The 117352-nt window shown below is 44.8% G+C and overlaps 1 protein-coding gene and 1 pseudogene across 1 annotated transcript; one reads left to right on the top strand and one right to left on the bottom strand.

Annotated features, from left to right (window-relative positions):
• Nucleotides 1-8310: 8310 nt before the first annotated feature.
• LOC132389950 (gastrula zinc finger protein XlCGF26.1-like) lies at nucleotides 8311-11563 on the bottom strand. The gene has a single exon (XM_059962513.1). The coding sequence runs from the start codon at nucleotides 10826-10828 to the stop codon at nucleotides 9098-9100; it is 1731 nt and encodes a 576-aa protein (XP_059818496.1). The 5' UTR covers nucleotides 10829-11563; the 3' UTR covers nucleotides 8311-9097.
• Nucleotides 11564-28876: 17313 nt separating this feature from the next.
• Nucleotides 28877-44524, top strand: LOC132389952 (zinc finger protein 850-like; annotated as a pseudogene).
• The last annotated feature ends 72828 nt before the right edge of the window (nucleotides 44525-117352 follow it).

The raw sequence follows: 117352 nt of genomic DNA, 5'->3' as shown, positions 1-117352 counted from the left end.
CGAATTTACGCGCCTGACGTCACACATGGCCTGCCCTCACGTGCGTGGTGTCTTACATCACCGACACGCTGGTGAGCTCGAGCTTTATCGGTTTAACGGCTGAGCCACCAATCGCGTGACCGTCCCCACCCCCACCGCTGTAAACCAAAGCTTCAGGGGCTGCGCTACTCCCATTGATGCGAAGCAATGTCAATCACTGGTTACAACCAGTAATGGAGGCAGACAAGCCAAGTGGACATTGCCTCGCGGAAACTTTCCCACTAAAGTGTCAATCTCCCGTCAGGGCGGAGCAAATCCCAAAGTAAATGTTCGCTTTCTGATTTATTTCCATTTCCGTCCAAGGGAAGTTGCGGAGTTTGTGAAGCATCTCCTGAGGCCGGAGTCTGATGTATCACTGAGAGGTAGGAGGAAACCGCTCGGCCCATCGGCGATTCCGGGAGAGAGGAGGATGATTTTACTGAAAGGATGAAGATGGTGTGAGAGGGGGCGGACAGGATGTTTGTCCCGGTGGGGACAGGAGGGGCTCATCTCTGGAAATGTCTGAGCCCACGGTGGTGGCGAGCAGAGGGATTCACCACATTGGGGGGGCAAACACCGGCACACTGTTGCCCTGCAATTGGAGCCAATGGTCCGCGCAAAGTGACAATTATTTGGGTTTTGTTGAGACTGTACCTGGAATATGGTGTAAAATCTGGCTCCCCATACTAACACGGGTTATACAGACCAAAGAACAAACTGCCTGAGGAACTCAGCGGGTCGGGCAGCATCTGTGGATGGAAATGGACCGTCAACATTTCGGGCCGAGACCCTCCCTCTGGACTGAGAGTGGATGGGAAATAGTCAGAGAAAGGAGGTGAGGGATGGGGATGGGGCAAGAGCTGGGGAGTGAGAGGTGGATTCAGGTGAGGGGCGAGGTGGGAAGGTGGAAATAGTGACAGGGGTGGGAGGTGAGTGGTTGGGGCAACACGGGGCTGCGGAAGATGGAAATTAATTCTGTAGAGGATTAACAAAAAGGTTAGAGAGTATTTGTTATAGAGAGTGCAATGAAGATTCACCAGACTGATCCCTGGAGTGCTGAGGTCATCATATGGAGAAAGATCAAATGCGATAACACTTTCACTTAGGACTGAGAGGTGAACACATTGATATGCACAACATCATTACCAGTTGAACCAGGGATCCCAGTCTCTGAAAAAGGGGATGGACTGTCCCGGACTGAGATGAGGGGAAACGTCTCCATTCTGAGGGTGGGGAATGTCCCTAAAAACACACCACAGAGGGCAGTGAAGACTCGGTGATCGTCCTCACATAAAACAGAGGCCGGCAGAAATGTGGAGACCGAACGGATCGAGGAAATGAGCATTGTGCAGAAACATGTGAGATGAGAGAGCAGCCGCCATTTTGTTGATGGTTAGCGGGGCTGAATGGCCTCCTCTTGCTGTCTCTCACTTGATGTTTCAGTGTTCCTGTCCAGTGAGGCCAGAGGAATATGAATAGAAATTAGTGTTTATAAACATGGACTGATTTAAATGAACACTGAACATTTCCTGTTTGAGTCTGAATTGTGTGTTGTATTGGGATGGGAATTGAGCCCAAGACTCTGTGACCAGGGGTTGGGGGGAAAGGGACAGGGAAGATATGGAGAGAAAAACTAAACATGTATCTGGTGTAAGTATGGAATAACGTGAGAAATGCGACGGATGGGTCGGGCAGCGTGTGAAGGGTGAGGAGCAGAGACACTGGTTCAGGTGTGAGACTCTCCACCCGTCACCTATCCCGTTTCCTGTTCACGTTTTTCTGCAGATCTGCAGCATCAGCGGGTCACTGCTCTACATGTACGTGTAGCTTCACCTTTCACCCATTCAGACAAGGCAGTGAGATCTGGATCTGTCGCTTCCTCTCATTGTGGGTGGACAATGTTCTCTTCCTGCAATATTTTCAGCATATTTCATTGAAATGTTTTTACCTGCTGAAGTGCAGCCAATGTTTCTGGATGTGTGACCCCTTTAAGTGAGAATTTAGCCTTTTGATTTATCTGAGCTTCTCATAAATGTGTACAGTTCAGCTAAGCTTCACTCCAGAATTTCCAAAGCAACAACCCAGTCAGTCAAATAGTTCCACACAATTAAAATAGTTTATTACATTTGTATTATTTTAAATTTTGTACTACTTATTTAATTTAACTATAGAATGTGTATATTTTCTTAACTCATAGCTGTTAAAATCTATTGTTATGAGTTAGTTTCTACCGCTGCCACAGAGACAACAAATTTCATGACATATGCTGGTGCAATTAAACTTGATTCTGATATTGATATGGGAGACCCACCACCGGTCACCTGATCCCAGTTACCGTAATGTGAGATTGAAGCCTTTTCTATTTATTGGTATTCCTCAGAAAAGGCAACAGTTAAGTTTCCTTCTGTGGTTCCAAAGCAGAAGCTCTGTCTGTCTAATATTTCTGCACAATTAAAATGGGGATATTGTTTATTATCATCATGTACTGAGCTACAGTGAAACTCTTGCCTGACGTACCATCCACACAGATCAATACATTATGACAGTACATTCAGTTGATATACGACAAGACAATAACTGTAACAAAGCATTATGGCTGCAGAGAAAGTGCAGTGCAGATAGACATATGGTGCAGTGTCACGTCAAGTTACATTGTGAGGCCGAGTCCATTTTATCATTCATTTTGCTTATAACCGCAGACAGGAAGCCAACCTTGAGCCGGGTGGTACGCGCTTTAACGCCTTTGTATCGCTTACTTGAAGAGAGAGCGGATTTGCAGCAAGAATGTCCGGGTTGTGAGGATCATTGAGTACATGGCCTGCTTTTCCGAGGCAGGGGAAGTGTAGGAAGAGTCCATGGAGTGGAGGCTTGTTTCTCTGATGTTCTCTTCTCACCAAAGTACTCTGCAGTTCCTTGCGGTCATGGGCAGAGCAGTTGCCATACGAAGGCGTGAAGTATTGACAAGAAGCTCAGAGACCTCGGCCTTCACCCCATCTTGTGCAGCTGGATCCTGGTCTTCCTGTCAGATCGCGAGAGTGGGCTCCCTCACTCTGTCTCTCTGACCCTCAGCACATATACCCCACAGGGTTGTCTCCCTGGCCCCCTCCTTTACTCTCTGTGCACTCACAACTTGTGTCGCCACTCACAGCTCCAATCTGTGAATTTAATTTGTTGACGACACTACATTGATAGGCCTAATCTCAAATAATAATTTTCAATCAATCTCCTGACAAGACTTGGTCCAAACAAATTTGTCACCCTTCTTCAGGAGATTAGTCAGCGGAAGAGCGATACCAGCAAAGCTCTTACAAAGTTCTTACAATAATATCCAACCATTCCCTGAAACCTTCCAAGAGCCTTGTTACCAGTCGGAATAGAAACTTCAGAAAATTACCTGGACTTTTGCCTGAACAGAAGCCAACTTGACTTGACCTACAACATAGCCATCATAGGTCACAGTGGCATGGCCAAGTTCACTCTTAGCTAAGTTAACTGTAAGGCTGGCCTGGGAAAGCCTGTCAAACAGCTTTTCTACTGCAGAGATATGCTCTTCCCAAGTGTCACTCCCAGTGACTACGTCATTAGAACAGGTATCTGTGTGTTCCAACCCTCGAATTACAGAATCAACCATTCTCTGGAATGTTCCTGGGGCATTTTTCATTCCAAACGGCAAAACATTGTAATCGTACAACCCAGATGGTGTCACAAACACAGAAATTTCTCTACCTCCGTCCGTCAACGGAACACACCGATAATCTCTCAACAGATCAATCTTTGTTAGAAATATAGCTTTTCCAACCTTACGATGCAATCATTCAACTGAGGGATAGGATAGGCATCTGTTATTGTTACTGCATTTACCTTTCCATAATCAGTGCAAAATTTAGCAGAGTTATGCATATATAGTTTTAAATATATATGTCCCAAACTTAGGTGGTAAATGATACAATCTTACGCTGGTGTGGTAAGGATATTCAGTTCAGTTCACGGGATTGAAGTGAGTGAGAGATTTGGCATCCAAGTAAACAGGTGTCGATGTTCTCCGAATCTTCCAATGTAGTCAAATGCGAGCAACTAAAGAGCTTCTTCTTCAAGTGAAATCTACCAACCCAGGCAAGGGTTTCAGCAGATTTCACAGGGTTGCTCTCACATGCACTAATAGTCACAGACCGATTTCTCATAACTGATCCTCAACCCCACACGCGAGAGCATTTAAAACTTCACTGACAACTCTTCCCACTAGCCTTTGTGTGTCTGCCTGTCCTATGAAACAAACAGCAACGCTCCTTTAAATACCATTGTGCTGAACACCAGCTGTCCATCATGCAGGCCCTCCGCTCTATCTGTCTCTGTAACAAGCTGCTTGTGCTTGTCTCTCTCTCTGTTTTACAGACATGGTTCTTAGAGGCAGTCCATAATCACAGGCCTAATAATACCATTGTTCAGCATATATTCAATTTCTTGCTCAGCCAATTTACACTCTTCTACATTCATACAATATTCATTGTTACAATATACAATATATTCATACAATACAATATTGTTTAATTGGGTTGGCTTGACCAATATCTACGTCATATACTGTGACCGGAGTTTGCTTGGGAACGATGGGAAATAAATCTTTATACTTCAGAATTAATTCCTTCAGCTGTTGTTGTTGCTTTGGCTGCAGATGAGCCAACTTGTTATCAATGATTTCTTGAACAACCGAGTTCATTAGCTTAACTGGGACAGTGTTTGGCTTGTGAAAAGTCTCGGACGAGTCAATTGTTTCATTCTCAGGGTTGCCAGGTTCATATGTTTTGACAACACTCACAGATGGTGCCTGCTTGTCAACATAAGGCTTTATCTTATTTATGTGTACCACCTGTGTTTGTTTACGTTGGTCAGGTCTTTTAATAACATAATTCACATAGTTAACGAGAGATTATTTCATGCGGTCCATTGAGTTTCGCCTTAAGTGGATTCACCCACATTGGAAATAAAGCAAGCACCTTATCCCCCACCTGGTATTTTCTTTCGCAAGCCCACTAATCAAACCAAAACTTCATTGTGTTTCGAGAAATCTTTAAATTTTGTCTTGCTAGACTACAGGACTGGTGTAGTTTGATTTTGAATTTCAAAACATAGTCTGACAAGTTAACATGTACATCCCATCAATCCACTGTTCCTGTAACAAGGTCAAAGGTCCCTCACTCTCTGACCAAATACAAGTTCAAATAGACTAAAGCCCAGTGATTACTGTACTGACTCTCTTACTGCGAACAAAAGCAAATGTATTCCTTCATCGCAGTCTTTTCCATTTTCAACACAGTATGTCTTAATCATTGTTTTGAGGGTAGAATGAAATCTTTCTAAACCCCTTGTGATTCTGGATGGTACACAGACGATGTAATTCGTTTAGCTCCCAGTTCACAAACTACCTGCTGGAATAATCCAGATGTAAAATTACTTCCTTGATCAGATTGGATTTCTTTGGGCAAACCAAATAAAGTAAAAAACTTGGTAAGAGCCTTTGTCACAGTTTGAGCTTTAATATTCCTGAGAGGTAGTGCCTCTGGGAATCTGGATGAGGTACTCATAATAGTTAGCAAATACCGATGGCTTCCTTTAGTCTTTGGCAATAGGCCAAAACAACCCACTATAACTTTGGAAAAGGGTTCACCGAATGCAGGTATAGGCTGGAGTGGGCCCGTTGGTATGACCTGATCAGGTTTACCCACAACTTGACAAGTGTGACAAGTTCTGCAAAAGATCACAACATCTTTCCTCAAATTAGGCCAGTAAAATTCCTTCATAATCCTTTTTACAGTATAATTCACTACAAAATGGCCACCAAAGTACATACTGTGGGCCAAAGTTAAATTTTCAGTCCTGTAAACTTTAGGAACTACAACTTGGTGAACAATTGGCCATTCCTCACTTGCAGGTATAGCAGGCGGCATCCACTTCCTCATTAACACTCCATCCTTGAGATAATACCCTACTGGCACTTTCTTAATCTCATCATCAGAAAGAGCTGTTTCTTTTAAAGCTTCAATCTCAGGGTCCCGGTTCTGTTCTGCTATAAACTCCTTCCTAGACAGGGATAAATCTTTCTCATCAGACTGTCTACATGAATACTGTTTAAACACTGAAGGCAGAAAAGTCCCTGACAAGTCAGCATAATCTGAATCCTGATTTTGGCTATCATGGGTATCAGAATCATGCTGCACAGAACTGTCTGCGTTGGCAGACTTTTTAGCCATACTGTGAGTTACTGCGCAGGAAGGATAAATGTTAAAATCCATCTGTCGGTCGACAGTGGTTGGCTTAGTTGTCAACTGCACTGTAGGAACAACTTTACCATCTGCCAGGTCATTCTCTAACAGCAAAGTAACATCTTCCACCAGTAAACTGGAGCATAATCTGATCTTAGCAGGTCCCGAAATCAACCCTGACTGTAAAGGTCCCTTGTGCAAAGGCACAGAAACCACGCCGCCCCCAATGGCTTTAATAAGATTTACCTCACCAGTGTCAGTCTCATCACCAAACTTTAGAACGCTGTCTCATATAAGTGACTGAGAAGCCACAGCATCTTGAAGAATTTTCACTGGTACCTTCGCAAACCCTTCCTGTACTAATACAAACCCATCAGATATATAATAATCAAATCCCTTCTTAACTCAGTCAGAACTCTCAGTCCTTAACTGAGTCTCAACAGAATGTTCAGAACCCTGTGGGGTTATCGGTGCTTCAACATACTGAACACAGGCATTCGGGACTGGTTCCTTTTTCTTTTTCTTCTTCAGATGTCTTGCTAGACTACAGGACTGCTGTAGTTTGTTTTTGAACTTCAAAACATAGTCTCACAAGTTAACATGTACATCCCCATCAATCCACTGTTCCTTTAACAAGGTCAAAGCTCCCTCACTCTCTGACCAAATGCAAGTTCAAATTGAACAATTGGTCATCATATGAGCAGCTTTCTTACAATAGTAACAAGTAAGACCAGAATATTTCTCCTTCAGCTGCTTCCCTTCATCCTTACTCGTGTCACTAGTCCCAGCTTTAATTTCTGGTTTACCCTGGTGATCCCTGCTACTCTTTTGGAAACTCGTATTCTGGGTAACTTTAACAATATGAGTTAAAGCAAACTCATCTGCTGATCTAGCAGACTCCTGCAAAGTGGCAGCATCCTTTTCATCTAAATATGCCTTTATGTCATCAGAGACGCATCTTTCAAATTGTTCAATTAAAACCAACTCTTTCAAGCTGTTAAGATCATCATTTATATTCTTATATGTGCACCAGTGGTCAAAATACACACACTTCTCATAAGCAAATTCCATATAAGTCTGCCTCACAGATTTCCAAATGTCTAAACTTTTGCCTGTATGCTTCAGGGACCAACCCATAAGCTTAGAGCACACCCTGTTTCACTATGTCAAAATCAGCTGCTTCATCAACTGTCAAAACAGAATATGCTTGCTGAGCCTTCCCCTTAATTACACTTTGTAAGAGAATATGCCAGTCCTCTTTTGGCCACTTTAAACTCTGAGCAACCTTCTCAAACAGCTGAAAGTATTCATCAAACTCTGCCTCGTAAAAAGGAGGTACCAATTTAACTAACACACACAAAATGCTGGAGGAACACAGCAGTCCAGGCAGCATCTATAGGGAGAACCACTGTCGAACCACTTTCCTCATGTTTGTTCTACCAATTTAACTTACTGACTGGCCTCAAACTTATCACCAGAGTCTAATGCCAGACCCCTTTGCTGCATTCTCTCTATATTTTCCAGCTCTAACACCCTCTGTCTTTCTGCTTCCTCCCTCTGTTTTTCTGCCTCTCTAGCCTCAAACTGCCTCTGCCTTTCTGCAGCCTCCATCTTTAATTTTTCTATCTTGTACTGGACCTCCAGCTCGCTAAGATTGCTTTCAGAAAACACCTCCAACTCCTCCACTTTAAACACACCCTCAGATAAATAATGTTCTGCTATTATCCTCTTCATATGTGCTCTCTTCATTGTCAATTTCACCTTTTACCAAGACTCAACAACTCAATCCTACTGGCATCCTCTAATGCCTCAGAGGTTGAGGCTTCCGGAAATCTATCAACATCTATTGATGCTGATATTCCACACACAAATAAATCAAAAGGGATTTCCCCAATGAAATCAATAATTAATCAATCAATATGCTCCCAAATCTGTTCATATCCAGGACACGCCCCCAATTTTGTTATGAATTGTAACGCTTTAGAAACGAACCAGCAGCAATAGACGACACCTGAAGACAGTTTTTGATGATAAAAGGATCTTTATTAGAATCTAGTTATAATACAGTAACTTAAGCAAGATAATCAGAAGTTATGTGTATATATGTGTGTAAATATAACTTCCAAACTATTAAGCTTGGGGGAAACAAGGCTTGATGTGTTAGAGTATGAAAGTTCAGTATAACCACAGAATAGATGATGAGAGCGATATTTGTAATCCAGGGTAAATGGCGAGAGAAGGCAAATATGTCGAATTCCACAGGCTCCACCGTGGTAAAACGAGACAACAGTCGCTGTAGATTTTATGCTTCATCGTTCCAAATCCACATACAAATTATCACTGAAAGTGACTTGTCACAAGGGGTATCATCTTCAAGTGAATTATCACATCAAACCCAGACAAGGGTTAACACATAAGTGGTCTTCACAGGATACGCCAAATCCGATCCACACCCATGGATCAAACGAGTTGATAACCACACATTCGATATATGGTGAATCGATAATTAACCCACCCTTGTGGTCACAGGAAAGTTCCAAACAGTGACCCTCAGCCACTAGTTCCCCGGTTCCAATCCTTCCACTTTTCCTCCTTCCTCTCCATCTGAGTGTCTCTGTCCTCAGTTAAAACTAAACAAGCTGTGAGCAAATTAAACAACCTGCAAGTCAGACTGACTCACCATCCTAATTTCTGTCTCTCTCTCTTAAAATGACAGTCCACAGCAAACAAAACCTAGGGATTCATAATAACGGCCACTCCCCATTGTGAACTGACTGGTGTGCCAGTAGTTGGGATGACTGAGTGAATCCTTTCCCAAATTATGAACAGATGAATGGCTTCTCCCCGGTGTGAACTCGCTGGTGTCTCTGTAGGATGGATGAATCAATGAATCCCTTCCCACATTCTGAGCAGGTAAACGGCCTCTCCCCAGTGTGAACTTGCTGGTGACTCAGTAGGGTGGATGAATGAGTGAATCTCTTCCCACAGTCTGAGCAGGTGAATGGCCTCTCTCCAGTGTGAACTCGCTGATGACTCAGTAGGGTGGATGACTGGGTGAATTTCTTCCCACAGATCGTGCAGGTGAATGGCTTCTCCCCAGTGTGAACTCGCTGGTGATTCTGTAGGGTGGATGACTGAGTGAATCTCTTCCCACATTCTGAGCAGGTAAACGGCTTCTCCCCAGTGTGATCTCGCTGATGACTCTGTAGGTTGGATGACTGAGTGAATCTCTTCCCACAGACTGAGTAGGTGAATGGCCTCTCTCCAGTGTGAACTCGCTGGTGACTCTGTAGTGTGGATGACTCAGTGAATCCCTTCCCACAGAATGAACAAGTGAACGGCTTCTCCCTAATGTGAACTCGTTGGTGACTCTGTAGGTCGGATGACCGAGTGAATCTCTTCCCACAGACTGAGCAGCTGAATGGCCTCTCCCCAGTGTGAACTCGCTGATGACTCAGTACGGTGGATGAATGAGTGAATCTCTTCCCACAGTCTGAGCAGGCAAATGGCCTCTCTCCAGTGTGAACTCGCTGATGACTCAGTAGGTTGGATAACTGAGTGAATCCCTTCCCACATTCTGAGCAGGTGAACGGCCTCTCCCCAGTGTGAACTCGCTGATGTCTCTGTAGGCTGGATGAATCAATGAATCCCTTCCCACATTCTGAGCAAGTGAACGGCCTCTCCCCAGTGTGAACTCGCTGGTGACTCAGTAGGGTGGATGAATGAGTGAATCTCTTCCCACAGTCTGAGCAGGTGAATGGCCTCTCTCCAGTGTGAACTCGCTGATGACTCAGTAGGGTGGATGACTGTGTGAATCTCTTCCCACAGATTGTGCAGGTGAACGGCCTCACACTAGTGTGAACTCGCTGATGATTCTGTAGGTGGAATAACTGAATGAATCCCTTCCCACATTCTGAGCAGGTGAATGGCCTCTCCCCAGTGTGAACTCGCTGATGTCTCTGTAGGCTGGATGAATCAATGAATCCCTTCCCACATTCTGAGCAGGTAAACAGCCTCTCCCCCGTGTGAACTTGCTGGTGACTCAGTAGGGTGGATGAATGAGTGAATCTCTTCCCACAATCTAAGCAGGTGAATGGCCTCTCTCCAGTGTGAACTCGCTGGTGACTCAGTAGGGTGGATGAATGAGTGAATCTCTTCCCACAGTCTAAGCAGGTGAATGGCTTCTCCCCAGTGTGAACTCGTTGATGACTCAGTAGGGTGGATGACTGGGTGAATCTCTTCCCACAGATTGTGCAGATGAATGGCTTCTCCCCAGTGTGAACTCGCTGGTGATTCTGTAGGGTGGATGACTGAGTGAATCTCTTCCCACATTCTGAGCAGGTGAACGGCTTCTCCCCAGTGTGAACTCGCTGATGTCTCTGTAGGCTGGATGAATCAGTGAATCCCTTCCCACATTCTGAGCAGATGAATGGCTTCTCCCCAGTGTGAACTCGCTGATGTCTCTGTAGGCTGGATGAATGAATGAATCTCTTCCCACAATCTGAGCAGGTGAACGGCTTATCCCCAGTGTGAACTCGCTGATGAGCCATTAGGTCAGATGACTGAGTGGATCCTTTCCCAGAAGTTCAACAGATGACCAGCCTCTGCCTGGTGTGTTGTGAACTGACTGGTGTGTGCACAGGTGGGAAGACTGACCGAATCCCTTCCCACACACGGAACAGGTGAATGGCCTTACCCAGTGTGAACTTGCTGATGTACCTTCAATCGAGATAACCGAGTCAATCCATTCCCACTGTCTGAGCAGGTGAACAGCCTTTCCCCTGCGTAAAATGACAGACATGCTAGTTGGCCAAAGGACCGTGTGAATCCCTCCCCACAGTCTGTGAAGGACAGATGGTCTATTGAATCTCTTGCTCCACTTCTTAAGTATCTAGTCAGAGACAGCAAAACTGGTGTGCCGTGTTTGAGAGTCTTTCCTTCTCATTTTCAACCTGTAACAAGATTTACAAAATCCATCAATGGGTGTAGGACAACATTTCAGATGAGATCACTTGAGTTGCCAAGGTTTGAACTGGTATCACACTGTTACAGTGAGGTTCAACCCAAGTTGGAGAGAGAAATTATCTCCTGACTGGGCACAGTGCTGGTATCTGGAATGACCATCAATTTCCTCATGCTCTTGTGTCTCTATAGGAATGGGCATTTCTGCCATCTCCAATTTGTACCTTGGCTCAGTTTGACTCTATGCATTGGTATTATTCCCGGTTCCTGCTGAGCAGCATTGGTGCCTGGCCCCACAGGTACTGAAACAGTCTCATGCAAATAGTCTTTCTTGATGTGCAACTGGGATTTCCCTTAACTTAACGTGCCACAGTTTTAATGCCATATATAAAAAAAAATTCCTGCTGAGATGAATGGTTGGTCTTCACAGCTGTTAAAAGGATTTAGAATGAATTTTTGTATTATTTCAGGTTCTTGTTACAGTAATAGAAAATTACAACACAGAAACAGGCCCTTTTGGCCATCTAGTTAGTGCTGAACTACTTCAACTGCACACTCCCATACCCTTACCATTTAGGTACCTATACAAAGATCTTAAAAGCTGAAATTGCACCACTTGTGCTGGCTGCTCATTCCACACCCAGATGACCGTCTGTGTGAAGAAGTTACCCCTCATGTTTCCCTTAACGTTTCACCTTTCACCCTTAACCCATGGTCGCTGGTTGTAGTCCCACCCCATCTCAGTGGTAAAAGCCAGCTTGCATTTACCCGAGCTATGCCCCTCTATCACAATCAAATCTCCCCTCAGTCTTTTATGTTCCAAGGAATAAAATCCTGATCTGTACAATCTTCCCAAGTGCTCCAGACCTGGCAACATCCTTGTGAATTTTCAATGAACTCTTTCAACCTCTTTTACATCTCTCATGTAGGTAGGTGACCAAAACTGCACACAATACTCCAAATTAGGCCTCACCAATGTCTTGTACAAAGTCAACATAACATCCATCTCCTGTACTCAGTACTTTGGTTTATTAAGGCCAATGTGACGAAATCTTTCTTTCCGTCCCTATCAAACTGTGACACCACTTGCAGTGAATTCCCAGTGAATCTGTATTCCCAGATCCCTTTCTTCAACAGTGTTCCTCAGTGCCCTCCCATTCACTGTGTAAGACCTAGGTCCTACCAAAATGCAACTTGTCTCAATTAAATTCCATTTTGCATTACATAACCCATTTTTCCAGCGGGTCCAGATCACACTGCAAGCCGTGATAGTCTTCCTTGCTGTTCACTACACCCCAATCTTGGTTTCATCCACAGAGTTGCTGATCCAGCGAACCATGTTAACATCCAGATTACTGATATAGATGACAAACACCAACAGATCCAACAGTGATCCCTGTGGCACACCACTAGGCGCAGGCCTCCGGTCAGAGAGGCAACCATCTGCTACCACACTCTGGCTTTTCCCAATTTACTCATCCAATTTACTATCTCATCCTGAATGTTGAGTGACTGAACCTTCTTGACCAACATCCCATATGAGACTTCGTCAAATGCCTTGCTGAAGTCCACGTAGATATCCTCTGCCTTATCTTCATCCACTTTCCTGATAACTTCTTCGAGAGACTCTGTAAGATCGGTTAGACAGGACCTACCAGGCTGAAAGCCATGCTGGCTATCCTGAATCAGTCCACATTGATCCAAATACTTGTATATCCAGCTCCTATATGTTTTGGTCATGTTCTGTACTGAAACATTTTTGGAAGTTTATTTTCTCTACAATTTCTAAAGTTTTAAAAATTAATTTACAACCTAATAAATTGACTGTTTTATTTGGCATAATCCCTCAATATTTTCATGGTATTTCTCCATCAGACCAACATGTAATTGCATTTGTCACATTATCGGCCAGAAGGGCTATTTTGTTGAAATGGAAAGATGCTTCTGCTCCTACGTTGATACAATGGTTTTCTCAGGTGATGTTATGTCTTAGTTTGGCGAAAATCAGAAGTCAAACTTTTGATTCTCGATTTGATTTTGAGAAAAGGTGGAGTTCATTTGCCCACCTCTATCATCTGATTTGAGTTAATTAATATGGTTTCATTCTGATTTTTCTTTAAATGGATTTGAGTTAGTGGATTGATGTTTATTTTTTATGCAAGCGTGTATGATGTATAGCTCCGGGGTTCTGCTGCTAATGCTTTTTTTTGTTTTTTTCTTTCAGGTTTTTTTTTAGTTAACAGGGTATTTTTTTGCTTCTTTTTCTTTCAAAAAATATTCTTATAAATTTATTTTTTCTTATTATTACTGATATATTGCTTAGCTTTGTTAATCAGTTATTTGCTAATTTAATTTTTCATTGTACATAATGACATATCGACTTAATGTATCTTTTTTGTTAATCATCAATAATAATTTGTTTAAAAAAAGATTTTAAAATAAAATATCTGCAACCTGCACACACTTTCCAATAACTTTCCCACTAGTGATATCAGGCTCACCAATGTATAATTTCCTAGTTTATTTTTAGAGTCTTTCTTGAACAGTGGAACTACACTGGCTGTCCTCCAATCCTCCAGTTCCTCACCTGTCACTAACGGGGATTTAAGTATCTGTGCTTTGACCCCAACAATTTCTGCACTTGTCGTCCACAGGGTCCAAGGGAACAACTTGACAGGCCCTGGGAACTTATCCATGGTAATTTCCCTTAAGACAGCAAACACCTCCACCTCTGTAATCTGTACAGGGTCCATGGAGTTGATGCTGCTTTGCCTCACTTCTATATACTGTGTCCATCTTCTGTGTAAATACGGAAGCAGAAAAATATCTCCCCCATCTATTTTGTCTCCTCATATTCTGATCTTTCAGATGATTTTTTTTTTCGCTTGCAATCTTTTTGCTCTCAACGCATCTGCAGAATCTCTGAGGATTTCCCTTCACCTTGTCTGCTGGGACAACCTCATGCCTTCTTTTATTTCTTTCATAAGTATTCACTTGAATTTCTTGTACCCCATTTCTTCCTATTTACCTGTAGCTGGTATGCACCTCCTTTTTATAGATCTGGGAGAGGAAAGCCAAAGGGCTGATAGACCAGCATGGTGGGAGGTGGGGGTAAGGGGGGGGGGTGGAGACAGATGTTGTTCTGTCCTCAAAGTCAGGAATGAAAAAGTTGAGCATTGTGCTGTGAATATGCTGAGCCCGGTATATTTCAATACAAGTAGCAGTGTAGGACAGGTGGATGTGTTAAGGGCGTGGATCAACACCTGGAATTAAGATATCACTGTCATATTAAGAAGTTAGCATCTCGTAGGCCGCTTGTGACCCTGGCTATTTTTTTTAAAGGTCATAGCATCCATGAGCTTGAGAATAAGAGTATAAAGGCACAATTGCTTTCCCATGAGATAAGCTGAGCGGGTGAGCAGCCTTGGTGTGAGAAGCACATTGTGCCTTGTGTTTCTCATGGCTCCTGCAAGATAAGCAATTAGAGCGAGTGACTATTTACAAGGGCAGCAGACTTTGGGTGGTGGGCCTGTGTCTGTCTGCATCCAGACATAGTAGCAAATAAAACTGTTATACAAACAATTTATGACTGATAAAGTTAACAATACCCATCTGTAGAGAAACTAAGGGGGGTGAACCCACAGGTATCTGTGTACATGACTGCATGATATAAAGAGAACTGCATTTGCTTCAGGAGAGAGAGACCCTCGAAGCAGCCTCCAAGAGAGAGTGCAACCCACATGTGGAACCAAAGCAGATGGCCGAGATCTTAAATAATTTTTCATCTCTATTTACTCAGGAGATGGACAAAGGGTCTATGGGAGTGTGGGAAAGTGGCATTAAAATCCTAGACATGTACAGTTTAAAGAAGAGAAGTTACTTTGCTGTTCAACTTCAAACATAGAAGTCTACAGCATATTCCAGATTTTTCAGCCTCAAATGTGCCAACCTGTAACTTACTCTGGTAACTGCCCAGAATTTCCCCAGCGCATAGCCCTCTATTTTCCTAAGCTCCATGTACCTATCTAAGAGGCTGTTAAAAGACCCTACTGTACCTGCCTTGACCACCGCTACCGTCACCCACAACTCTCTGTGTATAAAAAACTTATGGCTGTCATCCCCATGGTAGCTATTTCCAAGCACCTTGAAACTATGCCCCCTCAAGTTAGCCATTTCAACCCTGAGAAAAAAACCTCTGGCTATCCACACGATCAATACCCCTCATCATTTTATATACCTAAAAAAGGCTCTAAATATAAACAAGGAAATTAAACCTTGCTTTGAGGATTTGTGAGGTATAGAAAATTATGAGGGTATGGATCAGGTAAATGCAGACAGCTTTTTCCACTGAGGTTGGGTGGGATGATAACCAGAGGTCATGGGTAAGTGGAAGGTGACCATTTAACGAGATAGTGTGGAAAAGCTCTTTACTGAAATGGTTGGGAGAGTGTGGAATGAGATGCCAGCGCAAGTGGTGAATATGACCTCAAATTCACGATTAAGAGAAGTTTGATAGGTACCTGGATTGTAGGGTTATGGAGGGTGATGATCCCGGAGCAGGTAGTTGTATTAGACAGCTTAAATGTTTTTTCGGCATTGACTAGATGGGCCAAATAGCCTGTTTCTGTACAGAACTTCTCCATATTTCTATGGCAGAGAAGTTGTCCAAACTTGTTTGGAAGGGAAAAGGTAGGAGGGACAATGGAGCTGCAATGGCTAGAGTTTCTGGGAACAATTCGGGAGCCGAGTGATTGATACATCCCAAAGAAGTGGAAGTATTGGAAAGGCAGGAGGACACAACGTTGGCTGAAATGAGAAGCCAAAGCCAACATAAAAGCCAAAGTGAGGGCAAACAAAAGAGCAAAAACCAAAAACTATTGGGAAGCTTTTGGAAACTAACAGATAATGAGTAAAAAAAAAAGTCAGATGAGCTCAAGGCTTGGAATTATGATTTGTAGTCATTAATGAGTCTTGGTAGCACCCTACAGTCTGAGGCATTCAGAGGAACAAAATGATCCGGGCCTCAATATCTCCTGAAAAGCACGGCTCCCCACACCAGGTACCTTTCAGCTTTTATTTTGGCAGGCACATTCAAACTCCACACGCTCAAAATTTCATTTCTGAAGGCCTCCCACTTACCATTGCCAGAAAACAGCCTGTCCCAAACCACACGTCAGATCCTTTCTGATACCATCCAAATTGACCTTTCTCCAATCTAGAATCTCAACCCGTGGTCCAGACCTCTCTTTTTCCATATTTACTTTGAATCTCATGGCATTATGATCACTAATGTCTGTCACCAGCCCTGGATCATTTCCTAACAGCTTATTGCATACTTCTGCATCGGGAATTCTACGTACTGAATAAGGGCACATTTGACAAACTCTACCCCATCTAGTCCTTTTACATTATGGGAGTCCTAGTCAAAATATGGAAAGTTAAAATCAGTTATTGAATCAACCTTTGTTTCTTGACATGGTCTGTGATACCCAAGGACATAGGGTGACAGAGGAAATGAAACACATTAACATTAGGAAGGAAATGGTGTTGAGAAGACTGATGGGACTGAAGGCTGACAAATCCCCAGGTCCGGATGGTCTGCATCCTAGGGTATTAAAGGAGGTGGCCCTGGAAATTGCGGATGCATTGGTAATCATTCTCCAATGTTCCTTAGATTCAGGATCAGTTCCTGAGGATTGGAGAATGGCTAATGTTATCTTTCTTTTTAAGAAAGTAGGGAGGGAGAAAACTGAGAACTATCGACCTGTCAGCCTGACATCGGTGGTGGGGAAGATGCTAGAGTCCATTATTAAGGATGAAATAGTGGCATATCTAGATAGCAGTGATAGGATTGGGCTGAGCCAGCATGGATTTATCAAGGTTAAATCATGCTTGACTAATCTGTTGGAGTTTTTCGAGGATGTAACCAGGAAGTTAGACGGGGGAGATCTAGTGGATATAGTGTACCTCGATTTTCAGAAGGCATTTGATAAGGTCCCACATAGGAGATTGGTGGGTAAAATCAAAGCTCATGGCATCGGGGGGAAGGCATTGACATGGATAGAAAACTGGCTGGCAGATAGAAAGTAAAGGGTAGTGGTGAATGGGTGTTTCTCGGAATGGCAGGTGGTGACTAGTGGGGTGCCACAGGGCTCGGTATTGGGACCACAGCTGTTTACAATTTATGTCAACGATTTGGATGAAGGCATTGAAAATAACATCAGCAAATTTGCTGATGATACTAAGTTGGGTGGTATGTTGGGTGACATATGATGAGGATGTTAGGAGAATTCAGGGTGACTTGGATAGGCTGGGTGAGTGGGCAGATACTTGGCAGATGACGTTTAATGTGAATAAGTGTAAGGTTATCCACTTTGGGAGTAAGAACAGGAAGGCAGACTATTATCTGAATGGTGTAGAGTTAGGTAAGAGATCTAGGAGTCCTTGTTCATCAGTCACTGAATGTGAATGAGCAAATGCAGCAGGCAGTGAAGAAGGCTAATGGAATATTGGCCTTTATTACAAAGGGAATTTCAGTACAAGCGCAAGGAAATCCTCTTGCATTTGTACAGAGCCCTAGTGAGACTACACCTGGAGTATTGTGTACAGTTTTGGTCTCCAGGGTTAAGGAAGGACATCCTGGCTGTAGAGGAAGTGCAGCGTAGATTCACGAGGTTAATTCCTGGGATGTCTGGACTGTCTTACGCAGAGAGGTTATAGAGATTGGGCTTTTACACGCTGGAATTAAGGAGATTGAGAGGGGATCTGATTGAAACATATAAGATCATTAAGGGATTGGATAAGATAAAGGCAGGAAATATGTTCCAGAGTCCAGTACCAGAGGGTATGGTTTGAGAATAAGGGGTTGGTCATTTTGGACAGAGTTAAGGAAAACCTAAGGAGTTAAGGAGAGTTGTGGGGGCCTGGAATGCACTGTCTTGGAAGGTTGTGGAGGCCAATTCTCTGGATGCTTTCAAGAAGGAGCTAGATAAGTATCTTATGGATAGGGGAATCAAGGGATATGGGGACAAGGCAGGAACCGGGTATTGATAGTAGTTGATCAGCCATGATCTCAGAATGGTGGTGCAGGCTCGAGGGGTCGAATGGTCTACTTCTGCACCTATTGTCTATTGTGATCTCCCGACAAATCTGTTCCTCCAAACACCACAGACTGTTGGGTGGAAACAAGTCCTAGTAATGGCTACAATATCATAATTCCCTGTCCTGAGCTCATCTGGCTTTCCTACGATGCTTCTTGCATTGTGATATACACAGCTCAGCACATTCATCGCACCATGCTCAACCATTTGATTGCTGACTCTGTCTGAGGTCTGAACAACATCTGACTGGTGTCAGAAAACAAACTCTCCCTCATTATCACAAAAACAAAGGAGCTGATTGTAGACGACAGGAGGAATGGAGACAGACTAACCTACATTGACACCAATGGATCTGGGGTTCAGAGGGTGAACAGCTTTAAGTTCTTTGGTATAAAAATCACCAAGATTTCACTTTGTCTGCACATACTGGCTATGTTGTGAGAAAAGCAAAACAGCACCTCTTTCACTTCAGACGGCTGAAGAAGTTTGCGATGGGGCCCCAAATCCTAATAACTTTCTGCAGGGACACAATTGAAAGCATCCTGACCAGCTGCATCACTGCCTGTTATGGGAACTGTACTTCCTTTAATCGCAGGAACCTGCAGAGAGTGGTGTGGACAGCCCGGCATATCTGCAGATGTGAACTTCCCACTATTCAGGACATTTACAAAGCCAGCTGTGTAAAAGGGGCCCAAAGGATTTTGGGGACCCAATTCACCACAAACACCAACTGTTCCTGCTGCTACCATCCAGGAAATGGTACCAAAGCAAAAGGAGCAACAGGCTCCGGTCATCATCTTCCACCAGGTCATCAGACTGATTAATTCATGCTGATACAATTGCACTTTCATGTTGTATTGACAGTCCTATTTATTATTAATTACTATAAATTACACATTGCACATTTAGATGGAGATGTAATATAAAGGTTTCTACTGTTCATGAATATGAAGGATGCACATAATAAAGTCAATTCAATTCAATCTCTCCACTATCTGTTCTGTCATTCTGCCTCCTATTCCCCTTACAATTTACATCACCCTCCCCCACACTAGCTCTAGCAAGCCTCACTGCTAGAATATTAGACACCTTCCTGTTCTGCTCCCCTAACTCACCAATCCCCTCTCACCCCTTTGACTTTCCTCTGCCAGGCAACTCCCCTCAACAGTTTCTAAAGTGGTCCACCTGTTGTTATGGGGGATGGCACAAGAGTACTCTGCGATGGCTATTTAACCTCATTTCCCTTCCTGACTCTCACCCAATTTCCTGTGTCCTGCACCTTGTGTGTAACTCACCTTTCTTCATGTAATATCTATCACGCCCTCCAACTGCTGGATGATCCAGAATTCATCCATTTCAAGTTCCAACTCCTTCAAGTGCAGGGTTACAAGCTGCAGCTGGATGCACATCTTGTAGGTGAGGGCCTCAAGGACACTGGAGGTCTCCTCACCTACCCACCAATGTCCCCCCTAATTTGTAATGACCAGTGTGCACATAAATCTTGTACTGTGCATTTTTAGCCAGTGACAAGATGTGCACAGTGAATTTTATATGGAGAGGCATTTATTTTAATAGCCAGCAAATCACTGTCGATAGGAACTTTGATCTCCTCTGGGTTCAATCGAGTTCATCTGCACTCTCACGCAACTGGTTTAACAGGCCTGGAACAGGTTGTTACGAAGGATGAACAGCTCTGATGGGCAGAAGGGTGCAGGGTTGCCCATGTCCCCCTCCCCTGGGAGAATTACAAACCGTTACTGTTGCCAGCCTGTTAATGAGAGAGAAAGAGATGGAGCAAAACATATTGGAATGGAACATTTGCTTCAGACAGGGGCTAGATAACACCGGGGGAGAGAGACCATATTATGACTCCTGTAAGACTCACGGCTCCGGAGAGGGCTGTTTACTTGGTACTATTCTGTTCATAAAAATTCCTCAGTGGACAGCCCGAGTGGGCTGGTTTGATGGGCTCAGCCATTGAAAACTGATTGACACCTGAGAGCCTGTGAGTAGGGATAAAAGTGAGGTCTGGGGATACACCTCTCAGACGCACCAAGCGACACACTAGTGAGCACTGTTTAAGTGTTGGAACCCACGAGAAAAGTTGGTGACATCATAGTCCGAATGGGGAATTTTAACTCACTGTGTTTATAGCGAGGCCGGTGGGGGCTTGTGGGTGTGTCCACCCTTGCCTGGGTGACGAGTCCACCATAGAAGAACGGTCTAGCTAAAGGTGATAGGGGTCATACCTGAATGGCCACAACAACACATCAATAGATCAAGATCGTAAAGGAAGGTTTGCAAGACAATAGCTGTTACTGTTTGCTCACTCTCTCTCTCTCCAACAATTACAACACATCAACCAACAACTACCTCAGCCTGTATGAACTGAACTTTATACTCACATATGACAATTCATTATCCCCTAGACAACGATAGCTTGTTTATTATTGATTATTATTATACCCACACTTTTAAGTTTAGTATTGCTAACGTGTATTATCTGTATATTTGCATTGTTGATATTGATTTGTATATTTTACTAATAAACACTGTTTTGAAAATAAACGGATACTCCTATTTTTGCTGGTAAGACACCCAGTTACGGGGTACGTAACAGGGTAATGAAGGATTTTCTCACCAGAGCTTTTGCACTTTGTTCATATGAGGTTTGCTTGCTAAATTACAGTTTAAAAAGTCAGATTTCCAAATATCACTCCACTTCTTCCCACTTGCAAATTCTCCAGCAACTTTTGCATCACCACAATCCACACAGGTAACACCAGTTTCTATATTGGACATAAATATTTCCCCTGAACCCACCCCCAAATGACTGACAGTGGTGAACTCAGTGATGGCAATGCCAATGAATATGAAGGGAAGGGCAGTAGTCTGTCTCATTGTAGTCTGGCACATCTGTGATGTGAATGCTACTTGATGCCAGGGCAATGGTGTTTGATATCATTATGTACCCAGACAGAATGAGATAAAACATGTTCTCACTGGTAGAAAAGTCCAGAGCAAGAGGAGTTAGAACAAGCAACACACACAAAAGGCAGGAGGAACTCAGCAAGCCAGGCAGCATCTATGGAAAAAAGTACTAATGTTGAATTCCGCCGGCATTTTGTGTGCGTTGTTTGCATTTCCAGCATCTGCAGATTTTTTCTTGCTTGTGATTGGAGGTAGAACAAAGGTGATTTTCTCAACTGGTGATGTAAAAGATTTTGTGCCCTTTCTCCGAGTTCCCAAGCTGGAGCTCAGCTCTGTCTGAGAACCATCGGTTCCCATTCCCTGGGGCCCGTGTACGGATCGGGGGCTGAGAGAGAGGGAAGAGAGCAGGACTCTCCTGGGGTTGCGGGTCACAGGAATTGCCCCGAAATCGGTGTTTAAGGTAAAGAGAGAGAATTGCTCTTACCTGCACTCGATACTTCAAAGGCCTTCTGAGTACTGTGCGCATGCGTCATACTCAGAGACGCCACAGCCCTGACGCCTGCGCATTTCATCTGTGCTTCAGTGCCGGCCAAAAACTCTAACGCAGGGGCTTATGGGTAGTTAAGGTGCCATTAAACATTTCTGCAAGCACTGGTTTAATGTCGGTACCTCATTTTTTTCGTGTGTATAGAAAAATCTGCAGCTGTTTTAACGCAGAAAGCGGCTCCCATAAACAATATACTCAGTATCAACGTGTATCTCATGCCAAAGTAAAATGCAGATCTGAAACGCAGTAGATTCTGCATTTGTTGGAAATACAGAGACGCACACACACACAAAATGCAGAAGGAACTCTGCAATTCAGGGAACAACTAATTAGCGGGGTACACAATCGAGCTGAAGGGGCTCCGCCTAAACGTTGTCTATTTATTCCTCTCCACATTTATTGCCTGATCTGTCAATTTCCACTAGTATTTTGCAGAAATTAACCACTTTTTTTTTCGGGCAACCTGTTTCCAAAAGTTTCCGATCTTTCTTTTGTAGCCACAGCCTGCTGGTCTGATTCCACCTTCTTCTCGTGAACTCCAGGCCCCATCTCTCTCTGGAGCCCCAAAGCCCTGACTAAGGCTGGCAACTCTTTGGTTTCCGACTGCACCATGGAAGATTCACTCGCTAGTCTACTATCAGACTTTAGAGATGCATTGTGTTGCGAGACCGCAGGTTCGTTTACTGTGAGTGTCACTTTAAGTGCCTGAGTGAGGCGGGACTGTGACGTCAGACACAAGCTGCTGCTGAGAGAGAGAGAGAGAGAGAGAGAGAGAGAGAGAGAGAGAGAGAGAGAGAGAGAGAGAGAGACAGACTGAGACTATTGGAACTTCAGCTTGTCACTGCTGTGGGTTGCAATGCCCAGAAAATCGGGTTCATGATCGGCACGCCGTGCACAACGGATGTGTGACTGTCACTTCGTATAATCCATATTTGTGAATTTGCTGGAGTATACTGTGGTATCACTTTTGTTGGCCCTTACCTGGTATCGGGGTGTTCTACGGTAACCACCTGAAGACGGTATTCCTGTCACTGTCACCTGGTGATAGTTCGAAGTGGATTTCGGAACGAATCAACGGGTAAGATCTTTGGCGACTGTTATTTCGTTTACCCAGCGTGGAATGTGTGTGGAATTCTTCGTAATTGCCCTCTCTCTACATGTTCGGGTGGATTTACAAATCTCTCCCCTCTCTCACGTATTCCGTGGATTACTGAACTTTTCTACTTTACCATTTTAGGACTTTAAGCATTGTTTCCCAAGCTTGATAGTTTGGAAGCTCTACATACATATATATACGATAACGCTGTTAACTTCTGTTTATTTCGTTTAATCTTTTATATTTGGAGTAGATACTGATAAAGATAGTGGATTTGACATCGAAACCAGACTCCATTAGTGATCTATTGCTGCTGGTACGTAACAATTGCAACAACCCAGCTGTCTGAGGCACAGTCCTTTAAAATTGGTGAAAATGACACAAAACGTTGAAAAGAGCGGGGAAGAAGGAGTTTAACCAACTTCGTCCAGAGCCCTGAAGAACGTCAAAACCACATTGAGCTCACCGTCTTGTTCAGCCCGGAGAAAATCATGCAGGAGATTCATGCAGGTGTGTAAGATGATGAGAGGCATTGGTCGTGTGGATAGCCAGAGGCTTTTTCCCAGGGCTGAAACGGCTAACACGAGGGGGGATAGGTTTAAGCTGCTTGGAAGTACCTACAGAGGAGATGCCAGAGCTAAGTTTTTTAAACAAAGAGTGGTGTGTGTGCGTGTGGAATGCACTGCCAGCGCCGGTGGTAGAGGCGGATACAATAGGGTATTTTAAGAGACTCTTAGAGAGGTAAATGGAACTCAGGAAAATAGCTGTCTATGCGGTAGGGAAATTCTAGACAGTTACCAGAGTAATTTACATGGTCGGCACAGCTGTAATATGCTGTAGAATTCTATGATTCTATGAAATTCAACGGAAATCTCCTATCCCACTGTGTGTGACTAGTTGAAACCTATCATCTCAGGGAGAGTGATAGGGGAATGGCACGGATAGGTTTTGATGTACTGATATGGAACAGAAACATGGGCAGGGGTAAGATAGGCCGAGTGGCCTTTCTAGCGTACATTGTGAGTGTGGTAAAGTCAGTAACTACCTGAGACAGTGGAGTGAATACAGAACTGATTTATCTTTCACGGATCCACAATATTAAACACCAGTCTAGTTCAAGGCTAACATCAGCAGAACAGAAACCTCCAATGCTCAGTGACCAGGGTTCAGTCCTGGGTGCGATGAGCAGTCGCAGGAACTGCAGAATCTGACAGTAACAGTCCCTCATGAACCTGCAGCTGCCTTCTGTCACCGTGATGGTTAAACATTTAACACGGAGCTGATTTGAACTTCCTCCCTGATGTGAAGTTGTTGGCGTTGCAGCAGCCGGGATGATTGAGTAAAACTCTTTGCTCACTCCGGACAGAAATGTGGCTTCTATTTATTGTGAACTCACCGGAGCATGACAAGGTGGGTTAACTGAATGAGTCTCTTCACACACACGGAGCAGGTGAACGGCCGCTTCCCAGTGCGAAGCTGCTGGTGTATCTGCGATGGCCGACTGAATCCCTTCCAAAATGAGAGCCAGTGAATGACATGAACAGGTACAAACAAGCTGGATGAACTCAGCAGGTCGGGCAGCATCCGTTGAAACGAGCAGTTCGGGCCGAGACCTTTCGTCAGTGAATGACGTCACACTGCTATCAAGTCATGGCAATGTATCAAATCAGATCACGGACATGGACACGTGTTCGGGCTCTCCTTGCAGTGAGTGGGGCGCTGTCTTCCCCAACATCTCTGCCTCCACATTCAAGGATCGGTGGCATTCAAGTACTGGCGAACTGACAGATACAGCGGAACTAACGTGCTGTTGTGTTTGAGATTCCCATACACAAATCCTTTGACTTCTCTACACTGTTTACAAAGCACGTCATTGGGTGAAGGACATTTCAACTCAGATAATTTTAGTCTCCATGGTGTCTTCTGATAAAAAAAAACTCTGTCACAGCTCAAAACAATTTGGAGGAACAAGATTTCATCTTCTAACTGGCTACAGTTCCGGCATCAGGAACAATATCAAACTCTCCGCTTCCCTCTGTATCAAAATGGATCATTCCTCCCCTTCATCAATCTGTGACTTTGCTCAGGTTGTCTATCTCCTTCACATTCTTAGAAGGATGAGAAGGGATCTGATTGGAACAGATAAAATTATTTACGGATTGGACACACTGGAGGCAGGAAACATGTTCCCAATGTTGGGGGAGTCCGGAACCAAAGGCCACAGTTTAAGAACAAGGGGTAGGCCATTTAGAATGGAGTTCAGGAAATTTTCACCCACAGGGATGAGGATCTATGGAATACTCTGCTGCAGAAGGCAGTGAAGGCCAATTCCCTGGATGTCTTCAAGAAAGAGTTAAATAGAGCTTTTAAAGATAGCGGAGTCAAGGGATACGGGGATAAGGTATGAACGGGGTACTGATTGTGGATAATCAGCCATGGTCACATTGACTGGCGGTGCAGGCTCGAAGGGCCGAATGGCCTACTCCGGCACCTATTGTGTATTGTCATGCACCACACACCTACTGATATCACATTTTATTTATACGGCTGCGACTAGGGACTTTCTGATTATTATGTCCCCCCGGCATCTGTCGGTGGTAAATTGATCACCGGTCACCTGATCCCAGTTACCGTAGATCGTAATGCGAGATTGAAGCCTTTTCTATTTATTTGCATTCCTCAGAAATGACAACAGTTCAGTTAAGTTTCCTCCTGAGGTTCCAAAGCAGACGCTCAGTCTGTCTAATATTTCCACACAATTAAAATGGGGAATTCGTTTTTTTCTTATCACGTAAAGCTACTGTGAAAATCTTGCCTGCCGTACCATCCACACAGATCAATATATTACGACAATACATTGAGCTGATATACGACAAAACAATAACTGTAACAAAGCATCATGGCTGCAGAGAAAGTGCAGTGTAGATAGACATCTGGTGCAGGGTCACGTCGAGTTACATTGTGAGGTTAAGTCCATTTTATCGGACTGAAGACCATTCATTTGGATTATAACCACAGGCAGGAAGCCGACATTGAGCCTGGTGGTACAGGCTTTAAGGCTTTTGTATCTCTTCCCCGATGGGGGAGCGGGTTTGCAGCAAGAATGTCCAGGTTGTGAGGATCATTGAGTACATGGCCTGCTTTTCCGAGGCAGGGGAAGTGTCGGAAGAGTCCATGGATGGGAGGCTTGTTTCTCTGATGTTCTCTGCGCACCAAAGTTCTCTGCAGTTCCTTGCAGTCATGGGCAGAGCAGTAGCCATACGAAAGCGTGACGTATCGACAAGAAGCTCAGAGACCTCGGCCTTCACCCTGTCTTGTGCAGCTGGATCCTGGACTTCCTGTCAGATCGCGAGAGTGGGCTCCCTCACCTCTGTCTCTCTGACCCTCAGCACACATACCCCACAGGGGTGTCTCCTTGCCCCCTCCTTTACTCTCTGTATATCCATGACTTGTGTCGCCACCCACAGCTCCAATCAGTTTATTAAATATGTGAGGACACTGCACTGACTGGCCTAATCTCAAATAATAACGAGACAGCCCACCGAGAAGAAGTCATCATCCCGACACAGTGGTGTCAAGAAAACAATCTCTCCCTCATTGTGACAAAAACAAAGGAGCTGGTGGTGGATTACAGGAGGAATGGAAACAGGGACCAAATTCAACATTTCCAAGTCCGTTATTGCACATTTTAATATTGAATATGACAGAACGTATTGTATTTAAAATACGGATAATGACATATTTATAGATAATAGATTGTTACTGACAGAGAATCGTATCATTGTTTGTTCCGTGTGTTATCTGAATGTACTTGCCTGTGATGCTGCCACAAGTCAGTGATTCTCTGTACCTGTACCTTCCCGTACTTGTGCACCTGGCAATAAATTCAACAGGACCTGAGAAATCTCAGTGAGATTTGATTAGTGATGATAATCTCGGCAGCTCGGTAGGTGGAATGTATGAGACAATGAGTACACTGTTAAATGCAAAATCCTGAACTCTGTTGATGATCAGAGGGATCTCAGACTCCAAGTTCATCGCTCCCTGAAAGAGACTGCACAGATTGATCCGGTGGTTCAGAAGGCAAATGGCGTGGTTGTCATTAGTTGAAGCATTGAGTTCAAAAGTCGGGAAGTTGTGTTGCAGCCGTTACGAGCCTGCGGTCGTTCTGTGACTGTTTCTTTAAGAGCGCCGGCGTGAGGAGGCGGGACTATGTCGTCAGTCACAGGCTGACGGCGCTAACTGTGGATTAACCATGAGAGAGAGAGAGAGATCTGCAGACAGGCAGTCGGCCAGTCTAAAGAGAGAAGGAGAGACTGGAAAAGCTGATAGCTTCAGTTTGTTGCAGCTGTGGCTTGGAACTCTCCTATGCCCAGAAGAGTGGGTTGATCATTGGTGCACAGAACCACAACGAACGTGTATGGTTGTCCCTTGAGTTAACCCTTGCCTGGGTATGTTGTACGGTAACCCCTGGTAGACGGTATTCCTGTGACAGGTCACTTTCGCTGATAACTCGTATATGGACAGATTCAACGGATAAAATTTTCGACGACGGTTATGTCGAAGTAACGGCCTTTTCTCTACGTTTCACCGTGGAACACAAATATCTCTCTGCCATCATTTATTCCGGGGATTACTGAACTTTCCTACTTTACCATCTCAAGACTCTGAGCTTTGTTCCCTCAGGCTCGATAGTTTAGGAGTTATAGTTACACATATACACATAACACTGTTACCTTTCCTTTATTTCGTTGTTACTATAAGTAGATACTAATAAAGAGAGTGGTTTTAACATCAAAACCAGACTCCAGTGTGAACTCTATTGCTGCTGGTTCGTCTCTAAAACGTAACAGTTCGTAACACAGTTTTAAGACCACATCTGAAGTATTTCATACAGTTCTGGTCGCCCCCATTCTCACAAGGATGTCGGGGCTTTGGAGAGGGCGCAGAATCGGGTTACCAGGATATTGCCTGGATTAGAGGGCATGAGCTGTAACGAGAGGTTGCACAAACTTGTGTTGTTTACTCCAGAGCGGCGCAGACTGGGGTGAGACTGGATGGACATTTATAAGATTACGAGAGGAATAAATAGAGTGGACAGACGATATATTTTTCCTGGGGGTGATATGTCTAATACATTTAGGGTGAGAGGAGATGTGAGTGGCAAGTTTGCTTCTTTCCAAAGAGTAATGGACAGCTGGAGTCACTGCCCCGGGAAGGGGGGGGGGGGAGAGGGAGGGAGGGGGAGAGGGAGGGAGGGGGAGAGGGAGAGGGAGAGGGAGAGGGAGAGGGAGAGGGAGAGGGAGAGGGAGAGGGAGAGGGAGAGGGAGAGGAGAGGGAGAGGGAGAGGGAGAGGGAGAGAGAGAGAGAGAGAGAGAGAGAGAGAGAGAGCGCGCGAGGAGGTCACGTGATCCGATTTGCCCCTCCCATTTAACCACAGATGAGCTGCAACTCTGCGTCGCTTCCGAGGCCCCGCCCTCGGGATGATGCGCCTATATCTTTGCACATGCTCACAGTCTCCAGGTGGGTTGCGTTCTGCGGATTTGAGATCACTGTCTCGGGGCAGAAGAATCGGTGAGTATTGAGACCGATCCCGGGCGGGGAGATCCAATGCTGGCCTTGAGCCCCGAAATGAGGGCCTATTACTCATTTAGTACCCAGTTATCTGGGCTCTTCAGAAATGTATCGGCTTCACGGAATCTGCATTAAGCGATCCAAACCAGGAGCCCAGGCTGTCTATTTCCGCAGAACTGAAAGGGGAGTCCCGCCAACAGGTCACGTGAGGCTGTGTGCCGCAGATCTGCCCCTCCCCCCGCTTTGTGACGCACGATCACGTGGTGTGTTGCGAACAAGGTTTACAAGAATAATCTCAGGAATGATCGGCTTTATGTATGAGGAGCATTTGATGGTTGTGGACCTGTGCTCAATGGAGTTCAGAGGGACGGTGGGGTTGGTGGAGGGATGTATGGTTAAGTAAACCTACCGAATGCTGGAAAGCCTGGATACAGTGGACATGGAGAGGATAGCACAGGCTCAGAATAAAGACACTTCCCTTTAAAATTGAGGTGAGAAAATTTCTTCAGCCAAAGGATGTCTGATCTGTGGAATTTGTTGCCGCAGAGGGTGGTTGAGGCTGCCATTTGGTTATGTTTATGACAGAGATTAATATATTGATGATTGCTAAGTAGCTTCAGGGTTACAGGAGGAAGGCAGGAATATGGTGTTGGAATGAAAATCAGCCATGGTTGAATGTTGGGCAAACCAGATTGATCGAATCAACTAATTTTGTTCCTGTGTCTTGTGTCTTACCATGACTGAATGATGGCTCCTTCTTCTCCCATATCTTTTTGTGACGTGTGAGTGACAATAAAAGATTGTTCACTGAGATCATTATATTCAACATTTAAATTTCAATGAGTTTTGCTCTTAGTCGCATTAAGCAGAAATGTTTGGTTCTCCTTACTATTGTCAATGTGCTTCATTATTTTTCATGTTAAAGTCAGACCAGCGGTGAGAGATTTATTGGAATAAAAACCCCAACTGGAAGCAAACCACGACTGAAGATGAGGGAACATCAACAAGTGAACCAGCCCGAGGATTGAGAGCATCAACTGAAGAGAATCCATCTGACTCGGAGATTCCAGTGATTCAGTCAGGAGAAAGTTTGGTGAGTCTCATTTACTCAAACACTGGTCCTTTAGACATTACATACCTGTACAAAGGATGGTGAGAAATAGTTGGAGGGAGACTGAATGTGCCCAGCAGAACCAGTTATGCCTCTGTCAGACCCAGTTGCAATCACTCCAGGTCTGGTAATGTGCTTCCAGCAGCCCAGCCCTTTAAAACCACTCCCATTCTGTGGAAGTCGAATCTGGAAAAAGTCACTCAAAGACCATATAAATACAAACTCTTTACTTCAAGCACCTGGGACTTACTCAGTTAGTCGTTCAAACAGGAACAGTCTGTGACTGTTCCCGCCCAATCCACTAACTGACTAACAATTCCCCTTACACCACAGGTATATCTGTCCAGATACCCACCACACAAGGCAGGTTGGAACCAAAGTTATTTACTATATTACAGACCCTTAAGATAAATTACAAAATAGTCATAATGGCTTACACACACAGGACAGACTGAAGCTGTCCTATCTCTACGCATGAGGGCACAATTCAGATAAACATCCAGAAACCCTAGCTAGCTACCCTCAAGAAGAAATATGGCTCAGCATGGCTTGGTACATTGGCTGATCATCAGCAATTTCTTTCAGAGGAACAGGCGGCTATTGTTTAAGGAAGTGTTAACCCTTTTACATAGTTCACCACTCCCTCCTTTTGATCATTACATGATCAAGCAGTAATTTTTTCACAGAGAAAGCAACCGTGTACAACATTGACTTATCAATGGATAAAAACAGTGCACAACAGTAAATATAACAATGATGTGCACAACTATTAAGCCATAATGCAATATCATGCCTCACATATTACCAAACAGGCCTTCAAATACTAACATTTCGACCCTTCGGTGAACCTGTGTAAATCCTGCCCTACTTTCTTGATGCTATCAATCTCCCTGGCAGTGTGCTCGGAAAGGGATGTAATGTTGGTAGACTCATCAGGGATATAGGTGCAGCATTCTATGTCACTAATAGCACAGGTTCCCTCTTTCTAAGTGAGGATAAAATCTAAAGCCATATGATTCTGTATGACTGTTTGCTGGATTGCAATCATTTCAGTGGATATTTCTGTTACTTGGGTCTCTGTTTCTGTCAGAGCTTCTGCAGTATTGTGGCCGGCTCCTCAAGTGCTGTAGCCAAATTGATTATCTTTGGTGGATTCCTGGCTACTCCACAGGAGAGAAAAGTGATCATCCAAAATCACTCAGTCTCAGTTATTCCTCTCCGCTGCTAGGCCCCTGCAAGTATGGTCAGGATGCATGTTTCCCAGTCTAGGAAGTTGTGTTTGGTGGGAGCCTGAGATACCATCCCTCAAAACACTGACAGCCACAATCATCTCTGACTGGACCACAGTTCCTCATCTCTCTTCCCCTGGCGTAATTTGTGAAAGCCCAGGCTGAGAGTTCCTCACTCTGGCTGAGAGGGATTACTGACATTGGAATCATAGTTTTACTATGCTGCAGAATTTCGGCACAAACCCAGCAGGCCCCTAGTACTACCTGTTAGGCATCGGTGTGACAGTGACACAGAAATGTGTTAAAATGGGGACCCTGGATGCTGGGGTGATCCCTCTCAAAGACATAAACACGAACACCAGTGTTACATACCTGTAACAATTTAATTGAACCAGCAGCTATAGACCAGACATGGAGTCTGGTTTTGATATTAACACCACTATCTTTATTTGTATCTACTTATACTATAACAACTTAATCAAAACAATCAAAAGGGACCTTTGGGTTCAAATCCATACATCCCTCAAGGTTGCTGCACAGGTTGATATGGTGGTTAAGAAGACCTATGGTATGCTAGGCTTCATTAACAGGGGATTGAGTTCAAGAGTAGAGAGGTCATGTTGCAACTCTACAAATCTCTGGTGAGACTGCACTTTAAGAGTATTATGTTCAGTTCTGGTCACCTCATTATAGGAAGGAGGTGGACGCTATGGAGAGGGTGCAGAGGAGATTTACCAGGATGTTGCCTGGTTGGAGAACAAGTCATATGAATCAAGGTTAGCAGAGCTGGGACTTTTCACTTTGGAGAGTAGAAGAATGAGAGGGGACTTGATAGAGGTCTACAAGATTATGAGAAGCATAGACAGGGTGGATAGTCAGTCTCTGTTTCCCAGGGCAGCAATAGCAAACACCAGAGGGCATATGTACAAAATTAAGGAAGGGAAGTCTAGGGGAGACATCAGTGGTAAGTTTTTTTTACACAGAGGTTTGTGGGTGCCTGGAATGACTTGCCAGGGATGGTGTTGGAGGCTATAACATTAGGGCTATTTAAGAGCCTCTTGGACAGGCACATGGATGAAAGAAAAATAGAGGGTTATATGGTAGTGTGGATTTAGTACATTTTTTTTAAGGGTTATATGGATCGGCACAACATGAAGGGCTGAAGGGGCTGTACTGTGCTGTAGTGTTCTATGGTTAACAGTGTTATGTGTATACATATGTGTAAATATAACTCCCAAACCATTGAGCTCAGGGAATACCAAGCTTAGAGTCTGAAGATGGTAAAGTATGAAAGTTCAGCTCATCCCCCGAATAAATGATGAAAGAGAGATATTTGTAATCCAAGGTGAATGTCGAGAGTAGGCAATTGCTTCCAATTCCACAAGTTCCACGGTGGTAAAACAGGATAACAGTCGCCGAAGATCTTATCCGTCTTCGTTCCAAATCCACATTTGAATTATCACCAAAACTAGCTGATAACAGGGGTACCGTCTTCAAAGGGAACTACCACCCAGGCAAGGGTTAACACACAGGTAGATTCCACAAGGTACTCTCAATCCCGATCCAACACACAAAGTATTACCGACAGTGATTTCCACAGAATACCTTTCTCACAAGTGGTCACCAGATAACGCACCCAAATCCAATTAAGGGTTAACAAAAGTAGTAGCCACGGGATACTCCATCAAAATCCCCATATGGATTATAGGAATTATCACCAACAGTGATTTGTCACGGGGTACCCTGTACAAGTGAGTTACCACCCCCAGGCAAGGGTTGGCACAAGTGGTCTTCACAGGACACTGCCAAACATAAAGATCCACTCCAGTGGATCAAACCAAGTGACAATCACACATTCAGTATTGTTCTGTGGGCACAGGAGAGTTCAAACAGCGAACTTCGGCCACTAGGTCCTTTGTTTCCAACCTTCCATCCTCTTTCTTTCTCTCCGTCTGACTGTCTGTCTCTGACTGTCCTTGCTTAAATAAAGCAAACTCCGAGCTAGGTAAACACAAGCTGTGAGCAAGTGTAAACACGCTGCAGAGTCAAATAATTCCACCCCTCCCTCTCTCTCAGTAAGAATCAAACAGCAGCTGAGAAAGCTGGCGGATGACATCACTCAGGCACTCTCTCTTAAAATGACAGTCCATGGCAAGAAACCTCGAGGTTCGACACACCACTATCAACCAATACATTTTCCTTTATTCCGAGAGAGCCCTTCTACTCAGTTCCTTCAGTAACACGTTTGTAGTCTGTTCGATATATCCACCGAGATTGCCCCTTCAGTCTCAGAGCCGTGGAGTGGTCAGTAACACCTAATATGCTCCTCTCCACCAAGTTCTGAGTTTCCCTCAATCCCAGTTCTTGGTCAGGTCAAAATTCCCAGGTTCTTGGGTGGGATAGTCACTCCTCTCTGCGTGGTAGTTCTCTTCCTTGTAAGCCAATCGTACCTGTGAATGTAATGCTTGGAAAAGTTTGTTTAGTTGGCATATGCATTTCCCCATCTCTTCCCCTAGGGTATGCATATCCAATTTACCTGGTAGACTTTCTGAGAACAATGGTGCACAAGGTCTTGGTCCACAGGGTGTCCTCATGGGCCGTCCATAAATGATTTCAGTTGGTGACAACACTGATTTCCCCTGTGGGGTGACCCTCATGTGGAATAGGTCTAACAGTAGGACCTTCAACCAAGTGAGTCCAGTCTCCGCTGTTAGTTTGGCCAATTTACTCTTCAGAGCGCCATTGACACTTTACAATAAGCCAGCGGCCCGTGGGTGGTGTACAGAGTGGAATTGTTGCTTGATAGCTCGTTTGTTACACACCCCTTCGCTTGCTTTCGCCACGAAGTGTGGGCGATTGTCAGAGCTCAGCATCTCTGGCAGGCCGTACCTGGGAATTATATCCCAAAATAATACCTTCACAACAGTCATAACAGTATTATTGGTAGTTGGAATAGCTTCAATCCATCTATTAAATACTTCTGTAATAACTAAGCAGTATCTATAGCAATGTATTCTAGGCAATTCAGTAACATCAACTTGGCACTGCATGCACGTTTTGGCCCATTCACTGCCCTTGCGGAGTCCGTGCCAAACAAACCTGTCAAAATGGTCAAGGGAGTCGTACCCGGTGTGCAGGGTGCAGGTTAGCAACCATTCCCTCCTTTTCCAGGTGTGTACATAATTGACCAATATAGGTAAAAACTGTGTAGGAACACAAACCTGTCCCACTGTGGTGTTCCAAAAACCTGGGTCGGGGTCTTTCTGGCACCCCATCTGGGACCACAGCTTGCACTCCTCCTCACAGGTGTCCCCCTGAGAAGTACGTAACTCTCGCATGTCTGGCAAACTTGTTCTGCCTGAGTCATGGAGGATTGCTTGATGGGAACCCGAGGAGACTACAACTATCGAGGATTGTGCAGCACTTTTCGCTGTGTAATCTGCTAAAGCATTGGGTTTAGTGACCTGTTTGGACATGCGGGTGTGGGCCGCACATTAATAATGGCCAGAACTCAAGGTAGCTGTGGAGCAGTGAGTAAGTTGTTTACAAAGGTGGCATTACTAATGGGGTGGCCAGAGCAAGTCAGGAATCCCCATGTTCCCAGAGAGCCCGGTAGTCATGTACAACTCCAAATGCATAACGGGAGTCCGTGTAATTGTTCTCACTTTTGTCTGTTGCTCGGATACAGGCACAAGTCAGAGCAAACAGCTCAGGCTTCTGGACGAGACAGCTGTTTCAAAAGAATCCCGCTCAAATACTTCACTGTCAGTTACTATCGCATCACCAGAATATTGTTTCCCTGCTGGATCCACAAAAGGGCTTCCATTCTCATAAAACATTGCCTCGGGCTTGAGGGGATATAGCAGAATGGATGGGAATCTCTGTCCTCTTTTCATGGTGATCCAGATGGGGGGCAGTTTTAGAAATTAACAAGCAAGGCCAATTTCATGGCCTGAAATTGCGCAAAGATGGGGTACAGCCTCTTGGGTTCAGTCAATATTAAAAGAGTGTCTTACCAGATGTCCTGTCTTCACCTGAGTCCTTCCAGTATCAGAGTTGGCATGCGGCCAAGTCTGGCCAGCCTCCCTAGGTGCTGGAGGCTTGTTGCATCAGGGTGTAGGCAAGGAACCCTAGGCTCTTTGGCTTGAACCCAAGGCAAACCCTCACGGTGTATGGGGAACCACCTGTCCTGTTTGTCACCAAAGGAAATCCGGAACTTCGGCCAGTAGTACAATGTTCTCTCTTCCTTTATCCACTCTGTGACTGGGAACTTTGTCCCTAGAGGGGTGCATAATACTGGCTTTTCTCAATCCCCCTGGAATTCCACCTGCAGTGGCTGTGTATGTGAATACGTGCGTTCCGTGCCTTCGAACCCAGACAGAGTGATTGTAGTGTTTGATAGCTGGAATCCATTTTCCGATATTACTTCCTGATTGAGAGTGGCTGTGGTTGCCGGCATATCAATCATAAACGGAATTGGAATTCCAGCAACTTGCAATGTTCCGTTGGGCTCTTCCTGAGGGATGGTACTCACGGCAGGAAGCATCCTAGCTTGTTAATTTGAAAACGGGTTGTTGTCCCCACCTGTCTCTTGGTAGGTTTTTCTTCCCATTTCTGATCCCCAGATATCGCCCTCTTGTGTCCTTCTTCCCACTGAACATCTACACCGTTAATATTAGTTCCCTTCAGGGTAGATTGGGATTTGAAAGTCAGGTCCCAACAATATGTTAAAGCTCGTCACATTCGATTTTGGTCATTGTCAGGCCATCCATGTTATTTGTTTTAATCATGTTGGCTAACTTAGTTGGTAAGTATTGGAGCAGTAGGGAGTTAAACTGGGGGGACAGATTCCCGCCTTTAAAGGCTTGGTCAGATGTTGTTCAGTCCTCAGATGGAATCAGCAATCAAATGGCTGAGCATGGTGCGATGAATGTGCTGAGCTGTGTATATCATAAAGCAAGAAGCATCGTAGGAAAGCCAGATGAGCTCAGGGCAGGGAATTATGATATTGTAGCCATGATTGGGACTTTGTTGCACCCAATAGTCTGAGGGATTTAGAGGAACAAGTTTTTAGAGAGATTGCAGACCATGCCAAGAAACAAAGGTTGATGCAGTAAGTGATTTTAACTTTCCATATATTGACTAGGACTCCCATAATATAAAAGGACTAGATGGGGTAAAGTTTGTCAAATGTGCCCTTAATCAGTGCATAGGATTCCCAACGTAGAAGTGTGCAATAAGCTGTTAGGAAATGATCCAGGGCTGATGACAGAAATTAGTGATCGTAATGCCATGAGATTCAATAGCAAATATGGAAAAAGAGAGGTCTGGACCATGGATTGATGTTCTAAATTGGAGAAAGGTCAATTTTGATGGTATCAGAAAGGATCTGATAAGTGTGGTTTGTGACTGGCTGTTTTCTGGCAAAGGAGTACTTGGTAAGTGTGAGGCCTTCAGAAGTGAAATTTTGAGTGTGTTGAGTTTGTATGTGTCTGTCAAAATAAACGTTGAAAGGTAACTGATGCAGGGAACCTTGGTTTTCAAGAGATATTGAGGCCCCGGATATTTTATTCTTCTGAATGCCTCAGACTGTTGGGTGCTACCAAGACTCATTAATGACTACAAATCATAAATCCATGCGAGCTCATCTGACTTTTTTTTTAGTCATCTTCTGTTGGTTTCTAAAAGCTTCCCAATAGTTTTTGCTCTTGGTTGTTTGCTCTCTCTTTGGTTTTTCTGTTGCTTTGGCTTCTCATTTTAACCATGGTTGTGTTCTCCTGCCTTTCCTATGCTTCCACTTCATTGGGCTGCATCGATCACTCAGCTGCCGAATTGCTCCCAGAAACTCCAGCCATTGCTGCTCTGTTGTCACTGCTACCTTTCCCCTTACAAGTTTGGCCAGCTTCTCTGTCATAGAAACATGGAGAAGTTCAGTAGAGAAACAGGCTATTTGGCCCACCTAGTCAATGCCGAGAACACATTTAAGCTGTCTAATTCAACTACCTGCACTGGGACAATCACCCTTCATGCCCCTACCATCCAAGTACCTATCAAACTTCTCTTATTGTTGAAACCGGGCTTATATTCACCACTTTTGCTGGCATCTCATTCCCCACTCTCACGACCATTTCATTAGAGAGCTTTCCCAAATGGTACCGTTAAATTTTCACCTTCCCCACTTACCCATGACCTCTCGTTGTCATCCTACCCAACCTCAGCGGAAAAAGCTGTTTGCATTTACCCTATCTATACCCTCATAATTCTAACAGATCCTCAAAGCAAACTTACTTTCTAATGCTCAGAGCCTTTTTTAGGTTTATAAAGTGATGAAGGGCATTGATCGTGTGGATAGTCAGAGGTTTTTCCCCCAGGGTTGAAATGGCTAACACGAGAGGGCATAGTTTTAAGGTGCTTGGAAATAGCTACCGAGGGGATGGCAAGGGTAAGTTTTTTACCTGGAAAATAGTGGGTACGTGTAATCCACTGCCAGCAGCGGTGGTCGAGGCAGATACAATAGGGTGTTTTAACAGCCTCTTAGATAGGCACATGGAGCTTAGAAAAATAGAGGGCTATTTGCTAGGGAAATTCTAGGCAGTTTCTAGAGTAAGTTACGTGGTTGGCACAATGTTGTAGGCTGAATGGCCTGGAATATGATGTAGATTTCAATGCTCAATGTTCTATGTTGAACAGTGAAATAACATCTCTTCTTTAATCTGTACAGTGTCCATGATTTTAATGTGGCTTTTTCACACTCCAATAGAACCTTTGTCTATCTCCTGAGTAAATAGAGATGAAAACATATTTAAGATCTCCCCCATCTGCTTTGGTTCCATACGTGGATTGCCATTCTGGTCTTACAGTGAACCAACTTTGTGCCTTACAATCCTTTTGCTCTTAATCTATCCCTGGAGTCCTTGATGATTAATCTTTTCTGCAAGGGCAACCTCATGTCTTCTCTTAGCCATCCTGATTTACCTCTTATGTGTTCTCTTGTATTTTTTACACTTCAAAAGAACCTGCCTGCCGATCCCTGTTATGCAACTCCATTTTGTGCTTCACCAGTGTCTCAATATATCTTGAAATCCAAGGTTCCCTGCAGTTTCTATCTTTACCTTTTATTCTGACAAACACATACCAACTTTGTACTTTCAAAATTACACTTTGAAGGCCTCCCACTGACCAAGCACACCTTTGCCATAAAGCAGCCTGTCCCAGTCCACAGTTGCCAGATCCTAGTGTCTTAATTCCAGGTGTTGATCCATTCCCTGAACACATCCACCTTTCCTATCATGCACCTTGCATTGAGATATACAGGGCTCAGCATATTCACTGCATCATGCTCAATGTTTTTCATTCCTGACTTTGTCTGAGTTCTGAACAACACCTGTCTTCAAAACCCCTCCACTATCTGTTCTGTTATTCAGGCATCCATTCCCCCTGCAAATTTAGTTTAACCCCACTTACCCCCACCCCCCAACATGCAGCTGTATCATCCCTTTGTTTTGATAGTGTTTTGATCACTCCCAGATCAATAAAAAGGAGGTGCATACAGGCAGATAGGAACAAATGGGCTACTTATGAGATACAGGAAATTCAAGTGAACACTGATGAAAGAAGGCATGGATTCTGCAGATATGTTAAGTGCAAAAAATTGCAAGGGAAAAAATTAATCCTTTGCAAGATCAGAATGGTAATCCATATGAGGAGACAAAATAGATTGGGGAGATTTTTTCTGCATTCGTATTTACTCAGGAGATTGACACAGAGTCTGTAGATGTGAGGCAAAGTAGCATCAGCTTCATGGACACTGTACAGATTACAGAGGTAATCTTGTTGCCGTATGAAGGAAAATTACCAGGAATATATCCCCAGTGCCTGACAAATTGTTCCCTCGGACCCTGTGGAAGACAAGTGCAGAAGTTGTAGGGGCCCAAGCACAGATATTTAAATCATCCTTAGTGACAGGTGAGGTACTGGAAGATTGGAGGACAGCCAATGTTGTTCTGCTGTTCAAGAAAGGCTCTAAAAATAAACTAAGAAATTGTACCTTGGTAAGCTTGACATCAGCAGGGGGAAAGTTATTCTAACATATGTGCAGGAACTGGAAATAAGTATTTGGATCGATGTGGACTGATTAAGGATGGATAGCATAGCTTTGTGCATGGTAGGTCATGTCTAACCAATCTTATAGAGTCTCGAGGAAGTTATCAGGGAAGTGGATGAAGGCAAGGCAGTGGATGTTGTCTACATGGACTTCGGCAAGGCACTTGACAAAGTCTTATATGGGAGGTTGGTCAAGAAGGTTCAGTCACTCAACATTCAAGATGAGATAGTAAATCGGATGAGACACTGTCTTTGGGAGAAGCCAGAGTATGGTAGCAGATGGTTACCTCTCTGACTGGAACCCTTTGACCAGTGGTGTGTCATAGGGATCAGTGCTGGATCTGATGTTGTTTGTCATCTATATCAGTAATCTGGATTACTGTGGTTAACTGCATCAGTAAATTTGTTGATGACAACAAGATTGGGGTGTAGTGGACAGCAAGGAAGATGATCATGGCTTATAGTGCGACCTGGACCAGCTGGAAAAATGGTTTGCGAAATGGAAAATGAAATTCAATGCAGACAAGAGTGAGGTGTTGTATTTGACTGGTTGGGCACTGAGGAGTGTTGTAGAAGAAAGGGACCTGGGAATACAAGTCCGTAATTCACTGAAAGTGGTGCCACAGTTAGATAGAGATGGAAAGAAAGATTTCGGCCCATCGGCCTTCATGAACCAAAGCACTATCAACAGTAGGTAGATGTTATGTTGACTTGTAGAAGGTATTGGTGAGGCCTAATTTGGAATATTTTGTGCAGTGTTGGTCACCTACCTACATGAAAGTTGTAAAAGAGGTTCTGAGAGTTCAGAGAAAATTCACAAGGATGTTGCCAGGTCTGGGTGACTTTGGTAACAAGGAAAGATTGAACAGGATAGGATTTTATTCCTTGGAATGTAGAAGATTGAGGGGAGATTTGATTGTGATAGAGGGGCATAGATAGACTAAATGCAAGCTGGCTTTTACCACGGAGATGGTGTGCGACTACAACCAGAAGCCATGGGTTAAGGGTGAAAGGTGAAATGTTAAGGGGAAATGTGAGGGGAAACTTCTTCACACAGATGGTTATCTGGGTGTGGAATGAGCAGCCAACACAAGTGGAGAATTCGAGCTGAATTTAAGGAGGTTTGTGTAGGTACCTGAATGGTAGGGTTGTGGGAGTGGGCAGTTTAAATAGTTTAGCACAAACTAGATTGTCCAAAGGGCCTGTTTCTGTGTTGGTACTTTTCTGCAAGGGCCTGAAATAATTCAAAGATTCACTCTGTGTCCATTGAACAGCTGTGTGGACCAACTATTCATCTCAGCAGGAAATTTTTATAAGGCATTAAAACTGTGGCACTTTAAGTTAATAATACATATGGGAAAATTCCAGCTGCCCATTAAGAAAGACTATTTGTGTGAGAATGTTTCAGTTACTGTGTGGCCAGGCACCCATGCAGCTCAGCAGGAACAGGGAATAATACCAATGGAGAGAGCCAAACTGAGCCAGGTCACAGATTTGAGATGGCAGAAATGCCCCATTCCTATAGAAACAAGAAGAGCATCAGGGAATTGATGGTTATTCCAGATACCAGCACTGTGCCCAGTTAGAAGTTGATTTCTCTGTCCAACTTGGGTGGAACCTCACTATAACAGTGTGATGCTGGATCAAACCTTGGCAACTCAAGTAATCTCATCTGAAGTGTTGTCCTACTCCCGTTGATGCATTTTGTAAATCTTTTTACAGGTTAAAAACGAGAAGGAATTTGTCTCCCAGAAGCTCAAACATGGCACACCAGTTTTGCTGTCTCTGTCTAGATATTTAAGAGGTGAAGCAAGGGATTCAATCAACCTTCCTATCTGATCAGACTACGGGGCAGGATTCACTCAGTCATTTGACCAACTGGCACCTCCATTATTTTACACAGGGGAGAGCCCATTCTTCTGCTCAGGCTGTGGGAATGGATTCAGTCAGTCATCTCAACTGAAGGTACATCAGTAAGTTCACATTGGGCAAGGTCATTCACCTGTTCTGTGTGTAAAAAAAATATTTAGTCTGTCATCCCACCTGTGGACCCACCAGTCAGAAGCTGGTCATCTGCTAAATTTCTGGGGAAGGATTCACTCGGTCATCTGACCTAATGGCTCACCAGTCAGTTCACACAAGGGAGAAGCCATTCACCTGCTCAGACTGCGGTAAGGGATTTACTCGGTCATCTGACCTAAAGGTACATCAGCGAGTTCACACTGGGGAGAAGCCATTCACCTGCTCAGTCTGTGGGAAGGGATTCACTCGGTCATCCTACCTGCAGAATCATAAGCAAGTTCACACTGGGGAGAAGCCATTCATCTGCCTAGAATGCGGGAAGAAATTCACTTTGTCATCCAGCCTGCGGAGTCATCAGCGAGTTCACACTGGGGAGAAGCCATTCATCTGCTTAGAATGTGGGAAGAAATTCATTTCGTCATCCAGCCTGCTGAGTCATCAGCGAGTTCACACTGGAGAGAAACCGTTCACCTGCTCAGAATGTGGGAAGGGATTCACTCATTCATCCAGCCTACAGAGACACCAGCAATCTCACACTGGAGAGAAGTCGTTCACCTGCTCAGTCTGTGGGAAGGAATTCACTCAGTTATCCAACCTGCAGAGTCATCAGCGAGTTCACACTGGAGAGAAGCCATTCACCTGCTCAGAATGCGGGAAGGGATTCACTTTCTCATCGACACTTAAGGTACACCAGCGAGTTCACTCCAGGGAGAAACCGTTCACCTGCTCAGACTGTGGGAAGAGATTCACTTTCTCATCTAACCTGAAGGTACATCAGGTGGTTCACACTGGGGAGTGGCCGTTCACCTGTTCAGTCTGTGGGAAGGGATTCATTAACTCAACTGAACTGATAGTTCATCAGCGAGTTCACACTGGAGAGAGGCCATTCACCTGCTCAGACTGTGGGAAGGGATTCATTAAGTCAGCTGAACTGAAGGTTCATCAGCGAGTTCACACTGGGGAGAGGCCGTTTACCTGCTCAGACTGTGGGAAGGGATTCACTTCCTCATCTAACCTGATGACACACCAGCGAGTTCACACCGGGGAGCGGCCGTTCACTTGCTCGAACTGTGGGATGAGATTCGCACGGTTATTCACCCTACAGTGTCACCAGCGAGTTCACACTGGGGAGAAGCCATTCACCTGCTCAGACTGTGGGAAGAGATTCACTCAGTCATCTGACCTAAAGGCTCACCAGCGATTTCACACCAAGGAGTGTCCATTCACCTGCTCGGACTGTGGGAAGGGATTCACTTTGGAATCGACTCTAGTGAAACACCAGCGAGTTCACACTGGGGAGAAGCCGTTCACCTGCTCAGACTGTGGTAAGGGATTCACTATGTCATCTCACCTACTGATTCACCAGCGAGTTCACACTGGGGAGAAGCCGTTCACCTGCTCAGACTGTGGGAAGGGATTCACTATGTCATCTCACCTACTGATACACCAGCGAGTTCACACTGGGGAGAAGCCGTTCATCTGCTCAGACTGTGGGAAGGGATTCACTTGCTCATCCCAACTGAAGGTACATCAGCGAGTTCACACTGGGGAGAAGCCATTCACCTGCTCAGAATGTGGGAAGGGATTCAGTCGGTCATCCAGCCTACAGAGTCATCAGCGAGTTCACACTGGGGAGAAGCCATTCACCTGCTCAGAATGTGGGAAGAGATTCACTCGGTCATCCCACCTACTGAAACATCAGCGAGTTCACACTAGGGAGAAGCCGTTCACCTGCTCAGACTGTGGGCAGGGATTCACACTGTCATCCCACCTACTGAGACATCAGCGAGTTCACACTGGGGAGAAGTCGTTCACCTGCTTAGACTGCGGGAAGGGTTTCACTCGGATATCCAACCTGCAGAGTCATCAGCGAGTTCACACTGGGGTGAAGCCATTCACCTGCTCAGAATGTGGGAAGGCATTCACTCGGTCATCGCACCTACTGAGACATCAGCGAGTTCACACTAGGGAGAAGCCATTCATCTGCTCAGAATGAGGGAAGAGATTCACTGATTCATCCACCCTACAGAGACACCAGAAAGTTCACACTGGGAAGAAGCCATTCACCTGCTCAGTCTGTGGGAAGGGATTCACTCAGTCCTCCACCCTACAGAAACACCAGTCAGTTCACACATTCTGAGCTATTCACCTGCTCAGAATGTTGGAAAGGATTCATTCAGTCATCCCAACTACTGGCACACCAGTCAGTTCTCATTGTTATTAATCCCTTGCTTTTGCTTGCTGAGGACATTCATTTTAAGAGAGAGAGTGATTAAGAAGGCAAATCAGTCTGGCTTGCAGCTTGTTTACATCACTCACAGCTTGTTTAGTTTTAACCGAGGAATCAGACACTCAGAGTCAGACGGAGATAAAGGAGGGAAAATGGAAGGATCGAAACCAGGGAACTAGTGGCCAAGAGTCACTGTTTAGAGCTTTCCTATGCCCACAAGTGTGGGTTAAGTATTGATTCACCATGCATCGAATGTGTGGTTGTCACCTTGTTTGATCCATAGGTGTGGATCAGATTTAAGGTATCCTGTGAAGACTACTTTTGTGTTAACGCTTGGCGGGGTGTGGTGTGATAATACACTTGAAGATGATACCCCTTGTGACAAGTCACTTTCGGTGATAATTCGTATGTGGATTTGGAACGATGAAGCATAAAATCTACAGCAACTGTTCTCTCATTTTACTACAATGGAACCTTTGGAATTCGACGTAATTGCCTTCTCTCGACATTTACCCTGGATTACAAATATCTCTCTCTCGTTACCTATTCCGTGGATGAACTGAACTTCCATACTTTACCATCTCAAGACTCTCAAGCCTTGTTTGGGAGTTATATTTTGTTACGCCCCAACCTCTGAGGGGCCGAAGGGTACAACGTAGCCCCCTCCTTTTTGAGAATCGCAAGATCGCTATGAATTCAGGTCAGGAGACCCAGGAAATGAGAGAAAGACACGCAGAATCCACATGGGGTTTTTAATGTCCCAGCCCCTCAGCGATACAAAGCCACGGGAAATGGTCATTGTCACTTGGAGATGGAATAGTGTATTGAGTTCCGTACTATTTAGTTGAAGCCCTCAGGGAATGAGCCGAGGGGGCTGGCTGAGAGATTGCATCATTCCAACCTGATTGACATCTGAGAACCTGTGAGTAACGATAAAAGAGGGTCTGGGGAACAACCCCTTTAGACGCACCAGGGAAACGATAGAAATCCCGTCTGTCCATCCTTGCCCGGATGACGAGTTTTCCACGGAACGGCTTAGCTAAAGGACCGACTACAAAAACAGAACTCTCGAAGGATTGACATCATAAAAAGGAAAGCCGGCAAGTTTAAAACATCTCTCTCTCTTGACTCCAACAAAAGGCTGCAGCCTGCACAAACTTGAGTGACTTTTATATTTCCATCGGACAATACATTATCTCCTAGACAACGATAGAATTTTTTCTTATTGATTATTATTATACCCGCGCTTTTAGAATTAGTATTGACGACGTATATTATCTGTATGTTTGCATTGAAATTATTTTTGTGTATATTTTTCAATAAATACTGTTAAAAATGGTACCATCAGACTTCAACGGACCTCTCTATCTTTGCTGGTAAGTAACCCAGTTATGGGGTACGTAACAACTTGGGGTTCTCGTCTTGAGATTTGACATCAAATTGGGAGGCCAGTGAATCGGGAAAAGGAGTCCAAACTTGCATCTGGTACACGGGTAGCCAGACGGGAAACCAGCAAAGATGGATGTGGATGAATTTATAGAAAACCCGACTCTGGAACCGCTAGAGGCGGCCACCAAATTGGCCTTGATAAATATGGCGAAGGGGCTAAATCTCGCAGAGGTGAGGTTGTCAATGAAAAAGCCAGAGGTGCGAATGGCCATAACTCAGTATTGTATTGTGAAGAATGTGTTTACAGTTGAGGTATTGGAAAATATCCCTGAAAAGGTACCAGCTAGTGGGACGGCTCAATTATAGTTTGAGAAATTAAGGTTGGAATATGAAATTAAATTAAAGCAGCTGGAAGCAGCTGAGAAGGAGAAAGGCAGAGCTGAGAAGGAGAAAGAAAGAGCCGACAAACAAAGGGAGCATGCGCTCCAGCTAAAGGAGTTAGAGGTGAAACGGGAGCATGAGCTCCAGCTAAAGGGGTTAGAGGTGAAAAAAGAGCAGGACAGAGCTGAGAAGCAAAGAGAGCATGAAATTCAGTTAAAACAGCTGGAGGCAGCTAAAAAGGAAAAGGAGAGAGCCGAGAAGGAGAGAGAGAATGAGGAGGCAGAGAAAGAGGCAAAATGACTTGCATATGGAAAAGTTAAGGCAAGAGCGAAGAGCTCAAGGGTCAGACCGAGAGGAGCGGTTTAATGTTAGTCGGGAGTTGAGGTTAGTACCTTCATTCGAGGAAAGGGATGTTGAAAGTTATTTCTTGCTTTTTGAAAAGGTGGCAGTGTATCAGAATTGGCCCAAAGAGCAGTGGGTGGCGTTGTTACAAAGTGTGTTAAAAGGGAAAGCACAACGGGCATATGTGGCGTTGTCTATGGAGGAGGACGAGGCGGAGAATTATGACTAAGTAAAAGCGGCCATTCTCCGTACTTACGAATTGGTACCTGAAGCGTATAGACAAAAGTTCAGAAATATAAAGGAAGGGTGGAATCAGATGTATACCGAGTTTACCTATGAGAAGGGTGTGCTCTTGGATTGTTGGTGTACAGCAGAAATAGTGGAAGAGGATTTTTGGCGTCTCGGGGAGGTAATTCTGATTGAAGAATTTAAAAGTGGTTTTTCGGAGGATATCCGGATGTATTTGAATGAGAAGCCTATTACGTCCATCTCCAAATTTGCTAGGTTCGCAGACGAATATGCCCTAACCCACAAGACAAAGTTTACCTCGAATAAAAGTTCCCAGAGAGATCGTGGGAACGATAGAGAAAGCCCGCTGGCTGAGGCAGAGGTCCCGCCGGCAGTTACTGGTAAGATTGGGGAGGAGAGGCAAGACAGCCAGAGATTTCCAGGCTTGACCTATTTTAATTATGGAAAGGGGGGACATATTGCATCTAGCTGCTTTGCTCCGAGGAAGGAGATAGGAAAGGGGAAAGCAGCAGTCCCTATTGGATGTGCCGTGATAATCAGTAAATCGACAAGAGAGCCCTGGGTAGACAGAGTACGAGAAGGGTCTGAGACTTGTATGTCAAATGGAACCGGGTCTGTGAGAGAGGGACACCCACCAGTTCCCGTGCGAATCTGGAGAGAGACGGGGGCTGAACTGTCATTGATTAGCCATAAGGTACTGGATTTTGGTCGCAAGATGGGAATGGTAGCTGTGAAAGGAATAGGAAAAGGGAAGGAAGTGGTGCCCTTGCATAGGTTCATTATGAATTGTGAGCTAGTCTCTGGACCAGTTGAAATGGGTGTGCGATCAGAATTCCCGAGAACTGACGCGGACGCCCTTCTGGGTAATGATTTCGCCGATGGTAGGGTTTGGTCAGCAATGAAGCTGACGAGACAGCCGGTGGAGGCCCCGCCCCAGATTCCAAGATCTATCCCGCATACGCGATCAGTCGCAGCATGTCGAGAAAGGCAGCTGAGAACGAGAGCACTTTAAATCCAGCCAGTATCGAGTTGGCCGAGACGTTATTCCCAACCCTGTACCACGAGGGTTTAGAGGGTGGTAAAACTAAGAGTAGTAAAGTGAAAGAGAGTAAGAGAGAGGAGGTAGACCTGCCCTTAGCGAGGAGAAAAGTTCTAGAGGCACGAAATAAAGATGAGAAACAGACAGAGCTGTTAAAATGTCTAGGGTTGGACATGGATGATCTGTCTGGTTTGGCAGAACTGTTTGAAGAAGTGGAAAATTCTAACGGTGTTCCGGATGATGAAATGAGGGCAGTCCTAGATGAAAAGGGTACCCTTACCTTGAAGGAGTCTGCTGAGTTGGCAGATGAGGTTGTTTCAACCCATGGGGTTGAGTTTATTCCGGAAGGGAATTGCCCAGAGAGTAGCTGGGAGGAACAGGGGAATTTAGAATTTGGACCGGGTACGCATATTGAAAGCCTGGAAGAGGCAAATGTCTCGTTTCTGTGTGTCCAAGATGTGGATGCACGTGGTACTGAACCTAGTAATGGAGATCAGATAAAGTCTGAGGTATTTGATTCAGTTGAAAAGGAATGCAGTTCTTGTGGGTCAGATGGGCTTAGTTCAGTGAATAAAGGGTTAACCTTGATAATAGTGGGAAGTGAGAGTTCCCAGGTGTTTGTGCTCGAAGGTGTGTTTCAAGTTAATGAGGAGATCAAAGCTGGTGAGTTGAATATTATTATTGAAGGTAAAGGGAAATGTGTAGTTCCCATATTGAATGAAGAGAATTTAAAGGCTGTACTGATAACAGAAGCAGCAACCAAGCTACAGAGACAATGGCTTGGTACCACAAAGCCTGTGAATCAATTACAGGTTGAGTTGGAAGGTAAAGGAGCCCCACACGCTATTGTTATTCCAGAGTGTGGTGTGAAAAGGCAGAAATTGAAATGTTGTTTGAACAAAGAGTTTAAACTGAAAACTAATAGCCTGAAGGGTCCTGAAGAGGAAACTAGCAACTTGCGTAAAATTAAGGCATTGGGTGGAAATTCGGAAGATGGTCTAAGTTTGGAACACATTGTTGATAAAATAACTCCTATGAAAGGAGCGGGCGAAAGCCTATTTCACCAGGGTGCCCAAGATCACCACGAGGAAATTAACCGGAGAAGAGGCGAGGGTTAATGGGGACACCATTTTTAAATAGCAGAAGCCGGTTTTAAGGGATTTCGCCAAAGTATGTGAATAATAAAGACAACCCCCATGGAAGCTTGACTGTTAATTTTGATAGTAACATAAAGATTAGTATTTTGCATGAACTTTTGTAGTACACACATAAGCTAAGATCACAACTCTTTAGTTTTGTTTGCTGAAGGAAATAAATAAAAATAGGTGGTGTAACGTTCTCCTTCGGGTGTAACGGAACGCCGAATTCAACGTCGAGATAAACCACAGTCAATGAAACCAGTTTGCAGTAAGATTAACCATTTACTGTTCACTCTTCATATTAACATATGGTGAAAAAGCGTTGCTCTCACTGTGATTTCTAATGCCTGCAAAACAACTTCTGCTCAGGTGTGCCTCGTGGTGAGCCCCCACCCTCGCGTTAATTTCAAACCGGTACTTTCCCACAAGAAGCGGCGAAACCGGATGTGACGTCAGCGCATGCCGATATATTTTACATGCAATGAATATACTTTAAACACTTCTAATTCTAACTAGAAAACACTATCGAATGAATTACTAAGCGAAAATACTATAAACTAAATAACTGTCGTAAAGACAGCATACTCCCCGCTTGACCTTCGTAAGGTCATAATGAACAGAGTACAAAACTTAGTCTCTTAATCAGTCATTGGGTAGAAGTAGAATAACTTCTGTAACTGGCCTTTGGTAAATTTTCACATCGCCTTGGTCGGTAGTCTTCAATTCGATCTTCCTGACATGTCCATCCCCGCGAGGGAATCTGGCAGTGATTCTGGCCATTGGCCAGCGGTTGCGGGCGATTTGCTTGTCCCTGAGCAGGACTAAGTCTCCTTGAAGATTCCTGCGGGGTTCTGTCCACTTTTGTCTCTGTTGCAACAAAGGTAGATATTCCTGTCTCCAGCGAGACCAGAACTGATTTGCCAGAGCCTGGACTTGTCTCCATTGCTTTGTGTACAAATCCTTGTCTGAGAAGTCTCCTGGTGGAGGAGGTGCTCCTGCCTTCTGTGTAAGGAGCATTGATGGCGAAAGTATGAAGAGGTTTTCTGGGTCAGAGGACACAGGCTGGAGTGGTCGTGCGTTTATAATGGCTGTGACCTCTGCCATTAGGGTGCACAGTACCTCGTGGGTCAATCGGGTGCGTTGCTGCATCTCAGGTTTCCCTTTCCGGGTTTTCCGTAAGGACGTGAACCGTTTGACTGCCTGCTCTTTGTTATCTGGTGAGCGCTGGCGTGGTTCTCTGAAAGGCAATGGGGCAACCCCATTATTTGCTTCATCTCTGAAGACCTTGGTGTCCTTTGTTTTTAAAGAAATGGCATCTTGAGCTGATTGTGCAAGTTTATTTCCGTGCTCGGTTTGAACAAAAACTGACTGACCTAGCGTCTCGTCAGTTACTTTACGCTTGTTAACGTCTTGTTGTGCTTCCTTAATGCACGGGACACTCGGGCAGGGTTGAAAGATTAAATGGCGGCCACCCTCTAGCACATTGGTCTTGAGTGTGTTAACCATCGGTTTGTGTACGTCTTCAGGGCACACCCCTCCTATCACCACCCAGCCTAGATCCAGGCGTTGTGCAAAGGGGCGTCGTGTGGTCCATTGACCAGCTGCCTAACCTTGTGTACCCGGATTACATCTGTTCCTAATAGCAGGAGTATTTCCGCTTTTGGATCCAGTTCTGGGATGTGTTTGGCGATGTGGTGGAGATGTGGCTGGTGTAGCGCCGCACTTGGTGTCGGGATCTCAGTGCGGTTATTCATGATTCCATCGCACTCTAAGAGCGGAGGGAGACAGATGACGACTTTACCATCCAGGGACTCGATCTGGATGCCTTCTGCCTTCCTTCCTTGGGTTTCCATGTTGCCTGAGCAAGTTTTGAGGCAGTATGGGAACTGTTCACTCTCAATGTTAAACAATTTAAAGAAATCTGGACTGACTCGTGAGCGATTGCTCTGATCGTCCAGAATCACATAGGCTTTGATGGCCTTGTCTTTGGCTCCTTTAGGGTACACCTTCGTGAGGCAGATCTTGGAACAAGAACGGCTTGACTGAGCTTGACCGCAAACTTCTGTACAGTTCGAGCTGACAATTGTTGTCCTGGAGTGAGCCTCTCCCTCCCCGCCGTCCTGTTGTGGGGGTGAAAGAACGTCGTCGGTTTGCGGTGGACAATCCTTGCTAGGGTCGTTGTTAGTTGTAAGGGCTTCAGACTTGAGCACTGACACGGGTTTATCAATGTTGAAAACATTCGAAGAGGATCTACCTGGCTTGGTGTAAATCGAACTGCTTCCTGGACCCACGAGGCTAGGGTCGTTTCGCATCTTCGCCTCCTTGCACACAAACTCAGTGAGGTGCCTAAAGGGAGGAAATCGACCACCGTGGCCTTCCTTGTACTCTGAGGCAACAGTCAGCCACCTGTCCTGCAGCCCAAATGGAAGTTTGTCCACGATTTGTCTAATCCCGGATGGAGTATCTAGGTATACTAGACCAGCTGAGTAGCCATCTTCTTTGGCGCCTTGGATCTCCATGAGTAAATCTCCGAATTCTCTTAACTTAAAGTGATCTTTGGCTGACACCTTAGGAAAGTTTTCCAGACGTCGATATAGCGCCGCTTCAATAATTTCGGGGGGCCCCATATCTCTCCTGAAGTCTCTCCCACGCTTCGCTTAAGGCTAGCTCGGGTTTGTTGATGTACACTGAACGTATGCGTCTCACCTGGTCGCGTGATTCTTTCCCCAGCCATTTCCCCATAAGGTCCAACTTTTGGGTTACACTGAGCTGGACTCCGTTGATCGCGTTGGTGAATGTGGAGTACCATGCACGGTAATTTTCAGGTTTATCGTCAAACTGGTACAGTCCCGAAGTGACGAGATCCCGTCGTGCTAAATACTGCATCGTGGGATCAGCTGTAAGCGGCATGCGGGCTGGAGAAGTACGTTGTGCCTATATGACTGAGAGCGTACGTTTCTTATGGAATTTGCCGTCCTGGATTCGACCTCTGCATCTCTTCGCATCAAACCTTGTAAGTTTGGTGTCGAGAAGTATTGGTTGTCAGCTCTTTCATTCTTGACTTCATCACGGAGTCGCGAGGGTAAATTGTTTTCCTCGTATGGATGTGATGCAATCGTGACTCTCTGAGGTTCCTCGTAGCTGGGGAAGTTATCGAATACGTATGGAGAGGGGAGACGAGCCTGCCAGTCTGTTTGATATTGTACGTAGTCGCTTGTGCGTTCCAATCTGGTCCTTTCTAAAGTAGATCTTACTTCGGTCAGATCATGCGTCCCTTCAGCTTCTTCTATGTACTCTGCTTCCGCCTTGGCAGCTTCTTCTTCTCTTTCTAGCTGCAGCACTTGCAACTCTGTCGATATTTTTGCCATTTCCAACTGGGTTTCGGCTTCTCTGGCGGCCCTTTCCTTCTGGATTTCGGCTTCTCCGGCAGCCTTTTCCTTCCGGATTTCGGCTTCTCTGGCGGCCCTTTCCTTCTGGATTTCGGCTTCTCTGGCGGCCCTTTCCTTCTGGATTTCGGCTTCTCCGGCAGCCTTTTCCTTCCGGATTTCGGCTTCTCCGGCAGCCTTTTCCTTCTGGATTTCGGCTTCTCTTGTGGCCTGTTCCATTTTCAAAACTGCTTCTTGTCTGGCGTAACGCAGTCGCATCCTGGTGGCTTCTGCCTTGGCTCTTGCCTGGGTGGACTTACTTGATGCCGCTCTACTGTCCTTGTCGCTGGGCGCCATCGACTTGATGCTGGATCGAGCTGACATTGCAGCACTTGAAACACCTGATAATGCCGCTTTTTCACTGTAACGTTCTCCTTCGGGTGTAACGGAACGCCGAATTCAACGTCGAGATAAACCACAGTCAATGAAACCAGTTTGAAGTAAGATTAACCATTTACTGTTCACTCTTCACATTAACATATGGTGAAAAGGCGTTGCTCTCACTGTGATTTCTAATGCCTGCAAAACAACTTCTGCTCAGGTGTGCCTTGTGGTGAGCACCCACCCTCGCGTTAATTTCAAACCGGTACTCTCCCACAAGTCGCGGCGAAACCGGATGTGACGTCATCGCATGCCGATATATTTTACATGCTATGAATATATATTAAACACTTCTAATTCTAACTAGAAAATACTATCGAATGAATTACTAGCGAAAATACTATAAACTAAATATAGACAGCACAGGTGGTTATTAAATTGAAGTCTGATGCTACAAGACTTTAGTAAGTTATAAGACTTTGAGTTATTAAAGGAAGTGAAAATGTAATCGTTAACAGTTTAGATGCCGAATTGAATGTATAACCTTATTACTCTGTAATGCAAAAAAAAGCTTTGTTAGATTCTAAAATCCTGTAAGACTCTGTATTACTAAAACGGTTTGAAACAAGAGGGTGTTACGCCTGTGCTCCAACTCTGAGCAGCAGAAGTGTACAAAGTAGCCCCCTCCTTTTTGAGAATCGCAGGATCGCTATTAATTCATGTCAGGAGACCCAGGATATGAGAGAAAGACACGCAGAATCCACATGGGGTTTGGAATGTCCTGGCCCCGGGAAACGGCCATTGTCTCTTGGAGACCTAACTGTGTATTCAGTACCGTACTATTTATTTGAAGCCCTCAGGGAATGAGCCGAGGGGGCTGGCTGAGGGATTGCATCATCCCAACCTGATTGACATCTGAGACCCCGTGAGTAAGGATAAAAGAGGGTCTGGGGAACAACCCCTTTAGACGCACCAGGAGAAACGATAGAAATCCCGTGACAGCGTTTAATAGTGACAGCCGGTGGTGACTCGTGTGTGTGTGTGTGTGTGTGTCCATCCTTGCCCGGATGACGAGTTTTCCACGGAACGGCTTAGCTAAAGGACCGACTTCAAAAACGGAACTCTCGAAGGATCGACATCATAAAAAGGAAAGCCGGCAAGTTTAAAACATCTCTCTCTCTCTCCTGACTCCAACAAAAGGCTGCAGCCTGCATGAATTTGAATAAGTTTTACATTTGTATCGGACAATACATTATCCCCTACACAACAATAGAGTTATTTCTTATTGATTATTATTATACCCGCGCTTTTAGATTTAGTATTGATGACGTATATTATCTGTATGTTTGCATTGATATTATTTTTCTGTATTTTTATCAATAAATACTGTTAAAAATGGTACCATCAGACTTCAACGGACCTCTATCTTTGCTGGTAAGTGACCCTGTTACGGGGTACGTAACAATTTACACACATATATACACATAACAATGTTAACTTTTGTTTATCTTGCTTAAATTACTTTATTATAAGTACATACTAATAAAGATAGTGGTTTTAACATCAAAACTAGACTCCAGGAGTAGTGTATTGCTGCTGGTTCATTTCTAAAGCTTTAGATTCTAAATTTTTGTTCATAACAAAATTGGGGCCTGCATCTGGGATATGAACAAATTTGAGGGCGTGTTGATTAATTAATTATTGATTTCATTGGGGAAATCCCTTTTGATTTATTTGTGCGTGCAAAAACAGCAGCAATGGATGTTGATAAATGTCTGGAAGCACCAACTTCTGAGGCATTAGAGGACACCAGAAGGATCGTGTTGTTGTGTATTGTGAAAAGGTTTAAACTTGCTAAGGTGAAATTGACAATGAGAAAGGCACAGATGCAGAGGATTATAGCTGAACATTATGTATCTGAGGTGTGTTTAAAGTGGAGGAGTTGGAGGTGTTTCCTGAAAGTAAACCGAGTGAACTTGAGCTCCAATACAACTTAGAAAAGTTAAAGATGGAGGCTGCGGAAAGGCAGAGGCAGTTTGAGGCTAGAGAGGCAGAAAAACAGGGAGGAAGCATAAAGACAGAGGGTGTTCGGCTGGAGAAGATAGACAGATTACAGCAAAGGGGTCTGGTGTTAGACTCTGGTGATAAGTTTGAGCACAGTCGGGAAGTTAAATTGGTACCTCCAATTGACGAGGCAGAGGTTGATAAATACTTTCAGCATTTTGAGAAAGTTGCTCATAGTTTAAAGTGGCCAGAAAAGGGTTGGCCTATTCTCTTACAATGTGTAATTAAGGGGAAGGCTCAGCAAGCATATTCTGCCTTGACAGTTGATGAAGCAGCTGATTATGACCTAGTGAAACAGGCTGTGCTCAAAGCTTATGAGTTGGCCCCAGAATCATACAGGCAAAAATTTAGAAATTCAAGGAAATCTGTGAACCAGACTTATATGGAATTTTCTTGTGAGAAGTTTGTGTTTTGGCTGGTGCACATATAAAAATATAAATGATGATTTTAACCGCTTGAAAGAGTTGGTTGTAATTGAAGAATTCAAAAGGTGTGTCCCTGATGACATAAAGACATATGTAGATGAAAAGGATGCTGCTACATTGCAGGAGTCTGCTAGATTAGCAGATGAGTTTGTTTTAACTTATAATGTTAAATTTACCCAGAATAAGAGTTTCCAAAAGAGTAGCAGGGATCACCAGGGTAAACCAGAAATTAAAGCTGGGACTAGTGACACGAGTAAGGATGAAGGGAAGCAGCTGAAGGAGAAATATTCTGGTCTTACTTGTTGCTATTGTAAGAAGCTGCTCATATGATGGCTAACTGTTCTATCCTGAATAAGAAAAAGAAAAAAGGAGGCAGTCCCAAATGTTGAAGCACCTATAAACCGACAGGCTTCTGAACATTCTGTTGAAGGTCAGTTAAGAACTGAGAGGTCTGACCGAGTTAAGAACGGATTCGATCATTTTATGTCAGATGGGTTTGTATCTGAAGTAAAGGAACGGTCAACCCCTGTACCAGTGAAAATTCTTTGAGATACTGGGGCTTCTCAGTCACTTACATTAGACAGTGTTCTAACGTTTGGTGATGAGACTAACACTGGTGAGGTAAATCGTATTAAAGGCATTGGGAGCAGCATTTTATTAAAGGCATTGGGGCTTCTGTGCCATTGCACAAGGTAACTTTACAGTCACGGTTGGTTTCCAGACTTGTTAAGATTGGATTATACTCCAGTTTACCGGTGGAAGATGTTACTTTGCTGTTAGGGAATGACCTGGCAGATGATAAAGTTGTTCCTGCAGTGCAGTTGACAACTAAGCCAACCACTGATGACCGACAGATGGATTTTAACATTTATTCTTCCTGTGTAGTAACTCCCAAGTATGGCTAAAAAGTCTGCCGACGCAGACGGTTCTGTGCAGCATGATTCTGATACCCATGATAGCCAAAATCGGGATTCAGGTAATGCTGACCTGTCGGACTTTTCTGCCTTCAGTGTTTCAACAGGATTCAGGTAGTAAGTCTGATGAGAAAGACTTATCCCTGTCTAGAAAGGAGTTTATAGCAGAACAGAACCGAGACCCTGAGATTGAAGTTTTAAAAGAAACCGCTCTCTCAGATGATGATAATAAGAAAATGCAAGTAGGGTATTATCTCAAGGATGGACTGTTAATCAGGAAGTGGTGCCACCTGCTATACCTGTGAGTGAGGAATGGGCAATTGTTCACCAAGTTGTAGTTCCTAAAGTCCATAGGATAAAAATGTTAACTTTGGCCCACAGTATGCCCTTAGGTGGCCATTTTGGAGTGAATAAAACTGTAAACAGGATTATGAAGGAATTTTACGGCCTAATTTGAGGAAAGATGTTATGACCTTTTGCAGAACCTATCATACTTGTCAAGTTGTGGATAAGCCTAATCAGGTCACACCAATGGCCCCACTCCAGCCTATACCTGCATTCGGTGAACCCTTTTCCAGTTATAGTGGATTGTGTTGGCCCATTGCCAAAGACTAAAACTGGCCATCAGTATTTGCTCACTATTATGAGTACCTCATCCAGATTCCCAGAGGCACTACCTCTCAGGAATATTAAAGCTCAAACTGTGACGAAGGCTCTTGCCAAGTTTTTTTTTTACTCTGTTTGGTTTGCCTAAAGCAATTTTAAGTAATTTTAAGTAATTTTACATCTGGTTTATTCCAGCAGGTGGTTTATGAACTGGGAGCTAAAGGGATTACATCATCTGTGTACCATCCGGAATCACAATGGGCTTTAGATAGATTTCATTCCACCCTCAAAACAATGAATAGTACATACTTTGTTGAAAATGGAAAATAATGAGATGAAGGAATATAATTGCTTTTGTTCACAGTGAGAGAGTCAGTACAGGAATTAATGGGCTTTAGTCCATTTGAACTTGTACTTGGTCAGAGAGTGAGGGACCTTTGACCTTGTTAAAGGAACAGTGGATTGATGGGATGTACATGTTAATTTGTTAGACTATGTTTTGAAGTTCAAAAACAAACTACACCAGTCCTGTAGCCTAGCAAGACAAAACGTATAGATTTCTCAAAGCAAAATGAAGTTTTGGTTTCATAAACAGGCTTGTGAAAGAAAATACCAGGTGGGGGGGGGGGGGTAAGGTGCTTGCTTTATTTCCAACGTGGATGAATCCACTTAAGGCGAAACTCAATGGACCGTATGAAATAGTCTCTCAAGTTAATGACGTGAATTATGTTATTGAGACACCCGACCGATGCAAACCAACACAGGTGGTACACATAAATATGATACAGACTTATTTTGACAAGCAGACACCATCTGTGGGTGTTGTTATCAAAACATATGAATCTGGCAACCCTGACAATGAAACAATTGACCCATCTGAGACATTTCACACGCCAAACGTGGTCCCAGTTAGGCTAATGAACTCGGTTGTTCAAGAAAGCATTGATAACAAGTTGGCTCATCTGCAGCCAAAACAACAACAACAGCTGAAGAAATTAATTCTGAAGTTTAAAGGTTTATTTCCCAATGTTCCCAAGCAAACCACGGTCGCAGTACACGACGTAGATTTCGGTCCAGCCAAACTGATTAAACAACACCCATATTGCACAAAGGTAGAAAAGTGTAAATTGGCTGAGCAAGAAATTGAATATATGCTGAACAATGGTATTATTAGGCCTGTGATTATGGACTGTGCCTCTAAGAACCATGTCTGTAAAAGAGAGAGAGAGAGACGAGAACAAGCAGCTTGTTACAGAGACAGATAGAGCGGAGGGCCTGCATGATGGACAGCTGGTGTTCAGCACAATGGTATTTAAAGGAGTGTTGCTGTTTGTTTCATAGGACACGCAGACACACAACGGCTAGTGGGAAGAGTTGTCACTGATGTTTTAAATGCCCACGGGGGGGTGGGGTGGGGTTGAGGATAAGTTAGGAGGAATCAGTCTGTGACTATTAGTGCATGTAAGAGCAACCCTGTGAAATCTGCTAGAAACCCTTGCCTGGGTTGGTAGATTGTTACTTGAAGACGGTGCTCTTAAGTTGGTCATGTTTGGCTAACTTGGAAGATTTGGAGGACATTGGAAGAGGGTCGACAACACCTGTTTGGATGCAAAATCTCTCACTCACTTCAATCCCGTGAACTGAATATCCTTACCACACCAGCGTAAGACTGCATCATTTACCAGCTAAGTTTGTGAAATATATCTTTACACCTATATATGCATAACACTGCTAGATTTTGCACTGATTATGGAAAGGTAAATACAGTAACAAAAACAGATGCATATCCTATCCCTAGGTTGGATGATTACATTGATAAGGCTGGAAAGGCTAAATTTCTTACAAAGATTGATCTGTTGAAAGGGTATCGGTGTGTTCCATTGACCGACAGAGGTAGAGAAATTTCCGTGTTTGTGACACGTTCTGGGTTGTACGAATACAATGTTTTGCCGTTTGGAATGAAAAATGCTCTAGGAACATTCCAGAGAATGATTGATTCTGTAATTCGAGGGTTGGAACACACAGATACTTGTACTAATGACGTTGTCACAGGGAGAGACACTTGGAATGACCGTATCTCTGCAGTAGAAAAGCTGTTTGACAGGCTTTCCCAGGCCAACCTTACAGTTAACTCACCTAAGAGTGAATATGGCTATGCCATTGTGACCTATCTTGGCAATGTTGTAGGTCAAAGCAAATTGGTTCCTGTTCAGGCAAAAGTCCAGGCAATTTTCTGAAGTTTCTATTCCAACTGGTAACAAGGCTCTTGGAAGGTTTCTGGGAATGGTTGGATATTATTGTAAGTTCCGTAAGAACTTTGCTGGTATCGCTCTTCCGCTGACTGATCTCCTGAAGAAGGGTGGCAAGTTTGTTTGGACCAAGTCTTGTCAGGAGATTGATTGAAAATTATTATTTGAGATTAGGCCAATCAATGTAGTGTCGTCAACAAGTTTAATTTGCAGATTGGAGCTGTGAGTGGCGACACTAGTCGTGGGTGCACAGAGAGTAAAGAAGGGGGCCAGGGAGACAACCCTATGGGGTATGTGTGCTGAGGGTCAGAGAGACAGAAGTGAGGGAGGCCACTCTTAGCACCTGCCGGCGATCTGACAGGAAGACCAGGATCCAGCTGCACAAGGCAGGCTGTGGTCTCTGAGCTTCTTGTCGACACTTCACGCCTTGGTATGGCTACTGCTCTGCCCTTTACTGCAAGGAACTGTAGAGAACTTTGGAGAGCCGAGAACATCAGAGAAACAAGCCTCCCCTCCATTGACTCTTCCTACACTCCCCCTACCTCAGAAAAGCAGGATATGAACTCAAAGTTCCTCACAACCTGGACATTCTTGCTGCAAACCTGCTCTCCCTTCAAGGAAGCTATACAAAAGCCTTAAAGTGCGTAACACCAGGCTCAAGGTCGGCTTCCTGTCTGTGGCTATAAGCCAAATGAATGATAAAATGGACTCGACGTGACACTGCACCATATGTCTATCTGCACTGCACTTTCTCTGCAGCCATAATGCTTTGTTACGGTTATTGTCTTGTCGTATATCAACTCAATGTCCTGTCATAATGTATTGATCTGTGTGGATGGTACGTCAGGCAAGATTTTCACTGTAGCTCAGTACGTGATGATAATAAACAATATCCCCATAATTGTGTGGAAACATTAGACAGAGTGAGCTTCTGCTTTGGAACCACAGAAGGAAACTTAACAGTTGCCTTTTCTGAGGAATGCAAATAAATAAAAAAGGCTTCAACCTCGCATTACGATCTGCGGTAACTGGGATCGTGACGGGTGGAGGGTCTCCCATATCAATATCAGAATCAGGTTTAATAGCACCGGCATATGTCATGAAATTTGTTGCCTCTGCGGCAGCAGTAGAACCTGATTCATATTAAATAGATAAATTATATATGTAGTACAAAGAATGTAATAAACTTTTAATTGTGTAGAACTATTTGACTGACTGGGTTGTTGCTTTGTAAATTCTGCAGTGAAGCTTAGCTGAACTGTACACATTTATGAGAAGCTCAGATAAATCAAAAGGCGAAATTCTCACATAAATGGGTCACATATCCAGAAACATCGGCTGCACTTCAGCAGGTGAAACAGTGGGATGAAACATGCTGAACGTATTGCAGGAAGAGAACATTGTCCACCCACAACGAGAGGAAGCGACAGATCCGGATCTCACTGCCTTGGCTGAATGGGTGAAAGATGAAGCTACACGTACATGTAGAGCAGTGACCCGCTGATGCTGCAGATCTGCAGAGAAACGTGAACAGGAAACGGGATCAGGTGACGGGTGGAGGGTGTCCCACCTGAACCAGTGTCTCCGCTCCTCACCCTCACATACTGCCCGCCCCATCCGCCGCATTTCCCACATTATTTAATATTTACATCAGAAACATCCCATTCCCTCCACCGCTATGGTCACGAAGTCATGGGCTCGATTGACATCACGGTACAACACACAAATCAGACCCAAACAGGAAGTGCGCAGGTTTCATTTAAATCAGTCTATTCACATTTCTCCAGCCTCACTGGACAGGAACACTGAGACATCAAGTGAGAAACAGCAGGAGGAGGCCATTCAGCCCCTCTAATCATCAACAAGATGGCGGCTGCTCTGCCATCTCAGATACATGTTTCTGCCCGATCCTCATTTCCTCGATCCCTTCGATCCCCACACATCTGCCGGACTCTGTTTTATGTGAGGACGATCACTGAGTCTTCACCGCCCTCTGTGGTGGGAATTTACAGACATTTACCACCCTCAAAGTGGAGACATTCCCCCTCCGCTCAGTCTGGGACAGTCCATCCCCTTTTTCAATGACTGGGATCCCTGGTTCAACTGGTTATGATGTTGTGCATTTCAAAGTGTTCACCTCAGTTCTGGATTCTCTAAGTGAAAGGATTATCACATTTAGTCTTTCTCCATATGATGACCCACCACTCCAGGGATCAGTCTGGTGAATCTTCATTGCACTCTCTATAACAAATACGCTCTAACCTCTTTGTTAATCCTCTGTGGAATTAATTACCATCTTCTGCAGCCCCGTGTTACACCAAACACTCACCTCCCCCCCTGTCACTGTTTCCACCTTCCCACCTCCCCCCTCACCTGGATCCACCTCTCACTCCCCAGCTCATGCCCCATCCCCAACCCTCACCTCTTTTCTCTGACCATTTCCCGTCCACTCTCAGTCCAGAGGGAGGGTCCCGGCCCGAAATGTCGACCGTGCTTCTCCATATAGATGCTGTCTGGCCTGCTGTGTCCCACCAGCATTTTGTGTGTATTATCTGCAGACTTGGCCTCTCCGTTGTCCCTCCCGCCTCCGATCACAGGAGGCGCTGTAGGGACCTCCGGCCACTGGCGACGATGTGTAGACCTCCGGCCACCGGTGGTGCTGCGGAAAACCTCTCGTTAAACGCATGCGCAGTGCCGACTCCGGCTGTTGGGAGTTCTCCGACTAGAGCGGGGGTGAATGGGGTCTGACCTCGGCGGATTTCTGTACATTGGGGGCCACTTGCTTTGGGAAAGGGCCGGACCCGAGCTCTGCCGGACGGCTGCAGCAGGGGTGCAATGCCAATCTTTTAGCTGTACCAGCGGTGATTGATTAGTTTGTGGCCTCTGTTAGAACGGCTAAAGTTATACAGCTCATGGTACATGCACTTGCAGTTTAACTCTTTGAGTGATTATACAGAAAGTTTGAAGTCAGTAACTTTTGTTGTATTTCTGTTTCAGATAATGGAAAATTGCTAGTTTTTCTGAAATCGACCTTCCGCCTGGGCCACGAATTTATCAATCACCCCTTGTATGTCACACCTAATTTGTGTACCTGCTCCTTTCATGTACTGGGTAACTTCCTTGCACCATTCATGTGATGAGCACGTACACAAATTGGGCTTTTTATAATATCAAACTCTAAACAAAGAAATATATATGAATTCCAGAGCTCCACAGAAATACGGTGATAGTTAAGACATTAACAAGATTATAGCCAATCACTGCATTTCAGTATATAACTGGTACAATAAAACAAATAACACTTAATTTAATAATATGACAAAGTATTGCACAGTTGCATTCACTAATAATCATAAAATATAATTACCAAGCAAGTGGAGTAAAGTCGTTTGCTTAGAAGCCATAGGGTTATAAGTGAGAAAAAATTACTTTTGTATTAGCGAGTAATCCACGGACCACCACAGTCACGGCTCCAGGATTTCACCAAAAACTATCGAACATCTTATCTTAATGTTATTAGTGGCACTCCCCACCCCCCCATCCACCAACCCCTGTCCCCAACCCCCACTTCTGTAAAATGCCCTCTATTTAATATGCGGCCGCTGTTAAATTCCCCGCTTGTTTAATTTGACTTTTTTTTACAGAGGTGCTGGAGTGGTGCTCCGGTGAGCTCCGGCAGCACTGCACCCCTGTTTCGATCCAAGTAACATGGCCCCGGGGATCAAGCTGCCCGGGTTTATGAGGTGTTGAGCGAGTATTTCTGGTCTGGGATCTAGTGTTTTTTACAGAGGTGCTGGAGTGGTGCTCCGGTGAGGTCCGGAGGTGCTCTGCACCCCTGTTTAGATCCAAGGAACATGGCCCCGGGGATCAAGCTGCCCGGGTTTATGAGGTGTTGAGCGAGTATTTCTGGTCTGGGATCTAGTGTTTTTTACAGAGGTGCTGGAGTGGCGCTCCGGTGAGCTCCGGAGGTGCTCTGCACCCCTGTTTAGATCCAAGTAAAATGGACCCGGGGATCAAGCTGCCCCGGTTTATGAGCTGTTGAGCGAGTATTTCTGGTCTGGGATCTAGTGTTTTTTACAGAGGTGCTGGAGTGGTGCTCCGGTGAGGTCCGGAGGTGCTCTGCACCCCTGTTTAGATCCAAGTAAAATGGACCCGGGGATCAAGCTGCCCGGTTTATGAGGTGTTGAGCGAGTGTTTCTGGTCTGGGATCTAGTGTTTTTTACAGATGTGCTGGTGTGTTGCTCCGGTGAGGTCCGGAGGTGCACTGCACCCCTGTTTAGATCCAAGTAAACTGGACCCGGGGATCAAGCTGCCCCGGTTTATGAGGTGTTGAGCGAGTGTTTCTGGTCTGGGATCTAGTGTTTTTTTTTCTGGAGTTTCTTTGGACGCAATGCAGCTAATCTGAGGAGAAAATGAGTTTGTATTCCATCCCTCACAAGGACAGGCTGTGAGTAAATGGGCTGTTCTGTGTTTGAACAAGTGGAAATAGATCTGGGGGGGGGGGGGTTCAGTGTTTGAACTGTGTTTGCAAATTCCTCCTTGCTGTCACCTGTCTGTCAGACAGTGGAAATCAAACAGACACTCAGGTTACTGGAGATCTGCACAAAAATGATAAATTTTGAATCCATTCTGACAAATGATTGTGAACCTGAATCTTTAAATTTGTTGCTATCCCCACAGCAGTTCCTTACCTTTGAGGGATTTTGGTGAATCCAGTTTCTTTTTATTGCTTTCACTCTGGAATGGTTTAAATCTCCTGATTGTCTGTTATGATTGGGATTGTGTTCAGTGCAGTTGTTGCTAACAAGGTACACGTGAATAATCTCAGGGATGATGGGCTTTATGTATGAGGAGCATTTGATGGTTCTGGACCTGTGCTCAATGGAGTTCAGAGGGACGGTGGGAGTTGCGGAGGGATGTGTGGTTAAGTAAACCTACCGAATGCTGGAAAGCCTGGATACAGTGGACATGGAAAGGATGTTTCCATTAGACAGAGAGTCTGTGATCTGACAGCACAGGCTCAGAATAAAGATACTTCCCTTCAAAACTGTGATGAGAAAAACAATTTCAGCCAAAAGATGACTGATCTGTGGAATTTGTTGTCATAGAGGTTGGTTGAGGCTGCTATTTGGGTATATTTATGACAGAGATTAATATATTGATGATTGCTAAGTAGGTTCAGGGTTACAGAAGGAAGGCAGGAATATGGTGTTGGAATAAATCTCCGCCATGGTTGAGTGGTGGAGCAGACTCGATAGATCGATTCATCTAATTCTGTCCCGACATCTCATATCTTACCATGACTGAACAATGACTCCTTCCTATCCCATATCAGGTTCGGTGACGTATCAGGGACAATTACAGATTTGTTCACTGAGACCGTTATATTTGTCTTCAATGTTTAGATTTCAGCAAGCAGAAATATTTTGTTCTCATTTGTATTGTTAACATGCTTCATTATCGTTCGTGTTAAAGTTAGACCTGCGGTGAGAGATTTATTGGAAGAAATACCCACAACTGGAAGCAAACCACGAATGAAGATGAGGGAGCAGCAGCAAGCGAACCAGCACGAGGACTGAGAGCACCGACTAGAGAGAAACCCTTTTGACTCAGGGTTTCCATTGATTCAGTCGGGAACAAGTCTGGTGAGTCTCATTTACTCAAACACTGGTCCTTTAGACGTCACATGCCGTATATTCCGGAGTATAAGCCGACCCCCATTTTCAAGGTTAAAAAAGGGACTTTTTCATGTTACCTTTGTATAAGCTGTCCCCTTTTATAAAGGTTTTTGATTTAACCAGAAACAATGCCTGTACTCAGCTTTGCAGGATCCGGAACCTGAAATTTTTGTGAACCGGTACCTGCTAAGAAAACAGGCTTACACAGTGAAGAGCGTTATCAGCAAATTCTTAATAAATAAATCAGGGAGGAAACTTTTGGATTAGGTCACCAATGGTGAAGAAGCCTCTGAAATATTACCCCCACAAAACCATTTTGCACCGATCGTAATCTCGTTAAAACATAACACGGGGTGGCGGGATCAGTACATGTATTCAGTATTGAGTTTGCGACCGCCATGTACAAAAGATTAAAACGAGTGCGATATGGTGCTGGCTTCAAGCTGAAGGTTGTTGATTTTGCCAAAGGAACAAATAATTCTGCAGCTGCTAAGAAGTTTAGTGTAAACGAGAGAGAGTGAGAGAGTGGAGAAAGGCAGAGGACACGCTGAGGGAAATGCCAAAGATGAAATGTGCAAACCACGGGAAAACACGCCAGTGGCCAGAACTGGAAGAAAATGTCTTAGAGTGGGTGAATCACCAGCGATCATCCGGATACATTGTTACCAGAGAAATGATACGAGTTCAATGGGACGAAAAACACCATGAGGTCAGTGAAAATTTCAAAGCTACGCGAATTTGGTGCACCCGATTTATGAATAGACTCGATCTTGAGACAAAAAACAAAGATTACTCAGAAAATTCCTGCGAGGTGTTGTTGTTTACGTTCAAAATCGCTGCTGGATGGACTAAGTGGGTTAAAGAGGTGTGGCGTTGACATTCGGAAGGTTTTGGGAAGGAAAAGTCGCTACTTGTCTGGGACGTGTTCAAAGCGCACTTGTCAGGTGAGACAAAAGCAGCACTGAAAGCTGAAAACACAGAGATTGCAGTCATCCCCAGTGGTTTGATCTCCGTGCGCCAGCCACTAGATGTGATTTTAAACAAACCAAAGAATTCATGCATTGAGAGTGGAATGAATTTGATTCAAAAACAACCAATAAATCCGACCTGTCTTCCCTGTATTCGTTTTTCCAAAGTTGGCACCCTCTGTAACAGCCGACCTCCTAATTTTAGGACCAAAATTTGGGGCCTAATTCTCGGCTTATACACTGGAATTTATGGTATCTGTACAAAATAAAGTAGGGAATAGTTGAGGTGAGAATGAATGTATCAGTTAAGTCTCTCAGACCCAGTTGCAATAATGTACTGTCAGTGTCCGAGCTCTTTTAAGTCACTCACATTCCCTCAGTGTTTGCTCATTTGAAGAACTTGTATCTTCTGAAGTAGCTTTTGGTCGGTTCTGAGTGTGGAGAGGGAAAGAGGGGTGTTTATATTTACTATCCTGCAAAAGGAGGTAATTGTTTGCAATTACCTGATGCAGACTCACTACCCATACCCTGTACATTCTCAACCAGATTATTGACATAGATGACAAGTAGCAATGGGTGTCACCCTGGGGAGCTCCAGGAGGCACGGGCCTTGACTCCAATAAACAGCCTCCCATCATCACCAACACACACAAAATGCTGGTGGAACACAGCACAGCAGGCCAGACAGCATCTATAAGGAGAAACACTGTCGACCACTGGTGCTTCCCCCCTCCCCCTTTCTTTCTCCCTCGGCCTCCCGTCCCATTATCCTCTCCCTTCTCCAGCTCCGTATCACTTTCGCCAATAATGTTTCCAGCTCTTAGCTTTATCCCACCCCCTCTGGTCTACTCCTATCATTTCGCATTCTCCCTACTACTTTCAAATCTCTTAGTATCTTTCCTTTCAGTTAGTCCTGACGAAGGGTCTCGGCCCAAAACGTCGACAGTGCTTCCCCTTATAGATGCTGCCTGACCTGCTGTGTTCCACCAGCATATTGTGTGTGTTGTTTGAATTTCCAGCAACTGCAGATTTCCTTGTGTTTGCTCCCATCATCACCATCTGCTTCCTACCATCGAGCTGTTCCCAGACTCTGGGCTCTGTGACAAACACAATGGTAGCAGCAAAATTAGACAGTGATTAATATAAAGAGAGATTTGTTGTTTCCTGAAAGTTGTCTGATGCAATGGACCAGATCCGTCCTTGCTTACAACTAAATCTGCCCTAGAACGCATCCTCCCGGGTCACACTGTGTCCGATAACCCACGTCCCCAACCTCCCTCACCCCGTCAGTAGCCCCACAACATTCCCACCATTTACCCCACACCCATCCATGTAGACAGATCCTCGTCACCGACATCCACTCTCACAACTTGGGGAACCACAACGAACTGATCCTACATTCCCGGCCCAGACGGTGCAGCCGCCTGGCTCGGTCCAGGCCCTTTCCCACTGCAACCGCCCTTCGATTTACACAAACCCGAGATCAGCTCCTTCCTCATCGCCGCCCAACCAGGCTCAGAGCTCGTTAAGAAGCCTCATGTGGCACTTTGTCAAAGGTCTGAAAATCCACGTACACAATATCTACCAATTCTCCTTTGGCCACCCTGCTTATTATTTCTCAAAGCATTCCACCAAATTTATCAGGCAACCCTTCATTGCCTATTCCAATGGGGGTGATCCTGAGGCTGAGCCAGGATCCTCAAGTGTGGCACAAAGTCGGCCAAGTAGCAACAACCACTCCAACTCTCGTCCCCCTTCGAGAACCTGTCTGGTAGGGTGTGGTTCCATGCCGCTGCCCTGTTCTTTCTCCCAGCATCCAGGGGTAGGCCCTATTTCCACAAACCCAATAAGCTCCATTTAGTGGTCCAGGGGTATCATAAGCTTGACTCTTGGTACAGTTACTACTTCCCACTTGATGGGGTGCACTCTCGTTCTAGTTACACCAACAAGTAGTACTAGCCACTGCTGGAGATGTAACTCTTATCCCCGGCCATAGCTTGGAGGGGTCTTGTGGAGGAGATCTACGACTCCAACCCTCAAAGCAACACCATCCCCAGTCTCAACTTCCAGACCTGGATATGGTGCCATTGACAATGCTACCATTACGGCTATCAGAAAACACCAGATCTGAATTTACTTCGCTAGTATTCAGGGCACCACTGACATGGGGATCATAGTCTGACCCTGTTGGGGAATTTCATCACATACCCAACATGCTCCCCGCTCTACGTGCTTAGCGTAGGTGTGGTAGAGGGACAGGAAACTGTTAAACTGGGGGCCTCCCAAGACAGGGGCAGGTTCCCTTAGGGTCATTAAAATCAGCATTAACCAGTACATCATTCAGTCTTATCAGTTCCGCCAGTAACGTGTTTACAGTCCGTTCGATGTATCCACCGGAGCTGCCTTTCCACCATCACTGCAGGAGGTGTTGTCAGTAGCACTTGGTACAGTCCTCTCCACCTCGGTCCCAACTTCTTATCATCCCAGTTCTTGAGCAGAACAAAATCTCTAGGCTGGATGGTGGAGAAGTCACCTTTAGTTGGGGTTTCGTCGTCTCGATAGGCCTGTCGTACCTGTGAATGCAAGCTTTGGAGAGTGTTAGTTACTTTGCATAAATATTTTCCCATCTCCTCCCCCAAGGTATGCATATCCAATGTTGCAGGTAAGCTCTCAGGGAGGAGCGGCAGACAAGGTCGGGGTCCCCATGGGGTTCTCATGGGCTTCCTGTAGATGATTTCTGCCGGTGATAGCCCTGTCTTACTTGATGGCGTGATTCTCATCTGGAATAGGACTAAGGGTAAAACCTTCAATCAGTTCAATCCAGTTTCTTGTGTAGGTTTTGTCAACTTACCTTTCAAAGTACCATTGGCTCGTTCCACTATGCCGCTGCGTTCAGATGATGGGTGCAGTGGAACTGCTGTTTTATAGCAAGTTCTTTACAGATTTCCTCATTTATTTTGGCCCATTGTCCTAGCTTATCACTTCTGGAAGTCCATAGTGTGGAGTTATTTAGCAATATTTTCACAACAGTCATCGTGGTATTATGAGTTGTAGGAACAGCTCAGCCTTCTGGGCGGAGACGGCCGCTTCAAAAGTGGCCTGCTCAATTACACTGGCATGCAAAAGTTTGGGCACCCCTGGTCAAAATTTCTGTTACTGTGAGTAGTTAAACGAGTAAAATTTGAACTGATTTCCAAAAATGGTGACACATTTCTTTAATATTTTAAGCAAGAAAGCTTTTTCATTTCCTTCTTTTACAGTTTCAAAATAACAAAAAAGGCAAAGGGCCCAAAGCAAAGGTTTGGGCACCCAGCATGGTCAGTATTTAGTAACACCCCCTTTGGCAAGTGTCACCGCTTCTAAATGCTTTTTGTAGCCAGCTAACAGTCTTTCAGTTCTTGTTTGAGGGATTTTCGCCCATTCTTCCTTTGCAAAAGGATTCTAGTTCTGTGGATTCTTGAGCTGTCTTGCATGCACTGATCTTTTGAGGTCTATCCACAAATCCTCGATGTTGTTTAGGTCAGGGGAATGTGAGAACCATGGCAAAACCTTCAGCTTGCACCTCTTGAGGTAGTTCATTGTGGATTTTGAGTTATGTTTAGGATCATTATCTTTTTGTAAAAGCCATTCTCTTTTCATCTTCGGCTTTTTTACGGACAGTATGATGTTTGCTACCAGAATTTGCTGGTATTTAATTTAATTAATTCTTCTCTTTACCAGTAAAAGGTTCTTGCAATTAAGGGAAGTACAGTTCTCATACCAGGCAGTGATGCAGCCAGTCAGGATGCTCTGAATTGTGTTCCTTTAGAAAGTCCTTAGGATTTGTGTCCCCATCCCAAACTTCTTCAGCCATCTGAGGTGAAAGAGGCACTGTGCTTTTTTCACAACACAGCCAGTATATGCAGACCATGTGAGATCCTTGGTGACGTTTGTGCCATGGAACTTAAAGTTGTTCACCCTCTCAACCCCAGATCCATTGATATCAATAGGGGTTAGCCTGTCTCCATTCCTTCTGTCCAGATTCCAAATGAGCTGAAGACAGGGATTTATGATATTCTAGCCATTATTGGGACTTGGTTGCACCCAACAGTCTGAGCGATTTGGAGGAACAAATTTGTAGAGAGGTCCCAGACCATGCCAAGAAACAAAGGTAGATATTGACTGGGACTCCCATGCTGTAAAAGGAATAGATGGGGTAGAGTTTGTCAAATGTGGCCTTAATCACTACCTAGAATTCCTGACGTATAAGTGTGCAATAAGCTGTTAGGAAATGATCCATGGCTGGTGACTGCAATTAGAGATCATAATGCCATGAAATTGAAAGTAAATAAGGAAAAAGAGAGTTCTGGATCACGGGTTGAGATTCTCAATTGCAGAAAGGTCAATTTTGATGGTATCAGAAAGGATCTGACAAGTGTGGTTTGGGACAGGCTGCTTTCTGGCAAAGGAGTACTTGGTAAGTGGGAGCCTTCAGAAGTGAAATTTTGAGGGTGTAGAGTGTGTATGTGTCTGTCAAAATAAAAGGTGAAAGGTAACTGGTGCAGGGAACCTTGGTTCTCAAGAGATATTGAAGCCCCAGATATTTTGTTCCTCTAAATGCCTCAGACTGTTGGGTGCTGCCAAGGCTCTTTAATGACTGACTCATTAATCATCATTCTATGTCCTAAACTCAACTGACTTGTTTTTCGGTCTTCTGTTGGTTTCTCAAAGCTTCCCAATTGTTTTTGCTCTTTTGTTTGCTCTCTCTTTGGCTTTTATGTTGGCTTTGGCTCATTTCAGCTTTGGTTGCGTCCTCCTGCCTTTCCAATGCTTCCATTTCTTTGGGATGTATCGATCACTCATCTCCTGAATTGTTCCCAGAAACTCCAGCCATTGCTGCTGCGTTGTCACTCCTACCTTTTCCCTTCCATATATATAACCATATAACAATTACAGCACGGAAACAGGCCATCTCGTCCCTTCTAGTCCGTGCCGATGCTAACACTCACATAGTCCCACTGGCCCGCACTCAGCCCATAACCCTCCATTCCTGTCCATATACCTATCCAATTTTACTTTAAATGACAATACCAAACCTGCCTTTACCACTTCTACTGGAAGCTCGTTCCACACTCTCTGAGTAAAGAAATTCCCCCTCGTGTTACCCTTAAACTTTTGCCCCCTAACTCTCAAATCATGTCCTCTTGTTAGAATCTCCTATACTCTCATTGGAAAAAGCCTATCCACATCAACTCAATATATCCCCATTATTTTAAATACCTCTATCAAGTCCCCCCTCAACCTTCTACGCTCCAAAGAATAAAGACCTAACTTGTTCAGCCTTTCCCTGTAACTTAGGTGCTGAAAGCCAGGTAACATTCTAGTAAAGCTTCTCTGTACTCTCTCTGTTTTGTTGATATCTTTCCTATAATTCAGTGACCAGAACTGTACACAATACTCCAAATTTGGCCTTACCAATGCCTTGTACAATTTTAACATTACATCCCATTTCCTATACTCAATGCTCTGATTTATAAAGGCCAGCATACCAAAAGCTTTCTTCACCACCCTATCCACATGAGATTCCACCGTCAGGGAACTTGGCACCACTATTCCTAGATCACTCTGTTCTACTGCATTCTTCAATGCCCTACCATTTACTACGTATGTCCTATTTGGATTATTCCTACCAAAATGTAGCACCTTACACTTATCAGCATTAAGCTCCATCAGCCATCATTCAGCCCACTCTTTTAACTGGCCTAAATCTCTCTGCAAGCTTTGAAAACCTACTTCATTATCCACAACGCCACCTACCTTAGTATCATCTGCATATTTACTAATCCAATTTACCACCCCATCATTTTCCAGAATGTTTGTTGTAAAGCTGTGAACAGTAGGCCTGTGTACGTTCCCTGAACATATATCACCAACAAGAACCCATCCTCGGTTCAGCTTCTGTGCAAAGAGTGCTTTGCCATGACCACTGATATCCTTCCTGACCTTGTGTGCTGTGAGGATATCTCTACCAAGGCAAAGTGGGATTTGGCCTGTATCATCTACAGGTGGGATCTGTTTGGCACAACACTTAAGGTTCTAGAGAGCAGCCTCAGGCGTTGGTATTTCTTTCTGACTGTCTGGAATGTCATTACACTCACTTAGTGTTGGAAGTGTAAGAGTAATGTCACCATTCAATGCTTCAATCTGATAATCTCTCTCTCTTCTAGCTGATCTCTCCATTAGGCTACTACAGGTGTTCAAGATGTAGGATGAAGAATCACAATGGATAGCAAACAGATCAGTGAACACTGACCAGGCTAAGGATCTGTTGCTCTGGTCTTTGAGCATAACATACACCTTGAAAGCATTCTCTTGTTGCCCTTTAGGATACTCTTGAACTAGGCGTATCTTCAAACAGGATTTAGTGGCTAGACTGCTGTTACAAACCTTGCGTCCCTCTTAAAAGGGCAAGCAAATCAATCACCTCCTGCTGTGTATGTCTGACCTTAATTTTGAACAGTAGCCAATCATATATACTGTCTCATGGATGTTGGGATATCCTTAGTAGAGGAGGAGCTTAGGAGAACGAAGGTGCCTAATGGCGACTCCTTTGCTGGCATCTTCAGAAACAGCTCTATTTCTATCTTTAATATCTCTATTTTTCCCTTCCAGGGTACTTTTGAAGACCCTGAGCTGGAGTTACACCCTGACTTTGGTTCTTTGCAGGAATTCAACCAGCTGTCAGTGTCACACAACTATATGATATGCCAAGAACAAGGCTTAGAAGACTACCTTGTCTTCAGGGTTCCAGGATTTTGAGGCTCTGGAGGTGGATGGACAATTGTAAGGAACAATGCAATAGGCTGTAAAACATAATTTTCCTGAACTGTATTGAAGAATCATGTAAACATTGTAAAAAGTCTATATAGTTCTGTTCGCAGAGGGTAAGAAAAATTATTGCGTTCCAAAGGTGTCAGCTTGGCTTATCCTTGCCACTATGTTAGAATCTCAATTGCCTGAGCAGACACTTAAGCAATCCTGACATTTCAGAGCGATACGGGGAGAACGCCATAATGCCAGAAGTGCTCTCTTTCAAAACTAAATCTATACTTGCTTTTTCAGGCAAATGTAACAAATGCCATAACCTTTTGTCTAGTGGGAAATCCTTCTCTCTTTCTAAACCAATCTCTGTTCCTCAACCAAAATCACTAACAGATTATCTGCCCTGGTTGTTTTCGTTCCCTACGTTACAACTGACTACATTTCAACAGTACAGTGGATTCCAGTTAATCGGGATATATCAGGACCAGTAAATTTTAACCATATAACAATCACAGCACGGAAACAGGCCATCTTGGCCCTCCTAGTCCGTGCCGAATCGTTAATCTCACCTAGTCCCACCTACCCGCACTCAGCCGATAACCCTCCACTCCTTTCCTGTCCATATACCTATCCAATTTTACCTTAAATGACACAACTGAACTGCCCTCTACTACTTCTACAGGAAGCTCATTCCACACAGCTATCACTCTTTGAGTAAAGAAATACCCCCTCGCGTTTCCCTTAAACTTCTGCCCCCTAACTCTCAAATCATGTCCTCTAGTTTGAATCTCCCCTACTCTCAATGGAAACAGCCTGTTCACGTCAACTCTATCTATCCCTCTCAAAATTTTAAATACCTCGATCAAATCCCCCCTCAACCTTCTACGCTCCAATGAATAGAGACCTAACTTGTTCAACCTTTCTCTGTAACTTAATTGCTGAAACCCAGGTAACATCCTAGTAAATCGCCTCTGCACTCTCTCTAATTTCCAAACAAGTTCGGCCAGCTTCTCTGTCATAGAAACATGTTGAAGTTCAGTATGGAAACAGACTATTTGCCCATCTAGTCAATGCTGAAAGTACATTCAAGCTGTCTAATGCATCTACCTGCACTGGGACCATCGCCCTCCAAACACCTACCATCTAGGCTCCCTTCCAAACTTCTTTGAAACGGTGAATCCGAGCTGGCGTGCACCACTTGTGCTGGCATTTCACTCTGCACTCTCATGGCCAATTCATTGAAGAGATTTTCCACATGTTCCCCATAAATTTTCACCTCCCCACTTACCCATAACCTCTGGTTGTTGTCACACTTAACATCATTTGAAAAGTCTGCTTGAATTTACCCGTTCTATATCCTTATATTTTGTCTACACTGAAACATAGAAAATCTACATTACGATACATGCCTTTTGGCCCACAAAGCCGGGCCAAACATATCCTTACCTTAGAATTACCTAGGCTTACCCATAGCCCTCTAATTTTCTGAGCTCCATGTATCCATCCAGGACTTTCTTAAAGGACCCTTTCATTTCCGCCTCCACCACCGCCACTGGCAGCCAATTCCACACACTCACCACTCTCTGTGTAAAAAAAAACTAACTTCTGTACTTCTAACAAATCTTCAAAGCAAAGAATATTTTCCTTTTTTTATGTTTAGAGCCTTTTTTTAGGTGTATAAGATGATGAGGGGCATTGATCGTGTGGATAGTCAGAGGCTTTTTCCCAGGGCTGAAAAAGCTAACACAAGGAGGCATAGTTTTAAAGTGCTTGGAAATGGGTACCGAGGGGATATCGGGTAAGTTTTTCACACCGAGAGTGGTGCATGCATGGAATGTACTGCTAGCAGCGGTGGTAAAGGCGGATAAAATAGGGTTTTTTTTTAACAGCTTCTTAGTTAGGAACATGGAGCTTAGAGAAATAGAGGACTATGCACTAGGGAAATTCTACGCAGTTTGTAGAGTACGTTACATGGTTGGCACAACATTGTGGGCTGAATGGCCTGGAATATGCTGTAGACATCTATGCTCTATGTTGAACAGCAAAATAACTTTTCTTCTTTAATTGGTACAGGGTCCACGATTTTAATGCCGCTTTTTCACACTCCCTTAGACGCTTTGTCCATCTCCTGAGTAAATAGAGATGAAAAAATATTTAACATCTCCCCCATCTGCTTTGGTTCCACACATGGATTGCATTCCGGTCTTCCAGAGGACCAACTTTCTGCCTTACAATCCTTTTGCTCTTAATCTGTCTCTGGAAGCCCTGAGGATTATCCTTCATCTTTTCTGCGACAACAACCTCATGCTGTTCTTTAGCCATCCTGATTTATTGCTTATGTGTCCTCTTGAATTTTTTATACTCCATTAGAACCTGCCTGCCTATCCCTGTTATGCAACTTCATTTTGTGCTTCACCAGGGTCTCCATATCTCTTGAAATCCAAGGTTCCCTACAATTTCTATCTTTACCTTTTATTCTGAGAAGCACATACCCACTTTGTACTTTCAAAATTTCGCTTTGAAGGCCTCCCACTGACCAAGCACACCTTTGCCATAAAGCAGCCTGTCCCAGTCCACAGTTGCCAGATCCTAGTGTCTTAATTCCAGGTGTTGATCCATGCCCTGAACACATCCACCTTTCCTACGCTGCTCCTTGTATTGAAATATACAGGGCTGAGCATATTCACTGCATCATGCTCAACGTTTTTCATTCCTGACCTTGTCTGAGGACAGAACAACATCTGTCTCCACAAACTCTCCACTATCTGTTCTGTTATTCAGGCTCCCATTCCCCCTGCAACTTTAGTTTCACAGACCCCACCCACCGTGCAGCACTGGCAAGCATTACCAGTGGGATATCAGACACATTCTTGTTTCGTTCCCCAAACTCATGAATCTTCTATCACCCCTTTGGCTTTCCTCTCCCAGTTCAATAACAAGGAGTTGCATACCAGGTACAGTCAAATAGGAACAAATGGGATACTTATGAAGTACAGGAAATTCAAGTGAACACTTATGAAAGAAATAAAAGAAGGCATGAGGTTGCCCCAGCAGACAAGGTGAAGGAGAATCCTCAGGGATTGTGCAAATATGTTAAGAGCAAAAAGATTGCAAGGGAAAATAATGAATCCTCCTGAAGTTCAGAATGGTAATCAATATGAGGAGACAAAATATATGGGGGAGATTTAAAATATTATATTTACATCTATATTTACTCAGGAGATGGACACAGCATCTATAGAAGTGAGGCAAAGCAGCATTAACTTCACGGACCCTGGACAGATTACAGAAGTGGAGGTGTTTGCTGTCTTAAGGCAAAATAGTGTGGATATATTCCCTGGACCTGACAGGTTGTTCCCTGGAACCCTGCAGAAACCAAGTACAGAAATTGTCGGGGCTCAAGCACATCCTCAGTGACAAGTGAGGTACTGGAGGATTGGATGTTCCCAATGTTGTTGCTAATGTTGTTCCGCTGCTCAAGAAAGGCTCTAATAATAAACGAGGAAATTATACATCGGTGACCTTGACATCCGTCGTGGGAAAGTTATTGGAACGTATGTGCAGGAAACAGATGTATAAGTATTTGGATAGATGTGGATTAATTAAGGATAGGCAGCATGGCTTTGTGCATGGTAGGTCATGTCTAACCAGTCTTATAGAGTCTCTCGAGGAAGTTATCAGGAAAGTGGATGAAGGCAAGGCAACGGATGTTGTCTACATGGACTTTAGCAAGGCACTTGACAAAGTCTCACATGGGAGGTGGGTCAACAAGGTTCAGTCACTCAGTATTCAAGATGAGATAGTAAATTGGACGAGACACTTGTCTTTGGGAGAAGCCAGAGTGTGGTAGCAGATGGTCGCCTCCCTGACTGGAGGCCTGTGATTAGTGGTGTGCCACAGGGATCAGTGCTGAGTCTGATGTTGTTTGTCATCTATATCAGTAATCTGGATGATGGTGTGGTTAGCTGGATCAGCAAATTTGTGGATGACACCAAGTCTGGTGGTGTAGTGTTCAGAGAGGAAGACTGTCATGGCCTGCACTGTGAACTGGACCAGCTGCAAAGACCAGGGTAGGTCTGACACAGTGACTGGTCGGGCACTGAGGAGTGTTGTAGAAGAAAGGGATTTGGGAATACAGGTCTATATTTCACTGAAAGTAGTGTCACAGATCGATAGGGACAGAATGAAAGATTTCGTCACATTGGCCTTCATAAACCGACGTACTGAGTACAGGAGATGGACGTTATGTTGACTTTGTACAAGACATTGGTGAGGCCTAATTTGGAGTATTGTGTGCGGTTTTGGTCACCTGCCTACATGAAAGATGTAAAAGAGGTTCCGAGAGTTCAGAGAAAATTCACAAGGATGTTGCCAGGTCTGGAGCACTTGGGTTACAAGGAGAGGCTGAACAGGTCAGGACATTATTTCTTGGAATATAGAAGATTGAGTGGAGATTTGTTTGTGAAAGAAGGGCATAGATAGGGTAAATGCCAGTTTGCTTTTTCCATTCAGATGGGGTGAGACTACAACCAGAGGCCATGGGTTAAGTGTGAAAGGTGAAACGTTAAGGGAAACTTGAGGGGAAACATCTTGACACTGTTGATCATCTGGGTGTGGAATGAGTAGTCAGCACATGTGGTGCATGCGTGCTTGATTTCAACATTTAAGAGGTTCGTATAGTACCTGGATAGTAGGGCTACGGGAGTAGACTGTTTCAATGGTTCAACATAAGCTAGATGGGCCAAAGGGCCTGTGTCTGTATTGTATTTTTCCATGACTGTGACAAGTGCCTGAAATAATACTAACATTCACTCGAATTCTGTGCTGACCAACAATCCTGTACAGCTGAGTGGGAGATATTCACATGGCATTAAAACTGTGGCCGTTTAAATTAACAGTACATCAAAGAAATTCCATCTACGTGACAAGAAAGACTATTTGTGTGAGACTGTTTCAGTTCCTGTGGGGCCAGGCAGCCATACAGCTCAGTGGCAACAGGGAATGACACCAATGGAGAGAGTCAAACTGAGCCAGGTCACAGATTGGAGACGGCAGAAATGTCCCATTCTTACAGAGACAGGAAGAGCATCAAAGAGTTTGATGGTCATTCCTGAACCCAGCACTGTGCCCAGTTAGAACCTCACTGTAACAGTGTGATGCCAGATTACACCTTGACAATTCGAGTGATCTCGTCTGAAATTTTGACCTATACCCATTGATGGATTTTGTAAATCTTTTTACAGGTTAAAAACAACAAGGAATTTGTCTATGGGAATTCAAACACAACACACCAGTTTTGCTGTCTCTGTCCAGATATTTTAGGAGTGGAGCAAGGGATTCAATCGACCATCCTTCCTACTCAGACTGTGGAGAGGGATTTGCTCAATCATCTGACCGACTGGCATGCCCATCATCTTACACATGGGAGAACCCACTCAGACAGTGGGATTGGATTCAGTTGGTCATCACAACTGAAGGTACATCAGCAAGTTCACACTGGGGCAAGGCCATTCACCTGTTCTGTGTGTGAGAAGGGATTCAGAAGGTCTTCCCACCTGTGGACACACCAGTCAGTTCACACTGGGCAGAGGCTGGTCAGCCGCTGAAGTTATAGGGAAAGATTCACTTGGTCATCTGACCTAATGGCTCACCAGCGAGTTCACACCAGGGAGCAGCTGTTCACCTGCATGGACTGTGGGAAGGGATTCACTTCTTCATCTCAACTGAAGCTACATCAGCGAATTCACACTGGGGAGAAGCCGTTCACCTGCTCAGACTGTGGGAAGACATTCACTCAGTCAGCCCACCTAAAGAGACACCAGAGTGTTCACACTGGAGAGAAGCCATTCACCTGCTCAGTCTGTGAGAAGGGATTCATTCAATCATCTGACCTACAGATACACCAGACAGTTCACACTGGGGAGAGGCCATTCACCTGCTCAATCTGTGGGAAGACATTCAGTCAGTCATCCTACCTACAAAGACACCAGCGAGTTCACACCGGGGAGAAGCCTTTCACCTGCTCAGAATGTGGGAAGGGATTCTCTCGATCATCCAATCTACAGAGTCACCAGCGAGTTCACACTGGAGAGAGGCCATTCAGCTGCCCACACTGTGGGAAGGGATTCTCTCTGGCATGTCACCTACTGAGACACCAGACAGTTCACACTGGAGAGAGGCCATTCACCTGCTCAGACTGTGGGAAGGGATTCAGTCAGTCATCAAACCTAATGGCTCACCGACGAATTCACACTGGGGAGAGGCCGTTCACCTGCTCAGACTGTGGGAAGGGATTTACTTGCTCAGCCCAACTGAAGATACACCAGTCAGTTCACACTGGGGAGAGGCCATTCACCTGCTCAGTCTGTGGGAAAGGATTCACTTGCTCATCTCACCGACTGAGACATCAGTCAGTTCACAATGCTGAGAGGCAGTTCAGCTGCTCAGAATGTGGGAAGGGATTCACTCGGTCATCTTCCTTATTGGCACACCAGCGAGTTCACACTGGGGAGAGACCATTCACCTGCTGTAAATGTGGGAAGGGATCCCGCCGATCAACTCATGTACAGAGACACCAGCGAGATCACACTGGGTAGAGGCTGATCACCTGCTCAGACATTGGGAAGAATTTCTCTCAGACATCTCCGCCAAATGTGCATCATTGAGTTCACACTGTGAAGAGGCCGTTCACCTGCTGTGAATGTGGGAAGGGATTCACTCAGTAATCTAACCTTGTGACACACTGCTGGGTTCACACTGGGGAGAAAGTTTTAGTAAGCTTCATGCTGGAGATTTGCCCATCACCGTTGCGGAATGCAATTTCAAGAGTGACTGTCGGTGATGAGCTCTGCAATTATTGATGCTGCTCCCCACACCCAGTTCTGTACCCTGGTCACTGGGCATGGCAGGAGTTTCTTCTGCTGCACATTCACCTTTAATAGGACTGGAGTTTAATATTGTGGGTCTGAGACAAATAATTAGTTCTATTTTAAACTCTGTCTCCAGTACTTAGTGAATTTATAACACAGCTAGAGTACAGTAGAGTCAATTCAGGCTGGTTGAACCCTGCCAGTGATTCAGTTCTATGACAGTCCTTTGAAATCCTCCAATTTCTGGGGTGAAGAGGAATGACATTGGCAGTTAACCCCCTTATTCAGGGCTCATTTCCACATTATAGGTCATTTTCCCTGCTTCTAAAGGGTTGTTAGAAAACACCACTGTCCTGTAAAGGCTGAAAGCAGAATGGGAAACCATTAGTTCAACCAAGTGGGGTTAGAAACCAGAGGCTGGTCTGCACAGGGCAGAGTTTGGGGCTCTGGATGATGGTCGGGTTAAGACCGTATGATGAGGAGAAGGGAACCAGCAACGGGGCGGACAACGAATGACAGAGTAGCAACATTTGGAAGCTAATTGACAGAGATAATAATTCAATTGTCTGACTGATGACACAAATAATGCCTGTGGTGAGGTACTCCATTGGTTGAGGAACTAGTGTGTTCAGAATAGTTTTTTCTATTGAGGGAGTTGTTCCTGCTTGCTTATCCTGTAATATTATATCCATTTGGTTATTATGGATTGTCCTATCTGCAATAATGTATTGATTATCCTATAGTTTGTAAGATTTTGACTCTAAAACTGGATCAGGCCTAAATTCATGGTGCTATAATGAAGTTATGGTGGTCATGAATGGGTTTGTATTTTAAAGCAAGATTTTGGTGAATGATATTTACCACCTGATTGTACCTTTGTAAGTAATCAGATTGAGTTAAACTGCTGATCCTGGAATGTATTGGATTGTGTCTGGTTTCTCGTGGCATTTTCTGCATTTATTGCATTGTTTGTTTGTCTTTTATGTATTTCCGTTTATTTTAAAATGTAATTCCCCAAGGCACCCCTTTTTCTGGGAAGAGGTCTCCAACTCAGAGTCGGGCGCTCGATGCTTCCTTGTCACCATCTGGTCTGCTCAGATCATTGGGATGTCTCCCATGGAGGGTCATATTCATTCCACTGGTTAATGTTTTCTTCCATAGTGATGATTCATTTTTCTGAGTTGGCCTTTCATTTAAGTTTTCTGGTCTGTATTTCAAATCAGATTTGTATATACCTGTCTGGTGTGCTGAATCCTGTTTATTTTGTATGAAAATGTATACTTTAGAAATCTTATCAGACATTTGATTTTTTTAAATGACTATTATAGCTCTTCCCAGTTCTGTCCTCGGTAATTTTCATCTAAGTGGTAAATAGGGTTTTCTGAATTTGTCATTTCAGTTCTTGTTTTTCTTTGTGAAGTTTCCAGATTGGAATGGGACTAAGGTATTTTGAAAAAAATAATACACTAATATGGATATAACAAACGTGCGAATGGATAGCAGACCACTGGAAAACGAGGCTGGAGGGGTAGTAATGGGGAACGTGGAGCTGGCAGATGAACTGAATAAGTATTTTACATAAGTCTTCACTCCAGAAGACACGAGCAGGATGATAAATGTCTAGATGTCAGTGGTCAGAATTATGTAAAGTTACATTACTCATGAGAAGGTTCTTGGGAAGCAGAACGGTCTGAAGGTAAACAGGTCACCCGGAGTAGATGGTGCACATCTGAGAGTTCTGAAAGAGGTGGCTGAAAAGATTCTGGAGGGATTAGTAACAATGCCTCAAGAATCAGTGGGCTCTGGTATGGTTCTGGAAGACTGGAAATTTGGAAATATCACTCCACTCTTCAAGAAGGTAGAGAGGTAGAAGATACAAGATTATGAGGCAGTTAGTCTGACCTCACTGTTTGGGAAGATATTGGATTCGGATGTTGAGGATGTATTTTCAGGGTATTTGGGGCACATGATACAATCAGCCATTTTCATCATGTTGTCTTAAAGGGAGAATCATACTTGACAAGTATGTTGACGTTCTTTGAATTTATTGAAGAAGTAATAAGCAAGGTAGATGGAGGGGAATCAGTTGATGATAGGCACCTGGGCTTTCAGAAGGTACTTGACAAGGTGCCACCCATGGGTCTGCTTAACAAGAAATGAGCCCATGATATTACATGAAAGTCTCTTGCATGGATAAAGCAGTAGCTGATTGGCAAGAGGCAAAGATAGTAATATGGGGAACCCTTTCCAGTTGGATGGCAGTGACTATTGATGTTCCACAGGGACCTGTGTTGGGACAGATTCTTTTCATATTATATGGTAATGACATAGATGTTAGAATTGATGGCTTTGTTGCAGAGTTTGCTGATGATACCAAGACAGGTGGAGGGACAGGTAGTTTTGAAGAAGTAGAGAGGTAATAAAACAACTTCATCAGATTAAAGGAATGGGCAAAGAAACAGCAGATGGAATACAGTGCAGGGGCTACAGGTCTGCCCTTTGGTGCACAGGTTACCTCAGCTTAATGTTGCATTAGAGGCGAAACACTCGGAGACAATTTCATTTTGTTACAAGCAAATTGCCATTTTTGAACTAGAGGTAAAGTGCATTTCCATCGTGGTGGAGAAGCTCCCAAACACGCCTCGCCATCTGTGGAAAAAAACCTTCCAGCCCCTCCATCACTCCCCATCTCTGTAAACCCCTCTGACCCCTCCATCACTCCCCATCTCTGTAAACACCTCTGACCCATACAGCCCTCGCCATCTCTGCAAACCCCTCTGACCCCTACAGCACTCGCCATCTCTGTAAACCCCTCTGACCCCTACAGCACTCACCATCTCTGTAAACCCCTCTAAACTCTACAGCACTCGCCATCTCTGCAAACCCCTCTGACCCCTCCATCACTCCCCATCTCTGTAAACCCCTCTGACCCCTAGAGCACTCGCCATCTCTGTAAACCCCTCTGACCCCTCCATCACTCGCCATTTCTGTAAACCCCTCTAACCCCTACAGCACTCACCATCTCTGCAAACCCCTCTGACCCCTCCATCACTCCCCATTTCTGTAAACCCCTCTAACCCCTACAGCACTCGCCATCCCTGTAAACCCCTCTGACACCTGCAGCACTCGCCATCTCTGTAAACCCCTCTGACCCCTGCAGCACTCGCCATCTCTGTAAACCCCTCTGACCCATGCAGCACTCGCCAACTCTGTAAACCCCTCTGACCCCTCCGTCACTCACCATGTCTGCAAACCCCTCTGACCCCGACATCACTCCCCATTTCTGTAAACCCCTCTAACTCCTACAGCACTCGCCATCTCTGTAAACCCCTCTGACCCCTACAGAACTCGCCATCTCTGTAAACCCCTGTAACCGCTACAGTACTCGCCATCTCTGTAAACCCCTCTGACCCCTACAGCACTCGTCATCTCTGTAAACCCCTCTGACCCCTCCATCACTCACCATCTCTGCAAACCCCTCTGACCCCTCCATCACTCCCCATTTCTGTAAACCCTTCTAACCCCTACAGCACTCGCCATTTCTGTAAACCCCTCTGACCCCTACAGCCCTCGCCATCTCTGCAAACCCCTCTGACCCCTACAGCACTCGCCATCTCTGTAAACCCCTCTGACCCCTACAGTACTCGCCATCTCTGTAAACCCCTCTGACCACTACAGCCCTCGCATCTCTGCAAACCCCTCTGACCCCTAGAGCACTCACCATCTCTGTAAACCCCTCTGACCCCTAGAGCACTCACCATCTCTGCAAACCCCTCTGACCACTCCATCACTCCCCATTTCTGTAAACCCCTCTAACCCTTACGGCACACGCCATCTCTGTAAACCCCTCTGACCCCTGCAGCACTCGCCATCTCTGTAAACCCCTCTGACCCCTGCAGCACTCGCCATCTCTGTAAACACCTCTGACCCATCCATCACTCCCCATTTCTGTAAACCCCTCTGACTCCTACAGCACTCCCCATTTCTGTAAACCCCTCTGACCCCTACAGCACTCGCCATCTCTGTAAACCCCTCTGAATCCTACTGCACTCGCCATCTCTGCAAACACCTCTGACCCCTACAGAACTCACCATCTCTGCAAACCCGTCTGACCCCTCCATCACTCCCCATTTCTGTAAACGCCTCTAACCCCTACAGCACTCGCCATCTCTGTACACCCCTCTGACCCCTACAGCACTCGCCATCTCTGTAAACCCCTCTGACCCCTACAGCACTCACCATCTCTGCAAACCCCTCTGACCCCTCCATCACTCCCCATTTCTGTAAGCCCCTCTAACCCCTACAGCACTCGCCATCTCTGTAAACCCCTCTGACCCCTACAGCACTCGCCATCTCTGTAAACCCCTCTGACCCCTACAGCACTGGCCATCTCTGTAAACCCCTCTGACCCCTACAGCATTCGCCATCTCTGTAAACCCCTCCGACCCCTACAGCACTCGCCATTTCTGTAAACCCCTCTGACCCCTACAGCACTCGCAATTTCTGCAAACCCCTCTGACCCCTCCATCACTCCCCATCTCTTTAAACCCCTCTGACCCCTCCATCACTCCCCGTCTCTGTAAACCCCTCTGACCCCTACAGCATTTGCCATCTCTGTAAACCCCTCTGACCCCTACAGCACTCGCCATCTCTGTAAACTACTCTGACCCCTACAGCACTCGCCATCTCTGTAAACCCCTCTGATCCCTCAATCACTCCCCATCTCTGTAAACCCCTCTGACCCCTACAGCATTCGCCATCTCTGTAAACCCCTCTGACCCCTACAGCACTCGCCATCTCTGTAAACCCCTCTGACCCCTACAGCACTCGCCATCTCTGCAAACCCCTCTGACCCCTACAGCACTCGCCATCTCTGTAAACCCCTCTGACCCCTACAGCACTCGCCATCTCTGTAAACCCCTCTGACCCCTCAATCACTCCCCATCTCTGTAAACCCCTCTGACCCCTACAGCATTCGCCATCTCTGTAAACCCCTCTGACCCCTACAGCACTCGCCATCTCTGTAAACCCCTCTGACCCCTACAGCACTCGCCATCTCTGCAAACCCCTCTGACCCCTACAGCACTCGCCATCTCTGTAAACCTCTCTAACCCCTACAGCATTCGCCATCTCTGTAAACCCCTCTGACCTCTACAGCACTCGCCATCTCTGTAAACCCCTCTGACCCCTACAGCACTCGCCATTTCTGTAAACCCCTCTGACCCCTACAGCTCACGCCATTTCTGTAAACCCCTCTGACCCCTACAGCACTCGCCATCTCTGCAAACCACACTGACCCCTCCATCAATCGCCATCTCTGTAAACCCCTCTGACTACTACAGCACTCGCCATCTCTGCAAACCCCTCTGACCCCTACAGAACTCACCATCTCTGCAAACCCCTCTGACCCCTCCATCACTCCCCATTTCTGTAAACCCCTCTAACCCGTACAGCACTCGCCATCTCTATAAACCCCTCTGACCCCTACAGCACTCGCCATTTCTGTAAACCCCTCTGACCCCTACAGCACTCGACATCTCTGTAAACCCCTCTGACCCCACCTTCACTCGCCATCTCTGCAAACCCCTCTGACCCCTACAGCACTCGCCATTTCTGTAAACCACTCTGACCCCTACAGCACTCGCCATCTCTGCAAACCCCTCTGACCCCTACAGCACTCGCCATTTCTGTAAACCCCTCTGACACCTACAGCACTCGACATCTCTGTATACCCCTCTGACCCCTCCTTCACTCGCCATCTCTGCAAACCCCTCTGACCCCTACAGCACTCGCCATTTCTGTAAACCCCTCTGACCCCTACAGCACTCGCTATTTCTGTAAAACCCTCTGACCCCTACAGCACTCGCCATCTCTGTAAACCCCTCTGAACCCTACAGCACTCGCCATCTCTGTAAACCCCTCTGATCCCTACAGCACTCGCCATCTCTGCAAACCCCTCTAACCCCTACAGCACTCGCCATCTCTGTAAACCCCTCTGACCCCTACACCACTCGCCATCTCTGCAAACCCCTCTGACACCTACAGCACTCACCATCTCTGTAAACCCCTCTGACCCCTACAGCACTCGCCATCTCTGCAAACCCCTCTGACCCCTACAGCACTCGCCATCTCTGCAAACCCCTCTGACCCCTACAGCACTCACCATCTCTGTAAACCCCTCTGACCCCTACAGCACTCGCCATCTCTGCAAACCCCTCTGACCCCTACAGCACTCACCATCTCTGTAAACCCCTCTGACCCCTACAGCACTCGCCATCTCTGCAAACCCCTCTGACCCCTACAGCACTCACCATCTCTGTAAACCCCTCTGACCCCTACAGCACTCGCCATCTCTGCAAACCCCTCCACCATCCACACTGGAGTATTCAGGCGACAGCTGACCCGAGAAAGTCACTGCCAGTGGCGCTTTTTGTTTATAAAAATACCGATTTGCATGGATATCTGGACTAAACCTCCTCCCATGCTGTTCGCTGTTTTTTAAAAAAAGCTATTTTGTCTCTGCCACATTCGTTGACAGGGCGAAGTTTTGCTTTCTAGATCGTCCGAAATGTCCTCCTTCAAAGAATGCAGTTTCCTTCCACCACCACTGAGGCCAATCTCACACCCAATTGCTCTATTTCCTGAAAATCTGCCTTCACTCCATATTCCAGTCACTTCCACAACTTCTCTTAACTCCAACCATCAAACGCATCTTTTTCTAACCACCCCCCGCCCCATCTCACTGCTTTCCATCAGGATTTCCTAGTCCACTCATCTCCCCCCACTAATCTATTTCCTGGAAAGTATCCTTGCAAAGCGAGGGAAGTGCCACACGTTCCTATTTACCTCCTCCCTCAGCACCATTCAGGATTGCAAACTCCGTCCAGGTGAGGCAACGTGTCACCTGCGGGTCTGTCAGTTTCTACTGTATCCTGTGCTCCCAGTGCGGCCTCCTGTACCTGAGTGAGACCTGATGTAGATTGGAAAATTTCTTTGTCAAGCACATTCCACAATAAAATGTATTTCCTGGTGGCTCATCATTTCAAAACAACTCTGCCTCCCATTCCAACATATCGGTCCATTGTTGGACAAACATAATGAGAGCCACACCTCTGTGTAGCTTCCAACCTGACAGCATCGATGCTTTTAACTTCCACCTCCACTTATTTCCACCCACACCCCACGCTCTCGGTTCTGCATCCCCTCTTACCTCCTCTCTTGCCCTCTGCCGGTCATCTCCCTCTGATGCCTCCTTTCCATTCTTTTCTCCCATAGTCCGCTCTCATCTCAGAGTCCTTATTTTCAGCCCTTTGCATTTTCTGCCTACCACCTCACTGCTTCTCACTTCACCTTCCACCTCCCCCACCCACTCACCTTCACTCTTATCTGGCTTCACCTATCATCTGCCAGCTTGTACGCCTCCTCCTCTGCCCAACATCTTACTCAGCCTCCTTCCATTTCCGAGGAAGGGTCTTAGGAATAAATGTATGCTATGCTTCTCCCCCCCCCGTAGATGCTACCTGGCCTTCTGGGTTCTTCACACATTTTGTGTATGTTACTCTGCATCTCCAACATCTGCAGAATCTCATTAGGTCTCAATGCAGACCTCTCTACTGTAAAGGAGGCCACTCCGGGAGGACAGAAAACAGTAGATAACTTCAACAGGCACGAAGCTGAAGAGTTGCCTCACAAGGGAAGGACTGTTTTGGACCCTGAATGGTAGTGAGGAGAGAGGTTTGGGGCACTTCATCCACTTGCAGAGTTGGCTTCCAGCCTCCTACACCCCTCCTTATCGCTGCTAACCTCTCCCTATTTTGGACAACATGTATATCCTGTTATCCTGTAATATATACATATTTGCATTTTATTTTTGTATTGTATTACGTACTTTGCTAATAAACACCTTTAGTTACAGTACCACCAGATTCCAAAGTGTCTTCCATTTCTGCTGGTTTGGCAACCCAGTTACGGGGTACGGCACAAATTGGGGGCTGCTCCGGGAGATGGTTACCAATTTGGGGGCTGGTGAATTGATTGGGGTACATTCCCTTATCTGCTTTGGTTGTGTGGGAACCAAAAGGCAAACTACAGAAATGGAGTTTGAGGTGTTGGCCAGAAATAATGACAATCTTCAAATCAGTGAATTCAAATGAATCAAGGACAGTGGAACAGTCTTTGTTCTTGCCGTGTGTTTGGGGGATGGAAACTGCCATTTTGTGAAGACACTCGATTCTCCATTTTGTGAGCTTGACATGCTGGACTTGATTAGTGTTTTAAAGAAGACACAATGACCAACTAAACTCTTGGACTGGAGGTCATTTTCAAATAAGGAATTTGTTTGTGAGGTATTTTTTGGTTGGCTATAACATGCAGACTTGTGAATGCCTGAGGTGATTCGAACTCATTGCTGACTGAAAACAAAGAGCCATGAGTCAGCAACTGTCCCTTGATGGGGAGAGGACAATAGATGGATGCTGCTTTGGACCAAGGCCAATGACCAGGTGTTAAAGACCAGACACATGACCTGCGGAATGCGACGTTTGAATTGATAAGGAATGGATATAATAGTGGATGCCTTGTGGGTGCTGGGGGGTGGTAACTTCGAAGAATAACCATCGTAGACACAAGCGAGAAGAACCCTGCGTGAAGCACGTGGAGAGTGTGTCGGGATCACGAGGGATAAGGAGCGTCTGACCAGCGTAAATTCTTCCGCCCGGGTAATACTTTGATATTCCTTGACTATCCAGCAGAGTCAGGGGTACTCAGCAGGTGTGCGCACAGGGTATTTAGTGTATGACTTCAAGTATCAGTTAGTTTGAACAATACAGGTAATTGTCAGTAAATACAGAACTCTCTGTACCTCACTCAGAATAATTGGAAGAGGTAGAAGCGGTATCTGTCTCTCTCTCTTTCGAACAGAATTGGCGTCCCTGGGTGGGCTCGAGGTTAAATCTCTTGTTGAGTCAGCACGAGACTCGAGCCGGACCACGTGGGTGAGAAATAGAGAAATCGGGGCTGGGTAACTGGTTGGTAGAGACCCAGGATGAAGAATTTAGGGAAATCTGCAAGTCCGAAGGACTTGGCTAGCTTTGATCGGAGGGAATTCCTCCAGAAGTACTTATTGGGGAATAGCCAAAATACGGGGTGTGTGCTGGACACACCAGCGGTAAAGGCGGCGAAGTGTTGTTTAGAATTGCCCGAGGAAAATTGTCGGACAAGGAATTTAGGCGATTACTGAAGCCAGTAGCAGTTACCTGCCTCCCTCAGGAATTAATAGGAAATCGCAAAAAAAGCCGACGCTGAGAGAGATCAGTTAGCAGACGAAAACAAAAGAATCCGAGAGGAGTTAGAAAACAAAAACAGAATGCTTAGAAAGGAGTTACAAATCCTCAAGGGAAATTTTACATATTTACAGGGACAAAGAAGTATGGATTTGGTGCATATGGATCAGTTTCAGCTGAAATGCGGAAAACTCGTTAAAGAACAGAGTAAACTGGAAAAGGAAGCTAATGTAGCCGAGTCAAGCAGAAGAGTTAAAGAAAAAGTGCAGTCATTTAACAACAGCTATAAATATGATACAGAAATCAGTTTCTGAGAAGAGAAGTAATATTAGTGACCATACAAAGTGTTTAAAGCAGATACAAAAGCTGCAGGACCAACTTTCTGCACAGAAGGGGATAATATGCACTTTTGGATCAGAAAGAGGGGAAGAGAGTGAATATGCAGATATAGATTGGAACGGTTTAGCCGATGATGCGACTAGATATAGTCTTGATAATGATGAAGCGCTTTTTCCTGAGGATCCCCCGCCCGCATACAATACTCAGGAATCGCCTGTGCCAACGGCACCACTAGCTCCCGTAGTTACTATTCGAGAGTGGGGAGCTGTAGCAGGAAATCAAAACCAGAATATAACATACACTACTCCGTTCGGAGTACAGCAGCTCAGAGATATTGCCAAAGATATAGGTATTTGTGGGTTCGGAGATTATCCTCGGGAACTGTTTCTAGCCACTAATCATCAGAGAATAATACACGGTCTGGATGACACCGAGGTAAGGAAATTGATTATAATGTGTTTGCATCCAAATATACACTGGGCTTTGCCAAATATACAACAACAAGGTGGGGGCACAAATGAGGAATTAAAGACGGCAATATTGACGGTTATGGGTATTAACAGAGTCGATCCTGTAGAGGCGTTAGCCAAATGTTACCAGAGGAGAGGTGAACATCCCAGAGCGTTTGCCTCCCGTTTATGGACGGTGTTCCAAGGAGTATATGGAGCAAAAGTAGATCGAGACCATTTAGGACCAGGGCCCTTAAATAGATGGTTAATCGGTGGCTCACTCTACCGATGAATCTAAAAAGGTATTAGACATGTTTCGTCCCACTGGCCGTACACATAATGAGGCGTGGATACTGAGGAAAATGAGTAGAGCATGGGAAAAGGAGACACAAAGGCCAAATAAACCCGCTAATGGGAAATTGCTGGCTGTTGGAGGTAATGCAAGTGCCTGGAAAAATGAGGGTGGGGGACCCACTCCAAATATCACCCCACCACACTATCAAGTGACTCGGAAAACCAGAGGAAATGAAACAGTGTCGAGAACAGAGAGACTTGGAGGTGGAGTGTTTAAATGCTATAATTATAGTCAAGAGGGACACATCAAGAGAAAATGTCCAAACCTGAGAAGTGGGAGACTAGGGCAAGGAGGTCTGACCTTGGAGGGGCCAGACAGAGCAAGCCCACAAAACAATGTGGTGGAGACATCGCCATCTGGGGTATTGTACCCGAGCTTCAATGACGGTGTCAGGTCTCACCAACATGGGTGTGTAACACAAGGTGGGACGAAACTGGAAGACCTCTAGTAAATGGTAGGGTCAGAGGCCGCCCTGTTACCTTTTTATGGGGCACTGGAGGATCCCGAACCACCGTCAACACCACTAACGTAACTAATGCAAACTGGGAAATACAAGGTAAAATTATCTTAAGTGGATTTACAGATCATTCACAAGTGGGACATATGACTGCATCCTTAGAAGTTAGAATAGGAGACATAGCGTTAGAACATTCCATAGTGCTAGTTGAATTACCCCGGGAGCAGGAACATATACTGGGGAGTGATTACATGGCCAAAGAGGGACTTTGTTTTGATCCAGTTAACTGCATGATTTGGCGAATGCAAACCGGTATGAATGATACATGTCACAGACAAATTCCAGTAGGTGAATATCAGGATAGAATCTGCACCATGGGGGAAATGTGGATAAAACCAGAGGAGATGAGCAATGATCATATGGTACAGTAAATCATTACGCAAAACTCAGGGGCATTTGCACGGTACAATCATGTCTGCGAAAAGATGGCTGGCAGTGTGTGCATACAAGGTCCAGACCCCAAGCCACAGAAGCAATATGGATTTCCAAAGAGAGCTGAGGAAGATGTAGGTAAGGTAATACAGAGTTTGGTACAGCAGCGGTTACTGAGGCCAGTAACCTTAACTAGTAACTCACCCATAAGGCCAGTGAGGAAACCAGATGGTAGTTGGAGATTGCCAATAGACTATCGAGAGCTGAATAAAGTAACCCCTTTAACAGCCCCAACTGTAGCAATAGCCCAGAAACAGTAGTCAAACAGAATGAAAAAGCGCAAGGGTTTACTGTTTTAGATATAAACAATGGGTTTTAGTCAATCCCATTAGAAAGAGAGTGTCAATACACGTTTGCATTTACCTTTCGGGGACAGCAATATACATGGATTGCCCTACCACAGGGGTTTTATAATTCCCCATCTATATTTCATCAGCATTTAAGGGAAAGCTTAAAGAGGGTCTCAATGCCTGAATGCTTGGTCAAATGTGTAGATGATTTACTCCTGCAGCCGAAAACTAAGCAGGAACATTATCAGCTATTGACAGAACTGTTGCAATTATTGCATGCATTGGGACTAAAGGTAAATCCTAAAAGGCACAGGTGATGAAACAAGAAGTTCGTTATTTGGGAATGCCCTTGAAACCGGGAAAAAGAGAAGTGGATAAACGAAGAGTAGAGTCGGTTATGAAACTGCCTATTCCTCAAGATGTGAAAGGGCTGAGGTCCTTCCTGGGGCTAATAGGATACTGTAGAAATCACACTGATGGAATTTCCACTAAGACAGCTGCTTTAATGGAATTACTGAAAAAAGAATGCAGCATGGGAATGGAAATCAGAACACTCCCAGGCTATCACAGCTCTGAAGCAAGCAATGGCCATGGCGCCTTTGAAAACCCCAAATCCGGATGAACCATTCTGATTGGAGGTGGCGACAACTGATACCACCCTCTCAGCAGTCCTATTACAGGAGACGCATGGGATGTTACGACCTGTAGCGTATGCATCACGCATGCTCTGACCAGTAGAACATGGGTATACTGTATGTGAAAAACACTTGTTGTCGGTTTTCTGGGCAGTACAACATTTCAACTACATAATGAGACTTAATCCACTTACTATTATGACAGAACATACTCCCATGCAATTACTGTTAGATGGAAGGATTAAAGATGGCTCAGGAAGCCAAAACAGATTTGCCAGGTGGACATTGCTGTTGCAAGGGAGAAATATACTGTACGTGAAAAACACGACAGCGGGTTTCTGGGCAGTACAACATTTCAACTACATAGTGGGACGTAATCCACTTACGATATTGACAGAACATACCCACATACAATTACTGTTAGGTGGAAGGATTAAAAATGGCTCAGTAAGCCAAAACAGAATTGCCAGGTGGGCATTGCTGTTGCAAGGGAGAAATATAACTGCAAAACGAGTAAGTGCAACCACTATGTTAGCTGACAACCTGGTGTCCCAAGGTGGTGAACATGAGTGTCAGGTTCTGATAGCAAATGATCCCAAGGGACCATTTGTATCAAAACAAACAGGAGGGGTAGAGACAAATCAGAGAAAATAATCTTTGAGACCAAAGACACAAAGGAGAAGGGAAAAACCTATTTTAAAATTTTTGCAGTTGGCTCCTCATCAGTACAGGATGGTGAGAGAGAACTGGGTGTGACATTTACATAGAGGATGAACAAGGACAGGAAAGGTATAGTATAGCTTTAAAGCTACCCAAAACCATGAGCGCACAAGCAGCAGAATTGGCAGCGGTAGCATATGCGGTTAGCCACCCAGAATATTTTCCACCCGGATCAGTCATACCCTCTGATAGTATGTATGTTTGTAACAGCCATTTGCCTCTGTGGGAAGCAAGACGGTTCGTTTCAGCTGACGGAAAGCCCCTTCCATCTGCTGCTTTGCTGCAATATATATTTGAAGAAGCAAAGAGGAAAGAATATGGAGTTGTAAAGGTGAAAGCTCACTCTAAATTGTCCCCTGGGGGGAATAAAAAGGCTGATGAGTTAGCAAAGCAAGGTGCTTTAAATGGACAGGAATGGCAATCACAGATTGGGGAGATGGGAAGGCAGAAGGAACAACAGATTAAGGTTATGGATTTATCCGAGGAGCTGAAGAAGGATAAAGAATTTAAAAAAAATAATAGAAGGAGTAAGGTCAGAAATGTATGAAGAATACAAGGGTGTAACATGTTAAAGATGGAGTAGTCCTATATGAAGGAAAGTTTGTGGTTCCAGAGTTAGGAAGAAATCAGATGATCCACTGGTACCATGATTTATGGGGACACCTGGGAGCTGAAAGAACACTTAAAAAATTCAAGGAGGTGTGTTGGTGGCCTAGGATGAAGGAGGATGTCAAGAATTTTTTGGTTTGTGCGCAATATAATGCTGACGGAAATGTAAAGAAAGGAGCCCTCCGACATACCAGACCAGTGGAAGGACCTTGGACTAATTTGCAGATAGATTATGTTGGACCCTTGCCACCAACCACAGGAGGGTGCAAATGTATATTTGTAGTAGTAGACACTTTCACCAAATGGGTGGAAGCTTTCCCAACTAAGACTAACACAGCCAAAGCTACTGCAAAAGTCTTATTGGAAAGGGTTTTTATTCATTGGGGGTTACCTCGGAGTATAGGATCAGATAAAGGCACACATTTTACAGCCCAGATAATGCAAGATGCCATGGCACTTTTCTGAATTAAGCAGAGATTTCATATACCCTATAGGCCACAGTCTAGTGGAATTTTGGAAAGAATGAACCGAACTTTAAAAAACATGATGGCCAAAATGGTCCAACAAAATCGAACAACATGGCAAACAGTTCTGCCTTATGGTAATAAGGAATACAGTGGCATCTTCAACAGGTTACACCCCTTATAAACTCATGACTGGAAGAAACATGAGAGGGTTAGAGGAGTTGTTAGGGTTAGATTTGTCAGAACCTGAAATAGATGGGATTGTGTCAGAAAAGTGGGTACAACAGTTGGTAGAGACAGTGAAAGAGTGCCAATTATGTGGCGGCTCATCAAATAGGAAAGAAGAAGCAGCAGAGTAAAGCCTACTTTGACTCAAAGGTCTTTCCCATAAAATTAAGCCCAGGACAAAGAGTGATGATTAATATACACCAACGCACTTCATTTTTAAATCCAAGGTTTGCAGGGCCCTATGAAATCATAGACAAAGCAAGTCCATCAGTATACAGGGTGCTAACTTCTCCAGATAAAATTGGATGGTACCACATCAACCACTTGAAATTGGTGGGGGAGAAAAAGGAAAATTATCATCATCGACATGTAACAATTGATGTAAATGATAGTCCCAATTTTGGAGACTTGACAATTGATGTACACAATAGTTCTGATTTGGAAGATCTCAATTTGGAACAGTTATTCCGAGAGGATGGCAACAGATCTGACCAAGAAGGAGTTTGTCCATTTTTTCAGTTTGAAAAACAGGGGAGATGTGTAAATAAAACAAAGAGGAGAAATACATTGGTTGCTGCCTCCCCTGTCTTGAAACGGAATTGGGGGAGAAAAGATGGACGACTTGAGTACAAAGATGATTGGCAGCCTAGATTGAATGGGTTTGAAAACCAGATAGAAAGCATGGATTTAAAGTAATTCAAGATTGAAACTGGAAATAAGAGCAGATATTACCGTTTGTGTATTTACAGATTTAATTTAATATGAAGAGAATAATGCATTTTATGGTGATGGAATTGACCATGACTGGGGTGATGATTGGTTGCGCTTCAGAAACATTACTGCCAATGAACTTGTCAACAACAACGTCGTTATATGAAGAAACTTTCCTCAACGGATACGGGTAATACGGGCGCATGTGGAAGAAATGGAAGACTCGAATTTGTATTATGCTGGGGTAGATGGTTTGATGTGTGTGGATAAAACATTAAATATTCCATAGGGTACTGGGTACTTGTGATGATGATAAAGGGAGGTTTTATGTGGGTAACATAAGCTATGACTTATACCAAAGGATGGAAAGAGTGTCCTTTGGGAAGTCACAATGTTGCAATTGTGGATGTGACTTTAAATTTGACTATTGGAGGACAAACTTTGCCTTAACAAGCAGTGGAGATTTGGGGACTATTTTGTAACTGAGTTACCACCGATTCCTCATTTGACTGCAGACTGGACACGAGTGGTGGAGGAGGCAAAGGAAACAATTCATCTGTGGGCTGAACATTCAAAAGTTATTAAGACACATGCTGAGAAGGCAAATTAAATGTTGAGTGATTTAGACTTTGTTCAAATACGTCCATGGGTGAGAATAATCTCACATGTTGCAGTAATATTAATTTTTTGAACACTGATAATTATATAATTTAATGTGTATCAACTCAGAAGATGGAAGGCTGATATTATGCAAAAGGAAATGATTTTGCACTTCTGAAAAAAACGATGGCTAGTATAAAAATTGTAAGAATGTAGTAAGTAAAGATAAAATGTAAGTGCAGCACACCTGCTGGGGGTCCATGGCAATCCAGTGAATAGTCAACAGAATAGAGGAGGATAGTGATCCTAAGATAAATCTTTGGATCAAGAGGAGGGATATGTTGGCCTGAAAGAACGATAATCTTCTAATCAGTGAATTCAAATGAATCAAGGACAGTGAAAGCAGTCTTTTTCTTGCCGTGCGGTTGCGGGATGGAGGCTGCCATTTTGTGAAGACACTCTATTCTCCATTTTGTGAGCTTGACATGCTGGACTTGATTAGTGTTTTAAAGAAGACACAAAGACTAGGTAATCTGCTGGACTGGAGGTCATTTCCAAATAAGGAGTTCTTTGTGAGGTGTTCTTTGGTTGGCTATAACATGCAGGATTGTGAATGCCTGAGGTGATTCAAGCTCATTGCTGACTGAGAACAAAGAGCCATGAGTCAGCAACTGTCCCTTGATGGGGAGAGGACGATAGATGGAGTCTGCTTTAGACCAGAGCCAATGACCAGGTGTTAAAGTCCAGACACATGACCTGCGGCCAATGACATGGGAATGCGACATTTGAATTGATAAGCAATGGATATAAAAGTGGATGCTTTGTGTGCACCGCTGGCGGTAACTTCGAAGAATAACCATCGCAAACGCAAGCGAGAAAAACCCTGCGTAAAGCACGTGGAGAGTGAATCGGGACCACGAGGAACAAGGAGCGCCTGGCCAGCGTAAATTCCTCCGCCAGGGTAATACCTTTGCTTTTCTTTGACTATCCAGCAGAGTCAGGGGTACTTAACATTTGTGCGCACAAGGTATTTATGGTATGAATTCACGTATTTGTTAGTTTGAACAATAAAGGTAATTGTCAGTAAATACCGATATCTCTGTGCCTCACTCAGAATCGTTGGAAGAGGTAGAAGCGGTATCTCTCTATCTCTGTCTTTTCCAACAGTCTAGCATATTGGAACTTTGCTGCAATGCTCAGGCTTTACAAGACAGTTGTGAAACCTCAGCGCGAGAATTGTGAATGTTTTCTGATCCCCACAAACAAAAGATGTGCAGAGATTGAACAGGGTCAAGGTGAGGTTCACAGGGAAGATTTCAGGAATGAACTGGTTAACACATGAGCACACTTTCAGGGCTCTGGGTCTGTACTCGCTTAAATTTAAGAAGGATGAGTTGTGATCTCATTTAAAACTTTCGAATGTTGAAAAGCCTTGTCAGAGTGGATGTGGAAAGGATGTTTCCCAAGGTTGGAGTGTCTAAGACAAAGGGTGTAGCCTCAAAATAGAGAGGCAGCAGTGAAACAGAGATGTGGAAAAATTTCTTTTGCCATAGGCTGGTGAATTTGGGGAATTTGTAAACACATTCAGCTGTGGAGGCCGTGTCGTTGTGTTTATTCAAGGCAGATATTTATAGATTGTTGATGGAACACGGCATCAATCGTTATGGCCAGAAAGCCGGGAAATGGAGATGAGCAAGAGAAATAGAGGATTAGGCATGACTGAGCAGACTCAATGGGCCAAATGGCCTAATTCTGCTCCAGATATAATGGACTTATGACCTTGTTGTCATAAATGGGTGGGAATCTCAGACATTTTTTTATCCATTTTCCCTTAAGTTCTCTATCACGCTGACTAGTTGCAAATGCCTGTAATGAGCAGGGAACTGATTGAAACTATGTAGAGAGAAACAGTACATTGCAGCTGTCATGTCCCAATGAATGGTGCTGGCTCGAAACATCATGAACTTCTTTATTTCCAGAGATGCTGTCTGACCTGCTGCGTTCCCACAGCATTTTCTGTGTGATTCTGCTCTAATTTTAGAAGTCAAAGGCCAATGATTATCGAAATACTGTAATGACCTGGTTCATATATGTTGTATGTATTTCCTTTAGCAGTTCGGTAAGAGCAGTCCGTTCTGCTGGCAACCTGCTTGGATCACTGTTAAAGTTAAGGAAAGTGTGCCATCCAGTTAGCATGGTCAGATTACGGGTGAATTTCTTGGTGAGGGACACTATGTTTGGTCTTGTTTTTCTTTGGTTAGGCGGAGATGCGGAACGAAGACGCTATGAGAACCGACCGTAGGATAGAATGCAGTGGGAGACCAGTTTGTTGGAGATGGATTGCGAGCGGCATTCGGAAGGTGGTGTGTGCTTTCCAGTTCACTGAGGGTCCACCAGGCGAGTGACAAGGAAGTTCAAGATGAGCTCTAACTGGTTATACGTTTGACTGTTTAGTGTGGAATTTAGATTTTCTTTAAAAATCGTAATGCTCTGGCTTGGTGTCCTGCAAAATAGAGGGAGAGAGACAGACAGACAGACAGAGAAGATGACACAGATAAACCGATTGCCGATTACCCAGCGAATGTATCTGCAACATGATAAACGGCCGAGTCAATGATTAGCCGCTGGTTATGAAATGACAGGATGGTTTAAATATTGTGGGCAGTCAACAGGCTCCTGACGGATTTCCTTGTCCTTCCAGGAACTAAAGAGGGAAGGGTACCTTCTTGGCCGCAGCTCAGCTGGACTTTGCTGTATTTTTGGAGTGTTTTTATTTGTTCTTTGAACCGGGGAGTTCATTGAGGATTGGGAATGCTCAATTGAGGTTCAGCAGCAGTCGTGGCCTCGCAAACATCAGGTTCTTGAACTAGACTGGAGTGCTTCACTCACCCCAACACTGATAAAACCTGAACCAAACATGCCCGTTTCTCAATGACTCGGAGCTTTCGGAGTGTTCAAGACATGCTTAGTGTTGTAGCGCTCTGGAGAATTACTCAAATATTTTGTCTGTACGGGTAGTTTTTTTTAATGCTGTTCTATAATGACTGGGAGGATACTCGTTGTAAATATTACATTTGGTACAATATTAACCCTGTTCATGCGCCATCGTCTTTCACTTTCCTTTTTAATTCAGAATATGGTGATGTAGTTCAAGCTTGGATTTCTGTATGTTATCTGAGTTCGCAATGGCTTTATCTATTGAATAAATTGTTGTCCTTCGTCTATCCTGTGTCATTTTATCCGGACGGTTATGATGGATTATTCTGTCTGTAATCACTGATCTGTAAATTATTGTGTCTTTACTGTTTCACAGCAGCTGGAGAAACCTCATGTCCGGACACAGCCAATCATACTCATCTCTCATTTGCTCGGAACTTTCAGACTATCCTGGTGGTGTTTAATATTGTAGCGCTCTGGAGATGTCCATAAACAGTACTGAGTAGGTCCTTTTCTGATTGGACGGCAGTGATCAGTGGAGTTCCACAGCACTCGCTTCTTATCCCGTTGTGTGTCGATGATTTGAATGAAGGATTTGATTGCTTTGTTGCAGGGTCTGCCGATCCTCGGAAGATAGATGGAAAGGCACGTAGAGTTGAAGAAGCAGGGCGCTTGCAGATGGAGTTATACAGACTGGAGAAATTGGCAAAGAATTTGCAGAATGAATATAATGTAGGGAAGTGCTCAGTCTTACTCTTGGACTGACTAAATGAAGGCGTGAACCATTCTAACAATGGGGTGAACATTGAATCAAGCAGAGGTGCAGAGCAGCCTGGGAGGATTCCACACAGGAAAACAATGCAGAAATGTGAGGAAGCCAAATGCAAAGTTAGCACCCATCTGCAGAGGACTGGAATATAAAAGCACTCTTTTACAACCTATTAATCTGTATACTCTCCCCGGGTCCGGCCCAAAAGCATGTGGCACGGGTAGCAATCCTGAGATCACAACCCTGCACGCCCTGCCCTTTGACTATGCTCTTAACTCCCCGAAATGCCTGTGCAGACCATCGTCCTTCATCGTATCCATGCCACTTTCACCGACATATACCACCAGTTCCAGTTGTTCACCCTCCTGCTTAGGAATGCTGTAGACTGGATCCAGGATGTCCCTGATGTTGCCGGCAGAAACTCCTGCCCGTGCCGAGTGCATTCCCCCTCCCTCCACACACGCCGCCCTCTTCCCTTCTTAGTCACAGCAGCAAACTGATCGGCAGAGACACGAGCACTGTGACTGAACTCTGTTAGGGCGCTGGATCAGGGATCCAATCACAGACCCTGCACTGTGCACACTGCGATATTTATTGAGTAACAAATCCCGAGGTGCAAACAAAGCCGGCGTCAAATTTCAGACAGAGATCAAAACCAGGCAGAGAAATTAAAACATCAGAATCGAGAAACGGGCAGAGTCGATATTCAGACGGACAAATACGAATGCTGGAAAGTCTCAGGGAAATTCATTGGGAAAATCTCGCAACCAACAGGTGAAAACACAGTCCTGAAATACACTGATACACTGCACAATAAAGGGAGAGGCAGATGATCGGTGGAACACAATGAGATAGAAGTGGCTGGAAAACTGGTCATAATGTGTAACAGGTGAGAGACGGAGTACTCAGTAATACAGGGGCCGGAGTAGAGTAGGATCGGGGACAGAAGCACATGGGGCATGAAAATAAACAAGAGCACATGGCTATATAGAGTCACAGACGACGGCTTTGGGGAGAACGCACATCAAAAATACACAAAGTTCAGTTGGAGTTATTGACCCACGTTCAGCCGTTTCATCTTCCTGACTGTCATCCTGTCTCCTGTGTCCTGCACCTTGGGTTTCACTGCCTCTCTAATTGTCCTGTCTATCGGTACTTCAGCCTCTCAAATAATCTCGAGCTCATCTATTTCCAGCTCCCCTTCCTGATTTTTAGAAGCTGCAGCTGACCGCACCTCTCGCAGCTGTAATCGCCAGGGACTCCGGAGGTCTCCATGCCTTCCCGCAATCCCGCAGAGGAGCTTTCAACTATCCTGCCTGGCATCTCTGGTATCCAATCGGAGAAGATATAAAGAAGAGAATATCCCTCGTACTAGCGTTTTCATTGGTACGTACATGGGCCACGACGTCTGGCTCCTCACCCTTCCACAAGAATACGTAGCTCGATCAAAGATATCCTGGTCGTGGTTGCCCAGGTACCCTCTTGCCACTCCCCTTAATAATGAGGCCCCTATCACCAGAGTATGCTTTACACCTCCGCCTACTCCCATGCCAAACTCCCTTCTTTGAGCTATGAGCTTTCAATGTCATAAACACGCATGCTCCGTTATCAGTGAGTCACAATTGTCTGCAGCTACCTGCATATGTATTTCAGTAAGTTTATCCATGTTGTGTCGCCTTATAGACACGACACGCATCCGTGGACAGTTAACTGCTGGGATTACTAGATACACTTCCAACCCTGCATTTGTATTGCTTAACTGACGGCCTGCAGATAAAGGGTTGACTGCACCTGTCATTCCATAGAATTTAATGAAGGGAGTTTCCATGGGGATTGTCGACGTTACCACGGAGGTGTGGCTGCTGGTTGCCTGGTCTACTAATATGAATCCCTCACAACGACAGCTACAGTGAGAGCCGGCAGTCTACGCTGTCAGAGACGAGTCGGCTCCAGATAGAGAGAGGACAGAGGCTGAATCGCGAACGGTAATCTGGACTATCCCAGCAATGGATCATAATCTACAAAATGCAACGCGGAATGCTGCGGGAATCTCGAAGAATATTTTCTGGGCATTTCAATATCTTGTTGAAAATCATGAAAAGTTGCACTTGGGTATTCGAATCATGATTGTTCTTCAGACCATCCAACTGATTTACTACCCTCTACTCGCCATTTTAGCTGTTCCTGGTTAGTGTCTCGTCTCGTCTTTTTCTCCTGGTTAACGTTGAAAAATATGTCAGATTCTCTTTCTAATTGCATAGCGGCTTTCTCCACCCGGTATCGCTTCCGCAAAGTTCCTCTGAGTATATTTGATTAGGTAACCCATTCAAGGCTTACTGTGAAGTAGGGAGGCATGCGATCCAAGAGGATATTGGTTTGTAGATCCAGAAATGGTTACCTATGTGTGGTTGTAGACGGGTCTTATACTGCATGGATGTCTGTGACCAGTGGTGTGACTCAGAGATCTGTTCTGGGACCACTGCTCTTCTTGATTTTGTATTATTGACCTTGAAGCATAAGTGAAGGGGTGGATTAGTAGATTTACTGATGTCGCAAGTTTTCGGGGTGTTGTGGATAGTGTGGAGGTCTGTCAGAGTTTACAGCGGGACATTGAGAGGACGCAAAACTGCAGTGAAAAGTGGCAGATTGATTCCAACCCAAATAAATGGAAGACTCTTGGCGAGATTGGAGGTTAAGAGGGATGTTGGGGTCAGTGTCCATAAGACAGTCAAAGCTGCTGCTCAGGCTGACGCTGTGGTTAAGAATGCCATACGGTGCACTTGCCTTCAATCATGGGATTGAGTTTAAGAACCAAGAGGTAATATTATAGCTTCATCTGATCCAGTACAGACCCCACCTGGAGTACTGTGCTCTGTTCTGGTGGCATCCCAACAGGAAGAATGTGGAAATCATAGAAAGTGTGCAGAGGAGCCTTACAAATGTGTCGCCTGGATTGGAAATGAGAACAGGTTGAGTGAACTCAGCTTTTTCTCCCTGGAACGGCGGAGGATGAGAGGTGACCTGATAGAGGACTATAAAATGACGAGAGGTACTCATCCTGTGGATAGTGAAAGATTTGTTTTCCCCTAGGGCTGAAATAGCTGGCACGAGAGGACACAATTTTAACGTGCTTGGAAGTAGGTCTGGAGGAGATGTCAGGGGTATATATCTTATGCAGACAGTGATTACGCAGAACGGACTGCCGGCACTCTGAGGGAGTGGGATACGATAGGGTCTACTGGATGGCCACATAGAGCTTAGAAAATAGTATACTATGTGTATCCCTAGGAATGGAAATGTTCGGTACAGCATTGCGGGCCGAGAGGCCAGTATTGTGCTGCAAGTTTTCTATGTTTCGATTCATTGTGGAATTTCTCCTTCCATCGTTGGTGCCCTCGGTGTCCCGATTAATTCTCTGACAGGCAAACATTATCTCTGCCTCTTCTCCTTTTAAACTCATCCACCAAGTGACCTCCCAAGCACCTTCACTCGAAGAGAAACAAGTCTGAGCACACACAGACTCTCCACACAGGGAATTCTCTGCAATCCAGTCAGCATTCTGATCTATTTCATACGCAAACCCGTGTAATTTACAAATCCTTCCTGTAGTGAGGGGACCAAGACGTCTGCTGTTTATGATCCCCGTAGCGATGTGTGCGGTTGTGTCAGGGCAGGATTAGTCGGCTTTGCAGAACTTTGTTGGAGTGGGCTGCATTGCTGAAAAGAATAAATATTAAATAAATAAATAGCTCCAACGTCTCTCCTGTTGAAGAGCATGAGGTCATCTGGGCATCATCACGGCCATGAGTTATCACCGTCACCAAGAGCGTTGAGTAAACTGAGCGCCTGTAGAGGGATATTGGTAGGTTAAGCGAATGAAGTAGCGCTGGCCGATGGAGTACAAAGTTGGTTTATGCCAGGTCATCCACTTGGGAATGAGAAATAGAAGAACAGAATATTATTTAAGTGCTAAATGATTGCAGTGTTCTGTTGTACGGAGGGATCTTGGAGTGCTTCTGCTTAAATCAGAAAACGTTGGTTCGCAGCTGCAGCAAGATATCAGGAAGACAAATAGAATGTTGGCCTTCCTTACGAGACGAATTAAAATTAAGAGCAGGGAAGTTATGCCGCATCTGCACAAGGTACTGCTGAGGCTGTGCCTGGAGTATTGTGCAGTTCTGATCTCCTGCCTTGAGGAAGGATAAACTGGAGCTGTAGGCGGTTCACCAGTTGGTTGCAGAGATGAGAAGGTTCGACTATGAGGAGAAATAGACTCGCCTGGGAACGTACTCGTCGGAATTCATAGTTTGAGAGAAAATCTTACAGACACATTTAAAATTGTTGAAGCGATAGGTAAGATAGAGTTAGGAAAGTTGTTTCCACTAGTAGGTAAGACTATAACTGAGGGAAATAGCCAGAGGATTCTGGGATGTAAATTTGAGACGGAGATGAGGAGGAACGGTTTTTCGCAGAGATAGGTGAAATTGTGGAAATATATGCACAATGAAGCAGTGGAGTTCAGTGCGTTAAATATACTTAAGACCAGTTATCATTGTTGTCTGCATACCAGAAGAATTCAGGGGTCTGAGAAGAAGGCGGGTATGCGGCGATGAGTCCATGATCAGATCAGCCATTAACATCTTCATTGCCGGAGCATGCCAAACCGAACAGTATTCCTGCTCGAATTGCTAATGTTCTTATGTTCTCATGTTTTCTCATGTTTGCATTTGAGGGGAGCTGAAGTTCCCTCATCGTGATACTTGATACATGAATCAGTTCACTATTCTCTTTACACCTCCCGGTTGCAACTCCTTCTGGCACGGAACATCTGAGTACATTCCAGCCATCGGTTGATATCGCTGCTGAGCCCATAAGGCTCGGGAGCTGAATACGGCCATTTTCGCACCGAGACCTCTCCGCCATTCCATCATAGCTGATTTATCATCCCTCCCTAACACATTCTAGACCCTCTCCCCGCATCCTGTCAAGCTCCGACAAATCAAGAGCCGATTAATCCCCGCTACAAATCGTTCCAATGAACTGACCATCATAACCGTCTGTGGCGATGAATTGCACACATTTACCAGCCTCGGTCCGAAGATATTTCTCGCCCTCTCTGTTCGAAAGAGGTAACGATTAAAAGAATTGTAATTTCAGAATGTTTCCATCCAAAAGTCTGTTAATGGTCTTTATCTCCCCCCGCACAGTGAACGTGTTGACAATCGTCATCCTGTCGCGGGGAAAGTGCGGTCTCTCCAAATGCGTCACTAGGTACCTAGTTGCCATGGTATCAGCGGATCAGCTCGTCGTTCTCTTTGATCTGGTATTGAGCAAGATTCCACTGATTTACATGCACACAGAGCTTTTCCTCTGGTCGTTACGTGTTCCCGTGTGTAATATCCACGCCGTCGTGTTTTACGCCGCCACGGACTGCTCTGTCTGGTTCACTGTCACTTTCACCTTTGATCGATTTGTGTCCATTTGTTTTCCGAGGTTAAAACGAAAATATTGCACCGGGAGAGCGGCGGCTCTGGTTCTGGGGACAGTGACTCTATTGAGCTGCCTAAAGAACATTTTCTGGTACTTTTTGCTCAACGGGATATATTCGATGGTAATTTTGCCCCTGCTCTGTCTACGTAATTATAGTTTTTCCGCATCTCAGGAGGCTGCATACCTACTGATTAATTTCCTCATCACCCCAGCATTACCCTTTGTCCTGATTCTTCTGTTAAACAGTTTAACCATCAGACACGTCTTAGTGGCCAGCCGAGCCCGGAGGAGACTCCGGAGTTCGCGCGATGGCGAAACGCCCGCCGACCCGGAGATGAAGAACCGCAGGCAATCACTCCTGTTACTACTGGTGATGTCAGGGAATTTCATCCTGCTGTGGGCGTTGCTGACGGTGTATTCCGTATGGGATAGCCTGTTTGCTTACATTGACGTGCTGTCCCCGTCTCCTCTGCGGGAGCTGGGCTACATGCTGCAACTGCTGAGCTGCTGCACCAACACGGCCCTTTACGCCGTGGTCCAGGCCAGGTTCAGGGCTCAGCTGAAGGAGACGGTGAAATCGCACTTCAGTCTCATGGCAAAGCTTAATCGGCGTTGTCAGGTCCGCATTAATCCTCAGTGACCTTTCTTCCATACCGCCCCAAAATATCCCATTTCTTCACGTGCATATGCAGTTCCATTGAGGCTCTGAACGGCCGTGGTTAGCCTCTCGATACACTGACACGATCGCCGATTTCTCCCCAGTCTGCTTTCTGTAATGCTCCATCCAGTTTACTTTCGCCTCGAGTTGCACCAAGTGGGTGATTCGAACTTTCTTTGCAGGCCAAACATTGCATCAAAATCGGAATGCGGAGTTGGGCCCTGCGGGTATTCCGTGCGGCCCTAATGGCTGCTCGGAATCTCCCAGTATCGCGCGATCTCTTTCCTCCATCGAGGGTCCAGTGGCTCCAAGAACTCCTGCCATTAATCGGTTCAGGCGGGTCCCTTGCCAAAGACTGACCGAGAACACCGCTAGCGACTTTGGTCTTTTCGAGATCTGTCTGCCACCTCGAGAACATGTCACCCGCAACACCATTCATTCAATTTCCACTCGTTCTTCCCAAGCAGTAATTGCCATTTCAGTGCTTTTCCGAAATTAAAGATATTCACGGACACTTACTGCAGTGGAGTTCCAATGTGTCGAATTCAGTTGAGTACTTTGGGTATGTGGGGAAGGTGACTGATGAGGAAATGGCACCGGATCTTTTTGTATTTATTGAGATCCGGCACGAAATGTGAAATCCTGTCAGATGTATGGCTCTAGCATAAACGCCATCAATTGGTAAAGATACATCAGAGCTTTCTCCAGCTGACCCTTCAGGAATAGTATCTTGCACTGGAGCATTTTCCACCTGAGATGTTGACTGGATCGTATCCTTTCCGAAACGTCGACTGTCACCTCTGTTCGGTCTCCCGGAGTCTTTTTTTTTTAATTCCTTTTTTCCTTCTTTATTTGATCATCCAGTGTTCTCCTTCTTTCCCGCCGCTGTCTGTGACGTCGTGGGTTTCCTCGGGAGGCTCTGGTTTCCCCACACAGACCAAATGCTAATACTTATATGTTGATAGCTTAATGTGTCACTGAAAATTGTCCCATGATTCGGGCCACTGGAAACGTGAATCATTCCGCCAGCCATGGGAACGGACTGGCAGTAAGGCATTTGAGAAGGACGTGTTCCGGGAGGCTGATCCATAAGACCGAGCTGCAGGGGCTAGCATGGATTCAAATTTGCTCCGGGCATAGAGTTGGTTGGCATAAAACAGTGGTCGGGGGCAGCGATTCTGCATGTGACAAGTGTTGGAGATATTCTGACGTTTGTCTTGGATGAAAATAGGGAAGATTCATAAATGTGCTTGCGGGCGACACAAAACGTGATGAGGTTGTGGATGTTGAGGAAGCTTGTTACAAGTGCAGATGGCCAGTCAAGTAACAGTTTTGTCATACTACCGCCAGCAGGTGGCAGCCTGTAAGGCAGCGATTTCCAGATTCATTCAGGATTCAAGATTCAAGATTCAAAACCTTTATTGTCACTCTAACTGTACAGCAACTCTGCAGGGCAGAATGAGACAGCGTTTCTCAGGAGCAGTGCAATCATAACACAACAAGCGCAACACTAAATAATAAATATAACAATATATAGTAAAACACAACAGCCACATGTCAGTTAAAATCAAGTTATACGTGTCCAGTGCAAGTTAAAAGCTTCCAAAGCAGAGTCAGGTAGAGCAGCTATTTGGCAGTCTGACTGCCTGTGGGAGGAAGCTGTTTAGTAGCCTTGTGGTTTTCGTTTTGATGCTCCTGTATCGTTTACCTGATGGCAGAAGAACAAAAATTCATGGAGAGGGTGTGAGGGGCTTTAATGATGTATCGTGTCTTCTGGAGGCATAGACTCTGAAAGAAGTCTTGGACAGAAGGAAGGGTAACCCCAATAACCTTCTCTGCTCCCCTAAACACCCTCTGCAAGGCTTTTTTTTTGTCGGCAGCACTGCAGCTGGAGTACCAGGTTTTGATGCAAAAGGTCAGCACACTCTCAACCACGTTGTAATCCAAGAATTGCATTTTAATCACAAAGAGTAGTTGACAGTCAGTTGATCCGGGGTTTGAAATATACACAGTCAGTTCGGATGTACAAAAATGGACTAAATAATCTTGCAAATGATACCATAATCATTTATTTAGAAACATGCACAAAGTGACGGGGAATTTTCAGGTAGTAATTTCAAATAAGCTCTAAAAGCCAAGAGCTATAAACAGAGGGTGCTTGGGATGCACATCCCTGTGTGGTTGTAGATGTCAAGGAATAAGGAACTCGAAGGGAATCTCAGACAGACATGTGCCTATGAGGAAAATGGATGGCTACACTCTTTAAAAGAGTAGAAAGGAGTAATTACCAGTTATGTTGGATCAGTCCATAATTGAATGATTAGTAGTTTGCGTGGATCCGGAATTGCCAGTAAAACTTTGACAAATCTCTTTCCATGCACTGGGCAGAGGACCATGACTGGTTCCGTCACGCCCTGCTATCGATAAACCAGTGCACAGGAGCAGAAAAAACCTCGGGTCCAGTCCATCTCAGCAGCAGCCTTCTCCACCACTGAGCACTTCTTCAAACTGCCAAATCGATCAAGAACCCCCACCATCCAGGCCATGCGCCATTCCCGCTACTGCCATTGGGAAGGAGGGAAGGCAGCTGTATTTCCCACACTACAGCTTCGCGAACTGTTGTTACCCTACAACCATCGGCATCAAGAACCAACCTGGATCACCTCACTAACCTCTAATCTGAAATGTTTCCACAAGCTATGTAATCACTTTCAAAAACCCTGCAACATTTTCGCAGTGTTTTTTTTTATTTGTCCATCGACCCATCTTCCTAGCTATCCATCTATTCAGTCGTTATTCGTTAATCTGTTTACTTCTTGTTTGCTCAGTGAGTCATCTATTGCACATTGGCAATTTGCATAGTCCAACTTTCTGCATGGTACTTCAATGTTTCAGTTGCATTTCTCTGTTGTTCTCTGCATGCCACCAAGAAAAGTAACCCCAAAGTAGTATCAAACATGGTTTGATAATAAAATTGCTTGCACATTGACGTGACCACATGGTAATTGACCCGATTGAGAGAGAGCTGGAGAGTTCGGAATTCTCTGTTGACCCTGTTGATAGAGTGTACATTGCCGGACATATTGATAGAATGCAGTGCAATGGGAAGATCACGTGCTCGAAGGAAATCGTGGCTGTGTGTTCCATCGTGAGTGGAATGGTCTGGGTTCGGCGGTGGAATCTAGAGTTTTGTAGGCTGTGCTCCTTAATCGCCCCGCCAACAAGTAATTTGCAGAAGAGTTCCAGTCAGTTGTCATGGTAAAGGAGTCAGGCAAAAGTAAAACAGCCGTAAAAAAGGGAGATGCGAATAAAATATTTAGACTGTCCACAAAAACATCAAACATAGAACCATAGAACGCTACAGCACAGTACAGGCCCTTCAGCCCTCCATGTTGTGCGGACCCATGTAACCTTAAAAAAAGTACTAAACCCACACTACCCCATAATCCTCCATTTTTCTTTCATCCATGAGCCTGTCCAAGAGGCTGTTAAATACCCCTAATGTTTTAGCCTCCACCATCATTCCTTGCAAGTCATTCCATGCACACAAAACCCTCTGTGTAAAACAACTTACCACTGATGTCTCCTCTAAACTTCCCTCCCTTATCTTGTCCACCTTTGTTCCCCATCTGGCGCTCAGCTCAGCTCTCACCTGTGGCTCCAAGTCGCTGTGATACGCGCAGCGGCCACACCCCGATAAACCGTCTCGGCAGGCGGGCCAAACCAGTTGAAGGTAGCCGACCGGACTTCGGCCCCCGGTGAGGGAGGGGATCTGCCTGTCCCAGCTTGTGATGTCTGACCACACGAGTCCAACGTTCAAGTCGCTGTGATACGCGCAGCGGCCACACCCTGGTAAACCGTCTCGGCAGGCGGGCCAAACCAGTTGAAGGTAGCCGACCGGACTTCGGCCCCCGGTGAGGGAGGGGATCTGCCTGTCCCAGCGTGTGAAGTTTGACCACACGAGTCCAACGTTCAAGAGGGCAGGCCAGCATACGTTGGTGGAGCGCCAAGAGCACGACGTGGACTTAGACCTCCTGGTCATCCACTGCAAGAGGTGCTGATCACTTTAAACTCACCCGGCAGAAGTCAAAGGCAAAAGCACTGCTGTAACCTGCCACGAACACGATTTCCCAATATGTCAGAGCTGCGTGGAGGGAAATCGTCCGCGAACTGGATATCCAGTTCACACTGGGGAGAGGCCGTTCTCCTGCTCAGACAATGGGAAAGAATTCACTGCATCATCTCAACTTAAGGCACATCAGCGAAATCACAGAGGAGAGAGGCCGATCACCTGCTCAGACTTTGGAAAGAGATTCTCTCAGCCAAATCAACCAAATGTGCATCATTGAGTTCACAACAGGTAGTTCAGTGTTCACTTGCTTTGAATGTGGTTAAGAATTCATTCATTTATATATCCTTACCAGTTTCACACTGGGGAGGGGCTGTTCACGTGTTCTGAATGTGGGAAGCGATTCACTCAGTCATCTAACCTTATGTAACTCGATTTGGCAAGCAGCTTAAAATAGCCCCCCAGCCGGCCAGGCTTAAGAAATCTCGTTTGGATGCATGATGCGCGATGTGTCCCCTGTTACAGATCAGTGCTGTACCCGGAAATAACAAGCAATACTGGATATGCGATTAAACAATGCAGCTTGATAATTCTTACTTTGACTATATGGTTTGTGAATTAAACAAAATAAAAAGAAAAAGGGCCCACTCTTGCCATTCGCGTTTTCTCATCTCGCCCCGCGAAAGAACACGAAAATCTCTCTTCCAGGCTCACAGGGAAGAACGTTTCTGTCATTGGGTAGCCCCGCACTCCAAAACCCTGTTATCTCCAGTCGTATCCTAAACATTACTGCTACAGAGAAACCATTGCTGAGAGCATTGAAACATTGCAGAGAGGCCGCTACATGAGCTGCTTACAATGTGTTAGTCTTTTGACACACTATCGGGTTCACACTGGGGAAATACTTTCAATAAACTGCATGTTGGACGCACGCATCCATCACCGTTCCTGAATGCAATTTCGAGAGTAACTGTCGGTGCTGAACTCTGCAATTATTGCTGCTGATCACCACACACAGTTCTACACCCTGGTCACTGGGCATGGGAGGAGTTTCTTCTGATGCATATTCACCTTTAATCGGACTGAGTTTAATATTCTGGATCTGAGAAAAATAAATTAGTTCATTTTAAACTCTGTCTCCTGTACTTTGTGAATTTATAACACAACTAGTGCACAGTAGAGAGTCAAGTCAGGCCAGCTGGTCCCTGCCAGTGATTGAGTGATTCAGTGAGACAGTCATTTTAAAATCTCCTCTTTTGTTCATCTTTCGCTCTCCCTGTGGGATCGGTTACTGTCACCACTCTGTGGGTGAAGAGGATTCCCTTGAATTTTCTGCAGACTGAAGAAGTAGAGCTAACTGCAGTTCTGTCTGAGATGTTCTTCCCCCCTCAAGACTCTGGGCTGAGCAAGAACGACTTTCGAAGTTAACCTCCTTATTCATGGCTCATTTCTATCTAAATTCTGGGTCATTTTCCCTGCTTCTAAAGGGTTGTTAGAAAACACCCCTGTCCTCCAAAGACTGAAACCATCTGCTGGATGCTCAATGAAGCAGGGTCAGAAACTAGAGGCAAGTCTGCACAGGGCAGAGTTTGGGGCTCTGGACGATGGTCGGTGTAAAAACGTATGATGAGGAGAAAGGAATCAGCACCGGAGAATGGCAATGAATGACAGAATAGCAACATTTGGAAGCTGATTGACAGAGACAATCTTTCGGTTGTTTGACTGGTGACACCAACAATATCTGTGGTGTGGTGCTTCACTGGTCGAGAAGCATTGGGAATGGTTTCATCTATTTAGGGATTTGTTCCTGCTTGTTTATTTTGTAATATTATATCAGCGTGGTTGTTATGGATTGTCCTATCTGAAATACTGTATGATCATTTAATTTGTAAGATTTTGACTCCAAAACTGGATCAGGCTTGAATTTATGGTGCTTTTAAGAAGTGATGGAGTGCATTCGTGAGTTTGTTTTTTAAAGCAAGATCTTGGTGAATGATATTTGCCACTTGTTTGTACCTGTGTTAGTAACGAGATTGAGTTAAACTGCTGCATGATCCTGGAATGTGTTGGATTGTGTCTGGTTTTTCTCGGCATTTTCTGCACTTACTGCCATGTTTGTTTGTATTTTTGATTTTTTTTTTACTTTCTTTTGTTAACCACATTGCCCTGTATTTCTGCAAGGGACCCCTCTGTTTCTGGGAAGGGTTCTCCAACTCTCAGTCAGGTGCTCGATTCTTCCTTGTCACCAGCGCGGACCATTGGGATCTCTCCCATGGAGGGTCAGTCTCATTCCATTGGTTAATGTTTTCTTCCAGAGTGATGATTTATTTTTTCTGAGTTTGCCTCTCATTGAAGTTTTCTGGTCGGTATTGCTTATCACAATTGCATAAACACACACGGAGTACTGAATACTCTTCATTTTTGATGAAATATATACTTAGTTTTATCTGACTGTTGTGTGATTTTTTTTCATGTGTGTTATTTCTGTTTCTCCTTCTGTCCAAGGTAGTGTTAATCTAAGTGGGTTTGAGTGCAAGTGGTCTTTTCTAGCAGCTACGGGCAGATGGGGCTTTATAAGCACGGATGATACCTCTTTTAGAAGAGGCAAAACTCCGATTTCAAACCTGCGCTGCCTTGCGGATACACCCGCTCACAGGAAAGGATTTGGGAAACCGCGAGGAAAATTCCAGAGTCGGAGTCCTGAAGGCGGCTGACTGCTCTTCCCAGTATCGGCAAGGCAAATCCTGCGATGCCGTTGGCACTAAACTCGGTGGACTTTTCGTCCTTCCTTTGGACCAGTCATCAGCATGGAGAGGGGGTCCCACTGCATGGGCAACGGACGAATCTCAATATCAAGTCTTCCCTGGCTTGCACCCTGCAGAAGCCACTCCCAGTGAATAACAGAGGCGCTTGTACCCATGGTCGACGACGACCGACAGAAGCCACACATTTTCTGTCACAATTGAATATACACACATGGAGTGATGAATCCTGTTCAGTTTTGAGGTAAGTATATAACTAGAAATTTTATCTGACTCTTGTGTGATTTTTGTTTTTCATAAGTGTTATTCCTCCTCCTCTTTCTTTCCAAGGTAATATTTATCTAAGTGGGTTTGAGTGTGATACGTCTTTTTTAAAGTTTCCATTCTGTTCTTATTTATCTTTGTGAATTTTTTTATTTAAATGGGACAAAGATATTTTCATTTAAAAGGTGAATGTCGGTATTGCTGAAAGTGATTATTGCCTTTGTTGTATTTGTTAACTATTGAGCTCTGTTTGTCAGGATTTTTTGAGCCTTGAACTAAATTTTGTCAAAGGGTTTCCCTATTTTGCAGTACTTTCTACTGTCTTTGCTTGTTGATATTCCAGATATGTGGGTACCAAGAGTTCCGATGAATGGTCTTGGCCCGAAATTTAATTCTCATCCATAGATGCAGCCTGACGTGCTGAACTCCTCCAGAACTTTGTGTGTGGTTCTAGGTTTCTAGCATCTGTATGTCTTCTTGTTTCCCAGATACTTATATGTGCCTTGAAAGAAAAAGTCAGAGAATTCCACAGATTCACTACTGCTGACTAAATAAAATCCTCCTTAACTATTCTAAAAGGTTAGTCCTCAGTTTTGAGGCTGTGCCTCAAAAACTATTTCTACCACTACCATACGAAAAGCCCTCTCCTCATCCACACTATCTGGCCCTTTCCGCATTCGGTGGGTTTCAGTAAGATTTACCCCTCCCCACTCCCAATCCCAACCGCATTTATTAAACTTAGGTCAGTGCATGAGTACAGGCCCAAGTCTGCGAAACGCTCCTCATATCTTAACCCCTTCAATCCCGTAATCATCCTCTGGACTCTCTCCAAAGACAACACGACTCTACTGAGATATGGGTCCCAAATGCTATAAGTGCGGCCTAAGTAGTGTCTTATAAAGTACCAACATTTTCTCTTTCCTTATATATTCTACTTTACAGTACTTTAAATAAATGCTAGCATTTCATTTGCCTTCTTTCCCACAGATTCAACATGTAAATTAATCTTCTGGAGACTTGCCCGAGGACTCATATTTCCAGCTGTACATCTGTTTCTTGAATCTTCTCCCCAATCAGATAATAGTTCACTGTTATTCCTTTTGCCAAAATGCATCATCGCACATTTCCTAATATTGTATTCCAACTGCCACTTTTTTGTCCATTCTTCAAATTTGTCTGTGTCCTGCTGCAGTCGCATTGCTTCCCCAGCATGACCAACGTCTCCACGTATCTTTGTATCTTCTGCAAACCTTGCCACAAAACCATCAGTTCCATTATCCAAATCACTGACAAACAATGTGAAAAGCAGCGGACCGAATACTGACCCCTGAAGACCACTAGTCACTGCTGGCCAACCAGAAAAGGTCCCTTTTATTCCCACTCGTTGCCTCTTGGCTGTCAGCGATTCTCTATCCATGCCAGTATTTCCTCTGATTTTTATCCTGTTCAGCAGTCTCATGTGTGACAACTTATCAGATGCCTTCCGAAAATCCGAGTAAATAATATCCAATGCCTCTCATTTGTCCATTCTGGTTATGACTTCCCCGAAAAACTCTAACAGATTTGTCAGGCAAGATTTCCCTGTACAGAAGAAATCTGGCTTTGACTTATTTTTATCATTAGTCTCCTAGTACCCCAAAACCTCATCTGTCATAATAGACTCAAAAGCTTTCCCCAGCCACTGAGATTATGCTAACTGGTCTGTAATTTGCTTTCTTTTGCCTTCGTCCTTTCTCATAGCGGAATGACATTTGCAATCTTCCTGTCCTCCGGGACCGTGACAGAATCAAGTGATTCTTGACACGTCATGACCGATTCATCTGTTATCTCTTCAGAAATCTCTCTCAGGTCTCTGGGATGTAGTCTATCTGGTCCAGATATTTTTTTCCGCTTTACGAACCTGAGTTTGGCTGGCACATTTTCCTTTGTAATAGCAATGGCACTCACTCCTGCTCCCTGACACTCACAGTTCTCTGGCACACTGCTGGTGTCTTCTCACAGAGAAGTCGGATGCAAAGTACATATCAAGTACATCTACCATCTCTTCCCTATCCTACCCCAAGGGCATCATTTTCCAGTGGTCCAAAATCAAATCTCGCCTCACTTTCGCATTTTTAAGGACTGGTTTATATTATTGTCTAGCTTGCCCTCATATTTAATCTTAGCACTTCTTATTATCTTTTATTTAGTTGCCTGTTGTTGGATTTTAAAATATAATTATCTAACATCCTTCTCACTTTTGCTACCTTTTAAGCACTTACCCTGGCTTTTATATGGTCCTTAACTTCCTTTGCCAGCCACGACAGCCCAGCCCTACCATTCGAGAACAACTTCTGCAGCACGTATCTATCCTGTACATTACGAACTATTCCCAGTAACGTCAGCCATATCTGCCCTGGCGTCATCCCAACCAATATGCATGGTTCGGCAGGGTTTAAACTAATTTGCATGTGGGATATGAACCGGAGCGATAGAGCAGTGAAAGAAGTGCATAGAGTAAAGCCAGATGTAATATATAGAGAGGCTTTGAGGAAAGAACAGCAGAATAAAGAGTATTAAGGTAGTAAGGTGATGGGCTAAAGTGTGTGTACTTCAATGCAAGAAGCATCAGGACAAAGGTGATTAACTGAGAGCTTGGATACATACATGGAATTATGATGTAGTGGCCAATGCAGAGACTTGACTGGCACCAGGGCAGAAATGGATTCTCAATATTTCTGTATTTCATTGCTTTAAAAGGGATGGGGGGAGAGGAGGAGGGGTGGCATTACTCGTCAGGGATACTATTACAGCTGCAGAAAGGGTGGGTAATGTAGCAAGATCCTCTTTTGAGACAGTATAGGTGGAAGTCAGGAACAGAAAGAGAGCAGTTACTCTACTGGGGGTATTCTATATGCCCCCTGGTAGCAGCAGAGATACCGAGGAGCAGCTTGGGCGCAGATTTTGGAAAGGTGCAAAAATAACAGGGTTGTTATCATGGGTGACTTTAACTTCCTTAATATTGATTGGCACTTGAGTAGTTCCAAGGGTTTAGATGGGGCAGAGTTTGTTAGGTGTGTCCAGGATGGATTCCTGTCACAGTATATTGTCAGGCCGACTAGGGGGAATGCCACACTTGATCTAGTTTTAAGTAACAAACCTGGTCAGATCTCAGATCTGTCAGTGGGTGAACATCTGGGGGACAGTGATAACCGCTCCCTGACCTTTATCATTATCATGAAAAAGGATAGAATCAGAGAGGACAGGAAATGTTTTAATTGTGGCAGGGCAAATTATGAGGCTATAAGGCTAGAACTTGCGGGTGTAAATTGGGATGATTGTTTTTGCAGGGAAATGCACTATGGACATGTGGTCGATGTTTAAGTATCTCTTGCAGGATGTTAGGGATAAATTGGTGAGGAATATAAAGAATGGTATGGTGAAGGAACCATGGGTGACAAGTGAAGTGGAAAATCTAGTCAGGTGGAAGGAGGCAACATACATGAGGTTTAGGAAGCGAGGATCTGATGGGTCTATTGCGGAATATAGGTTAGCAAGAAAGGAGCTTAAGAAGGGGAGGAGAAAAGCAAGAAGGGGGGCACAAGAAGGCCATGGCGACTAGGGTAAAGGAAAACCCCAAGTCATTCTTCAAAGATGTGAAGAACAAAAGGATGATAGGAGTGAAGGGAGGGATAGTCCAGGTAATTATAGACCAGTGAGCCTTACGTCTGTGGTGGGAGAGCTGTTGGAAAAGATTCTTAGAGAAAGGATCTATGAGTATTTAGAGAATCCTAATCTGATCTGGGACAGTCAGCGTGGCTTTGTGAAGGGCTGATTGTGCTTAACAGGCTTGATGGAGTTTCTTGAGGAGATGTCCAGGCATGTAGATGAGGGTTGTGCTGTGGAAGTGATATACATGGATTTTAGTAAGGCATTTAACAAGGTTCCACACGGTAGGCTTATTCAGAAAGTCAGAAGGCATGGGATCCAGGTAAGTCTGGCCAGGTGGATTCAGAATTGGCTTGCCTGCAGAAGGCAGAGGGTCGTGGTGGAGGGAGTACATTCAGATTGGAGGGTTGTGACTAGTGGTGTCACACAAGGATCTGGTCTGGGACCTATACATTTTGTGATTTTTATTAACGACCTAGATGTGGGGGTAGAAGGGTGGGTTGGCAAGTTTGCAGACGACACAATGTTTGGTGGTGTTGTAGATAGTGTAGAGGTTTGTCGAAGATTGCAGAGAGACATTGGTAGGATGCAGCATTGGACTGATAAGTGGCAGATGGAGTTCAACCTGGAGAAATGTGAGGTGGTACACTTTGGAAGGCAAACTCCAAGGCAGAGTACAAAGTAACTGGCAGGATATTTGGTAGTGTGGAGGAGCAGCGGGATCTGGGGGCACATATACACAGATCCCTGTAAGTTGCCTTACAGGTAGACTGGGTAGTTAAGAAGCTTATGGGGTGTTAGATTTCATAAGTCGAGGGATAGATTTTAAAAGAAGCGATGTAATGATGCAGATCTATAAAACAACAGTTAGGCCACACTTGGAGTACTGTGTCCAGTTCTGGTCGCCTCAGTATAGGAAGGATGTGGAAGCCTTGGAAAGGGCATAGAGGAGATTTACCAGGATGCTGCCTGGTTTAGAGAGTATGGATTATGATCAGAGATCATAATCATAATCGCTCTCAATAGACAATAGATAATAGGTGCAGAAGTAGACCATTCGGCCCCTCGAGACTGCACCGCCATTCTGAGATCATGGCTGATCATTCACTATCAATACCCAGTCCCTGCCATGTCCCCATATCCCTTCATTCCCCTATCCATCAGATATCTATCTAGCTCCTTCTTGAAAGCATCCAGTGAATTGGCCTCCACCGTCTTCCGAGGCAGTGCATTCCACACCTCCACAACTCTCTGGGAGAAGAAGCTCTTCCTCAACTCTGTTTTAAATAACTGACCTCTTAATCTCAATCCATGCCCTCTGGTACTGGACTTCCCCAACATCTGGAACATATTTCCTGCCAAAATCCTATCTTAAACGTTTCAATCAGATCCCCTCTCAATCTCAATTCCAGCGTGTACAAGCCCAATCTGTCCAATCTCTCTGCGTAAGACAGCCCTGCCATCCCAGGAATCAACCTAGTGAATCTACGCTGCACTTCCTCAATTGCCAGAATGTCCTTCCTTAAACCTGGAGACCAAAACTGTACACAATATTCCAGGTGTGGTCTCACCAGGGCCGTGTACAAATGCTAAAGGACATCCTTGCTCTTGTACTCAATTCCCCTTGTAATAAAGGCCAACATTCCATTTGCCCTCTTCACTGCCTGTTGCACTTGCTCATTCAACTTCATTGACTGATGAACTAGGACTCCTAGGTCTCTTTGCATTTCTCCCTTACCTAACACTACACCGTTCAGACAATACTCTGCCCTCTTGTTCCTGCTTCCAAAGTGGATAACTTCACATTTATTCACATTGAATGACATCTGCCAAGTATCTGCCCACTCACCCAGCCTATCCAAGTCTCCCTGTATTCTCCTAACGTCCTCTTCGCATGTCACACTGCCACCCAGTTTAGTATCGTCAGCAAACTTGCTGATATAGTTTTCAATGCCCTCATCTAAATCGTTGACATAAATCGTAAAGAGCTGTAGTCCCAATACAGAGTCCTGTGGTACCCCACTAGTCACCTCCAGCCTGTCCGAGAAACACCCATTCACTGCTACCCTTTGCATTCTATCTGCCAACCAGTTTTCTATCCATGTTGAAACCCTGCCCCCAATGCCATGCTCTCTCTCTCTCTCTCTCTCTCTCTCTCTCTCTCTCTCTCTCTCTCTCTCTCTCTCTCTCTCTCTCTCTCTCTCTCTCTCTCTCTCTCTCTCTCTCTCTCTCTCTCTCTCTCTCTCACATCCACTTGCACATAAGTCTTAACTTCAACCTTCGCGTTTAATTGCCTCCATTGAGTTGGTATCAAATTTCTGATCTGGTTATCTGAACAGGGAATGACTCAACAACGTCCTATTATTATCTAACGAAATTCTAAAGATGGCTTAGTTTGGAAGGCGTCTTTCTGCTTTATTTCCTGCAGTGTAACAAAGAAGTTAGGATTTAGCAAAGCATTTTAATGAAGGCCTCACGGTAGAAGCCACCCTCGGCATTTTAGTAAGGCTTTGAGTCACTGTCCAATGGTTAATGGCAAGGGACATGATCATAAAACCACAGGATATCGGAGCAGAATTGTGCCTCTTAGTCCATCGTGCTCCTCCAATTTTCCATCACGGGTAATCTGATCTTCAACCCTAACCTCCTCCTCTTTCCCAAAAAGCCGTTAGTCCCCTGACCAATTAAGAACTTGTGAACCTTTTTCTGAAAAACACCGAATGACTCGGCATGCACACCTTCATGGCATCAAATCTGAGTCGTGAAATGAATGCCAGCCTTGCTTTTGCCTTCGCTAGCACCGAATTACCCTGCATGTTTTCCTTCAGGAAATCCCGAGCAAGACTCGTGAGTCCGTATGCAGCTCTGATTTCACAATTAGAAACTATTTTTTTTTTCTGCACATTAATCATTCGTTCCACGACACACTTCCATAGTCAGTATTTCACTTCTCTATTCCTTGTCCATTCTGTCAGCTGACCCCCTTCCGGTGACTCTACCTGTCTCTGAAGGTAGATCCTGTCCATCTGAATCCCATCCATTAGATGACTGACCACTGTTGAAAAGTTCTTCTACCAGTAGCT

This window comes from Hypanus sabinus, unplaced genomic scaffold, assembly GCF_030144855.1.
Source record: "Hypanus sabinus isolate sHypSab1 unplaced genomic scaffold, sHypSab1.hap1 scaffold_716, whole genome shotgun sequence".
Classification (NCBI taxonomy): domain Eukaryota; kingdom Metazoa; phylum Chordata; class Chondrichthyes; order Myliobatiformes; family Dasyatidae; genus Hypanus; species Hypanus sabinus.
Note: the sequence above shows the minus strand (reverse complement) of the source record. Positions and strands in the feature narration are given on the sequence as shown.

What these genes read in the sequence shown, in the direction of transcription:
- LOC132389950 (XM_059962513.1), bottom strand. Translation starts at nt 10,828, where the DNA reads ATGGCTCATCAGCGAGTTCACACTGGGGATAAGCCGTTCACCTGCTCA.